The sequence below is a fragment of the Ptychodera flava genome, chromosome 10, assembly GCF_041260155.1.
Source record: "Ptychodera flava strain L36383 chromosome 10, AS_Pfla_20210202, whole genome shotgun sequence".
Taxonomy (NCBI): Eukaryota; Metazoa; Hemichordata; class Enteropneusta; family Ptychoderidae; genus Ptychodera; species Ptychodera flava.
The window spans coordinates 31,618,895-31,725,204 of NC_091937.1; the positions used below are offsets into that span (position 1 = coordinate 31,618,895).

The 106,310-nt window shown below is 37.7% G+C and overlaps 4 protein-coding genes and 1 long non-coding RNA gene across 8 annotated transcripts in view; 3 read left to right on the forward strand and 2 right to left on the reverse strand.

Annotated features, from left to right (window-relative positions):
* Positions 1 to 426: 426 nt before the first annotated feature.
* Positions 427 to 13,283, reverse strand: LOC139142525 (2' cyclic ADP-D-ribose synthase AbTIR-like). Its single transcript, XM_070712478.1, has 4 exons — positions 13,091 to 13,283; positions 8,857 to 9,072; positions 8,034 to 8,099; positions 427 to 6,350 (listed from the first exon to the last, which is right to left on the reverse strand). The coding sequence occupies exons 1-4, from the start codon at positions 13,161 to 13,163 to the stop codon at positions 5,932 to 5,934; spliced, it is 774 nt and encodes a 257-aa protein (XP_070568579.1). The 5' UTR covers positions 13,164 to 13,283; the 3' UTR covers positions 427 to 5,931.
* Positions 13,284 to 16,581: 3,298 nt separating this feature from the next.
* Positions 16,582 to 80,552, forward strand: LOC139142526 (four and a half LIM domains protein 2-like). Of its 3 annotated transcripts, none has more exons than XM_070712482.1 (10): positions 16,582 to 16,742; positions 25,146 to 25,231; positions 26,946 to 27,126; positions 30,750 to 30,986; positions 44,024 to 44,239; positions 73,280 to 73,480; positions 74,010 to 74,184; positions 74,870 to 75,039; positions 76,629 to 76,815; positions 77,226 to 80,552. In XM_070712482.1, the coding sequence occupies exons 1-10, from the start codon at positions 16,719 to 16,721 to the stop codon at positions 77,372 to 77,374; spliced, it is 1,626 nt and encodes a 541-aa protein (XP_070568583.1). In that variant the 5' UTR covers positions 16,582 to 16,718; the 3' UTR covers positions 77,375 to 80,552. The 3 variants fall into 3 exon arrangements, with proteins under 3 accessions (XP_070568583.1, XP_070568581.1, XP_070568582.1); XM_070712480.1 differs by lacking the exon at positions 16,582 to 16,742 and adding an exon at positions 20,239 to 20,368; XM_070712481.1 differs by lacking the exon at positions 16,582 to 16,742 and adding an exon at positions 24,817 to 24,950.
* Positions 58,277 to 62,198, reverse strand: LOC139142527 (uncharacterized). The gene is made up of 2 exons (XR_011554412.1): positions 61,967 to 62,198; positions 58,277 to 59,479 (listed from the first exon to the last, which is right to left on the reverse strand). It is a non-coding gene; the product is annotated as an uncharacterized lncRNA (long non-coding RNA).
* A 13,385-nt stretch (positions 80,553 to 93,937) lies between the features above and the next one.
* Positions 93,938 to 100,799, forward strand: LOC139142528 (uncharacterized). Its single transcript, XM_070712483.1, has 2 exons — positions 93,938 to 94,537; positions 96,428 to 100,799. Exon 2 carries the CDS (start codon positions 96,429 to 96,431, stop codon positions 98,163 to 98,165), a length of 1,737 nt encoding a protein of 578 aa, XP_070568584.1. The 5' UTR covers positions 93,938 to 94,537; position 96,428; the 3' UTR covers positions 98,166 to 100,799.
* Positions 100,800 to 101,841: 1,042 nt separating this feature from the next.
* LOC139142529 (uncharacterized) overlaps positions 101,842 to 106,310 on the forward strand; it is a 5,574-nt gene continuing 1,105 nt past the window's right edge. The window contains exons 1-2 of one of the 2 annotated variants that reach the window (XM_070712485.1): positions 101,842 to 102,067; positions 104,213 to 106,310. The exon at positions 104,213 to 106,310 is cut by the window's right edge and continues 1,105 nt beyond it. In XM_070712485.1, coding sequence (XP_070568586.1) covers positions 104,214 to 105,266 — 1,053 coding nt within the window. In that variant the 5' untranslated portion in view covers positions 101,842 to 102,067; position 104,213 and the 3' untranslated portion in view covers positions 105,267 to 106,310. Of the gene's footprint in view, positions 102,068 to 102,574; positions 102,738 to 104,212 lie in introns of those variants that run through there. The other variant, XM_070712484.1, reaches the window with a different exon arrangement.

A 106,310-nucleotide genomic window follows, 5' to 3' on the forward strand; every position in this document is an offset into this window, starting at 1 on the left:
GATTTGATGCCACCTAATGTGAAATACTGTCCTTTTTACTGGTAAATTCCCTAAGAAATATCGCCTAAGAACTTGAGTTCTAATGCATTCGGGCGATCATATCAGTGAGATACAAGCGAGATCATATTTAAGCTAAAACGAGATTTTCGCACTATTCTGCCGTTCGATGCTGGGGGCGCACTTCCCGCGACAAACAATGTGAAGCCGCGAATGTCGCTCTACAACAATGTTCCAGTTATTACCCGCGTAGTGGAAAGTCTTAATAAGCTGGGAGGTATCGGGCAGAAAAAGCATTTTGTTGCAAAAATTTTTTACAGAGAGTCGGGTAAGATACTGTGGAAAGTGCTAGTTTGTGCAGGAATATTAAAGTGGAAATTAACCAAGGAAACTTTCGAAGCGCAATAAATGGATTTCTCTCACGTGATATTCACGCCACATATCTTTAATTTTTATTACAATTCTGAGCAGTTAATACAATTGATATAACGATGGTACTTCTTATTAAAATTTGACATTACGACATGATCTTTTTTTTAACGTCACAAGATTTCACCTCGACAAAAAATATACGTGACCTAGTTCTAATCGATGAAGCTTGATAAAAAAAAACGTGACCCACTTCTGGTCAATGAGGTTTGACGATAAAAAACATGACCTAGATTTAGCCACTTTGGCTTGATAAAAAACACGTGACCTGATTCAAGCCAATGAGGCTTGGTGTTTGAAAAGAATGACAAAACTCCAAAGACCAATAAAAAACACCATCCTTTCCAAATTTGAGGTCAAAATCTTGTTTAAAAGATACATTTCTAGACTTTAAAAACATGAATCAGTTTTGCTATGAAACATTTTGAATCATCAAAAGTATTTATGTTCTCTATATCCTGTCTGTGCACATATGGCGTTGCACATGCTTAAGGTCATAAGGCTGAGTTTTGTTTGAAAGAGTCACTGGTAATGGGAAATCTCTGAAGCAGGGTTTGCAAGAATTAAGGAAAAATAGGGAAATACACTCATGATATCAAGGAGAAGGAATGTACAAACTCCCTATGGAAAAGACTCAAAAATGAAAATCTTTCAGTCTTTGGTCGAGTGCCAGAGCACAGCAATGTCAGTGTCATGTCCAGATATCACATGTGACACCACTATATGGCACTATATCATAAATAATGCCTTTGATGATCATTGTATCACTATAGAATACTCTGGTGAGAACGATAGATAACTGCAATGTGTAGATTTCACAATGATGATACCAGTATCAACAACCATGCATTATTGCAGAGTGTAGATTTCACAATGATGATATCACAATATTGCAATGTATAGATTTCACAATAATGATACCAGTATCAACAACCATGCATTATTGCAGTGTAGATTTCACGATGATATCAACACATTATTGCAATGTGTAGATTTTACAATAATGATATCAACACAATATAGCAATGTATATTTCACAATAATGTCAAAACGTGTATCTTTGCAAATGTGTAGATTTCATTAGGACACCAAAACATGCAATATTGCAATATGTAGATTTCACCATGATGATATCGACAGAGGATATCATATCGAAAGGAAAATTTGACACTATGTGTAGATTTTTCACAACGATGTCATCCTCACAGGATGTCAACATGCAATGATAACATGCAAATTTCATATGAATTTAGTCAACATAAGATATGATACCAAAAGTTAAAAGGCATCTGTAGATTTCATGATAATGACATCACTGCAGGACATCGCTGCAATAACTGCCACATATAGGATTTGCCATTGTGAAATCCTCGCACAGAGTCTACAACATAGTTTTTTAAACTGACCAAAAATACACATGTTGAAAAAATATGAACCTTTGAGAAACCTAAATATATTTTCTTTTGATACCATGTACAAGAGTTATTCATTGAATTACTGGACTGATCCAATGGTATACACGGAAAACAGATTCCAGGGAAGAAAATTGGTGATCTTGGACAGTCTTGTGCATGCTGGATACTCCCAACCCTCTGATGAAACTATGGAATTTCAAATGAAACCAGTTTACCTACCATTAGCCCTCACCCTAGTAGGTGCACACCAAGTTGATGGTTACATAGTTACAAAGGTCTTGTGTAAGACAAGAGTGGGTCAAATTTAAAATGAATGAAACAATTACATATGAATCAAACATCTGGAGTAATGCAAAAACGGCTGGTCTCAAAGTGCATGGCCAATATTTGCATAAAAGATTATAAAATGTGGATTATGCTCTTAGATTTCTTTACAGTATGAAAACAGATGTCATCTTTGATTTTATGCAGCTTTTAGTACTTCGCAAGTTTTTATGGAAGCAGAGAGCTGAGACTGATGTTATGTCATATTCACTACATATTCCTGCACAAGTGACAAGGTGGTATGCACCTCGAAAGTGAAAGACTTAAACTTGTGCTCAAAATGGCCACCATCACTGTGTAAACTCTATGGAGAAATATAAAATTTTTCAATTTTCGCAAAACCAAGATGGCGAAAATTTTATTACACCAAGGGCTTTAAAATGAGCCCCAACAAGTGGTAGATCAGAAAAGAATTTTAAAAGTTTCAGAGTCGGAATATCTGTCCCCGAGGCGTGCTCTACCTTAAGATGATACAACCGTACAGACAAAGGTGTGTTACTGACCAAGTGGTAAAGACATCAAATCTTTATTTCAAAAACTTTTAAAAACCTACTGATTCAGCTTTATTTCCCTATGCGGTTTCTAAATAACATAATATACAGGCTATTTTATCTTCAAATAATGTTTGACGATGTGGTGATGGCTGTGGTTACACTTGTAGTTTTGCTCACCTCGACGTACATGTGAGACCAATCAATGGGCCAGAAGCTCTGTCTTTTCATGACTTTTTGACTATTTTGTTTTGTATGTCAACCACAAATTCTGGTATCGCACTCCACAGCATGATGAAACACCCACTATTCAGCTTGTCTACATAGAAAGAGCACAATGTACTGTTATTGCCCACATTTGAATCAAGTCCTGGCCAGAATTCACTCGTCAACAATGACAATGCAGTCTACACGTGTACAGGCTCAGTTGACTACTGTGTATCACAACATGCTTGCGGGGGAGTGGAACAAGAAACTGTAGTCGACATTAAGGTAGCATGTGGCTCAAAAGTGAAAGACTTAAACTTTTGCTCAATCTTTTCTCAATGAAACTTTTGACCATTCTGTTGCCAAAACAAGAATAATAATCAGGGATCGCCGTTCAAAATTCTGTACTAGAGAGACAAGATTTCCAATTTTTTGAAATTCAAAATGGCCGCCGTCCCTGTTAACTCTATTGGGGAAAAATAAAATTTTCGATTTTAAAACAACTGAGACAGTGAAAAATTTTCTTTCATCAAGAGCTTTAAAATGAGTCCCCACAAGTGGTAGGTCAGAAGAGAATTGACAAAATTTGAAAGCCTGAAAATCTATCCCCAAGGTGCGTTCTACCTTAAAAACATGAAATATTGTATTAAAAAATAATCAAAAGTTCAGCTACTGGCCCACAAAAGGGTCTTTTTACAATGAAATATGTGAACATAGACAAAATTACTGTTTAGCAGGCATCATCAATACAGAGGGACAACAACTCAGAGAACAACAAGAAAAGTTTGATAACAGTAAAATCAGATGTAAACTCAAATACACAGAGGGGTATGGTACAATCAAGAAAGAAATGATCTGTTGTACAATTACTGTTCAGACAAGCTGCCAGCCTTTGTGTAGACTTTTAATTGTCATGACCTTTCTGGAATAAAATAGACTTTTACGTACGACCATGAAATGGTTGTCATATAAGTTATACGAAATTGATAAGTTGGAATAAGATGGACTTTGGTTGCCATGGAACCTTGGCTTCCATTACTCAGTAATGACAGCATTATTAACACTTTTGTATTTCAGTAAAATACACAGAATTATTACAAATATGTTTATAGTTTTATCGCCAGTTAGTATTATTATAAAAAAAAATTAAAAATGGTTAAAACCCTGTCATCGTCTTTGAATTCTAAAGTTGTTTGGTAAATATCCTTCAATGTTGTTTACTCTGACTTGCCAAGTTTGCACAGTGCCATTGAACTAGTGAAAAGAAAGTGTCATGGATTTGAGAATGATGTCATACATAAAGTCAAATATTCTCTGTTTGAATATGTTGTAGAATATTGAGGCCATAGAGAGCCATACTAAAATTCAACATCATCCTAGGGGGTATTTATCAATTTCTCCATCATGTAAGTTATATATCATACAGATTAGGCTCTCAGGAAAAAAATCTATTGCTGGTCCTTGGCATTCGGCAAAAAAGTGACACAAATGAACCTTTTCTGTTCATTATTTTCTTTTTTTTCTTCTCTATATACTTTGATGTGGGGCCATCAAAGCAGATATTTTTTTCCCTGACTGCAAAATGCTCATCATTTTTTGTAGAATTTTAGAGACATGACAGAGATGTGGCTCATTGGACGAAGTCTATTTATTTCAGGTATACAATATTGTGAATAGTTAAGGTTGTGGCATCAAATATGAAGCACTTGTTCAGGACTGCTATGAAAGCAATTGTGTTGAACTCATGTATGATGGAAAAAAACCAAAACCAAAATCAAAACAAGATAATAACAGATCACTGGGTGACGTGAGCAACAACCAGAAGCAACCGCCTTGACCTTAGCACCAAATGGGCGGACTGGGTCCTGTTCATCAGGTAACATGAAAGTGTTTGAATAAATTTATATCGTCAATGGTAGCTTCTGAGCACCATTATTGAAAAAGCTTATGAAATTCGTGGTTTTTTAACTCTGACAAAGATACTCAATATTTCTGTAAAGTTTAAGGTATACAGGTAAATATCTTTCTGGTTATATTGTGACGGCAAAGTTAAATGCCTTACATTATGTATTTCAATAAAGGGCCTACAACTGACACTTGAGAGTCATTGAAGAAGTAGAAAAAATATATAAGAATAAAAAAAACCAGTTTTTAGTTTCCCAGATAATGTAGTTAGATTATTAAAACAAAATGCATGGCCTGACTTCACAAACAATGTTTTCAAACCAACATCTAGACATACATGTAATTGAAAGAATTTACGGAGGACTTTGTGCAGTGGGAGAGTGGGTAAAATTTGACATACTAATATACAAAGCTAAGATATTGGTGTTTAACATGTACACAGAGCAGCAAATAACAAATGAAGCATCTATGAGGCATAAACAATCTACTACCAACATATAAAATATAATATTTTCCCTATGAGACATGCAGTGGGCTTTAAGTAAATGAGTTACAGAGCTTAACACTGTATGTGGATACATGCCTGCACTGATCTGCATACAGTAAATGCTGTTATATAAAAGACAGGTTCTACATGAGATGGGGAAAAATCCTAAAATGCCCTTGTACTGAAAGAGACAACGTTCAAAATCCATTTCTGACAGACAGTCAATTGTGTTTTTTGTTCATTATTGGTAGCTCAGATATACATCGTACCAAACCTATGAGTTCAAGTGAGGCGTTTATGGTTGATGCAGTCAGATACTTGGTTTGTGAACTGCAATCCCACCAGTATCCATGGAAACAGTTACCATAGAAATAGTATCAATAGAAACAATATTCTCCTGAGAATATTGTTTCCATTCCTACTAGTATCCATGGTAACAGTCACCATAGAAATAGTATCAATAGAAACAATATTCTCCTGAGAATATTGTTTCCATTCCTACTGGTATCCATGGTAACAGTTACCATGGAGTTGGTATCTATGGAAACAATGCTCTTCTGAAAATGGCTACATGTATTGGTCCATGAACCTCATATTGAATCTGTCTTTAGCATGCGACCTTAAAATGTGAAAACTATACACAACTAGTTGCAGCTGGAGGCAGTGAAAAGTTTATCTACAGAACATCAACTTTCTGCTTGATTTTCTTGGCGAGGGACAGGCAGATTTCTTCGGTGATAACTTTGTCCACACTGTACACCTCCGCGAGGACGCCCGCCAAGTAAGGCGAGAATTTCTTGACTTGTTCCCTGGTAACGCCAATCCAAACTGGATAAATCGGGATTCCGAACTGTATGTAGGTGCCCAGCTCCTGTTTGGACCAATAGCCTTTCGTGATGACTGTGTCCGAGATGACGAAGACCAACACTTTACTCTTGATGAGGATGTGTGTCAATTTCTCTTTGGCTTCGTTGCTAGGCTGTGCGTCACGACAGTCAAGGTACACCGCACAGCCACATGACTTCAGGGCTGCCGACAGGGGCTGCACAAAGGAGTTGTTGTCGTTTTCGGCAAAAGATATGTACACATCATAATCTGTATGGCAAACAAACCAGTATAAAACTTTTAATGGCATGAACTAGACTGTTGGGGTTTGCTGTATTCATTATTTGCTATTCAAATCATAACAGCACACACTGCCTACTTGTCCGTTTTTTCGAATTATCGTCACCTGTTTGAAAGCTAACAAATGTACAAGCATGATGCAGTGTTCTGGTACATGCATTGGTTCTCATTTGCCCTTCAGAAAGGTACCATTCTGGTCAGTAACAACATCAGAGCACATCTGGTGACACGCCGTCGCCGTTGTGAAATCCTGAAGTCTGGTGGTCATACATACCATAGAAACCATCCTTTTCCCTTCATCTTGGCATTTCTATTCATAATGCCAGTGTCAAATATCAAGAGATGTTTAAAAGGACAAATCTACTTTAACCCTTTCACCGCAATGGTTTGGCCCAAACCAATTTTTGTCAATCATTTTACACTGAATTGGGGTGAACAGATGACATTATGATGAAAGGAATGCGATGCAAGACCAAACACAAAATCAAATGAAAAGCAACATCCCCGTGACTGTTACAGATACAAATATTCTACCACCAGCTGGTACAGTGAGTTATCAAGCAAACTGTACAACTGAAAGCAAAACTAAAGGATTAAGCAGCCAAGGTAGGCAAAATACAAAGAAATTGAGTGAGCCAAAACATTGCAGTAACACCTGTATGTGTATATGTAACATCAAGGTTTCAAAATTTATTTGTGGTGCGTTTGTCTGTGTAGCCCTCCAGAACAATTTTGTGGGTGGTCATAAATGAAAAGGAGGGTGATTATCATGAAACAAATTTGAAGACCATAATTTGCTGATGGACACTGCATTTAACCCTTTCATCACCATGGTTTGATCCAAATGCATTGTTATCGATGGTGATTGTGGACTTGTCTACAGGGAATGGGTTGGACAGGTTGATAACTTGTGAATTTTAAAATTGTCAATGATTTATTACTCATCGAGCAAAATGTTGTCATAAAAGATTACTTATACCTGGGAGTGGATAACTATTAGCTTCCCCTGTGAATCAAGAATAGACAACTCTGGTTTGAACAGACTGGAAATGATTGCTACTATATATGATATTTTTTTATATTAGTTTTAGTACCTTGATGGAGGGACTTTAACTCACTTTAGTCTGAAGCGTCATTAATATTTCTGTGAAAATTTTCAAATCCTTCATAAGATAAGAGTGGTTGTCACAGGGTGTCACCAACATCCTTATTTGGTGTTCCAAAATGAAAAGCTGGTGGTGTAGACTCAAAAACTACTAATTTCAAACCTGTTTGTTTACATAAAGAAGTAAGTATCATTTTTTGGACAAGTGACACTATACACTAGTATGATCAACAAGTCTAATGATTATGTTTACAATAACATTTAGTCAATTTGTTTCTGCAAATTTTCAATAGTGTTTTGTTGAGGACCTTACTCAGGTAAAGTGTACCCAGTTTCCCGGTAATTTTTGGGACCAGAAATGGTGCAGAGATTCCAAAATCATCTTAAAGAAATCGTGGCCAAAACTTTGGTCACACAATAGATTACTTAGTCTGAGAAGACAAGCATCAGTGCACTGTCTTGCAAGTAACATGGACTCCTAATTGGAATGGGGATAAATAGCTCAAAACACTTTGAGTTCACAAATGATTTGTTTCTCCATATCTTACCTGGAGTTTCCGATGGTCGTCTTGCCGGAGGTAATGGATCATCCGGGCGCTGGATGGATTCTTCTCCTAGGTTTTCAGGGAATGGCAATAAATTAATTGACTTATATTAAAGGCCAAGTAATGCTAACTTTTGATGATTTTTTTTCACCTTTTATTTTTAATGTCAACCATAATTTCTTGTTCTACTCCCCAAAGCATGTTGATATACACAGTATTCAGCTTGTCAACTAAGCCTGTATATGTGTAAACTGTGTTGTTATTGTTGATCAGTGAATTCTGGTCTGGACTAGAATTCAAATGAAAACAATAACGGTGAATTTTACACTTATAGATGCCATGTAGACAAGCTAAATAGTTGGTGTTGCAACATTCTTTTCCGACTAGAATAAGAATTTATGATTGACACACAAAATAAAAACAATGAAAAATTCATTAAAAGTTAACATTACTGCCTTTTTATATATAATTCACGTTAATTAATAAAACGTTCAACATATCATTACAGTAATGATGACCATGTGAGAAATGTGATAACCCTTTGAATGCTGTATTTTCTCCCACCAAAATTTTAGTCCAACATTTTACCAATTTTTATGAATTTTTCCGTAATTTTTCATATAATTTTGGACCAAAGGAACATGACATTTCATTGGCCACATTTTTTTATTAAAATTTTGGCAAAAATCTGACAAAAATTGACTGTGGTATATTTTATAAGGGTGACAAAAATTGACTTTGGCGCTCAATATTTAAATATAGGAGATCATTGTTTTTAATTCATTCATGTAGGACCATGATGCATCTGGGCATGCCAGCCACTTACCTTTGGAGGTGGCCCAGTATTGTTGCAGCTCTCTAGCTAGATCCACTCTGTTGGCTTTGGTCAGCAGATCAACCAAGAACTCCACGTGGTCCTTGGACCAGTTACCATCTCCTTTGAGATGGAGAAGCAGATCCGTCGCCTTGACGGCCGTTTCAAGATCGGCACCGTGAACTGTGTGGTCCCCTTTGCAGAGTCTCTTCATCTGAGTCAGGTCATCTGGGGAAAAAATAACAGCAATGTAGTTAGCAAGAGGGGACTTCATTTAATCAGTTCACCCCCAAATTCCCTGTAGACTGGTCCACAATCACCTTTGATAACAGTGGCTTTGGACTAAACCATGGTGATAAGGGGGTAAAACAAACAGCCTTACGAGCAAATCTAGTTAAATCATTACGGACATCATATTATCATAAAATCCACCCTTGTAAAACATAACTTCGAACGAAACATGTAAATGAACTGTGAATGAAATGGAAACGATATCACTTCAAACACCATATAAAATCAGTTGCCTCTCAAAGAGTATGTCTTGAGAAACATCAGTTATTTTACTTGTAACACCTCAAAAAGAATATGCTTGGTGTTTCTTGGTCTTTGCTGTTTTGATTCATGGCAAAATTGTACGAGAGGTCTTAAAATTTTGGCAGGGGATGCTTTTCTCTCACAAAAGTTGACCCAACAAGAAAGCTAATGCTGTTGAATTTCTAGGCATAACTCCAGCATAGCGTGCACACTTTTCAACTCACGTTTTATAGGGGCAGATTGTTTATAACCTTTTTTCTCAAAGCAAGTTGTCTAACTCAATAAAAAAAAACTCAGTAGGAAACAAAGGACTTTCACCATGTAAAATGCTCGAATGTCAACAAGAACAAATGGAAGTACAAAGCATAAAGGGACTGCCCCTTCAAAGTAAATGACCCGAATGTTACTATTTCTGTACCCCGAATGTTACCGTATGTACATCAGCACGGAGGGTCAAACTCAACTGGCTAGAAAATGACAGCTTAGAAAACAATATCTAACAATCACCATCCACAATGTTTTTGGGGCATTGCATAGAAATCACGCTTCTCTATGGGGCTTTTTAGGTGACAGGTCACTCCTGTGTTCTTGGAGCAATCTATTCACTCATGTACTCCTAACCACACAAAAGATATGCAAATTATGTATTGTTATTTAAATTGTTGACTCTCTATTTGTTTTTTGCTTTAGAGAACATTGTAAATACAAAGAATAGTATGATTTTCCTAAATTGACCTAAGGCCAATCCTAGTTTTAGCAATATTACCTGTCTACATGTATAATTTGAATGTTCTTCAGATAATGATTTCTGGGCAAGTGATATTGCAACATTGCTCCCATTATGCCACAAGGATTGCATGAATGCACATTGGCTTATTCGGCTTTTTGCTGAAGACAATTTCTAATGACCTGATACCTGAGCTTCACAAACCCCCTCAGAGCAAATGGTTCAACCTAGTTTTTTTTTTACGATGACAATACAAAGGATCTTGATTGGAGAACTATAAGACAGAAACTGTCATCATATTTCCCAAAGTAAATTCACATACCTAGAACAATTTTATCTTGGACGCCAGTGTGCACATAACACTGTTATATCCGACATTATATGTGCACACAGATGAAGTGAAATTCAAAAATATCATACCCATATGAAGAAAAAACAAACAAAGTAATTTCATGGTATTATTTTTTACCTCAGAAAGTCATTTTACATTTAATATTGAATCAGTTCTCTACAAAGACTGGGCAGGCTTCACTAAAACCAAACATATGGTCAACGCAACACTATCATGGCCATCTTAACTAGGCTGAATTGTTGCATACTTCGTAACCATGGTAATCAACCTTCAAAGAGTCTACAGTGACCTTTATTATGGGTGACGCACTACCTACAATAATGGAAGCAACAGAGACAACTGATACTGTTCTTTGTGAAGTGGTATCTTCTGCGCGTTATGATTTCTGTGTTGTGTTGATACGAGAGTAGGAAAGTTTTGGACAAGAATAGCAAGCAGAAATGTGGGCAGGTAACTTGAAACACTGCCAGTCAGGGAAAAATACTACATACATGTACTCTGATAGTTAGGTTTGACATACTGGAAATACGTATACATCGATCTCCTCTGATCAAAGCAAGCAAAAACATACATTATTTCCATCTGTCCCTAGTGCAGGAAATTGTAAAGTTTCACCTGCCTGGCCAAATATTTACCTGTCCTCTGTGGGGCAGGTGATTGGCATGCATAAATGTTGCATCATAGAGCATATACTGTATTCAATTTTCCAAATATGTTATCTTTGCTGTCATTTTGGAAGAGGAAGTCGTCGTTTGACAACATGTTCATGCAACACGTTGTGCAAAAAATTGCAGAAACACCACCCAAAAGTATGTCAGGAGCAAGACAACTTCTGCAGCCAAGATTGCAGGGTGTTACAATGGTGCCTAAGGCTGGTCAGAGAAGGAGAACTGTATAGGGCAGAGGTGTAGGTCCTATCGATCACCATAAAACCTGGATGACTGCAGGGTGAACATCACAGCTGTACAGACAGTGGTTTCGTTCTTTCAAGTCTGTAACAAAACTTGTAGCCTTGACTGAAATTCTCAGACAGGTAAAGAGCTTGATGAAAAATTTCAAAGCTAAGTCATACAATTAGGCTGTCTTCAAGTACGAAATAGTAATGATGTCTGTAAACTGAAGTTACATGTATCCATGATTATCAGGGTTGTGATCAAGTTTAATACATTTTACAGCTGTCTCCTGAGTGGTACCAAGTTTCCCGCATCCCAGCAATCATCAGATGATTTTGTAACTGTGATGAATGAAACTTAAGTTACAGACAGATACGGTGGATAATAAGATCACGAAATAAACTTGCTGTAATTTTTACATGGACAGACACACAGACAGAAAGACACACATTTGTAACACACATATACAGTATATATACATATATATATATATTATATACAGTGTATATATATACACATACCGGTATATATATTATATATATATATATATATATATATATATATATATATATATATATATATATATATATATATATATATATATATACTGAGAATCTAGGAACTTGTAGTTGTCACTCTACAGGCTGTTTCATGCGCTAAGCAATCATCAGGATGATTGCTTAGCGCATGAAACAGCCTGTAGAGTGACAACTACAAGTTCCTAGATTCTCAGTATTACCGCCCTGCAGAAATGCATTGAGCACTATACTTTGCCTGCATTGACAAGCAAACCATTTTCGTATTTATATATATATATATATATATATATAATATATAATATATATATATATATATATATATATATATATATATATATATATATATATATATATATATATATATATATATATGTATGTCGGATGCTAGCAAGCAACATGAAACTTAAGTATCAGATATTATTACTTTGTACTTTGAAGGAATTTTTGTTTTTGTTTTACAACGCTCTGCTTTTGGCATCTAGCACTGATTTCTCACATGTATATAAACAGAAATGTACATGTCGAATACACACGATATCCACTACTCGACTCGAGTTTCAAACCCTTGTGATCAACTAAAAAGTTGCATTATGCCATCAGGTATTATCCATCGTACATACAAATATTATCAATTTTTCGTATTATCAGATATTATCAATAATACATACAAGTATTATCAATTGCTCGGGTGATATAGTAACAGTAAAGATTTTTAGTCGACAAAAATGTAGCACATTCATAGAACTCAATCTGGGGAAAGAAGTTCAAGCCTTGAAAGGGTTTATTCGCATCACATTTGAGCTGGTTGTCTGAGTACCTTCGAAATACTCAAGGTCGTGGTTTGTCTAACTAAAGTTCCGGTTCTATTGACTACATGCAAATTGGGGGTGGCGATTAACGTGACTGAATGACTGCGACCAGTGTACGCTGAAAAAGGAGTGCAGCGGTCGCAAGAGTGACGTGTTTAATGTGAAAACTTCGCGGGCCTTGCAAAAGGATTCACGCTGAGGTCTGACAGGTGACAGGGCATGGGGTAAAGCCGCGCCCGAGCCCATCCAGTTGGAAGATGTCAGTCATTGAATTCTCACTCCCTCTCTCTGACATGCATAACTGTCGTGATAGTCACTGTCATGTCTGCTTGAAACCACTTCCGCATTCCGGAAACCCCCTCTATGCTCTTCGCTGCCTAAAGCAAACCTACCTTGGGTTATATTTGCCGACAAAGTGTTCATGACGAAGTCCTCAATGGGATCGGCTTCAGTTTCAGACGCCATGCCTGCTGCGTAAGGGTAGCGTCCGTGTCACCGTTGATGGAGTTCGACACTCAAGAATGGGCGACCATCTCATGCATCTCAGTGGAGGTCATGACACTACCTAGTACTCCCGAGGTGATTGAAAGAAATAATAGGAGTCCTTAACTCAGTGGCTAAAGTCACCTTAGCAACAGGTGACGATACGTTCGCCAGCCGGCCCAAAGGCCTGGCTTCATTCATGGCCGTAGTTTTGGCTGGGAACAAAAACAAGAGAGCTTAAACAAAGGGCTGGCCAATGAAACAGGAATAAAATCGTACTATAACACTTACTTTATATTTAAGTTATTTTCCCATGCCAGGTTTTTTCCTAGACCTTACGCTATTTTCTACTTGGTAAAAAGCGTTTTTTGTTACGTTTGTTTGTTGTAGGCCTACCCATAGACCAAATAGTACTTGAACTTACGTGCGAGCGGGCCCATTCTGGATTGATAATCCGTGAATTTATAACCATAATATAGTCTAATGTGAGTTATATTTTCACCACCAAATACAACAATTGCTTGTTAACTTACGATCTCCGAACATTTTATATCAACCTTCTACTCACAAAAGGCAGAGGCATGCCTTTTTTGTTTTAGCCGAGTTTAGAGCAACTGGAAATTTTACTAATTCAAGATATGAGATAGTGAAATGGTTGGTAGCACTATAAAATCATAAAGTAAGGTCAATCATGGAGGTAGTACTACCTCCATGGGTCAACATACGAAGAGGTCATTTATTAACGAGTGTTCTTGACTGATAATAGTTTATCGGACTGGATCAAGTACAACTTGCATCCCTCTTGTCCTTTGCGTGGCGCATATCGTAGTGCGCAGACGCACGGTTGTGGACCGTGGCAGGCGTTATCATTGTTATGTGAACTTGGTAGTTTTCGTAGTGAAAAGCTTATGCAGTGAGTTTATACTACGTTCCGATGTTCTCATACGTAGTATAAATTCACAGCATTATCTCTACACTATGAAAACTACCCAGTTCACATAACGCCTGTGGTCCTTGTTCACAGTGCTGAGAGACATAAGCTTAGGCCTACTCTCACGTTTTATAGAATGATTTCTTGCGATATGAACAGTTGGAAACGATCAATGGATGATAATTGTGAAATGTGTGGTGACAGATGTAATTCTTATAATGTGCCTCCTATACATAGTACTCAGTTTACTCGAGAGGGACTCATTGTGTGTGGTTGTGCATTGTGTGTTTCACGCATTTCGACGAAGTTGTTGAAAACAATAAAGAAAATACCAACCTATGTCACACAAACGCTTCTTTAGGCCTAATAGGCTCCAATAGAAATATAGTTTGACAAATGACGATATTTTAGTTTAGTTTTAACTTAAGGTAGTATGTGCCTCAAAAGTGAAAGACTAAACTTTCGCCAAAACTTTCAATTATTCTCTTACCAAATCAACAATAAAAATCGGTGGTCACTGTGCAAAGACTGTTTGAAACTAGCGAAACAAATTGTCCAACATTTTGCGATATTTGAAATTCAAAATGGCCGCCATCCATGTGTTAACTCCGTGGGAAAATTAAACCTCTGATTTTCGGGAAACTAAGAGCTTGAAAGTTTTTCTTTCTCCAAGAGCTTTAAAATAAGCCCATATAAGTGGCAAATCAGAAAAGAATTGTAGCTATTTGAGAGACTCGTCCAAATATCTGTCCCCGAGGCGCGTTCTACCTTAATAATAGGATTCGTGCACTGTGCATTCTGTTTGATATAATGATATACTTTGATCAAAATGATATATAAACCAACACAAGTCACTTTTGTGTGAAAATATACGCGAATTTTCACGCAATAAAACACAACAACATGAAACAAAGACACATATCAACAACAACGCTTTCCAAAGTTTAACATTAGCCATGATATCAAAAAGACTTTCATTGCGTTTGAAGCGGCTTGAAGTTGTTGTGAAGGTGACATAGCCATAACACTGTAGAATCTTCAAACTAAATAAATTTATTCAGGAAAAGTATCCTGCAAGCTGTCATGCCTTACCTGTTTAACTAAAGCAACATGAAACCCCATGTTTCATCTTTCAGCGAAGAACCCCGGTCGGGAACAGTACTAAATATTTTAAGCGCTCTTCGAAGAGGGTATTGAATTTCCACAACGCCTACTTACCTAAACGATCAATTATTAATTAAAGTCGGGGACGAGGTTCAATATGCGTCACCTATTCCCTGTCCCTATGATTTAAGAGAGCGCGATGTCACAGTTTTTCACGGTATATGCATGTTCCAGATACAGACCAGGATGCTTGACCTGGTGACCTCTGCGTCATATTTTACCCTTCAACGGGGAAGCCCCTATCATACAATTCTGAGATACAGTTGTGCAGTGACCCCATAGAGAGAAAAGCCGCTCTTTGGAACTTTTGCATGTGAAGAAACGATGAAATCGACCATGCATTTTATATCTCAGATCACAGTCGCCTGTGGCTCGATCACGGGCGGACCGTCTTTTACCTTATATAAGCAGCTAATACTGTACAGGGGTAAAAAAAAGTAATAGGCACACACAAGACACGGGTATTAGATAGAGAAATGTTTAAAACATGACATTTATCATCACTTCTAGACGAATATGATTTGCAATGCCGTGTGGTTCGGGGCACGGCGAAGGCCCGAGTGAGCATAGAAAGTTTCTAATGTTTACGGGGCCTTTCGCGGTGTATCCATGGAGGTTTTTACCCCCATCGTGTATCGAACCGCAAGCGACAGTGGCTCAGATGTAGAAAATGATAGCACAAATTTTGTACCTTAGTTCTTTTCTTTTCTTTTCTTACCTTATCTTCATGAGCGCGGTAGAGCGTATTCGAATTTTTTACGTTCATCTGCCGCTCTTTCAGCTGTTTAAGTTTAAAGATGTTGAGCGAAATACATGTTTACAGACTTTTTACTTATCAAAGAAATGACCGATAAAATGGCCAAATTGTAAGAGAAAGTTTGCCTTTTCAAACAACTGGTTTGGGCCTTTTCTTCCTCTTCATCATGTTCTCGATATGCATTGGTTGAAATAAGGGTTGAGAAGCAACAAAGACAGCAGACTGGAGAGCCAAGACTTCGATCTTTTTACAAGTTCCAACATCCAGTGCGCGCTAGGTTATATACACTGTGCGTTCAGAACTCTTAAAACTTTTTATGGTATACGAAGGTCACGTTATTTCATAGAACACTATATAGAAATTTACACTCTGACCTACATTTTCATCGCCAATGAAGACAAAATACACGGAGGCATTTTTTGGCATTGCAAATTTGTGTTATTCTTGTAGAACAATCCGTCGCACAGCACAACATCAGCGTATACGTTGTCCGATACCGCCGTAGCAATGCATTGTGGGATACCTGGTCCGACAATGCATGTGTGCTGCGGATTGTGAGAAGGCCAAGCATACGCTCAGTGTCGTCTGCAACTTTGAAACAATAGTGGGTCATGGTGAGCAACGAAACAGCTATACTTTCTACTTCAACAGCGTAGAAACTTATAAAACTCATGGTCAACAAAGAATGTACAACAAAGGACGTTACACGGTATGCTACGGACATTTTTACTTCTTTTTGTGAAAAAATTGGCACTACTGTTCCCGCGCTGTGGCTTAAACCTCTCTACTAAGTTAATGACATTTTGTGACAGTCTCATTGCTTCTGCATCAAAGCACATTTAAAACAATAACATAGAAGAGAATGGGCATGTGGTGTGTTATTAAACACCTGTAAACCTGGTCTTTATTCGGTCTATAGAAACCATTTATTACCCCTCGTGGCCTTGCGTTCCCAGAAACATATCGCTATACCCATCGGCCTACAGCCTCAGGGAACTTGATAGCGATGTGTTTGTGGTAATGCATGGCCCCTCGGGGTAATAAACGAGCGCTATAGCCTCAATGACCATGTAGTTGGTGTTTCATTTGGACGATTGTTTTTAATCAAATAATTCTGGACTTGTACAGGCTTATAAGCAGTCCCTCCACCGAAGGGAATGTGGTTTAAAAAATGATGTAGACAATTATGGTTAAAAGTGGCATATATAAAAGTACAGGCGGTTACAAGTAGTGTTATATATATGCACATACAGTTTGTGCAAAATGTCCTGATTTTTTGAAACTAAAAGTAAACTTTCATAGCCGGCAAATTTTAGCCGACAGCCGGTTGCTTTTGCCTGCTGACAGCTATTTCCTACATCGCTGTTTAAATAAGGCCGAACAAAAAAAACTGTGCTATTCTGATAACCTGACCTACCCTTTGCTATTTTTAACCCGCCGACCCTAAATTTTTTAGAGCTATCCGTAAACACGGAAGTACAGAAAAAAACCGTAAAACCACGCGTTCGTTTCTTGCATTTGATTTTTGCTTGAACGAAGGTGTCTTTTATGTAATTTTTTTCCTTTTATATGTATGATACATTTTTCTTGAAACGTTGTTGCCAGTGTTTGACTGCCCTGAACCACAGTTACGAGTGTTTAGATATAGCGGCCGCCGCGTAATATGCATAGAATTATTCTAAGCATACTACGCGGCGGCCGCTATGTCACTACACTCATAACTTTGCCCTTGAACCCTTAAAAAATGCATATTTAAATATAAAAAAAAATATTTTGGAACAAAACCCTGCCGACCTACCTACCCTATTTTTGAAACCATGTTATCGGAACAGCACAATGTATTTGGGGGGGGGGGGCCTAATAGTAGTTAGCCTAGATTCTATTCGTCCGCTTGCCTCCGTACCTCCGACCCACGGAGGTACGGAGGCAAGCGGACAAATAGTAGTTGCAGGTCGCATGGCGTACCGAGACATGTTCACAACGGGCAGACATGTCATTATATTTATACGGAGCCATTGCGATCCGTCGATTTCATGATCATACGGGCGATTTGTCTCTCACTCAATGAAGTCGGAGTGATGCGCTACCAAATGTAGAAATATAAGAATGCAAATTAAATGAAATGTATATAGATAAGTCACCAGCCTATATTATGAGATCGTTAACAAATATTCAACTTCTTTATCTTTTCGATACAGAAGATAAGGCTTAGCTTATACGTATGACAAATTAAATCTCGACTAAGGAAACTATTGACGCAGTTGCGGTTCCGTGTAACTTGATGCACCCTGTAGTGTATATCCAGCAATGCTAGTCTCACCGATGGACTTTACTTGTATCACACATGACAACGTTGCTGCTACGTTCTCTTAGCTTTCCAGTCATATTACCCACCATTTAGAAAAATTATGTTGCAGATTTGGTCGTCATCGATCGTTTTGTGACAGCTGTAACATAAGCTATGACTGTCCCAGTTTTATACTGTATTATACAAAGTCCTGTAACTGGTGTCGTTTTACCAGCGTATGTAATCTGGTAATAGCCCAATATTGTTGATTTTAACAGTTGCTGAAGTAGGCAATAATTAGATATTATTTAACTTGCGTACAATCTTGCCTGAATTTAGGATACGGACCGCTCTACAAAGCTGTGAGTTTCATCGCAAATTCGAATTTTATCAATTTTGTGATGTCGTTCGGCATCTTTGCGTATGATGAATACATGATAACCAACCCGTGCTTTCAGCAAACCCCAATGACTTTAATACAGTGTTCAAATTGGTCGTATGAGTCCCATACGATCTTTCAGCGCAGTTCCAATGACCACATATTCCGACAAATACGACAGAATATCAAGAAGTTACCAAAATCAGCAGACATAGGCTAATCTATTTTTATGAAAGCACATTATACATACATATTATTGTCAAAGTCTAAAGGGAAAATGTTGACGACAGAAACAAGTGACGGCACTGGTGGGAAAAGGGTAAGCTTATACATTCTGTGCCTAAAATGCAAAAAAATGTCAAATATTTGACGGTAAGTTTTGGCAATATTGCGATTAGATAATCTATTCGCCTCACATCGATTTTGTTCTGATATGTTTGACCACTCGCTCCCAAGATCTGATGATCCATGTTTAATAGGCCTATCATTGTGAGAATTCCCGATAACGAAGTGCGATAAAGGACCCGGCCTCCTACGCTAATGAAGATGTTCACTATATAGCCAACGTGCCATACATAACATATATCAACAGTGGTCTCCAGGCTATCGAGTTGTCATGCAAATCTATTGAACTGTGGTTGAACACGTGTAAGCATCTTGTCCTTGCCTCTGTTTACATTATCGGCAGATATCACCAGTGATAACACTTTTAACTGTCGCTACCCACTCCAGGAGACAGCCTCTCAAGTCGCTCCTGTCTTTCATAACATGCTGTCATGACAACGGATATCTCTGCGTTAAACAACTTGACAAGGGGTCATTGTTTTTTTTTAATGAAGAGGGTTTCCATTTTGACAGAGGCGCAAGAAGAATTTGCCGGTCTACACTTCACTTGGGGCCAGGGACGGAATGATTGCTCGCAGGGACACAAGCGCGTGCAGTGTTTTGTGTACGTAGGCTTATAGGGCCTATATACAGTAGGCCCTAATGTAACATCGGACGCCACGTGTTCCTATGGGAATGGACCTCCGTGAATACACTTACTACTATAAATATGACATAGAAAGAATTAGAACCAGAACTACCTGGAATGACACTTCTTTTAACTTTTCATGTAGAACTGTCTAGGACTATTAAAATGTCTGATAGTAGGCCTATAGCAAGCGCGAAATGTTGCCTGTATTGATGTCATTTACCGGAATGTGTTGATTGTGTAATACAGATTGCCGCGACCCGGAGGACATAATAACATTGGACCCACTCATCATATTTAGAAAGGAAATGACCGCACCAAGGATCTCTCTTTTCATGCTTTTCCGCTGCCGCACCTAGCCGACTCGATCGCAGCGGTCAATGCACTTCCGAATTTACGCACTTTCGGGGGACGCACAGTAGTGGGTTAATTAAAGTTTTATCGAAGTAAATGAACCGAAAGAAATACATGCGAAGATCATAAAAAGTGTTACAAAGTGCTCAAATTATATCGCTAAGGTAATTTTTTTTCAGTAAGAGAAACATTTTCTCAAGTTGTCCAGGTATTTCTTTCCATCAACAGGAGGGTAGAATACCCCCGGCGTGTAAAGTACGCGAGTTTCTGACAGTAGTTCACTGATAGTGGTACAGTTTCAAGATGGCGGAGTCCGGGGACGCTGTGCCGTTAGTTCGAAAGGTGAGTTTTAATTGTCATTGCAGCAATTCGGATATTTTCGGCAGTGGCTTCTTTCGATGAAGTAACGGAGCGTCAAGTATCTGTCATTTTTGTCCTGACCACGATGTGGAGTTTCCGCTTTTAGTACAAACAGGTGGTACACACTGTTAACAGACCGAGCCCTGGTCCCGAGCTGAAGTATCCTAACACGTAGTATTGTATACATATAGTGGCAGTAGAGTGGATCGATCAATTACACAGGACCCAGCCCAACGCTGGCAATATCATGCACAGCCAGTCCGTCGAATGACGTCTAAACTCAGATAGCCCATGGACCCTAGAAGACTGAGGCACTTTCATGTCAGTGACTTAGAAACACACACACCGGGCTTCATTTTCGCGTGGATCAATATATTTGTCTGGGCCCTGAGGGCCGAGTCGCGTTCCCTTTTTGACGGAGAATTGAGCGACCAGTTTGAACGTTTCTGTTCCGTGGACGCGTGGTATACCGTTGATGGGAGGTTACGGACCGATTAATTGTCGTTTGAGTGCATGTTGTATCACACTTCGATGAGAAACCACGCCTGATTGAAGGTCCCATCTGTTTAATGAATGTGAGAGGGAGTAAAACTATTCCACTAATTAAAATCGTTCGCTGAATGCTACGGGTATTTACAATCCACGACACCCACATTTAATAATAATATCACGCACACCACACTTGCAGTCTGACCCACCATCGATGTAGTTATTTGAAAAACAGCTTCTGACAACAAAAAGTGTTACAGGAACGTTATTGACCTGTCCGCCCACGCTTCCTCGGCTAATTAAAAAGAGCAAAAGTTAATTAAAGATCACAAACAGACACAAATGAAGAGCTGTTCAGTATATACAAAATAGTCCCTCCATCACCAAAGATACTATCTCAAAAATATTCCCAGGACATTTGGCGTCCCTTCTCTCTCTCAATTGGGAATTATCTTTACATTGGGTATTGATTTTCACCATTGTGCATTTTTTGCAAATTCTGTTGAAATAGTGGAAAATTGTGACTCAGTTGTTTAAACTAAGAGTTTTGAACAAATTTGCTTCAGATTGTGTAAACACATTACATAAAAGTAGTTTACACTGTTTGTTGAGAAGAGTTCCATTCTTTCCCTCTGTATGGCGAACAACAACTGACTGCAGAAAAAATAAACTTCTCTGACAGTCGTTCAATCATGCGGCAGAATAGATTATCATATCCGGCTATTTTTCCCGAAATGTAGTGGGACTTTGAAGGGAATCCAATATCTATCAGTGTAAATGACAAAATGAGATGACAATGTAACATGAAATGGGAACAACGCCAGTCAAATAAAATTTGATTGATCGCGTAAAGTTTTATTGAGGAAGGGGTTTGCGGGAACAATGGAGAGATATTTATTACCAAAGGGCTTGTACAAGGAAGAGAAATGTGGGGTGAAATTTTTTCTTTGGAATAACTGGGTGAAATTTGTACAATTTTTAAATGAGAATCTTTGGAATTTGTGAATTATCTGGCTATCTGCTTCTAAATAATCATGCCTTTTATTATTAATCGACATATTATATGATTCATAAAGAATTTTGTACTCAATATTACGTAAGGTTGTACATGTAATATTTCTCACTTTCCTCAGTTCATGTTACTTCACTCTGCACAAGGAGTGATGTGGATAGAGGATGGATTGGAGCTCATATTGTTTGGCCAAAGATTGTGTCAGCCATGTTAGGCACACCCCAACATGCCCCTCTTTTGAGTATGCAAAAATATCACCATCAACAGATGGGGGTAAAGCATTGAAATGTCTCACACTACCAAGGTAATGGCTGACAAGGTTGGTCTTAACTGTTCTGGACAGCCCATTTTACCGAATGACAAACGGGGAGTAAAGTGCTTTGGCGAATGTCGAATGTCCTCGAGCTGTGACCTTAAAAGTTGACCCCCATTGCCATTGGTGTGAATCATGTGAACTTTGGCAATCCAAGTGCTCATGAACGTTACAAAACGTTCTTTTTTATCGAGCTGTAGGTGTCCAAATCTCATTCATTATTCACCATGTTCCGCTGACTGAGTATAGTGCCCACGGCATTCCAAGGTGATAGTACGTGTATGTGCATTAACATACATGTAAATGCGGAAATCACTAAACCTCTGAACTTTTATTTATTTTGGTGCTGTGTCAGCTCAAACTGTTGATTTCCAATGATGATTAGACTGGCCAGACTGAATAAACTAGGAGGGGGTGGGGGGTGTTAAGAGGGTGGTGCCGCGATCATGGGGTTAAACCACAGGGATGACAATTGACCTAAGCTTTTAAAACCGCTGCACATACCAGTAATGGCTGATTTATTGCTAAATACCTGGAGCACTGGGCTTTGAAAAAACAGGCAGACTTTCAAGGCGACATCGCACTTTGAAGAGCAAATTGACTGGATTCTGCTAATCTCAAATGCCGCTTTTTGTGTGGAAACAATATCAGTGTTTTTCTATGGTTTAAAAGCTAAGGTTAAAGAACATTTATAAATGATATGCAGTCACAGCGGCATTTTTACTGCAGCCCCCCTTCCCCCTCCCCCAGTGCAACTGCCATATCAATATACCAAAGAGAGCCACAATGGTAAAATTCCCCAAAACTTTGGTACAACTGCAATATGCAGCAGCTTAATACATGTAACTGTTTTGTTTCATTCCCATCATAATTTATTTGTGTTGTGGTCGTAAACTATAGTTTCTTCGTATACCTCTTAAGTTTTATTGAAATGCCAATTTGTTCAACAAGTCAGTTTGTTGCCTGTATGTGTGGAATGGCCAACGCTATTGTTGTCAATAAAATTTTAAGTGAAACTAGAATTCACTTGTCGGCAATTACATTGCATATTATTGAACCAAGTGCATTGTAATGGCAGGGCTGGTAATTTGTCACGAGAAATAATTCTTGTTTTACAGAACAAAGATATTGAAAGTATCATTAAGAGGTGCAACTCTTTGTTTCTTCCACAAAAAATTAACAAACAAACAAGCAAAACAGTTCTGTGTTTAATTTAACACAATGAGCTGCTCACCTGACATGCAAACTTGTGGACCTGTCACCCCTCTACTATTGCATGATTCCACCTTTTTCAATGATGTAATTGGATCATCACATCGTGAAATGGGATGACAGGGGTTAACCCAGGCTCTTTTGACAACTGATCAAATTCTCTGTGGGATCGCCATCTCTGGCTCGGTATGCAGGAAGTAAATAGAAAAATCAGTTTAATCCATGGCGGCAGCCAACAATGTGGTGGTGAGTTGGTTGGAATCAAATGAGATTGTATAGGACTGTTAATTGACTCTTGTATGATAATGATTACATGGTTCCATAACAGCTTTTATTGATAACTATAGTCTCTGGTGTGAGTAATATTGAAACAATTTTATCATTTTTAATCTGACACCGAAGTGCCTACTTATTGTTGCTATGGTGTTTCAGTCATTGCTGTTCTGCCTAGTGATGCAGGAAGGCTTGAAGCTAAAAAATTCTTCAATTTCCTGAGTTTTTCATGTCAGCACCATGACAATGTGTGTCATTGTTTCAACATTCGGGTGGCATCAAAATCTTGTCTTGAAATATTATTTTTAATGTTCAAGGCCACATTTGCAAGGTTCCGTCCACAATAATACAAATGCTGGATTTAATGGCTGAAACAAGAACTTACAGTTTTCTCTTTGGATGGTTCGTGAAGTTTGTGTCGTCTTCTCCTGAGATCTTCCTGATAAAGTTTCACATGAAATTTCAAAAATAGATGCAAATTATGAAATCAAGTACCAAGGCATCAACAGCATGTGAAACCTCAGACACATTCGCTGTTCTAGAAGACTTTTATATCTAATTAATTCCCAAAGGCAGTGCCCTTTTGGTTCTTATTAATTAACCCTATTGCATATTCTTGTGGGTTAAATTATACTTTAAGAAATTCACGTGATGATGTGTAAAGTTTCAGCCACTGGAAGGATCTGTTTTGACCTTGTGACCTCAAAGATCCGGGTACTTCTCTTCAAATATTTCGAGCAATCGTGGAGAAGATGCGGTCTGATTCCGGTCACTGTCTTCTGTGAACAAAGAATCAAAAAGGAAAGGATTTAATAAAATTGGACAATGAACTTAAAAATTGCGAGTGAAACATAAAAGCTACCTGTGTGTGATTGATATGACCTTTGACTCCATACCTAGCACACACAATGTTTTGCTGCCCCGTTGAAACCGCAAGGGGTGTGAGGACCAGTACGTTAAAGGGGTCGCACGGTTCAAGGAAAGGCCACTTGACTTGTTTTCACGACATATAAAGTGAAATCAAATACTTCAAAACTTATTCAGCACTCATCAAAACATTTAATCAAAACAAAATATAATCTTGTAGTTTTGCATTACGTATGCCTAAATTAAGATTGGAAGGGATTCTGTGCGGTGGCGGCTGTTAGCCATTTTGGAAATTGCATCTTCACGACTCTGCTCCAGAGAAGACTTCGGCGACAGTGTTCTGCGGTAGACGCCAAACTTTGATGATGTCAGCTTTGTTTTTCATAGGCAGACGTAAGGTGACGCTACTTGCATTCAGCTTGGCAAAACTTTGGCAACATCATGGGGTGCAATCTTCGAAAAATTACGCCTACGAGAAAGTTTCTGTAACTTTGTTCAAAAGAAATACACCATAGCAAAACAGTAATTTTTAAAAATTTATCATGCAAGCTTATATCTTGAAATGACTATTTTCTTTTTTTCCTTTCTTTCAGGATATTAGTGTGCAAGAATTGGACATAAGTCAACCATGCCTCAACTGCAATGAGCAGTGCCCAGGTTTTCAGCAGCATTTTTGGAGGTACGTATTAAAATTTAAAACAGAAATAGGGCCAGACCAGGTAAATTCTTTGCTTTGCATATACGCATATGGGATTTTTTTGGGGGAGGATAACAAAATTTTCTTGCAGAATTTTCCATTGTTGATGATATCAAGTTGCATAATCAAACCATGATATTTACATTGCAACAACGTACTTCTTTATAGCTGCCAATTATTTTGTTGACAACCATTGAATTGTATGGTGACATAAAATGTACCCTCTTGAAACGTTATTGTTACAGGACTCTGCATGTTGTATGAACAAAAGCTGTTGATAAAGGCAAATTGATTTTGAGTCAAATTATTTGTGTTTTTGATGATTTACCTTTTGGAATTTAGAGTGGAGGCAAAATAAAAGAATTTACTTAGGGCCTAGGAGGAAACCAAAGTTTTCCCAGCGTAGTCAATATGGTTGCATGACTATACTTTCATCATTAGGGGAAGGCTGCATTAACTTGCATGGTACCTGAAACCCGAGTTCTTGCCTGACCAACTCGGGTGACAAACAGAAGACTTTTAATCCCCAAGGTGTGAATGTTCCATTGTTATGTTTATTTAATCCAGCTGGTGCCATTGTAGTGCCATTGTAGTAAAGGCAGGTCTGTGAAATTGATCCTCTAGGGAAGTCGGGTATTCCTAAGTTAATGGAGCTTTCCCGTAATGCCAAGCATTCTCTGTAAACACAGTCATAAAAAAAAATCATTGAATTACTTTTGTTGATTTGGATGGGTATCACTAAAATCAGTGAATTAAAAAATATTTACCTAGATGAACTTATTAACTTCTTTTAGTTTTTCTTTATGCATGAACTTGAATTTTTGTATTGGTACAAGATTGCATTGACTGTTGTCTTTCCAAGCTCACAGCCACAAATATTCAATCATCTGGTGGTTGCAGCTGATCTGTCATTCAGTATTTCAGTAATTAAGGTGTAAATCTTTTGAAGGGGAGGCAGTTGTCGGAACTGGGCGTGTAATTTTTCTCGCCATAATTTCAGTGCAACATTTTACCAATTCTAATTAATTTTTCTGTAATTTTTTTGATAGTTTTGGACCAAGTGGACGTAACTTTTCATTGGGTGCAGTTTTTGACCAAAATTTTTGGGCAAAAAATCATCTAAAAACTGTCTCAAGCTGAAAAAAATTGTTGCTGTTATATTCTATATGAACAACAAAAATTTACTTTGCCACTAATGTCCAGCGACAAATCTGTGAATAATCTGTAATGCTTACAGTGTGTTGGTGGGTAATATTGTCTGATAAAACTTATCAAGTATGTGTAGTATCCAGAACCGAAAACTCTTAGGTGCTATAAATTGCTGATAAACTTTGGCTTCTACGTATTTCTAGGAAAAACTAGGACCAAGATTATTTCTCTTTCAGTTCGTTTTCCTAATGAACATGTGTGACCAAACATACATGTATGAGTTTGTACATGTACTGGGATTTCCTCATCTGTTTTGCAAGTTTCTGACTTTTCAGTACAAATTTGGATAGTTTGATGTGGACATGTTTTCACTCAGAAACGGAGGACTACAATTTTTTTCAAAATTGGTAAAAGGCATTGGGTTAATTCATGACGGCTGCTGTGTAATTTGACCCCATTTTGAGGTCGTGATGTCAGGCCAAGGAAGGTCACTGACATGGATGTTTATTTCTATCATTGTTTTTCTTTTGACTCTCTCTCTCTACAGGAAGAGCTGTTTGAATTGTCGCTGCCCACGTCTGGATCATGACATCATACATGATAACTATGTGACGGTGAAGGAACACATGGGACTGCAGTCAGCGGATGACAGTGAAACGAAATCTGAGAAGGAGAGGGCAATCCGTAATGGCTACTCCTGGGTGCCTACTGGACTATCAGCAGACAAGGTAAAACAAATACCCGCCAAAAAATTTAAGCTGAAGTGATTAATCGAATGTCAGAATTTTTCATAATTTGCTTTTAGGTACCAGTTATTCTTTCAACACATATGAATAATAATAAAATAATAATATTATTCAAAAAAACTTTTAATTATATCTTGTTCGGATCCTGGCTAGACTGCTGTCGGCACACAATTTTTTTCCCAAAATTTTCCCATCAATAATTGTTCAATTAAAATATTTAAATGTTTAAAAATTCATTTAATTTTTTTAAAAAAATTTTCACCAATAATTGTACAATTAAAAATATTTAAAATATCTAAATGGTTAAAGATTTATTTTATTGCTTCCAGTTTTTTCTGCAAGGCAGTTCCTCATGTTCTGATATATACAGCAAGCCTATCTGTAAATGTCACTTGGGTTATCTAGGGTCATGATAATATAGTTTGCTGTAATTTATATACTGTGAGAAATCTTTTGGTCATTGATGACATTTTGATAAATAGTTATGCTGAGAGTTTGTCACTGCTGTCATTTCCACTGTTGGGTGTTGATATATAAATATTGACCATGGTGACACAGTGAAAATATAATTTCATTCCAATGTAACATATATATTACTGGGAAAAAGTATGAAATTACTGTTCACAATTATTCCTGTGTAATATAGAATTGTTGGCTTTAGGTGGGGCAGCAGGGCTTATCTAGTCATATGAATGTAATTCGGCTGGTAAGGTCCTTGACCTGGAAATATAAATTTTGGGACATGTGCCAGCATCCGGAGCATGTATTTCATGTTCCAGTGCAGTTTTACATGCAACTGTGCCAGATGCAGTCAAAAAGAGATAGGCGTAGGTGTGTGACTGTGCGTTATAGAGCTTACAAAGGCGTCCATCATCTGCAACATTTATAGACCAGCATTTATATTCACACGTGTCATTTTAATCTCTCTCTGAGTTCAGTTGAAGGGCATAGGTTATCGCTGTATCATGTATGAGAAGTGACTTCCCCACAACCATTTCCATTTAAATGTCTATATAACCCATTTTGTGTGCCAAAATCAATTTTTGTTGCCTTCAAAAAATATGAGCACACAATTTTTTCAGTCCAGACAAATTTTTTTCCAGATTTTCCCCAAATTTTGATCAAAAATGGCAGCCAATGAAACGTTATGTCCATTTTGTCCAAAATTATCAAAAAATTACAGAAAAATTCATAAAAATTGGTAAAACGCTGCTCTAAAATTTAGGTGGGTGAAATTACAGCACTCAGAGGGTTAACATTATTGTTTTAAAAAGGTTGATAGTTGGTCAGATGTTTCAAAAGGTCTTCTTATATAATATGTTTGAAATGCAAAGGGGTTCCTTCACTGTTTGATAAAGCCAACTGCCACAATACTTGTATATCGGTAACTGTGGAATTAAAATGACCTACCATACAGAGTTCAGGAAGACTTTAATACTCACAGGCAATACACACAAACTTTCACTTCATCTCAGTGTGCGGACACAAACTTCCTGATCATTGCAGGAGTTTGATTGTCCGACACTTTTTATCAAAAGCTGGGGAAGTAATTTCATTCTAGCCGTTAAGGTCAAAACTTGTCAACACACAGATTTCCAGTGGAAACCGCTAATGGCCTTAGGGTGACATGGTTGTTTACAAACAGAAAAATTAGGATATACACAACCGATGACCTATGCCCCTGAAGGCATAGCATCTGAGACTGTGGTTAGAAAAGAAATGTATATAACATTTGTGACTTCAGTTGCCTATAGACCGTTTCTCCATAGCTTTTAGTAAAGTATTTCTTAATTGCACCAATACATGTAGCTGTATGTTCAGGGACTAAGATGCCTGTGTACATTTCCGATCAACCTTGAGCTTCAGGCAAAACCTTTGAAATAGCCTTGGTAATGACAGGGGATGTGTACTCAAAACTGTCAGTATTGTATGATTTGGCTGAAGGGCACAGTATAGGTCGGTGTTTCATCTCAAAAAAGAACTGGCTAGTCGTACCATATGTACATTTACGGTACAGTATGCGCACTTAGAGTCGCTTTCAGGTCTTGATTGTACGGCTGACTGGCTCCCTCTTTAAACCATCCCACAATACACAATGACTTGAATGTGTACGTTGCGCCAAAAATGCGGACTGGAACTCGTTTGCGTCGTTCACCATGGCAACTACTACAATGAGAGCTTTTTAAACTTGGGAGTCTCCGGTGGTTATATCCAAAGTTGATTTATGTTTCGGGAATTGGCTTATTCCATTTGATACAAGGTATCAAAAACCTGATTTATACTCTCAGTTCATCCTATATAAGAGCATGAATGCTACCACTGTGTACTGTGTATACAGTACTTGTGAAACATACCATTCTGATGAATATACTGAAACTTTGGAAACTTCTGTCACTTTTGAAAGCAAAAAATCCTTTCATCGTCATGGTCAATTGCTTCTACTCAGAGTCACAAAACTCACAGACTGTTTTGTCGATGACAAGGGGTTGGCGGTTTTCAAAGCACATCGCTAATCTTGCAAATAAATCATAATTTCCAATCGGATGGTGTTGCGGTCGAGCCAGAATGTGGGTGCAAAAACATTCGCATAACCCTTTTGTCGGTTGTGGGATTGTCAATTGCATGAAATAAGGGTAAGTTAGGGACCTGTCCAAGCATGTTACACCATGTTCAATAGAACTGATGGGTGAAAATGCCTTTCAATGGATAATTCAGTCTGTCCACGGGTACTATTGTCACAGGGGACAGATTTTATACACTTGCATTGTGGGACAGTACAGGTTACAGCTTTGACCAACATTCATATTTAAATTTCAACTCAGAGCTCTTATCCTAGGGGTACAGACACAAAAGCATCCCACAGGGTTATCATTTTACGAGCAAAATATAGAAACTGTACAACTTTATATCTGTTCAGCACTTTTGGAGAGCTATTTCAGTGCCTACTGTTTAAAATTACTAAAAATAAGGCTGATTTTTAAATGCTTTCTCGGTTGTATCATTAATATGCAAAAAAACAATATTGTGTTCGAATCTTTTTAGTTCCAAAATTTTCACCAAATTTTACAAAATATCAATATTGCATACACAGCAAAGTTGAAGCATTTAGATCATTGTGTACTCAGAGAGCACTTGCCTGATGTTTTGAAGCTGGTTTGAGGGATACAGACTATTGACATTTCAACAAAAAGTCATTCTGGGTTTTTTCTGAATTTGCGGAAATTATGTAAAATGTTAAATTTTGAAGAATCACTCTGAGGAAAGACTCATAACCAGTATTTGATTTTTGTCATAACTGCAAATTCATTTTTCTCTTTCTGTGATTTAAAACTGGAAAGCTTGATCTAATGTCAGAAATAAATCTACTGATAAATGCATCGCATAGTCGAGAATTTAGCCAGCTATCATGTGGCTTTACACATTCCAGATGTTTGCAGAGCCACACAATGGCAGTGTAGATTCCAGACTATTAAAACCCTCAATTTTGAGTGAGCGTAATGATTGCCCTCAATAGGATAAAATTTCATGTTACATTGGTTGTGGAGTGTATTTGAAAAATTTAAATGCACAACTCATATATTTTCTATTTTCAATTTTTCTATCAGATCGATGAATATATGCGCTCGTTACCCAATAGCAGCATTCCCAAATTACACACGCCGGGAGAGACAAACCGTGACAAGCAAATGATTCTGCAAATCCCGAGGCAAGACCTGGCATTGGATTATCTGAAACACCTGGAATCTGAGGAAGCCAAGGAACAATTCCAGGATTTCTTAGACTATCGGGACCACACGGCATTCGGAATTGGCCGTGTCAGAGACTACCTTCCAATGGATATGGTGAGTGTCTGCAGTGTTGCTATTGTTTTTCAAAAATCACAAGTATCATATGCAAGCCTGTAGTATTTATCAAATAAACAGTTGATATGTAATAATAAAACAGATCTTGTAGGTTGAGGTTGTATGACAGTAGGGCCCGAGCATGCTCAGGCCTGTATGGCAGATGATTGAGATCCACAAACAAATGAATAATTGAATAATGAAAGAAGAAAGAAAGAAAGAATGAAAGAAAGAAATAAAAAGAAATTACTTCATACTAATTCTAAGGTATTAATTTAAATCTATGAATTCAAAAACAGGTTTCTCTTCAAATAAATAAATGAACAAGTAAACAGATAAATAAATAGCTAAAGCATGCATGAAAAAAATATAATTATAAGGGAGGCCAGCAGGTCGCCCAGGACGTGCTGAATTGACACTCAATCACCAGTGACTTAGTCATGTTCAAAATTGAAAAACATCGATAACGGGAAAGAAAATTGTGGAAAAAAATACATGAGGCTAAAAATTAAAAATGCAGCTATTCTCTGTTATGTTTTTAGCTACTATAGACGATAGTCTATAGAAGCTATTGGGATGGGTATCCGTCCGGCGTCCGGCGTCAGTCTGTATGTATGTATGTATGTATGTATGTATGTATGTATGTATGTATGTATGTATGTATGTATGTATGTATGTATGTATGTATGTCCGTTTGTGAGGCGTCCGTCCACTCAAATATCTTGAGAACTGCAGTACTTACTGATTTGATATTTGTTGTGTAGATGAAAAATATGATTTTGAGAAACTATTTTTTTAATTTTTTGATATTGTTGAAAATAGGCAAATTAATGCCAAAAAAGGTGTTTTTGGTAAAAAATCTTCTTATCCATAACCGCTGGTCAGACAGCTTTGTTATTTGGTATACAGGTCCCTAGGGATAACCCAACTTAGATTTGTTCAAATTGTGATGAAATATGCAAATGTGTATTTTTAAGGAATTTTTTTGTCATTTTTAGTCAAAGTTTGACTTACATTGTATGTTATTCTTGTACAGTATAAACCCTATCAATTCACCCAGAAAAAAATAATTAATATGATTTTAAATAATTGAATTAATTAGGAAATCATCAAAGCCAAAATAATTTTAGTGTAGAATCAGTGATTCAGTTACTCACCGGCCTTCGGCAAATGGCCGGTTTTTTTGCAAAATGTCCTAAAGTTTTTTTGTAATTTCTGACAAATGGCCGGAAAAAATTGTCACAAACCAACTTCAATCGGCCAGGCCCTGAGGCACAAAGTTGCAATCCCCGTCGGCTGTAGTTTAGTGGCTGCCTCCTCAACAGAAAACTACAGCTAAAAGTAAAATGTTGTAAGATGTTGAAACAGTTTACCCTCCTTTCTACAAAGTTACAAATTCCCTGGTACGTGAAGCAAACATTGTTGCAGTTCGATACGTCCATGAATACACTGACTCACTTATGTGAGTCCCGGTCATCTATGAGTCCAAATTTTACCTACTTTGCTTGAATAAAAATTTGGCCTGTAACTACTCAGTTTGTTAGTAAAAACCATAATTTCAAAGGAAACTTTCACAAACAGAATCATAATACAAGGGAAGAGGAGAAAAACTGAGGTTTTCTCAAAGGTCGAATCTGGGTCATCTCATGTGATGTCATGAATGAAGACCCTTTAAGTACACAATTATGGTTCAAAAGAACCACCTATGGAGGTCCAATAGGTACAATCTTATGTTCAAAGGTCCTTGGTGCCTTCCAATTTAATGGTATTTAGCTTGACTGTCAGTTTTAAATCAAAAGTTTATTAAGAGTCATGGCAAAGGGACATTGTGAACAGTAGTTGCAATAAGCATATCCATTTTCAAATCGTCACATTTGAGAACTGCAATTTTTGCATGGTAACTTAACATCAAAGCAACAATTCAAAAGTAGAACTACCGGTATGAAAATTGTCCATTTGGCCTATTTCAAATTGCTATAACTTCTACAAGAAATGATGTGATTCTGGATGATTTTAATATTTTGCAGATTCCAACAGTTTAATGACGCAATAGTGAACATTACCAGACAGTTCTTGATGATATCAAAATATCAAATGAAAATATTTCTGGGCTAAAATGTTATCATAATCATTAATACAATGATTACTTTTAAAAACATTGGGAAATTAAATGAACGATATCATTGTGTCTTGCTTGTCTTACATAATTTGGGCCTGACCCTTTTTGTCCTCAAGAAAAATATTATGCTTAAGATGCTATTGAGCCTGCTTGATCACAACTACCGTATGACACAACACCAGGGCCTTAAACACCACAATAATTGTATCTATACTGCCACTATGCTACCAAATGCTTTCTTCATCTAAAATTTTTATTTGTGTGGCTCACAAAATTTTCAACATGACTTTAAAGACTGCATAAATTAGCCACATGAGGAGCTTTTAGCTTACATATATGATAAGTTGTCATACTGTGAATACTGAATAAATGCTGAAGAAGTATTCTGTATCTGTGGTAATATACACTTCACATTGCTACCAGACTTGTAGAATTGCCACCTAATTTTATTTCTGGTGACAAAAGTTTACCACCAGAAATGAAAAATATTTCTATCCTTCTAATGTCATAAAAACACAGATAGTTAATGTAATAAAAACTGAACAAATATTTGTTTACTGTAAAAATTATCATGAACAACATACAAAACATCTTGATTTGTATAATTGGGAACTTCTGAATGCCAACAAAGCTATTGCCACACTTGAAATCGTAAACTGTCTAAAAGTTGTTCAAAGTGGCTACAAGATTTTTCATTTGGCTAACGAGTTGGCTAATCATTTTGGTGATCTAGGGAAGTCCTGCAGTTTATGCGAATGCAGTAAACTAAATGATACTGAAGGTTTTATGTTGGTACAATTTGACACAACACCAGTGGTCTATTACTTACCTTTAATGCACTCACCTGACTAGTCTATTTAACACCAAATATAGTACCAGGTGATGATGATACACAATGACACTGTACAGTGTTGTTTTATTGAAAAATATTATGTCCCTTAAAAATGTAATTTGTCCCCATTTAAACCTATGGGTCCTTTGTCCCCATTTAAACCTACTATGGGTCACTGTGTCCCCATGCTAGCAAAACCTGGCTAAAACACTGCTTAATTACAGTATACTACCGGATAAATAATTACATATTAATTTACCTTATGGACATTAATGAATGAAAAAATGCCCCCCTTATTTTCAAAAAAGCCCCCAAATTGAAGTCCATGGGCCAAAATGCCCCTACTCTCTGATCCTAGATTCAACACAGTGTCAGTATTTGTTTCACAAAAAGTTTTATTGAACAAAATCATATTCTCACACCCCTCAGAAATCGTTTAACTGTTAACGATCAAGATATGGTGATGAGAGTTAAAATTAAGGGAACACTAAATATTTGAGATGGATCTCTCAAGTGTCTTGAGTGAAGACAGGGCCATCTTATGGAAAAGCTTTTCTGTTGCAGATGACCCTGTCTGACAGTTAAAATTTAAAGTTCTAAAGTAATTTTCAGAAACAAAATTACAAAATTACAGTGAAGATACCACAGTTATGTGATATCCTCACTGTAATTTGTCTGTGAACCTCACTTTGAGACTTGAAATTTCATCTTTCTGACAATTCACGGGATAAACAGCTCAGAGATGTATTCACATTCAAAATTTATTGTTTCATTTGTTTGTGTTCCAGATTTCCAAGTGTATTGTAGGTTCTGAATAAAGGTACCAGCCTTGTTGGTAACCAACAAGGCTGGTACCTTTATGGTGTATATGTGCGTGTGTTAAAAACAATATTCTCTGATACAAACGCTGCGATTAGGTAAACAAGTGACCACAAAGGATTATGGGATTGTCCTAAAGATTTTTCTCGATTTAGGACATATGTCCTAAGCATATACTTCAGCAGCAGAATCACTGAGAATTATCAGAAAGTTCAACTTTTTTTGACAGTTCATAGTGAAATGCTTACCATCTTGGAGGATTAAAACATGTAAAGGCAACTTTCCTGAATCCCAGCTTTGACATATTCTGAACCGTCATTTATTGTGCCCTGTATGTTATCTAAAAGAAATTGCTCAAAATAGTCAATAGAGATAGAGATAGAGATAGAGAAAGTTCTAATTTCCATTTATGGTTGACTTGGTAAGGATAAAATAAAATTACTTTTTGAAGAAAAAAATAGAGTGGTCAATTAAAAGAGTGGTCAAAGTGATAGGGTTTTTATGGTAAAGCTGGGCTGTAAGATTCCTCATGTGCTATTTATAGCAATTATGCAATCTGTGTAAACAGTGCAATGAAAGTTACATGATTCCTTATAATGCTTTTGATGACCTTGAACTTCTTAAGTTTCAAACATTTGTCTCTTCAGTGTGCTTTCTCTGAGTATGTACAGTCTCAACTATTCAACAGAACTCACTTACAATGTTAATCAAAGATATCCACCTTCTTCATCAATACAAGTGTCACAAAAGGTTATTCTCTACATAACACAGCAGAGCTCTATCAACTGTTGGGTAAGTTGCTTGTTCTTTCAAAACCGCTGGTTAGACAGCTTTAATATTTGGTTTACAAGTCCCAAGGATGACCCAAGTGAGATAATTTCATACAGTCAGGAAATACTTAATTTTGTATCAGTGTTTTCATTAGAAGCCGGCAGCCGGCGAAATTGTACGTCTGTGACAGCACTTTCGCCGGCTGTAATTTGGGGAAAATATTATAAAATGGCACAAACTTTGGTTAATACTTCACAAATTATGACCATCGACTGAGTGACAAAAGTACACGACGTTTGGGCTTGGCGCGACAAACGAGCCAAAAACGGACGAACGTGCACATGTATAGTGTAGGCCAGGCTCCGTACGCAAAGTGTACAACTTGGGCTATATGTATACATACAACGTCTTTTTATGCGAGGTCAGACTAGGTCAGTGTACTGTTCTAATATCTTATATCATTGGGTGAAAGTACGCCTGTCCTCTGTAAGCGGCAATATCATTGGGTATATTTCCCTGACCTCATTAATAGTCGCGCCAGCGGCTTACTGACTACGCATGCGCTTATTCATAATATACTATGCGAGTAACCGGAAGTGTACCCTTCTTTCATGGGCGCCGCCATGTTTTTTTTTTTTTGAGTACTCGTAAATAAACAAAAACGAAACAAATTACTATTATATAACATGCCTTTTATAAAATATACCTCTTTTATTAACCAGTAAATGTTATTATGCACCTTGTCGCTGATACAAAATATCGTTAATATAGATAAAGGGAGAAAACTGTCGTGCATACGAACGGGGGATACGCAAAGAATGCTGGATTGAATTATAGAAGAGCGCCCCCTGTGTCAATAATTAGATTCAAACATTGCCAGTTTTTAGACCGAACGCTATAGTTTTCAGCTTGCAAGTGGAAGGTTGGCAGTGCGGTTACCATTGCAATGATAATGATTGCATAATACGTCCCTTGTTTATCGCAATAGGCTGTTATCATTGTAAAAAAAAAAAAAAAAAAAAAATTGCCAATTTTTGTCCAAAATTTTTACCCGCTACAGAAAATCTATACCTGCCCTGCTGCAGGGTTTGAAGTCGTGTACGTACGTGAACTGCTTTCATCAGAGGGAACTGGGCATACCGGTATTTGTCATATAAACGTTTATGAAGTAACAATTACAGTTTATCATGAATCAATACAAATAACATTGCTAATCTTTAATAACCCCTGGCGCGACACCAAGGGCTGAGCCCTATATAATATTATTCTGCTACGAGTCAAAACAATAGCGACCGGCCATAGGAAAGCGTGTAGCTGTCAGCGATCACGTTTTGATGTGGTAATGAGCCGAGTGCAGCCGTCCGATGAATGTATCAATTTTTTTTTAGTATTTTGGTGAGGTGTTCTTCAGAGAGCGAAATCAAAGTCATGCATCGCCAACATGTTGTATTACGTGCGCTAAGTACGCGTACGCGACTATGACGCCAGAGCAAGGGATTTGTTTATAGAACTGTTCTAGAAAGTAGAATTACGTGATCAACCATCTACGTTAAAATGCTAAAATCCTGAGAGTGGTCAGTTATAAACTCGCGGTTGTGGTTGCAATTCGATATTTTACCCCCGAAAACGGTGATTTGGCGGTGTACAAAATTTTGAGAAATATTGTACGTCTCAGGGCTGGCTTTTCACGTATATTTCTTGTGATTTCAACTCAAAGGAAAGTGGAATGGGCATGCTCTACCGTATCTGCCGCCTGCTCTAAATTTAGCACGCGATCCATGCTTTCATGTACATTTGTAGGTAAATGGCCCGATCATGAAACCTTTCAATGCTGGAAAAAGTGTCTCAATTTTATCGACTAAGTTTTGAATCTAGTAATAAATAACGTGTTTTGCCCCGCGTGAACTCTGTTAATTTTCTCGGTAAAAATATCCAATTTGTAGCATTTGCAGACGGTAGGCAAATTTATAATTTATGTAAATATTATTCACGTAGTTCATTAGATACATCACAGCCAGCTGGAGACTTCCCCTCATTTGTTTTGGTGGCGATGCAATGTTTTTCTTTTTTGCTATTGATACATGTACTAGTGCGTGACTGCTGGGGGAAAAGAAAGCAACACAATATTTTTCAGGACTTGTGTATTTTCTTTCATACAGCATATGCTTATGGAAAAAAGAGACAATATTTTTCTTTCACAAGTTTCAGTGTATTGCACTTAAAAGGTCAGTCATAGAGGTAGGAAGCCCATTATAGTTGTTACTGATACTGAAAACACTTTTCTATTGTCATTTTGTTGCATCTAACTGAAATGTGTATTCACAAACTTTTTAGAGGCCTTTTGTGAACTGCAGGTGAAAATAAAAAACAAACTCCAATGCCAACCCTGAGGCTGTACGTCAAGTTGTTTTACTGCTAGAGCAGCTAACTTTTTTGTTTCATTGAATTGGTAAATAAAGGGGTTGTATCTCACACTTTTCATCACTTTGAGTTTCTGCATTGACATCATTGTGCATACTGAGTGTAATTATTATGCAAGTATTCCCTGTATTCTTGATATCAGAAAAAGTCAAAACTGACTTTGTGAAGTTTGTCCCTTTAAACTGAAAGAGAAAAGGAACTACTTACCTGGGATTTTCTAATGACTCCTGTATAATTTTAGTGTGACATGTTTTAATATGAAAAACATATTCTTTTGATTGAAATGTAAATTCGATACTACATTCAGTTTGGCATTAATCACAAAAAAGTTTTTCGCCAAATTCATGGAATATCTGCCAGTAGTTGTAGTACTCTTTATTGAATATAACAAAAGTTACTGTTGCTTCCCTGTTGATTCTGGTACACTGTAATATCAACACATAGGATGATAACTTAGGGCACTGACCATCTCTGTAACTGTTTGTGTTCTCATGGAAAATGTCATCAGACAGTGACACAGTGAAGAAAGGACAAACAAAACAAATGATATGAGTAAGATGGTACATTGTTTCTACTTAAAGCCGCACTTTTCAATCCCAGGTTCTTGCATTAGTGGAGTTCTCCTCCCAGTCAAACACATGGCCAGTATGATGTTTGATTTCTATAACATTAATTACACAAACTGATCTCAACCTTTTGTCACATTTTGCTAATCCTGCACACAGAGTTTATGCAAACTTTTGATTGACAGTTGGTTCAAATGGCCAACAGTCATTGATTCCTCACCACAAATGCTCGAATTTCCTAAAAAATTGTCTTCACGTCACGTTGGACTTTGAATATAACCACAGAGTTCGATCGGCAGCAACGTTTACGCTGACCGCTTGGCAGTCTGTCTGTGTTTTTGCGGCCGGGAAAACTAAAAAGTGACATTTTCTGGAGCGTGTGCCCGCATGTTGCCTGTTTGGTGTCCACCTACACAATGAACGCCGCCATACCTTGGCGTCCTTTTAAAGGGAGGCTCCGCCTTTAACACAAAAAACCACAAACAGTTTTTGTTTTTAAAATACAGACTTTTTTACACTGACATTCAACAAAACTGGATAAATTGCTGTTCAAAATACCTTGCCAATGTTACGCTGCCGCCGCCGCCGCGACACGACGTCCCCACCCCAACCTCGGCTTCCTTCTCCACCTATAATTTACATTTCTCCGCCTGGGCAAATTTCTACTGAAAACCCTGTGTATCCATGTCTATAGTAGCTTCAGGGACTTTGGCCCTATGTTTTATTTCTTTATATGAACTACTTACTTTTTGAATAAACTGCAAAATTGAGCTAGAAACGGTACCGGGAACGGCGATCTGAAACATGGCAGCACCTAATATTTACATCGCCGATTTTGAAACGCATGTTTGAAGGTGAGCCAATCAAAACATCCCTTACATTACAATACTCATTTGAAAGCCCAGATCTCGCTCTTTCTCGCGATATAAGGTTCTTCACCAACATAGGGCAGTGTATATGACCAAATCCGAGACAAAAAATTGAGAGCGATTTTTCCGAGACCTAACCCGACCAACTCTCAGTGAAACGTCCTCTAGTACGCAGTTTATCATTATTTCTTTTGAATTTTTGCTAGAAAAATGAGAAATTTTGAACAGCTCACATATTTATTGACGGAGATATTGACCACGCTTCACAGTAAGTGAGGCTACCCACAATTCTCCATGATCCGTACACACGGAGATCACTCATTGAACTGGAGCAAATTTCTTCTGTACACAGAACAGCACTCGGTCCATATATCAAAATTCTGGGACCATAGTTTTGATAATCATAATTCTCTAATTTCTCACGGTGAATAATGAGAAGATCAACCCCTTTTGCGCAGAGGAGATAGCAATTTTGTGATTTTGTCGACATAGATTTTTGACAGCCATACACAATATTTTCAAGGAAACTAAGGGAATAAGTTGCATCTGTGTTGGCAAAAAGAAAGGGTATTGATTTTTTTAAATGTTTGTAACAAAGGAAATTTGCATGTCTGACAGGTGGTATGATGAGACCATCTTAGTTGCTGATAACTTTACCATGACAAGTATGCAATTTTTAGCACCTCCAAACATCGACTTCTCATTCAATTTACTCCTGAATTTTAAAGATGATCAATAATTTTGGAACATAGTTTTAACCAATAATCCTTAAATTAAATTCTAAGTTTCAAATTGTTCAGAAACTGATAAAATTGAAGAAGCCTTTACCAAATAATGTCAAAACTCCACATGGCCCCAGTGGTGATGTTTTGAAAGCCTTTATTTGGATAAAATACTTTTTGTAGGTAGTTTTAATGCAGTAGAGCTATTCAAAAGTGTCATCAGCTCAAAAAGACCTTCAATTTGATATATCACTTATGCCATTTGAGCTTAATATTTTCATTTTGTCATTTCTCGTTAAGTGTCGTTCATCCGTTGCCATGGATAAATCCAATATGGCCACCATCGTAATCGCGTGATTTTAGGATACATTTGTGTGTGCCATTGAAATCTATCTCCATGCCAAATTTGGTACAAAAAGATGTTTTTTTTTACAAAGTTACAGCAAATTTACTGTAAATTTCAGCTAAAACTCCTTCATTTTTGTCCCATTGTTCCCATTGTTATTATATGTATTGTCTTTCTACAGAAAGAGTAAAAGTGAATGTTTTAAAAAGCTATAAAATTGTAACCGTTCATCCAATTTCGAAAATTAAAAAAATATTTAGCTTCTCTCATTGAAATCTAAAAAACTACATTAATTAAAATGCAGATTGAACATTTCAAAATTTCAGTTGGCCTCCCTTATAAATGCTGGAATTGATAATCAAAACTGCCAGATATTTGGAATAGCTTTCACCATCAATACTAGCAAAGGAAGCTGAGCATTGCAAATAGGGAAAAGTTTTTCTCATTATTGTGATGTTCTTCCATGTTTTGTCCATGGATTTATCACAGTAAACTATTCTTGGTGCTGTGTTCCTTCATTGCCAAGCACAACAAGATACGGTATTGGTCAAACTCGCAATGCATTCAGTTGTTTTCTCAGCATAGTATGTGCAAAAACCTGATTTTGAACACACACAGACAGCTGACACAAGCTGTTTTTGTTTCCGAATATGAGATTCCTACAGGAAAAAAGGCAAGTAGAGACAAAAAAATTTGAGGGAGTTGTGAAGGTGTGTGACAACTAAGTTGTGTTGCAGAGTGTTTAGTCTGGCAACTGACGGATTCATTTTCACGTGACCAGGGCCACTGAACTGACCACTTTGAATGTCAGATAATCGTATACACAATTGACTTTCTTTCAAACTAAGAAAATGACTTAAAGAATAATGCCACGCCTTTCTAAGGTTGGAAGCAAACTGGAGTCAGTTACATCATATTGCACAATGTAAGAATGGATGCGGACAAAACTCTTGTAGGTACCATGGGAGACAGCTTGTGAAGGTCACCTTGTGTGACAGATACTGTAGGGTCATTGAATTCAAGGCATTGTGTTGACACAGATGGGACCAGTCACAAACAGAAATGTGGACATGAAACTGACATAGCAGCAAACACTTGACATTGGTTTCATCAGTGTTGCATCATTTGAGTAGTTTAATCAAGTGACAGCGTTCAGGATCACAAAACATACTGAAAGAACAGTCGACACAGACAATTGTGTTCAGCCAAAACTATGGACAGAAAAGATTGAGAAAGACATGATGTACATTGTAATTCCTGGTATTTACCAAAAATACTGATGTACTTTACATCACTGAACAAGTGGATTCACATATACACTTTACTGTATGATGTAAACCTTGGTGGAAAGTGTTATTGAGTTATTTTAATTCATATTTTGTCATATGTTTACAATATTTCACTTTGGGTTCATGGTCAATTTGACAGGGACCACATGTGCCCTCTAATAAACAAGTCCTTCTTGGTAACTTTGTGTCAATTTAGGGAAATTGTGGAAAATTCTGTGTGCATCAACCTGCTCTATATCATTAAGCAAAATGAATTGTTTGCATCAGAGATAATTTGTTTACTTTGTGGCACATTATATTGACTTAGAGGGCACACTGACAGAGACAGTTTCATGATATTATATTTTTTCCATGAAACAAGCATGTTTTCTCATTCGTCTACTCACAGTATTTTGAAACGCAAAGAATCAGCATCGCCAACAATACAGATTGTGTAATAGCTACAAAACCTACCTTGATATGTGAATTCTAGTCAGGACTAAAAATTCAGTTGTCAACAAATAACATTGAACACTGCACACATGCAGAGGCTGACAAACTTAACGCTAGTCATTTCAACATGACTTGGGAGTCAAGAAACTGTACTTTTACAAACACAATAATGTAAAAAAATACCGGCATCTTTGTCCATTTTAGAAAAATAAAACTGGATCTGCTGATATGGCTGTTCTTTTCTGTCATATTGCACTGGTGAACTAATATTCATTTATTTTGACAGAGATTATCAGAGTTGATAAATTTTTGATGAGGAAAAAAGTGACATAGTGACATTATTCATGAATCCTTGAGTTGAATACATGATGTAAGACCCTTTAACCCTTTGAGCGCCAAAGTCGATTTTTGTCACCATAATAAAATATAGCCCTGTCAATTTTTTTTTCAGATTTTTGCCAAAATTTTGATACAAATCTGTAGCTAATGAAATGTGATGTCCATGGGGTCCAAAATTATCATATAAAAATTGCAGAAAAATTCATAAAAATTGGTAAAATGTTGTGCTAAAATTTTGGTGGGAAAAAATTTACAGTACTCAAAGGGTTAAACCTATTCTGACATTGCCACCATGGGGGATTTGAAAGTTCTTTCTGTGTGTTAATTTGATTTCTGCAGAATTAGAAATAACGGATTGCTGGATGCACCATTGACCTCAATGTTTGCATTTATTTCCAGTATAAAATTGGAAACACGCTGCTGATTTCCACCAAGGGAAGATAATTTGTCTCTGATGTACAGCAGTGAAACATTGTATGATGTATAATTAATGAGCGTCTGGTGGATCTGTACATGCAACAATTGCTAGAGGGCTCTGTCACCTACGATAGTTTTGCATATCTGATGCTATTTAGTGCTAGGGGGCAAAGCTTTACATTTCAGTTACAAAGCATCAGATATTATTCTCATGCTCCACTGAGCAAGTTCTCTGTTTGTGCCTGTTAGCGATTCATAATTTCTTCTGGATAGCTTATAGTGATGTAACAGCGGTTTTCCTGGATAAATTTGCATGGAAGGAATACGCAAATACATCAAGGAAAACAGTGGGCTACAGAATTGCAGCTATTTCCTTGAAAGTCCTGGAATTGCAAATGTTTGCATGAAAATTTTAAATATCAACGTAAAAATTTAAGTCCCGGAATTGCAAATATTTAATAGAAAATAATAGATATCAGCGTAATATTTCTAGAAAATATATCTAGTGTATAGCCTGTTAAACATAATGTACATATTGCTTGACTGTAGGAGATTTGCACATTTCTTGGAAAATGTTTTTATGGACCCAAAATACTCTTGACAATCTCTTGAAGGGTCCTTGAATCTTCAGCGACTTTAATACTGAGTGTACAAACCCTGGAGACGTTTATATTTGTAAATCATTTCACCCCATTTCCATTCAAAGCGGTCCATATTTACCTTAAAAAACAATACTGTTATGCCAAATGTGATTGGCTCAACCATCAGTACTATGATAGTGTAGCCATTTGGTATCCAATGAAAATTGATGACACAAAATTTCTTTGGTTTTGAAACGAGGTTGAAAATGATTTTTGACTAAGCTTTGAAATTGGCAAAAAATAAATTTGAGGAATAAAAACAGCTAAAATTTCCTAAAGCAGAAAGTATGATAATAAATTTTGTGGTTCGTATAAGTATTTAAGGCTTTAACCCTTTCACCACCATGGTTTGTCCCAAATCCATTGTTTTCTATGGTAAAGTTGGACCTGTATACAGGGAACTGGGGGTGAAAGGGCTTTAAATTACACTAACTGTCTTTTAATTATTTTTCAGAATTGCAACAAATGTGACAGAGAGATAGAGGCTGGTGACATTGCTGTCTTCGCGGACAGACTTGGAGACGATGTCTGTTGGCATCCATTCTGTTTCTGCTGCAGCACGTGCAATGAATTACTGGTGGATCTTGCGTACTTCACCAAAGACGGGAAGATCTACGATGAAAGACACTATGCCGAGGAAATCATCCCGAGGTGCGAATCCTGTGACGAGGTAAGTGTTGCTATTTCTGTTTTTTAGATAAGTGCAGAAAAAGTATGTTTTATATATTTAAAACTGGATCGACAGAACTGTTGTGCAGAATGTCTGTTAAACATGCCCCAGATTTACTGGGACTTATTATTTACCAGTGGTCCCTCCATTTTTTCATCAACATCATGATCCCACCATCAGGAAGGACTCTGTCAAAACACTGGAATAGTGCATGTACCTGAACTTTCTAATCTTGGCAGAATTACTGCAGTGCACCTGAAATAGACCGGGTGCAATCTCCTTTATGAAGCCAATTAGGTTTCTTAGGGGACCTTCTCATAGTATTGTGAAACAACTGGACCCCCTAGGATAATGTTAATTGGTAAAATTATTCAGTGGGGTTCTAGTTTTCTTCAGTTTTGCCCTTATTGCTTATTTTTACCATTTCCACTCTAACAGATATTTTAGGTTTCCCAACTTTAAGGCCATTGATATGATATGGCTAAAGAAAATATCAATAAGGTTACTTAATGCAAGTTTTTGGTGCCTTTTGAAACTTATATCCAATTTCATTGAGGGACCCATTGGCTCAGTTCCTGTGAACTGACGTTCATTCTTACTTTCGTCTGGAAGTTGGTTTCTATCACAAAGGAAATGGTTTAACAATAACAATTTGCATACATCAAGGCTAAGTACATATTTGGTAGGAAACAGTGAATGTAAAAGTCAGTATTTCAAGTGTTGTGAGTGTTTCTCAAAAATGAAAACATTCAAGTGAGACCACCGTGTATGCTTTTCTATATTCACAATGATTATCCAAGGCGATTCATTGTAATTCAGGTTGAACAAGCACAGGTGCTGTAACGATTAAAGTGAGAAAGTGGTTCAATGGAATACTCTCCAATGATGCGTGCCAAAACTTCTCAGCGTAACATCCATTCTGTCTGAAATCCTTAACTCTCATCCGACAACAACTTCGTTTCCATTATCCTACGACTTCCTGTTCTTTTGTTGTCAAAGTGGTTGGGATGTTTTCACCATCGGAATTTGAAACATTCCGATTGCTTTCAGTTTGGGGGGGGGGGGGTCAACCCATATGCTAGTACAAGGAAGTTTTTTTTTGGGGGGGGGGAGATTGGGATGAGGTTCGAAAGGGTTAAAAATGTTGAAGGATTGTATAAAACCTAAGCTGTGAAAAGTTCATCTCTGTAAAATCATGATTATGGTCATATCCAATGTGACATACAGGTGAAAGCAATAATACCAGTAACTTTTGATAATATTTTCATTATTTCTGTTCAAGAATATAGGTGCACTATCTTCTCTGTCTGCAGATAATGTGTTGAAATACATCGCAAGAGCCTTACACACACTGTATCGTGATGCACTGCGATATGCTGTATCGTGATGCACTGCGATATGCAGTTTATATGGCGGAGAGATGATTTCTGTTGCAGACTAAAATTCAGTCGTCAACAGAAATATCAGAAATTTCACACATATTTGATGTTTTGATAAGTTGAACAACCAGACCCTTATGACATTATTCAGTTGAAGGACGCAAAACTATATACCATACAGACTGAACAAATAATCTTGAAAATACATCAAAGATAAAAGCTAATGGGGCTTTGTGAAATGTAATAATGCTGCATTACAGTTTTAAATGACACATACAATACATCCCGATGAAAGTACAAAATTACACATATTAATATATGTTGTGGTGTCTTCATTTTAAAATGTCAAACGTCATCATATGCATCATCTTATTAAACTTAATCGCTGAAATATTTACACAAATGTGGTAAACTCAAAATGGCTACTGTTTTCTGTATCAACAGTTTCCACAAAAAACAAGACAGGAACGCTAAATTTTTCCCGATAAGTTTCAACATAAGTCCAAATAATCTGTAGGACGGTGGGCTTCTAAAAATCTGAGCCAAAGACGCATGCTTCAGAGCCACCAGCAACCAGTGTTATCAGCAGACAGCCTAGCATTACACCAGACAATCTTTGCTAAGAGGGCAGGACTAAGAGTTGAATCTGTATACAGAATATACCAGGTACATGTGTTCGGCACTTAGAACCAGAAAATGTGTACAATCACTGACAAGTGGCATTCATAGCAATGGCTATGATAGGGGTAGTGTAATCTATCGTACTTGACAAAACTATGAAGGATGTACAAATGGTCCAGATTACTGGTATGATTTACAAGTATCATAAAGTGTATGCACTTGTAATAATATTTATTCTGTTCTGCCTCTGTTTACATCGGAAGGAAAAAATGGGTGAACAGACCGAGATAAATGGGGTTTAGAAAGAGTTAAAAAAACAAAACTGAAAAGTCAGACACAATAGGGGACGTGCTTAGTCTTCCCTTGGATGAGCAAGCATACGGACTTAGACAAAACAGGTGCAGGTATTAGGTAAGACCTGTGTCAAGTACAGGTATTGGCATTGTGTACCACCGTGTGTGTGTGGTAATCTAGATTCAGCTGGTGACTGCATCCAGTACTATGTTCAGACAGGGAAAAATTGAAACGCTTCTGCAACACTATTTGTGATTTGTAAACACAGGGGATTAATAGATTGAGTCCGCTTGCGTCCACATACACAAAATTAAGCCATTGTTTGATGTTTAAGACGTCTTAATGCGCCCTCTCGAGTTCAAAAGGCGTGTATGGCCAAGCATTGTTTGACTTATAACAGTGATTCATATACTGTATCGCTTCATACAATATTAGACAATTTTGGGACCAATCCTGACGGGTGTAGCATGCTAGCAGGGTACGCTTACCCATTCCGGACACCTGGTACCACCACTAACTATCAGTGGTTCAGGATGGTCCTACTTAAATTTGTAAATCTCCAATGTCCCATGGACCTGGTAATGTATTACCTTGAATGAAAATGATTATTGGACCAGTTTTATGTCATATTGTAACAAGATGGCTGAAGTGGACGACGTCGTACTGGCTGTAAAGAATGTGAAAGAGGCTCCCCACCTAACTATCCAAAATGTTTTGTGTCGAGTTTGTGTTTTATTCGTTTCTAAAATGTGTTCCTACATTCTTATCCGATTGTTTGTGTTAATAAAAATGTTTGTTTCGCCTCGCCATAAGCTTTCCTCACACAAACAAAACATTACCGTCCACACTAATCCAAACTTCCCTACAAATATCGAGGCGAAACAAACATTTTTATTGACACAAACAATCGGATAAGAATGTAGGAACACATTTTTGAAACGAATCAAACACAAACTTAATGACTCAATCGAATATTTTTGTTCCCAATTAATAAATCATAGACAATCTCAATTCTCGGTTTATGGCAATTTTTGTCGACTGATAAAAGTCTTTTCATCTTCAACATTCCATTCTAATTTCACCTACGGTATATAATATCCTAACCTCCTGTGACTTTCCTTCTAAACGTTGATTTGCCTTGTGCACCAAAGAGATGCTGTATTTTATGCCAAACGATGAAAAAATATGTGAAGAAATAACCATGTATCAGTCAGTACGGCAGGCGAAACCCGGACGGCCATACCGATTGGGGACAGAGCAGAGTAGATCGAAACGCAAACGGGGTGTTATTACAGGAAGGCGGTGACTTATTTTAAAGCTGAATAAAATGCTGTCTCTGGTTGTGTAAGTCTGTTGATCGAAATATATATTTTGTTCCCAGTTGATTAATCATGGGCATGGCAGTCTCGATCTCCCCTTTATGGTTCGATATTTACTGACTCGTTCCCTCTCATTGTTGTCAATCAATGAAAGCATTTTCGTCTTCCATATTCAATATTACTTTGACCGATGTTACATCCTGACCTATACTGTCATTAGTTTTGACCAATGTACAAAGACATTGCCCATGCGTCCGGCTGATGAGATGTTTTGCAAAACGGTGAAGAAATGGGGGCCGGGAGACATCGATGTCATTATTTCCGGACTGTCTACATGTAGCTAATAGGGTATATCAAAGGAGATGAATCAGTTAGTTGAATAAAACATAACTTTTCGGACCTATTTTATGTCAATTTTGTCAATGTCGGACTTTCCATTCAAGAGAAACCAGAATCACCTACAGAGATGTCTGTATTAAACACGGACGCACAATTGGGAATAGTTTGTTATGCTACTGTCGGTCTCAGTCGTGGTGTCTCTCCCATAAAATTTCGAAGCTATAGGTCTACACTTGTCGTTTCGATTCACAGGTAGCGGTACACCGATGACCAGATATTGTACCGTTCTTAAAACTAGTCTAAGCAATTTTACGACACTGCACTATTTGCCATCGTGTCTCCCCGTGAACGTCCTTGAACCTATGGACGTGACCATTGTTTTACTGCGCCCATTAGAGTGTAAACTCCTGTTCGTTACCAGCAGAATAATTTTTAAAGTTCTTTACATCAGTGTACACTGTGTGTATAAGCCCTAAACCTAGTTTAATTCAATTATGGAAAGGTATTAAAGAATAAAGGGTCGTTACAGTTGCTAAAATTGCGAGAAAAACGGCACTTTTTACTCAAATAGAATAGTCCTATTCACAAGCGCTATTGTTTTAAATCACGTCCATGGTGTGCAGTTGATTTTCATTCTTTCGTGCAATTTCATTCGCTTGAAGCAATTATCCTTTCATTTGACTGCTCTGTGGGACTCTTCTGAATATGTGTTTTGGATAAAAAGAACTCTACAGTGAAAGACATAAACTTCGACGGTGATAGGTATACAATATCGGTTCGATGTGTGAAGATATACAGATTGCAAGTTATTTTAGAAGTTCTCAAAACCAGTAAAAATAATTCTGCGCGCCACTTATTGATGATAATTTCTTCTTGTGAACGTCCTTGAATCCGTGACCGCGACCATTGTTTTCGAAGTGTTCGACGGTGGATGATCGGTAGATTAATGAAGATATATGTTACTGGACTATCGTGTGATTGTTTAATAGCATGGTTAGGTAATAGACGGTGTAGTCTGTAGAGGCGATACAGCGAAATTCCACGACCCAAGGGAGCGTACATCGCATGGTTTCTTACAACGAACGAGCCGTCGGTTTCCATAGCTACTACGTGAAATCCGGCCTCACCGATGTCCCGGGCCGATGTCCCTGTCCTGATTCGGAGAACAACTTTCAAGCTGCGTGTTGAGGTTCAGATGTCCGATTTTTTCATATTCAAAAGGCTTATTGATTTACAGAGAACGCCCGTCTTGTTTTTAGCTTTAACTTAGCACATGATGGCAATTGAAAATTCAAAGCCAAATAGCCAGTGGGAAAAAAATAGACGACTCGCTCTCACCAGCGGTCGAGGTCGCAATGAAAAAAAAATCGAAGTCTCTGAAATCGGTATCATTGCTCCGCCATGTTTATTGTTGGTTGTACGGCCAGTTTAAAGTCACAGACTTTCTTCACGGTAAAATTCATATAATTGCCATACCGCGAAGTTCCCTGTGCATTTCAATATGTCTATTTGGAAGCAAAAGCGCCACGGACATTCGATCGATGGTGATGAACTTTCTCCAGGCCGTGACATGTCACCAGTTACGAACTTTACCGGTTTTCGATACGAAAGATGCAATATATTATCAGCGTTGTTCACGTTGTGTTTTGAGTTTGATATGGAATATAACAGGAAAACACTAACGATTAGAGTGACGATAGAGACCATGCCCGATACGGAAAAATTGACATCAACTACTTGCAATGAGCAGTGACCTGAAACTTCAGACTGATATATAAATGTCGACAATATAAAACATTGAAATGTCGGAGAGAGAGAGAGGGAGAGAGGTTTACGCTGTCGCGAACTGATTATACTCTTTCGGATATGACTTCGGTGTAGACGATACACAGACATCGAAAATGTACACCTACTTTCCAGAAATTCGACTAATCTTATAATAAAGAGTGGAACAAATCCAAAAGTGTTGGTTGAAGTAAATCTTCAGATGTTGGTTTTCTAAAGTTAGATAATACTTACAGAAATATGGTCGTCATAGTCTTCTTTTAAAAACTATTATCTTCAACACCACATTTCTTATGATCGGTGATGTCATTTTTTATTATTTTTACAAACTTTCAATGCATCAAACACTATAAGACTATCTCATCTGCCTGTCAAGGAGTTACAATATATTTCCAAGGGCTGGCACACGATGTCAACTTACGTGTCGTCCGTCGAGCGGCCGGTGGCAGTGTCACAGATTGTTCCGTCTGTAATCGCGGCCACTTTGATTTTGATGTGACACCAACGTGCGTTTGAGGTTTTTTTGTTACGAAATTTGTCGACCTCACAAAATTTCACAGTCCATGCTTTGAAGCAGTCTCAACATGGCAAACATGTCTCGCTTAAATTTCATCCTCGTCGTTCCAAATTAAATTCGACCACTAAATTATTTCGGCAGTTTTAATTTCCTATTAATTCGACGTTTTTCAAATCGTAATGAATTTTTTCTGGTCGAATTGATAGGCTTTTTGGTAGCAAGCTTATCTTCGTCGGACCAGTATACCGCGAGATGTAGTACTGTGTTCGGCAGCCATGGCGAAAGTGAATATTGTATATTGGTTGTTGTTTGTTTTATGTTACAAATAACTGTCGCGTGAGGGCGTTTGAAACGCTTCTGAAGCGGCTCAGTCTGTCCACACAGCGATTTGCGGATAGAGTTAATCCCTACAACGGCTCTGGTCGGGCCGACTAAACCGACTAAACGTCTCAAATCTGAAACGCTTCAGAACCACTTCGGAGTGTCCACACATAACTTTCTGTGTCAGTATTGGCCCAGAACCGTTTCAGAGACGTTTCAATGGCCTGTGTATGAACGGTATACAGGCTTTGCAAACCTCAAACTCAGGGCTTGCACAGCGCGATTATCAACCGGCGTAATTCTGGACAAAGTGTGTGGCCAACTTGATAAAATGCCGACATGATTACAAATGTTATTGATTATCTCAGAGAAAGTTCTGCATGTTGCTAAAGATAGTGTAATGTTCTAGATAATCTGGAATCAAGGGCCATTTTTCCGTCTCCAAGTTTGGATTGTCAGAGCAGGAAAAGGAAGAGGTAGTGTAGCAGGAATAAGGAAAAATGCTGTTAACAAAATTTATTTATGTTGTAAATATTTTATGTCGTAAATATGTTTTTGATATATTTTCTCTGGCTAGCGATACTCATTTTCTTTTGTTTCTAAGTTTTGATATGGAAACTACAGAGTGAGTGCCTGTACTACACAATTACTTTACAGGCAATTTGCTCTACAACATTGAGATAGTACTGCTAAAACATGTTACATGTCAAGCATCTTATGCCTTTGACTTGTGTGCTGTCTAGTTTAAAGCTCCATTGGCTATAATTTTTGTTGTAACATGCACTAGCCACGTTTGTCGTCTCTTGACAAAAAATATAGGATTTTTCCTCGGGTAGATCAACATCACAACAACCCCTGTCTATGTCATCAATTTTGGTGCACCAGGACTTTTTTCACATTGATCTGTGATGCACTTGATTATTTACAACCAGTTTTATTTTTCGTTTTTATTTAAAAGTCGTAGGCTAATAAGGAATATAACAGAATAGATCTGGCTAGATTTGATTCAGTTTTGATGTGGAGTTATTTTTTTGTAGTATAGTCAATGAGCAATCAGAGGCAATCAGACGTCTAAAGTTCTTGTTGATATGCAAATTAGATGAGTGACCATGAACGACTTAAAATTCCACCTGTGAGCTCTTTGATCATACTTTGATGCTTTACGGCAAAATTAACCCTTCATTCTGTAGTTTCTGGAAGTCTCTCTTTCAAGTTTGCGGTTACAATTTCATAAAAAGTAGGTAGCGTCTTCTTTCAATGTCCCATATGCAGGCGTCATTTGGATAAATATGTGAGGATAACAATGTTAAAATGATGCACACTTTACAACCTACGTAGTAGTACATACCAGGGAATTCACACTTTATGAAGATCAGCACAATGAGCCCTCTATGGTGGATTTGATAAATGTTTGGCCTCCTGCTCACTGTGTCAATAAACTCAAGCAATCACGTAACGCATGGGTTCACAGACATAATACAGAGGTGCACCAGGTGAGAAGTGCCGGACCATATATTTACACCTGCCAAGATGGTACAAAGGTCAATATGCAAATGACTTAAGTCAGTTGCAAATAATTGGCGGTATAAATTAGGTCTTCTAGGGGTTGATTAATTACTCTAATATTCCAACACGTGTAGAGGACCATGTAGATGGAAATCCTGTGGCCTCAAGTATAGGTATGTATGAGCAATGTATCGTTATTTGCTACTACATTTTCAGTTTAGTCTTTCAAGCGTTGGTTGGTATATCTGTGTGTTTGTAATTTAAAAAGCTACTTGGCAAGAATCAACATCACATGGAGAACAAATTTTTGAATTTGAAAAATCTTTTATCTACACTAATCTGGAGTATTAACGATGACAAACAGGTAATCAGACTGGTTTCGAAGGTATAGATGCCAGGGTTAGGATTTCTTGCTTGTTGTCCATAATATACACTCATCATATGTGGAGAAGAGTGATGCTGCGTTCCACCATATTTCCTAAGTTTTGTCAAAACTGTCATTTCTCGGTGAATGTTTTGCTTCACTGCCATTGTTGAATAATTCAATGTAATTTCCTGCATTTTTCGTCACATTTGTTTTCTTATTCTCCTTGATAAAAAAGATTCTAAATTTAAACTCTGCCTTGTCATCATTTAGCAAATAAGTTCTAATCTACTGAATTTGAATTTTTGTGTCAGTCCCCAGCCTGAGACGGCAGAAAAACGTCCGTTGATGTGACGTAATTTTTGGTTGAAAAGTAGCGCTAATCAACTACAACATACCATCAACATATTTCTGTAGAGCCCCACTCTCCTCAATGGCGTTCTCCTATATTAAAGTGGACTGCACAGTGGTGTTACAATGTACTAAGACCAGAGGTCGTAGGTCAATGTTGGAAAACACTCGCTGTAAACCCACCGATAATGAAGTGTGTTTCAGTACAAGGGATTCAGACGAGACCCTTTTTGTTGAATTCATTTACAGTTCGGATAAGTGCAGCTGCCATTCAGTGTCCGGCGGTGTCACTTTCTATAGTGTGTGGTGAACACGTACACGCCCCTTAATCTGACAGCTCACAAAGTGACTACCTGTCTAATTGTAAATTCAGCCCTGTGCTTAATTCAAATCCCAGAAACATTAATAACATTAGTTATTGCCACTGAAATTCCATGGTGCTTGTGAAGGTATTCATTTGAGATGAACACCGCATTATATCTGTCAATACTATTTCGTGCCATCTATTATTTGGAATGCCTTCGTATCCTAGGGCCTCATTCTTAAATAACGCAATTCAATGCAATAAGCTATTTTGCATAAATTTAATTCAATAATTCCTTTTGGCATGGCCTTGTTGATCCTTGCTCTCTGATACATTACAGTTTTGAAAATACCACCGTACATCTATAGCAGCATGGATCTGATTTCTATAGTACGTGTATAAAGCTGTATAACTGATACCATCATGCGAATCGCAAGAATAGTAGACTGTGTCATTTTATCCGATGAATTGAGCTAAATTCAAAGGATGGAGTGTGACAAAAGGTAGTCTTTACTCTGTGTTACAAGAAGAAAAAGTAAGGATTTAGCAGTTTAAATCAAAGATTTGGAGTACATGTGAAATTTTTGTGTGATCCCCAAGGTACAGTATATAGTTATGTCTTTGAAATTTGTAATGGCACTTACTGTGTATAAATGATCATGCGAATTGATTTTGTGTTGAGGAGCTTGGTTTTAGCAAGATTCTCTTTCTGAGCTCTTTTCTGTATCGAACCATAGTTTTTAAAGGGTAGTAATGCTAACTTTTGATGATTTTTCATTATTTTGATTTGTATGTCAATTGCAAGTTCTTGTTCTACTCTCAAAAGAATATTGTAACACTCCCGACTGTTCAGCTTGTCAACATAGTGTCTACATGTGTAAACTGCATTGTTATTGTTTACATTCTAGTCTGGACCAGAATCCACTGTTCAACAATAACGATGCAGTTTACACATGCACAGGCTGGGTTGACAAGCTGAATACTGTGTATCTCAACATGCTTTGGGGGTAGAATAGGTAGAAAATTATGCAAAAATCATCAAAAATAAGCATTACTGGCCCTTTAAGGAAAGAGGCCTGGGAAATACTCCTCAAATAACAATTACGATGAGCAACATTCATTAGATGTAGGATATACTTCGACTATTAAAGGTCAGATGAAAACCCACCAGCCCAGATCTAGCCTAGAATCCTATTCGTCTGCTTGCCTTTGTACCTCCGACCCACTCCCAAATAGGACGAATAGGATTCTAGGATAGCCCAGATCACACTCTGGTGTGACCTGTTTTGTATTCACAGAGCATCGACATAAAAGACGTTAATTCACCAGTGACTTACACAGCCAGCCAGCATCCCAACCTGTCACCAGTCTCATATGGGTGTTGCTTTAGTTGGTGACCTAAATTTTGTTTGAAGTGGGTTGTGTGTTTACCCTCTTTGGTCCAAAACTGGCCTTTAGCCGAATGCTTACACAACTACAAAATGTGAAGACAGATCTGTTACGAAATACGAAAAGTGAAGACACATCCAGCCAAGCTTTTGTCATAGACAGTATAGTTGAAAATGTCTGTGCCAGTACATGATCCTTAAACATATACGCTTTTTCAAAGTCCAACACAGCCTTACAATGTCATAAAATACACGTTATTCATTTATTAGCCTACCTGCATAGTCCTCAAAAAGCTGGTGAAGCCACTTGTCTGTTTTGTCGTTTGGTAGTACCAATATTAATCTTTTTTCCCATGCATGAAAGATGAAGGGGACCAAACTGTGATATTTAAAGAGCCAGTACATATAGCTGTAACCACGGTCCTCCACAAGGACCATGCAGTAATTTTGAAGATTTTATCACTGTTTTTGTTTTTAATGTCAATTACAAGTTCTTGTTCTACTACCAAAAGCATGTTAAAACACCAACTATTTAACCATACACAGTAGTGGATGGAACTAACTGTCTATGATTTAGCTCATCAACACTGTCTGTGCATGTAAAATGCACTGTTATTGTTTACAATTGAATTCTAGTCGGGACCGGAATTCATTTGTCAACAATAACATTGCAGTCTACACATGTACAGGCTGAGTTGACAAGCTCAACACTGTAATAACATGCTTTGAATTCAAGAGTACAACAAGAAACTGTAGTTGACATTAAAAATTAAAAACCAAATTAGTGAAATAACAATCATCAAAAGTTACAGCTGTTGGCCCTCTAATAAGATTCTTCTCCCAGAGTTTCATCGCAAGTTTCAATGATTGTCAGTGGTTGTCTGTCCTCCTTTGCTAATATTCTCAAAACAGCAATGGCGCTGTCGCAATGCTTGTCCACTTCATCATTGTAACTGATATGGAAGATTTCTCACTGCATTCTTCTTACCCAACCTTTCAACTTAAAAACAGAATAAAAAGCAGCCGTAAATCTTGTAACCTCTGACCTCTTGCTGTTTTCTTCATGGACCAACGGCAAGAAAAGTCCAGAAACTGGCTGAGAGTGTCTTCGTAAAATATGGATGAAGGATGAAACCAAAAACGAACCATAAATTTAACAACCAGTTTGTGCCACAGATACGAAATGAAAGACTCCCTCAGGCGTGAGGATCTTGTATCAACGGAGTAAATCATGGACTTGTGTACGAACATACCATAATACCTTGTGAAATTACTCAGAAATGAAAGAATGTCTACTATGTGCAGAGTCCTTGCTGCATTGAAAGTTCAGTCTATGTGTTTGCAGTGATATTTTACAGAATTTTTTTTTTATTTTTGTGGTACATTTATTTAATTGTCACGATTTGCAAGCTGGCTTCTTCTCTTTGTTATTAAAATTGCACATTAATTTTTGTCTTGATACATGTATGTGTGTCTGTGTTCAATCAGGTTAAGGGAACAACAAGAAGAACGTATCTACAGTATGCCAGTTGTTGGTGGTTTAACCTTTTGAGTGCTTTATTTTTTCCCGCCAAAATTTTAGTGCAACATTTTACCAATTTTTATAAACTTTTCTGCAACTTTTTTGATAATTCTAGACCAAATGAACAAAACATTACAATGGGCAGTTTTTTGTCAAAATTTTATCAAAAATCTGACAAAAATTAACTTAGGTATATTTTTTAAGGGTGACAAAAGTTGACTTTGGCGCTCAAGGTTGATGGAGTGTCTGCAGTTATTTTCAAAGTAGTTCAGATGCGCTTTACTTATCAATGTTGCAAAAAACAATCATATATGTATACCTTGTATATCTCACAAAAGATTTGAGACAAAATTAGCAACATTCGATGAGGCATTGATAAATTGCATTCGAAAATTCCATCACACACATCTGTTCAAGCAGTCAACTTTTGGATAAACATTTTGACTGCCAAGCCAGTGAGATAAATTATGTGATGGGTAAAACGCTGAATCCCTTTAACACAGTACTGTATTCTGTGGGATTAAACCGTCGCATTAATTTCATACAAGTTGATCTGAAATAATGCTGACTGCATAGCTTTGGAAACAGAAAAATTGAAGCCAAAACGTTGTCACAAGGTCAGATTCCGGACATCAAGTGCGCATGGGTCCCAAGGTACCCTAAAATACATGGTCTGCGATGTTGAACTTATTCTTGCTGAGCAAGCAAATTCGTGAAATGTTCTCATGCACTAAAGCGGTCGCTGATCCTGCTGGGCGTAGTGTATCATTGCATTTAATACTCAATGTAATAGAATACCTTCAGAGATTGACCCTGGTCATGACCTCCAGAGGAAGGATGGAGTGATTTTCAGGGCATTGCCTGAAGTACATTAAAACAGATTTATCGGCTTTATAGCGGGCTCAACAGCAAAGTCCTTCATAAAATGCCACCCAATAGCCAAAATATTTTGTTTGGCACGAAGTAATTATCATATACCATCTTCAGACAACCTTTGAACCCTGTGGAATTTATGGACGAGGAGCTTTGCTGAGTCTGTGGGACGAGCAAGTATTCAGACCGCACCACTTGACGCAAGGGGTGTGCCAGCAGATATGTGTAATCAGGGGTCCCTATGTATAAAGAGGTGGTCCTTGAGAGAGTGGACGTGGATACCAAACCCCTGTTTATATTTCCGGATAATTCACAGGATACCAGTTTTATAGGAAAATAAAGATAATGCCAGGAAATATTACCGAGGCATGCAGGCAGGGAAAGTAGGATGTTTGTGCAGGATACCCCTCCTGGCTCCATGTACATGAAAACAACCCTAGGAGTCTGCTTGGATGCAAAACTAAGTTTATTCTGAGGCCAGAGGACAAATTTCCGCTTTGTTGATAAACTGGGGCCTGATTTTAAGTGAGGCTGAAGTTGCTATTAAGACTAATAAGAGCTATTCAGTGATGGTATTGTTAACTTTGCCCACATTCCTGTAAACAGTTTTTCAGACTTGAAAGGTTTGGTATGAGTGTGGGGAGGGGGGGAGGAGGGAAAGAGGGCAAAAACCTCACAGTGTATAACCTTTTTATCGTTCGTTACTCACACAGGCGTAAAAAAAATGACCAAGTTAGGAAGTAGACACTCCTGGGTGGGTAACATCCTAGGGTCAAGTTTTGTCTCAAGTAGGGCCACCGATGATCGCTCGTAGTTGTGAAAGAGATTTTTTTTGCCAGAATTGCCTGTCACCAAGTCACTTTTTTACAGCAAAGTGGCCATCATCGACATTAACGCTATCTCTCCAGAGTGTTATTCCGTGTTTCTTGTGCTAGAAGACTTCTGAAACGAAATAAGAACCTCTAAAAGTCTTCAGTTTATATATGGTAATATTTTGCACACAGACCTGTGGCAAAGACGGGGGAGGCATTCCTGCCCCACAGATCAAATTTTTTTTTCCCTTTTTGCACTCAGCACCAAACTACGCACAGGGTCTCTCTCCTATTCACCACTTTCACACTAGCCGTGTCCAGAGTTGAGTTTTTGACGTCAGGCTGACGAGTCCACCATTCTTCTCACAATTGCTGGGGGCCAGTGTAAACCAATTCTTGTGTAAAAAAAAAAGTTGAACCAGACACAAGCCGTTCCTGCTTCATTTGCTGACTTCTCAAGGTTACCTTTTGTTCGGCGCTGATTTTCTTTCTAGGTAAGTCATCTATTCCAGTCCCGCAGATCTATTTCTCGGACACGGGAGTGTGAAACATCCTGGCTATTCCAGCGTTAAATCTCCACGTAGCCCTGATCAATGACCTTTGCATTCCAAGATGGAAATATCTTGTCCGATCGACTGGGAACAGTTGTGGATTCAGTTCAAGATTCCATGTTCTGTGAAATTTATTCATCACGTTTTTCTAGCTGTCAAAAAACTGATGCAAAATACTAGTCGGGCATTACAAATTGAGTGAAAGTAACATGTCATTGCTGTATTAACTTTACAATATTTTATTCACTCCCTCCAACAAAGTGAACATTATCTAATCAGAATTACAAATTTACTATTTATTCAAGCATTCTAGTCTACAATTCTTAATGTAGGTTTCCTATATCTGTGTACATTTCTTTTGTAGAATTCGGTGTTGTTGTCACTTTCATAAACAAAATAATTGCTAAGAATAATAATACAATATATATATCAAGTTCTTTTTTTAGGGCTAATTAGTGGTAACAAACACTTTCCAAGTTTCTAAAGAATAATTAAGCAGATGATTAGACTTTACAAAAAGGTCTGTAACTTGTAAACAATTCATGTATCTATTTAAATGGGTCTAATAAGAATTTTGACATGCAGCAGAAAATATTTTTCCATGTGCATTCGGGAAATGTCATGTAAGCATTGCATATCTGGTGTAGACTTACGACTACTTAGTGCCACTGTTTTAGATAGTGTGCTTTCTAGACGTGAGAAATCAATTTCTTTTATAATCTCTTATGAATGGATATATGAATATCCAGAGAAAAACAAAGTCTTTCATGGTTAATCCATTCTTGGTGCGGGGGTGTTCAACTTTTCATCCCCTGCTTATTTTCGCCAGTTGCATGCCAGACTAACCTAGAAGGGTGGAAAATGGTAAAGTAACGCCAATGATTTATGATGGAAGTGGTCAAATCCGTCATCTTCAGTTATTGAAGAGCACAACATGCCACTTGCAGGACTCTGGCTTCCATTGGTTGATGAAATAGTTTCATTCCTTGACAATCTGAATAGTGACAAACAAATGAAGAAAAATGTCAGATATTTTTTTTCTCCGAGTTCAACTCCAAGAGTTCAAGGATTAGGCGTCTTTGTAGGGTGTCAGTCATACAATATTATCCCATCATGCTGTGTGTCTTGTGAAAGTTGATTTGCTACCGTGACCTGGGCCTGCTGTCCATGTTATCGTAGTAGAAGGCATTTTACACTTTGTATCAGTCTTTCTGTGATAGTGCAACCCGTCCTACATAGGTGTTACTGAGCAACTGTAACCGGTGTCCGTCCCTCCCACCTCGCTAGATACCTAGACTGGATTGCTAAAAGCACCAAGCCTGGCCTCTGTATGGCAGACATGCTAATTGTATTTATCTTGTTTTGATAAAATACTCCTGTCTGCCTTGCTCAGGATAATTCACTGTACTGCAAATTTCATGCCCATTAGTCATGCACGTTGAAGTGACATAAAAAATGTCACATGGTGTGAAATGTCACTGTCATGTCAGCTAAAATTCATGAATATCAAATTCTGTAAATGTCTGTCTGTCTGTCTGTCTTCCAACAGGAAAACAAAATTTTCAACTCAGAAAACTTTTACTGCACAGGGTTGATGCTGGATATATTGAGACAGACCAATATAGATAAACCTATGTAATTATGACCTCGATGTAACATTACAACAGTATAGAACTTCCATTCCTGTGAGGAAACAGTAATCCGATATTTATGATGAAAAAATAAAATAAGTGGAATACATTGAAATTTAGCATTTATTGTCGACTAAAATTGATCAGCAGATATTAATTTTGAATCTCTGTGATAATAGGTCCATTTAGCTATAATTGTCAGCTAATTTCTCAATTTTTTCTGTATCAACCAGTGATGCTGATAATAGCCAGTCCTCAGTCAATACGTCCTGAGTTTCAAAATGGCATGCAAAACTTGGCATAGGACCAACTAGAAACCTCCAAGAAAGACCATTGAACTGCAAATGTTATTGGCCTTGACTGGCTGTTTGTTTTTGCTGCCTGCACTTACAGTACATGTACATGTAGCTAAACGTGTACATGACTGTCAAATTCAGTTGTCTAACTCTTGATGAAAGGCATCATTGTTTAGCTTACCATTACCACCCACATATTGATGTTGAAGTCTGCACTTGAATTCCCGCTTCCGACAGTGCGTTGAAATACCCAGTACACAACTTGTAAAGTCAACTGAATTATGTATATCCTTTATAGTAAGTGTTGATAATATTCAGTTATGGACTTAAATTCAATTATCAACATTAAGTTCATATATCTCATATACTGACTGCATTGACATACCAATACTGGGTATTTCAATATGCTATAGGGAGTAAAACCAAAGTTTAGAAAAACTGAAATAATTGTCACAAGTTGCAGTAGCATAAAATATATTTATGATCACTCTGGTGGGTCCATAATGGGCATTGCAGACCAGTGACTGTCCCCTGTGCCTTCTTTGTTTGTATTAAAAGGTAACCAGTTTTACTCTATCTTTTATAAGCAAGTGCCATGTGTTAGATTCTTGCATGCTGAATTCTGACACACATCTTGAATGTTGCACATCTACAAATGGAAATCAAAAAACTACAGAAGGCACAAGTGGCATTGAGACTAGTCTATAGGGACATTGTCTAATATGGTGATGTAATCATCAGCAGATTGCAATTAAAACTAGATCATTTATAAAGCCAAACGAGTACGGATAGACCAGTTGTTGGGGTAAGTGCAATTTCTAGACAGACTATCAACAACAACAGTTCTTGATCAAATGAATTGACACAAATATAAAATTACAAAGTGTGTAATTTTTACATAGATTCTAATACACCTGTAGTGTATTTCAAATCATAAGGACAGTTATGGTTCATCACACTGGTCACTGCTTCCTGCTTTCATTACTGAGTATTAAAGATGCTTGAGTTGAGATATTAATTAACCAAATAAAGGCCTTTAATAGATAGGACTGCGTATCAAGGTCATGAAATAATATATGATCTTGCACCAAGAGTGACAATTAAGGAATAGCGTGACGGTTATCCCGCGTGCCACGATTGCGTTACAGATTTCACACTGATATTCCCCACATAACTCATAATGCATGCAATGGACAAGTGAAATTATGCATGATCAGCTATGGTTCAGTGAAATAATACAAGCGATTTGATGGAGTCTTCAGCCTTGTCCTTGACGTGCAGTTCAAATGTCAAAGGTGAAAGGTCATTTGAAGAATTTAAGATTGTACATGTAGAAGTGATGAGGATTTTTGCTGTATGACTCTTCTGTAGCGTCTCTACAGAATTTTGGTTCTGCTGTTCATTGTGCCTCCATAATGGGTGACCATGCACTGTTTTATGTTTGCAGTGGTTAACTGTAACTGATAATTCATGAGAGGTTTAAATATTTTGATCATTTGCAAGCAACTTTTGTGGACCTGGTGTGAGCCAAAGATGATATGGTAATATCCTTACCAGTTATTCTTCCAACTGCTGTGAAGTTGTGATGCCGGTAGTTCAGTGCTAATCAGTCAGTCATTGGAACGGTAGCCAGTAGATGTCGTCAGTTCAAACAACATGATGAAGAAGTCAGAGTCAAACTGTTTGAGTTTTAAGTGGTGTTTGATTGGTCAGTTGAAAGTGAGGCTCAGAAGTGTCGTCAGTTTCAGAGGAATCTCATTAACAAAGAAATAAATAAATCAACAAACAAGCGGTGTACAAATTCAAAAGTTGTTCACCCTGTTCTCATAAAGCCCATTGACTGTGATGTCACCAATTCCATGGAAATTGAATCTATCTATTTATCTATCTATCCATCTATCCTTTTATATACCTATCTATCTATCTAATCATCTGACAAATTTATATACCACCAAATATCCAAAGTTAATGCTGAGCAGTTCTTTGAGTTTTGAGATCATGCCTTTTTCGCACGGTAACTGATAATTATACTCATATTCATAAATATTGAAATTTATTGTCACACAGTCTCCAGGAGACAAAACATTCCATTGTATGGTTCATATACTTACAGCCACAGACAGGATCACTCCTCCCTTTAACCCTTTGAGTGCTTGTAATTCACAGTACTGTAATATTTCCATAATTCATTGCGATTTGTATCCTCGGAGATACCTGAGTGAAGTCTACTATGTCTCCCATGTGTAGACAAAGTCACAGACTATTTATCAAAATTTTGAAAACTTACTTTTATGCACACCATTCTTCTCAATTCTCATTTTAAATAATTTGGAAAATTATGCATAATTGAGAGAGGAGATAGCATTTTTGTGAAATTTGCCAAAGATTGTGTCCTCAGCCATACAGAATAATGTGATGGAAAGTAGGGAGACTAGTTGCACCTGTTTTATGAAACAAAAGGATATTGATTTTTTGCAATGGAAGTGACAAAAGAAATTTGCATGCTAAGTTTTCTCAGAGAATGACCCCTTCAGTTCGTCATAACTTGCTGCCTAAAAAGTATGGCATTTGTAGTACCTGCAGAATATGACTTTTATGGTTGTTTAGTGGTTATTTTGAAAATTTCTAAACGTACTTTACTAGATATTATTTAAAATTTATTCTAATGCTGCACACTAGTGCTTACATACAGAACTGAAAAAGTTTTTAGAAAAGTAACCTTCAAGGATACAAATCAAAGAGTATTGTGGGTAATATATTGTACTGTGTAATTTTTCCCACCAAAATTTTAGTGCAACATTTTACCAATTTGTATGAATTTTTCTGTAATTTTTTGATAAGTTTGGACCAAATGGACATCACATTTCATTGGCTACAGTTTATTATCAAAATTTTGACAAAAATCTGAAAAAAATTGACTAGAGTATAATTTTTAAAGGAGACAAAAATTGACTTTGGCGCTCAAAGGGTTAATACATGATATCCTAATCATACTTTGAGTAAGCGGCTCAAATCTGGGCATGTGATATGTGTGAGGGCATTAGATGCAAATATGTCACAGCAGTTTGTGGTAAGACATTTGATATTGTCATAAAACTAGATCGCATACTTGTTCCTTAATCAATCTGTGTGTGGCAGTTTTCTGTCACGGAATCATGCATGTAAATGAGGATATCAGATTTGCGGTGATGAAGTCTTACAGTGTCAAAGTCAAGTTAAATGACTGCAGTTTCTCTTGAGAGCATAACCATAAATCATAGGAATAGAGTCAGCAGTGCGTAGAATCCCCCCCCATGGAAAAGCTGAGTTTGATTGATAGTGGCCAATGAGTAGTGTACAGTTGTGTTTTATGCCAAGTCAGTGAAATTTCCGAATGTTATAAGCTCCACAAAGGTTTGAAGATTTTCACAAGTTTTGCATTTTTTAAATATTTTCAAAAAATGAGGTTGCTTTGAATATATATTTATTGTCTCAGCAGATGTACTGTCCGTAGCATGCAAATTGCAGCCATAAACTTAAAGGCAGTTGGCTAGAATAAACTGTCTAGCTCCCAGTGATTAGATGCATACAGAGAACTGCATGTGCCGCTGAACATCCCAAAGGCTATTTACTGCAGATTCAGGTACTTTGTATGTACATTTTGCATCTTTCTTTTCACACAAAGTTGAACAAGCAGACATCAGATTCCATAATTGCTTAAGTAGTATTTCGGATCAGGTAATCCATTAAAAAAAAAATTGTGACTGTACTGCGATTGGTCATTCTGTCTGTGATGCAGTAGTTGTAGGTGTTTTGGTGGCAACAGCACGCAAAATAAAAGTAAGAAATCAAAAAGAGAACAATTAGTTCACATTGATTGACTGGGTTTAGACAAAAGTACAAAAATGAGTTTTAATCCCTGCATTGTTATTATTTAAATACAGAGTACTCTATGTGTACACCTAAGAGTTTATACTGTAGAAAGAGTCCCTCAACACCCCCATTTCCTGTTTATAAAAGTCCAACTACACAATAGAGAACAACATGGTGAAACCATTTTGTGGGTGTTCAAGGGGTAATGCTAAAAATTGGGGACAAAAAACAGCAGTGTATGTAATCTGTGACCCAATCGGCTGTAAGGTTACAAGTACTGTACTACAGTTCATATCTACTTCATGAAATGTTTGTTTGTCAGTACTACTGAATAGAGTTATGCTGCTAGCAAGGACCTTTATGGTCTATTGCTGTATGCCATTGTGAAACCAATTATGGAACCTGTGCCACAATAACAGGAAATGCATTGTGTAACACCCTCTGTTCTGAAGTCTGACAGCATTATTCAGTGATATTAGCTAACCTGAGGTCATTTGAGGTCACTGTATGAGCCCAGGTTGTGAAAGTCTGTCAATTGGAGAAGCCCAGCTTTCACACTAGGAACATGTACAGCCCCCACCCAGATGAAGAGATTTAGCACCGTGTTTGTTCAAGTTCTCAGAATTGAGTTTTCATCTGAATATATCTTTCTAACTTTACCAGCAGGTTAGTCTAGAATTAATTTGATCATTTTTCTGCCTCAGCAAATCCCAAAGCAACAAAATATCATTCCAGATTTTAGATTAACCGGGGATCAATTGTGGCATGGAAAACCAGTGATTGACAAGTTTTGGAGTGGTTGTTGAAGTGGCACTGCAAACATTCTCATACTAAATTTTAGTCCAAAGTCATACTATACAAAAGAAATTGAGTCTTGTAGCGATATACTCTTGGGTGTGGACAACATGCACAGGCAACCATTTTGAGGAAGATCTTACACCCGGAAAAAGTTAGGGCATAAGCGACTGAATAAAGATCAACCATCTCAGGTAAGCTTTCTTCAAAGTACCAGGGCTAAGGGCTTGATCATGGCACCACCAGTGGCTGTTGACAACAACTTTCACTTGCCTATCGTTAAATTTCACTGGGCCAAGCAAAAATTCTTAATACTGATTAGCACTGGACCACGCCCACTGTGCCTTTGGCATTTCGCTACATCATTATACTAGCTATTAAGCACAGACTACTAGTTACTTCGTGACCAACTTCCTAGACTCTCGCCAGTCGCTTGTACCGCTTGGTTTCGCGTATTGGCGTAGCTTCCGGTATTCTCGGCCTCGCGCCTTTGGCGCTCGATCGCCTACGTTGGATTGCTACCGCACTTTAATAAAGTGAATCCGGTCAAAGAAGGCACGAGGGACTGTCGACAGTCTACCAACTTCGATGTTATAGTCCAAACAAACAACAACGACTCAAGGGACTCTCCACAGACTGAAGTTAAACTGTCCGGGCATCCCATTAGATTGAAATCAGATGTAGGGACTAGAATGACCTTTACTTCATTCACATTATTGCCTTTGACATCTGTGTTGACCTTCCACCATTGCATGCAACCAACCATAATTGGGAATATCCTCCAAAGCTCTGCACTGACCAATCAGAACGTGCTTTACAAAGCACAGTAGGTGCAACATGAGCACTTTTAAGTCGTCTGATGGAGTTTAGCTGGTCATAATTGCTTGTAATTTTCTCTTCAATGCCACAGACTCGCAAAAAACAAGTTAAAGATATAGCAACATGGGCTGTATTTAGTTTCAGTTCAATTCAACTTTCATAATGTCAGATCAAACTGAAGTCTGGCATATCAGGTTTCTATAGTATTACTGCTATGTAAATGTTGAATTTAATTATTTTTTTGTGAAAGAACAATCAACTTCAGTTTTGGCTTCTTGTAATATGACTTCTAATTGACTCATTGAAACTGCAAAGACCTGAATGATTTCATATCACAGTCTGTCTGGTACACGGTGTACAGGCAAGAACAGATATGGCATTCAACAAATAAATATTTATTGTGAAAGGTTAACACCAAGAAAATTTAAAGTTTGAATCTGTGATCAGACTGTCACAGTACAATACATAATTAACAAACTTCATCATGTATTAATTTAAATAATTAATCCCCTACTTTGTATCTCTGTATTCCTTACAAAAATTTAAAAACTCCACTTTTAGTTTGACACGTTAGTTTATATTGTACTGAAAATCATATACACTTGCCTAGAGATGTGTATTTTTTTGTTTGCGACAAAAGGATTTAATCAACTTTCCTGTTATACAAGCAGTTGTCAGCAGTGATAAAATGTGGATTTTCTCACCATGTGGGAATTGTTGATAATGGTGCCGGCGCCAATTCCAGGACTCTTCCTGCATGGTGTTATATCATCACCATGAGGAAAAAATTATTTCCACTTTGTCTGGAGCTGAAGCTGGGTCATATTATAATGATGAATTTCCATGAAGCTTGGTAATGTATGTTGACTTTATATATGACTGTTGCAGAGGGTGATGTGTGACATTCATGTCCTGAAACATACTTTGTGGTATTTTTGTAATAACCTTCCTACATTCATGATGGGGGTGGGACGAGGGGGTGTAAATAGGCCTAGAAGTGACCATTTTTGTGTGATATTACAGCAAGTTTCCGTCTGATATCAAGTGCCAGTGTAAAGCGCGATCTTGGAATCACTTCTGACAGCATGTCCAATTGCACATACAGAGCACGAAGCAAATCCTGGCAGTTGTCCAATGGGATCCCTGCAACGGTCCAAAAGAGAACGCACAGAGGTACTCACAGTGGACACTGTACTCACAGGCACCTTGAAACCGTCAATATTAAGGAATGGGCGTTCACAAATGTATTTTTCAGTGCACACAAAGTTCTATTGATCTGGGTGGTAGATGTATTACTGCAATTACTGCAAGTATTACAGTTGGAATAAAGTTTCCCATTGGCACGTCAGAAGCATTAATTTTTAAGCTATTTCAGATACCGTGTCACCAAACCATTCTTTGCAACTTATATAAAAAAGTTTTGAATTTGACATTTCCTTAATAGCAGGCGCTGGGCCATAAAATTTACATAAGGTGACAAGTTTCTCACATAACAAATTGAAAACCTCAAAAACTGACTGTTCAGGATATTTTCATTGACAGTGACTCATTGTAATCTAATTTGCATATGCAAATGATGCTCATTAAATTCATAAGTGAATGCGTTTATTGAGGAAATCAAACACTGAATGAGAGTATAAAAGCAGCGAAGCTGGATTGGATGCTTTTGTGTTTGGAGGACAATTTCAGAATTGATCAGGATTGCAAAGTTCGCACTCCCTGTAAACAATAAAGTTCACAGAATTTTCTGCTAAGAGTACCCTGTAAAATTTTGATGAGGGTGACCTCAAAGTCTTCATAAGTTTTAGTGTTATTCAGTGTGAAGTAACAACCCTTTATAAACTATTACGCACCGGTTTGCGCGGTCTACTTTGACTACTGCGCCAGGTTCCTAAAACTTGTATTTGACGCTTTTGAGAGAAAGAAAGAGAGAGAGAGAGTGATTGTTCAAGTGAATAATGCTCGTTGAGTTTTTGTATTGTGACTTTATCGTCCCTTTGTGTTGGATCAAGTAGCGTATTTATGTAGAGTGGCAGGCAGACGTATGAATGTCATCCACGGGTACATTTGTATTCCTTGTACTTACGGTAGGTGTCACGGTTTATCAAAGGTGTTTCATTCCGTAGTCAGAAATGTGTGTGCCAGAGATATTATTGAAACCATTTTTCGATTTTTTTGCAAAAAGAGTTTTTTAAACTAGCTCAACTAATGTTTTTTCATGTACGGTTATTTAGGGCAGGACACCAACTCTTTTGTGTGTGGATGTTAAAGGATGAACAATAGTGTTGATGGGCTCAAATTGTGCATGTAGTCGACCAGTTTTTTTTTTCTGCGGACATTTTCTGGTGATTTCTAAATGGTTTTATCATGAAACCAGACTCAAATGTATTGTGTGATGTAGCAATTCTTCTTGCTGAGTATGTCAATCAGCAAATTTTGATAAAAAAATAAAAACTGCAGGAAAAATTTGTTAGCCAAAGAAGTGCAACCATTCAGTGTGTGCGGGAGTATATGATATATACCCTGTAGTGTACGTGTGTTTCTAAGTGCAATGTCCTGGGAAGCATGACCATATCACTGATCATATTGAGACAAATTAATCATTGTCTTAATCTTACAGTGTTACAGTCTGATATGTTGATTTATAGTTCAATGTCTCTCGGTAATCATTTTCCCAGAGCTGATGAAGCAGTGCAGGAGACAAGACAGTTCATTAACATGTCACTCTGTCAGACAGTAACCATTATTTGTCTTTCAGAAGGGCACATCTTAGAAACTCTGCGAAACCCAATCTTAATGATTACCATCTCATGACCGAAGTGACAGCTATATTTTGTCCTGCTTGATACAATAGCCAAATCATCTGTGTCATAAAAGGTTCATTAGTATGCAATTATGCAAGTATTTCATCCTAAAACATCTTGATTAGGGTCTCTGCCACTAGCTGTTTGACCACCTTGCCCCCATGCATAATTTCCCATCAAAGACACCAAGCATTGTACTATTGGAAACCACCCCCACCCCCTGCTCAGATTGGACAAAAGTTATTAGCAGCTTCTTTTATGCCACTGCCATGTCTGTAAACTTGACATGATTGTGATATTGTAAAAGTAGGGGGAAAATCAAAATCAGGCAAAAAGATAGTTTTATGGAAAACATTGAGACAAGTTGTCGATTGGATTAACACATTATTGTATCTATATTATGCGCCCAGTTGACTTACAAGATACATGGATACATGAGACACTGAATACACACAATTAAAATGTAGTCTGAACAAATTCATTGTGACAGCAATATGTCTTCGGTGAACTTTGATTTGACCTCTTCCAGTTCACGTCACAAAATCAATGTATGAAGATACTTCACAGCAGGGGATCACATGCTGATATTTTATGGTCTTTTGCAATTTTTTAGACCAAATATTGTGAAATGCAACTCCAGAAAAATTTACAGATAATATGCATAAAACAACAAGATATATATAGAAATACAAAATTTGTAAAATATGTAATGTGGGAGAGGCTAGAGATAATTCATTTGCAATTTACCTGATGTTTTCTTTTAGCTTGAAAAAACATCTTGTTGTAAATTTTTAAAGAGTTACTCATTTCAGGTTTCAAAAATAAATTATTCCAGGTTATTTTTAATATTTAATTTCAGATCATTTAAGCATGAGCTAGAAATTGGCGGTGATCGGGTAGTTTCAGCATTTGTGCACAAATTTTACTGAGGAGGGAAATCTGTGCCAGTTTGTATTGGTCAAGGAAGGTTTGAAATTAAACCTAAGCAATTTATATATTTGATTCATTTTTAGTGTAAGCGTGATTGATACACATAATTAGCATTCACAAAGTCAAGGTTCATCAAAAGTTTAATTTTTTTCTCAATTTGCAATTAATATATGCAAGGTCAAATTGTTCCGATTTAGTTTTGTATGTCAGGAGACATCTTGGCTAAATGATTCCCATGATACTCTCCGTGCCTGGTGCACTCAAAATAGTACAGCTTCTGAGAGCCTGGATGCTCTTCTGGTAGCTGGAATTGCCCTATATGGGCATGTATGTGAAGCCCAGGGCCAGAGACTTGGGTTGCCGACTGCTACATGTACATAGTCATAGCTTAGACATTTACTAGCAGATTTGCAATCATGTTTGACCGCACACAAAATATTTTGATAATATCATTGGCATCTGCCTGACTTTAAAAAGTCAATGAGTGTCACGTTGTTGATTATCTGTAATAATATGATTTAAGTATTTCAGTATCAGTTTGAGATGGTGACAAGTTTTTGCAGCATTATTTTACAGTTTGATTTTGCTAAACGGGATGACAGCAACAGGCATGTCTGTCTGTCCGTCTATTTTTCAAATATTGAAACGTGGTATTTGCGGCGACCAAACGATAAACTTTTTTAATTGGTTTGTTTACTGCAGCCATTATGTGAAAGAATGTTTTGGATGCAAGACTGAGCATGCTCAGAACAAACATCTTTCAATTTTGAGTTGTCGAATAATTATTTATAAGTGTCACTTTTGATAATCTTCACAACCGAAAGTTTTTATAAAAAATAATTAGGGATGTGTATATAGTGTCTGTTTTGAATTTTTTTGAGAAATGGTGTAAAAATATGACAAATACTTATTGTAGAAAACTTTAAATGCTGAAGCTTTTATGATTACTTTCATGTCGAAACATAAGTTACAGGGTCTGTATGCTTCTGGAAAATCCTGGAGTTTTAAAGCCTCCTGGAAAATCCTTGAAAAGTCCGTAAAAATGATATAGTTGAGTCTTGAGAAGCCCTGGAAAATCTATAGTCCACCCACAATTTTCAAGACTAACAAAATAATTAGTCGTGATGTCGTAAAAATGACTCATAAAATGATATAAAAAGGATATATGTTGAAATAGGTATTTGGAAAATGGTATTTATGACTTAAGGAGCTCCTCGGAAAATGCTGAAATAATCCTTGACTTTTATGTGACTTTGAGTGTATGGACCGTGGAAACAGCCACAAATGCTTTCATATAATAACTTAAAAGCTGGAGTATTTGTTGTCGACTTCATGCCATAGCATAAGTTAACTTCAAAGGTGTATGTCAAAAGAGTGCTTATATCATCGTTTATGCTTACATTGCAACAAATATTGTTCAAACAAGCATGACATAAAAATGAGAGGTCTGACAGTATAAAAATATGGTTGTAAAATTTTATGTTTTCAGGCATAGCTGATCGCTGATGCTGACCCTGTATGTTATTGAAGGCTTTTTTCAAGTCAGTGTGAGGTCAAAGTCATCAAATCTTGAAAGTAATATGAGAATCAGAAATCGGAACAGTGACATTGAGTATGTCAATCTCTTCAAATGCCATGAAGGGGAGAAGTTGTGAACAGTGACAGTGTCAGGTTTCTGGAGAACTAAACATTTCTTCAAGGAAACCTTATTATTGTCAATGATCTTTTGATTTGTTCCTAGTTTTTTCAGGGTTGTTGGAAAAGATATATTCTGAGATTACTAGCTACTATGGAACAAAAAACCACAAAGTGTATATATATGACGCCAGTTAATGAATATATATTCTCATCTTCAGCACACAGAAACATGAACACATATATATGTGTCCCAAAGCAGATTATCAAATTAAGTTAACACTGCACTGCTGTTGTGGCTTTCATTGTGTTTGCAATGCAGTGTTCTTATGAAAGGTGCAACCGTGATACTTGTATCGGGAATTGCTAAAATGCAGAAAATCCAGGAGATATATATATCTATCCCGGAATGAGCATTTCAAGTGGCTTCCTGATTTCTTAGGTGAAAGGTTAAAGGTCAAATTCTAAAGTGCCAGATGAGAGGTTAAAGGTCAAATGAATACTATTCTGCAGTGACATGAGTTAATGATGTTTGATATTACACTCCCCCATGAAAAGATAACGCTCTTTGTATGAGTGTAATTTTGCTGCAACAGTGCAAGATTGTTATGTCATGAGAAAGTCTACAGTGAATTGATTACATTCATTTCGCCTGAGGAAAAAGCTTAATTCCAGAAAATGAGGATTCTTGTGTGCCTCGCTGATTTTTAATGAAAAACAGATTTCTCTCAGACAGCTGGAAGAGAAATTACCCTTGTCTTAACAGTGATATTTGTACTAATTTTCTTCTTCAGACATATTATCACTTTGATTAGTGATAAATAAATTATTCAGTTGACAGGCAATAAATATTCCATTTCCCTGTTGGGAAATGATTCATATTTCACAATAATTCATTCTAGTGACATTCTGTAGATCATTGTGTATGGCAGGGCATTTGCTGTATGCTCTGGGGAACTAAGTTTGACCTCAAAGTGACCTCTGCTGGATGCGATTACCTTTTGTAATGAAGTGATATGGTGGCTTTATAATGCTACCACAGAGAATAGGGAATACAGGGACAGTCCAGACAGTAAAAGGAAATACAAAAGGTGGAAAAAAAACATGGATTGATATGGTAGAAAAATACGGTTTTCATCATAATTATTTTCAGTAGGGTGACTCTGAGGATCTTGTGGTTGAGAAGTACATGGCTGGCTGATTTTACAGATTTGATTTCCCTCACATTGATATTTACCCACCCCTTTCACCACCAAATCTTTGTGCAACCCTATTGTTTTTCTATGAAAAGTTGGACCTCAGTACAGCAAATTAGGGGTGAAAGGGTTCATTGATTTGCCCAGAAAGTTTCAAGAAGTACGTGGCTGCAAAGAGTTTGAGCGTGTGTGGATGGCACTCAGCAGTTTTCGTAGTCTATAATTGGAAGATGTTTTCGCCCTTACTAATGTCACTAATATAGAAAACTGGGGAGTTTGCTAAATCTCTTAATCTCCAGATTTATATTTATCACTCTGAGAAGAGAGCACAGATGTGCAAGTGATATGAGACAGGCATTGTGGAGAGAATTCCTCCGTGACAACTTCTGAGCAGAGACACAAGACATCAATCTCGCGATCCATTTTTCGAAAAAGTGGATTAAATTGTTACCAGACATGATGAGCTCAGCACAACTGAGTAGTATTACATTGGTTCACCCCTTTTACGACCGAAATCGTTGTACAACCCTGTTGTTTTTCTGTGGAAAGTTGGAACTCAGTACAGCAAATTAGGGGTGAATGGGTTCATTCATTTGCCCAGAAAGTATGTCACACAGTTTGGACACAGTTTGACCGTATGAACTGTCGGTGAACTCTGCCAACATGTGAAATTAGACAACAGATTTCATATGTATATATGTTAAAGTTTAAGATAGTTAGCTCAGTGATTAATACAAATCACCATCTGACATTAAAAAAAAATTGCATTTTTGTTTTCCTTTTGTCACCTGAATTACAATTCATATTTGGAACTTTTTTCCTCTTTTTTCTTCCAGCTGATCTTTGCATCTGAATACACGAAAGCCATGAACGAAAACTTCCACGGCGGCCATTTTGCCTGTAACAACTGTGACACCTCACTGACCGGGCACCGCTACATCCTGCGCGACGAACACCCTTACTGTATCAAGTGTTATGAAGACGTATTTGCCAACACATGCGAAGAATGCGGAAAGAAAATTGGAACTGATTTCAAGGTACAGACCTGTAATTCAGTCTGATCTTTTAGTTTGTCTGATTTAAGTCTTAATGTGGATACCAACTGCCATATGCTTTGTGTCCCAGAATGCCACATACCGATTCACTTTGATTTGAAACAGTGATAGCCAGGAATACGTGAACTCAAGGTAGTATGCGCCTCAAAAGTGAAAGACTTAAACTTTTTCTCAAACTTTCCTTAATGAAACTTTCAACCATTCTCATACCAAATCAATAAAAAATCAGGGGTCACGGTAGAAAATTTGACACTAGGGAAACAAATTACGGAACATGGTTACATGTGTGTATATTTGAAATTCAAAATGGCCGCCATCCCTGTGTTAACTCCATGAAGAAAATCTTAAAGACAGTGAAAATCATTCTCCATCCAAGAACTTTAAAATGAGCCCCCACAAGTGGTAGATCAGAAAAGAATTGTAAAAAATTGAGAGTCTGAATATCTGCCCTGAAAGTTTGCAAATGAATACAAATGTTTATAATCTGTGTGATTTTGATTTTGCACATCAGGATTTGTCATACAAGGATCGCCATTGGCATGAACATTGTTTCTTCTGCCAAGAGTGTAAGACTTCACTAGTGGACGCTCCATTCGGTGCTCACGGAGACGAACTCTACTGTGGTACCTGCCATGAACAGAAGTTTGCCGCTCGCTGCGATGCTTGTGGTGATATCTTTAAGTCTGGTGAGTGCATCTTCCCAGAGATAGTCTACCCTCCCCCATAATTCAGCTAGCTCCCTCTTGCCATATGACTGGAATTGGCAGTATCTGTCTATACTGGTATAGATGTTGGTGTGATGTGTTTATGTTTGTATGCATGCAATTGTAGTTGTAATATATGTTAGGATGCATGTCTGTTTGTTTATCTGTATGTATGTATTATGTATGGATGGATGTATGTATGTACGTACGTACGTACATACGCACATATGTATGTATCATGCATGCATGTATGTATGTATGGAAATATGTATGTATACATATATGTATGGTATGTGCACATATATAAGTACATGTATGTGTGTTTGTGTATGTGTGTATGTGTGTGTGTATGTACATGAAGTTTTGATAGAATGAAGTTTTTTAGGCTTACCATCTGACACCTGCATGTGTATATCCATATCTTCCACTCCACTGACTGTCAACGGTTTATCTCCCTTGACAGAATTTACTTCAGTTAGACAGTCCTTAACATGTTCACACCCTCCCCATTCCCCATAAAACAGGTCCACAATCACCAATGATAACAATATGTCTGGGCCAAACCATTGTGATGAAAGGGGTGAAAACAACACACCACACTGCCAGGTGGCAGCATGATTTGTTTCTGAAAGTAAAAAGAAACATTTTGTCAATATCTATGCATTAGGGATGAAGAAAATGGAGTATAAGGGTCAGCAATGGCATGAGCATTGCTTCGTGTGCACCAACTGTAAAAACACGATTGGATCCAATAGTTTTATACCCAAGGAAGGCAAGATACACTGCGTTCCTTGCTATGAAGATATCTTTGGAACTAAGTGTACCAGCTGTAAAAAGGTAAATATGACGACAGCTAGAGCACCTACAGTTGGAATGGTGTCTGTTGAAATTATGGATGAAAAAACCCCACAAGAACAACTTGTTCTTTAAAACTTCATTTGATTTTAACCTGTCAAAATCAAGACAAAAAATATCCCTCTTTTGGCAACTTGAGTTCTAACCAGCATCGTGGTTCCCTGACCCATTTCCCCGGTAGAGGGCGTAGGGAAATATAGGGTCAGGTACCGGGTAGCCATCTTGAACAGAATTTTGTTCAAGATGGCGGAGGTTAGTCACCTGACAGAACGTGCTACAACAAATATGGCTGCTACCATGAAAACGCCGGTCAAAATTCGACTGGATTAGAATTATGTTCGAACACTGGTATCCGAACCAAAAACATTGGCACACGATATGGGAAACATAAACTGGAAGGATTAATCCTGAAGTACGGGGAAAGAGAGGTGATTGAAGGCTGGCTGTGATATCGCAGCAGTACTTGTTGTGTGCATCGAACGCGCTAGGGTCATTGAGGTCATCGCCGACTGTGGCGTGACCCCAATGACCCGATTACGTTCGATACACGCCACAAGTAATGCTGCGATATCACAGCTAATTGAAAGCAAACTTTGTTGGAACTGCGAGCGACGATTGATTTCGATGGATAGAATGGTGTCCGAATTTCGTGAAAAATGCCAGGCATCATGTTGACGTTCTAAAAGTATTAAGAGGTGTGCTAAATCTCAGTGGCTAAATCATGAAGGTAGAAGGTCTTTCTTTCTACCTCCACGGCTTTGTGGTACAAACAAGAAGTTAGTGTCAAGTGAGCCTGGAAGTGCGAAACCCAAGAAAGATGAGAAAAGTTACAATTGTTACTTTCATCCAATCACAGCTTGTTTTATTTTAACCCAATAGCGTCCATGTTTACATTAGCCGGTACCTGACCCTATATTTCCCCAGCCCTCTACCGGGGAATGGGTCAGGGAACCAGACTATTCTAACCACTCCATCTTGACCTTTGACCCATTTGTTTGTTTGCTGGTTCTGTTCTATCAGTGGTATTAATTTCAAGCACTCCTTCACCCATTGACTGTCTTGCATGCCTGAAATTTCCAGCGTCATAAGGAGTTACTGTATTTCATGAATACAGGAATATTCTGGCAAGATCAGATGCCTGTTTTCACATTATGTTTGATATGACAATGTCACTGTATTGTGATAGTTGTAAGGGGTTAAAGGTGAAGATGTGTAATGTACATAAGATATATACAATGTATCCCAGGTCACAAAGGTCAATCATGTGACATTGTACTTATGTTTTCCTCAAATCACGAGTGTACATAACTTTGTATAGGTATTTTCCACAGTGATAGAAGTATACATTTTGATTTTTGATCTGCTCAGGCTGCATAAAGGTTTAGGGATGAATATTATTCAATATCATATATACTGATTGAATTACCCTGTTTCTATCTACATAGCCATGTGAAATACATACTTGTATGTATGCAATGCTTCGCAGCATGTGGGATATCTGTTTGAGTTGTGTGTTCTCCACCGCAGCATGTTTTGATCATGGCAGTGTTTGTTGTTTGATTCCTCCACAGATCATCAGTGCCGGTGGGGTCACTTACCGTGGCGATCCCTACCACAGGGAATGCTTCCTCTGTACTGACTGTCAAAAGCAACTCGCCGGAGTTCGGTTCACCTCCAGGGAGGACAAGCCGTACTGTGCGGAATGCTTTGGAGAGCGTTTCGCCAAGAAGTGCACATCGTGCACTAAACCCATAACTGGTAAGTTTCCAAAAATGTGAAAGAGGAAGAAGTATGGAAGTATGATGTCACTTTTTTAGGACAAGGAGCCAACAAACCAAGTTTTTGTTACCAGCGTAAATTTTATTTCCATGTTCAAAGTCCAATTAGCCACATACACATTTTCTTTAAACTAACCTTTCCCCTCTTCGCATCCCTATATGAGGATAAAGAGGTACAGTAAACAAACAACGGGTTACACCAAAATATGGGAGTGAAAGGGTCTAAGTGAGCGTGAGGCTTCAATGCTTTGTGCACAGTTTTACAAAAATTGCCATACAACTTCTGCTACAAATTATTTTCCATTCAGAAAACAGAACACGTTCAGCTGAACCTCATCGCAGCTGCAATACAATACCATTCATTCTTGTTTTCTCTGAATTTGTCTGCAGGCATGGGTGGAACCAAGTTCATCTCTTTCGAGCAACGCAACTGGCACAACGACTGCTTCAACTGCGGAAAATGCCAGGCCTCATTGGTTGGTCAAGGTTTCTTGACAGACGGAGATGAAATTCTGTGCCCAGCATGTGGACAGGCATAAAAAATACACACCTGTCCATCATCCTTTGCAACTCAACAAAAGAAAGAGCTACGTTTTTTTAAATGAGAGAGCGCCCCCATAGGTTGTGAAGGAGAATGCCTTTGTTTTACCGTTGGCAAGTGAAGCACGTTCCTGAAATCTCTCTCAATGAAAATTGAAAAAGAAAACATACCATAAAGTGATAAGAATGAAAAGTAAAAATTAAGCAACTTGAAAAAAGGAATGGAAAACTACAATAGATGACTGCAGTACAAAACATAGAAGAAAATTTGTGGATTTTCATGAAGTTCAAACTCACTTCCATGTGCACTGAAGAATTTAAATTAAAACTTTTATATTTGCGACTTTAGAATTACATATACAGAGTGTATATGAATAAAATTAGTCTTAATCATTTTAGTAGGATATTGGCATCACACTATCAAACATCACATTTTTTGTGATGTGTAAAATAGACAATGACAATTTTAGCAAAAATTCTATTTTTAAACTTTTAGGATTTTTAAAAACTCGAGTGATTGTACTAGTTTTGGATATTTTTACATAGGTACATTTATATAGTATGGATACAAGTTGATGCTGGACTTGAAATACTTAATCTGTAATTTCGCTCAGTGTTTTTGGTTCACAGTCCTTCATTTTGTAGAGACGTTGTCAAACTAATCCTTGTACAAAATATTCATGACACTTTTTGCGCTCATGATATGTTTTCATAAAAGCTGTTACCAACCATCATTTGAAGTAGTTGTAAATCTGTAAAAAAAACAATATTTATTCTTAATCTCTTGCCTTCAACGGACAATGTGATTGTCTCTGTTTTGTGTAGATGGTTTCAAAAATAGACCAACCTCAATATTGTATTTTTTCATAGTTTGTTAGTGTTTTATGTATATAGCAGCCCCTTCCTGTATCTATGTAGTGATTTATATTGAAGCGATTGCTGCTATCATTTATCCAAAAATTTGTGTTGAAAATCCTAAACCTTCAAGTTTGTGGCATATTTTTTATTTCCTCTCACTGTGTTAAATTCCTTTGAATATGAGACTGTTTCAGTCCAGAGTCAGTACACAATCATTACAATCATACTTGTGTGACAGGTCAGACAAATTTGAAAGGTCAAAAAATGTCCCTTGACCTTTCTGGACTCTACACCAGGCAAACATCTATGTAAATCATTTTCTTGTTGTTCTTATTAAACTATTCTACCAAGAAATTGGTAAAAAATTTCACTGTAAATGTGTTCAACCAGTTAATATATTAATGGTGAAATTTTACCACAGTTTTGTGATAATCATTTGCTTGTCACCTTTCAAAACTCAGAACATTTTATCAACTGCGGAGTGTGTTATTTTTAAGAAAATGCGCTCATGAATGAAACTGTGAAACTGAGTTCACTCTGAAATCAACCAATCAATGGCCAGAAATCTCATAAATTTGCATATCCTGCATCATAAATTGCTGCAGACAAAAGAGAGATTTACAACGGAAAGGTCAACTGAATGTGGGGCAAGTATGCTGCCTCCCCTACTTGCCTTTGAAAGTAGAGTTGTCCAAAATTGGCATTGTGGTGTAGTTAAGAGTGCCTTTAAGGTACAGGAGAGAGACATAGCAACAGAGTTAACAATCTTTCCATTTTCTGTATTCACCCAGTCACCTGTTACCAGATTGTCGCAACTCGGCAATATATTTTTATTTTAAAAAAAATTTTTGTTTGTTTCACAAGTTTTGTTGTCTTTCTATATTACCTTTATGTCATTTTTAGCCTGTGACTATCATACTTGCAGAAAGCAAATTTCTGTATACCAGTCATCATTTGGTGTTGAACAGTCGTATAACATGTGTGGCTTTTTAATAAAAAAATTGTTGAATTTTTCTTTCAAGGGACAAGTAGATAAGATCAATCATAAAAGAGTTCCAAGTAGAAAAGAGTTTTTTCTTGAAAATTTTCAAAACATCTTGAAGAGGTACTTGATGAATTTTTTAAGTGTAGTCTACACTAATGTACAATGCTTCTATATCACAGACACTTCCTGAAATCTTGAGATTTAAAACCCTGGGTGTATCTAAAAAAACACCGGATCTAACTTCCATGATCAAAAACACTGGACTTTCCTTAGGGGGCCTGTTTGTTATCATTTTGGACCCCTTAGGATTACATCAGTTTGTAAAACTGTGCAGTATTGACACAATCTTTATTAATCTTGCCAAAGTCGTCATAAATCTTTTTTGTGAAATTAAAATCTTCCTTTGTTACCTAGACTAAAACCAACTCTACCATAAACAATTGATACGCCTGACAAATTTTGGCGTTCAAACTATCTTTTTAATGAGAAGGTTGGTTTCAATATGAAGGTGTTGAAGCCACGTGCTAGCTTCACCGATTACCGCTTCAAAAAAGTTTAGAACACTCGATACAGACACGTTTCAGTGTGTATATGTAAATGTATACATACATGCGTGCATACATAGATACACACATACGTAAAGCGACATATATATGTATTTACATATACATATATATGTACGTACATACAAACATACATAAATACAAGACATAAACACATACAAACATACATAAATACAAGACATGAACACAGGCAAATACCCACGATACTACTAGTACATATACTTACATCCATTGATTAAGTTTTATTTAATAACTGGATTGTGTCTAAGAATGCTTATGTATTTTCTGGTCAGTCCTTGCTAATGATAGCCAAAGTGGGCATCAATCAAGGTCAGTACAGGGTCAGTAGCATAACTCGGATGACCGGGATTCTGATAAAATCGTTGGTGCCAGTTTCGTGATGCTGCAGACAGATGTAGAGCACATCACTCACCAGTCCCAGAATTTGAATTTTTTGTAAGTTCTTTTTGCATGTCAAATGAATTAGTATTTGGAACTGTTTGTCGGTAAAAACTGAATGTTGTTGGTAAAAACTGAAGAGCTCAGAGTGGTTTGTGTAGTAATATGCTACACATTTTATCTAAACTGTGCGGAGCTGATCTTGATTCCAACTTAAAACAAACTATTCAAACAAAATGCCACGGCACACTTTTTTTCAAGGACAAGCCTTGCACTGTAAAACAACTTTGTCACGTGGACCAAAAATTCCAGCCTGGTCTCTGATATTCAAAAGCCAGTTAATTCTCTGAAATAAACTTCCTTCTTTCCCAACATTTTGTGACTTTCAATTTTTATCAACATTCTGAAAGTAATGTTTTTCATACAACAAAGTACTGCAGACTTGAAATTTCATAATCCTTATAAAAATAAATCAAAATTGTTTCGCAGCAGTTGCAATTGTCTGCATGAAAAAACCCAAACAGTAACAGCCACTGAAAGACATGTCTTTCCCTGGTAACCATTAATTTACATATCTGTTGTTATGCAACTGATTTACATATATCTATCCCCCTCCCCCAGTTTCCTCCTCTGCAACTATCAACTTCCATTTACTAAACCCTTGGCATCCACTCATTGCTCTATTTCCATTCACAACTTGCATATTTAATTCCTGTATTCTATATTCTCCTGCTCTTGAAAAATCCATTTACCTTTTTTATCAAACCCACTAACCTACTTTGTAGGGTGTCGAACATAATTTTTACCCAGACTGCAAAGGTATAAACAAACAACAAAATCTGAAATATTTAAAATTGTGCAAGTAACTTTTAAAAAATGCTAATTTTTGATGGAGGAAAGAATGGTTTTCTAATTTTTCATTTAATGTTTTTGAATAAATCCAGGTAAACTTGTAGCAATAGTAGCATTTTTGTGTGATTAACAGATCCACTTTGCCCTGTTTGAGTCTTACTTTTTGGAAAGTGACCAATTTTGCATGATGCAAGATATTCTGTGAAATAGAAAAACAAACGAGAAAAGATGTTTCAATGCTGCAGCTGGGTGTGAATCTTTAATCGCTGACTCACAAAATTGAAAAAAAAACTTGCATGCAAATCAAAGTGATTGCACTTTGAAAATACCTCACCCTTCAGAAAACCCAAATATGGGGAAAAAGCTGAGATTTGTCGTATCATGTCGCCACAAAAAATAGATACTAAACTTTCCTTTAAATACATCTTCATGCACATGTCCAATGCTTTTAATCAAAATTGTGAAATGTAAAATCATATGCCACACAATCAATAGAAAAAAATTCTCTTTTCATACACTGTAGCCAATACCAGGTGAAAGGTCATGCAAAATGTAAATCATTATCATGTACCCGTCTGCTCTCACATAACGCATAACCTTTGCTTTTCATATCTACGCATGTCAGTGCTGGGAGTAAGGAGGTCGTTGGACACAAAAAATATCCTGATCAAAACTGAGAGTATCAGTGATTTAGTGTGCAATGGTATCACTTGTCAGATTCACTGATGACCTGTTGACATTTTCAACTTTGACCTCTCTGGTGTCGATTTCTTTCCAGCACCAGTTTCCTTTGTCACTTGCCTGACCAAATTTACAACAACCTCCCCTACACTTGCTCTCCTCACAATATTTTCACTACATTTTGTAATTATTTTCTTTTTGCGGATTGTCATTCCTTTACAGCTTTGTAGATGTGTCATTTGTTAGAGTCGCTTTATTTTTGTCTGTTTAAATTGTTTTTTAGATGAATAAATTACACCCTGCTTTCCCACCCTGCAATAATATTTGTAATGTTTTATCATGTCCGTCTTCTGTAAGTATGTGCAGCTTTGTGTGTGTTGCAGAAGAGGATGAGATACAAATATGTTGTCCCTGTATGACTTTTATCAGAACAGGTCATGGATGTATAATTTTTTTGTCTCTTGTTCCTTTCCCTGTAGGACATCTTACTGTGATTTGATAAGTGCAATGATAAATGCAAAACTTCACTCTGTACATTTATAATATGACAGACATGATTTAACCATAGGGGCCTCAGTCTTCAATGATGATGATGATTAAATATTTAAAAAAATACCGTCAATGACGCTGTACCTTCTCTAATGTGTGGCCAGGTCAGGTAATTGGTTGTTGGCATGAAGTTGTTGGTAAATAGTTGATGATGTAGGGCATGAGGTGGGATATGGACCCAAAGAACCCAAAAGATGATTAAATACATCAATCAAAAAAATTCTAAGCTACAGTATAACTGCCTAAAGATAGTTCAATGTGGAAAAAAGTTAAATAATTCAGAAATAAGAATTAACAGTCCAAAATAGTAATGACGCACTTCCCTACTGACCTGAGTGCATGTGATATACACAACCTGGCATCTGTAAATTAAATGTATATCAAGTGATCATTTTAAGTCACTTTTAACTGTTTTTAATGGATTTTCCAAAGAGTCCTGTGGAAATGATGAAAAACGCTTATCTGGTCTTGTGTTTGTAAAACCTCATGGCTGATAATTGTCATAGTATTGAAAAAAAATTGAAAGTGAAGAAATTACTGTTTTTAATAGGCATATTTTCCTTGAAATACATGACCGTGTAAAGAATATATGCTAAAAATGTTTAAGAGTAAATTTCTTTTCAAATAAATAATTTAATCTGTGACCAAAGGATTTTTATTCTTTGAGTTTACAAATTCACACATTGCAATTTGTTCAATCATCTTGTGCAGTGCAAAATTTATAAAATGACTGAAAAACAAAAAAAATTGGCAGAATTACTGTCTTTGTGATGTAAAATTATGGGTTGACATCACGATAATTGTTAATCTGTTTGAAGTACTACTATACTTTAATTAAAAAAGAAAAGTTCATGCAGAAACGGTAACATATATTGTCAGCAATGTAGTGTTAATTTTGACTTTACATCAAAATATGCCTTTGCTGGATACCAAATATATGGCGCGAAATATTAAAATCAGCAATGTTCAGCAAAATCCACACAACAGCATTGATCCTTTTCTAATTTGATTTGATTTGCTTATGTTATCCTTGTATGGCAGTCAGTACAATATGGACTTGAACACAACACAGTGAATAAGTATGCTGTAAATGAAATGGTGAGGCTGCATCCACATGCAGCAATAGAAGTGCCTTTGTCTCTCACCCCTCATTTCCAACCTGTCCCATCCCTGAAAAAATAGTTTGGTCTTATATTTATAATGTTAATAATTTCTGTATTTGTTAAAATGTGCGCATCTCAAAAACTTTTGATCATAAACATTTTCATTGTTTTTTATAGCTGACCAGTCAGTTAACCTGTTTATTTTGAATATTTGCGCATTTTTCCTCAGTATTTGACATTTTCAGAATACCTTCAATCTGTCATTTTCTAAATGTTTAAATGCTCCTTTGTGTGGTCAAGCTTTCCACAAGCATCAAATGTGGTACTTCATATAGGAAGGTCTGCCTCTAGAGGGCGGGCATCATGAACAGTGTTAGTTAGGTATTTCCTCCACATAAACTTCCGATTGTACTGTAAACAATGAACATGGCCGGCGTCCAATTTTCCTGTCTAAAACTTTCACACATTTCCGTTCATATGACTCTGAAACTCCAGGAAACGATTGGGAAGAAAGAGTTATCTTGAAATATTGAGGTACTCGCCGATATTTTGCAAAATTAAATGAGAAAAATGCAAGGAAAATGCCGACAGGCTTACACAATGACCGTTTTCAGACTCAGAGGCATATGCCTAATATGATCATCTGCAGTTTATGCAACCGGCCCATATCACGTGAGGCCATGAGGGGATATCCATGCAACTCAGTACCAAACACTAGCGCACAGCGCACACAGAGTGAGCAAACACAAAGTGAGTACCCCTAACGTCAGCTCAGTAGTCTGTAATAGATCGTAGTCAACTAAGAAACCTTGGAGAAAGGCTTAACACTGTGGCTATGCCGCTAAGTCCCTTTTGATTTTTGTCACAGCTCAAAATCGTTCTCCTACACCTCAACCTGAGCAAACACCCCCACCAGTTTATGATATGACCCATCACAATAGCATGACGTCAACGGATCTTGACAGACGGAAGTCTTGACAGACGGAAGAAGTTGACACCAGCATACTGGTTTTCAACTCTAATACCTTCTCTAGTTAGGCTGTATTGAATTTTGCAGCACATATGTAAATTAGGCTGTATTGAATTTTGCAGTGCATACTTTGTCCCTTTACCCAAGTACTATCAACAACAATAATAATAATAACAACAACAAATTTACTGAGTCCAAAACTATATTTTTATTTTTCTTCATTTTTTAAAATATTTCATCATCATCATCATCATCATCATCGGAGACTGAGGCCCCAATGATTCTATTAGTCTTTGTGATTCCTAGATTACAGTCAATTTCATGAAAGCCCCTGGGCCAGTATCTGTAACTTTGGGAATTTTTTTACTAATTTTTTTCCTTGTAGCAACTGCACTCTTAATCTACTTCCTAGAGCATGATGAATATAATTATCTAGATTTGGAACAAAGCTGTTCATATTATCATAATCAGCAATATTATTGACAATGAAATTGTAGTCCAGATTTCTCTACAATAACAACGGTCACTAACATACAGGATATGTTGAAATTTTAAACAAAGGGTTTTCCATTGTGGCACAGAGAATAGAACAGGAATCAGGAGTTGATATACAAAACAAAAAAATACCAAAAAAAATGCCAAGAGTGACGGTTACTGGGCCTTTTAAAGTCACCGTGGATGCCACCTGTTTGCTTTGCTGCTTTTCTGTTGGAGTGCTTTTCTCTGTTCTTCAAATAGAATCTTCATATCCTCTCCCAGTTTCTTTTTTATCAATCAGTTTAAACATCTCTGTGAAATCATCACTGTCAGCATCATCAAACTCAAGCATCTCTTCTTCAATTTTTTAGCTCATATTTGGTTTTATATATAAATACCAAAAAGAGCTTATATGATGAGTCTGAGTGGCGTCTGTATGTTTTTCCGTAGGAATTTCTCTCTAGCCTCTGCATTCTTTCACAATTTCTGCTCTTCTTTCAGCGACTCTGTTAACTCATCTCTATCCATTGTTTTCAGTCTCTTACTCTTCTTGATGTCACTGGCGCTGCATGATCTTCGTTTCTGTTCCGTTTGACCACTCTGTGTAGCTCCATGCATTTTGAACAGGTGTGACTGACTGATGCTTTGCACAAAAGAGTTTACATTTTTTGTGTCTTAATCTTGTCACTTCTCTCCCAGAAATTTTCCACACTTCTTTCATTCCATTCTTAGTCATTTCTGCGGAGTCAAACCCAGGACATATCTTTGCATGGGAGACAAGGCTGAGTAAGGCATTCATTTCCGTTATGGTTGGTGTCTCGCTCATGAACAGTTCTGAAGGCTGTAAACCAATGTCAAGAAGATTTACACTATGGCTTCCATACTTTACTGTTACAGACAGCTGTCCATGTGTCCTATTAAAATGCACTTCACGTAGAATGGGACAGCCATTTATTGTGTCTTCCGTTTCCGACACTCTTAGCCATACCAAGTGATTTTCCTCTTCAGAACAAATACACCAACCAGCTGGACAGTGAAATTTCAATTGATCCCATGACATCGGACTCCAATCATTTGTGGGTGTGGTCTTCTCTATTTTACACAAATTTTTGTATACCTGTTCTGTATTAGAATATGTACCACGAAGGTAAGCTCTCTTTAGCACAATATTTTTACCCCATATTTCTTGCACCAATTCCCCAAGAGTACTGGCACCACATGCATATTTGATAGATGTGTTACTCTGACAGTCCTTTAAATTACGGATGATGTCATTCAGCTTCACACTGGCATCAGGTACCACACAGTAGTTGTTCATCAGCCTTTAAAATGAGATTTTTTAAAAACTTCAGATTGTCCTGTGCACAAATATGATATTGTAAAGTTCGCATGCACACCCATACAACCAGATGTGAGAATGTTGAAAAGTCTCCCTTGCCACAAAAATTTAGTCAAACCATGGTCCTAGGAAATGGGGTGTTAAATTTTTTTTCATACTCCCAGGGCAGCATAATGTTTTCAAAAATGTGCTCATGCAACGTTTTTTTCTGTATGGCTGAAGTCAAAGCAAGATTTTTTCAGTTGTTTTCAGAACGAGGTGAGTGTGCAAACTTTGTGCGTGTCAAAGTTCATTGATAATCTTGATTTGTGTAACAGTTTGTACATCTATATTTTTCATATAGGGTAGTATGAGGTCAATGAAGAAAATCAATATTAATGCAAAAATGTATAGCATGCAGTCCTTCTAATGAAAAGTCAATACAACGATTGACTGAACAGGTAAAACCCAATCTGATTAAAATCAGATGTAGAGTACGGCCACATCTGTACTTTCGCGGTATTCTCTTGCTGTCGCCTCTCACTATATACTGAGAGGCGACAGCAAGAGAATACCGCGAAAGTACAGACGTCGCCGTACTCTACATCTGATTACAATCAGATGGAGGTAAAACCCACCGATGGAAGAATGAAAGGGGTGGGTGTAATTGGAGGGGTGCCCCCTCCCACATTAGAAAATAAATACACAGACCTAAAAGCTGCGTTTTAATGAACTTTACTTCATGATATTTTAAAGTTCCATAAGCTGTATCTTTTTGCTATTTTTCAGAACTTTTGTTTTGTGGTTTCCCTACACTTCCTGTATTGATTAACAATGATCAATACACACATACAAGCTGTGTTGACAAACAGAATACTCGAAATTTCAGCATGACGAACGGATTAAGGTCAGACACGATAGTTGATGTACAGAAGCAGAGTACTGAAAAACTTGCCACAAGTTACAGCTTATGTCCCTTTAAATTGTAAATTAATGAAATGCATATACAAAATGTCCCAAATGGCCAGTTAATAATTAACTGTAATTTTTTTCACTATTTTATTTTGTATAAAATTCTTGGGTAAGCCTATTAAATTCACGTGCCGCGAGCAATGAGCCGCCAGCCAAAGTGCACGATGCACGATTAGCATGTTAAGCTAGAAATAGGTGCATTTACACTCAAATTTAATTCATTGATTCATTTTCATGGATAAATCAACTTTCGGGCTTCAATGCCGCCTTCTAAATGCATGAACTGGTGACCAGCGAATGTGTGTTTACGAATTCTACATCAAGGGGCATATGCAGAAAGGGACTCAAGAGAAATTATAGGGAGGGAGGGCCAGTATTTTTCAAAATCGCACTGCGCGTAAAATTGTAACATTACAAAATTGATCAGTCAAAATTCTGTACATTAATTTTGTAGACCATATGGTAAGGTTGCTATATTTCAAATATCTAGGTCTTAAGCCATGATAATATTAAGAAGATTTTTACAATATTATTTTTGAGAATTTATGACCTTTGACCTGCCCTATCCCCCTCTGCAACTAAGCTGTGGCTTATCCTACGTAAGAGTCAAAGACGGCTGGTGTCTATTTAACTGTGACTGGTATGGGACACCGACCTTCGACCCTCAAATCATCCTGTACCTCACTAATTATGCACATCTATAAATTATAGGCTAGCTAACAGAGGTCGAGGTCTGAAGTTTAGTGGACAGAGATGATTATGCTAACTAAGATTTCTGCTAAAATATCAAGTGACCAGGATGACATTTGACCTAGCCAATATGGCTATAGGTCTGATTTTTGCTGGACGACCATCATGGGAGGAAAGTGTACAGCAAAAATATCAAGTAACCAGGATGACCTTTGACCTGAATTTAACTTATTTGCCAGTATATTAGTGCAACAGCTTCATTTGGTGAGATAGGCGTCACATTATAAATTAGTAAATATTTGTCAAATAAAATATTATTGATGTTGACTATGGCACTTACAGGGACGACATAACAATTGGGGAGAGTCACTTTTCTCAGCATCATTTTGAAAAATTCGCCCTCCCTCCCTACAATTTTTTTCCAGTCCCTTACCGGCCAGCACATGTTGAATTCGTGAACACACATAATACCACAGTCGCTTGGTGGGCTATTCAGCTCTGGGACTATTCGACCCATAGACGAGTGTACAGAAGCGAGAAACAGTGTTTCTCGCTTCTGTACACTCGTCTATGGGGCGAATAGTCCCAGAGCTAGTGTTTCTCGCTTCTGTACACTCGTCTATGGGTCGAATAGTCCCAGAGCTGAATAGCTGCAGTACAGTAGCTCGAGGTTTTGCCTGAGTATTTGGGTCGGACGGTTTGCCGTCCGACCCAAATACCCAGGCAAAACCTCGAGCTACTGTACTGCAGCTAAGAGCTGAATAGCCCACCAAGCGACTGTGATAATACATATCGCAGGTCACCACTTTATGCACATACAAGGCGTCTATTGAATGTGATTTAACAGTGAAGATGAATCGATAAAGTGAATAAGAGTGAAAATGCACCTATTTCTAGTTTAACATGCTAATCATGCATCGTGAACTTTGGCTGGCGGCACGTTGCTCGTGGCACGCGGCACGTGAATTAGACTGTTGTGTTGAAACACCGTCCGAACTATTTTTATTGTCAACACAGCTGCAGCGATTACTTTCGATTCTAACAGTGGAAGACCTTTCAAAAATTAGAATTGTTAAACTTACCAGAATTTCGTATGGAGACGCACGGAGACAGCGTCACTCATAGCGAGAAAAAGTTTTCCCAAAGATGTGAGAAACTTACGTTACTTCCGGGTTGTCCTGGGGAGTTTGAATTTTGTACCTGTTTCTGTAGCCTCTGTCGGTGTATAGCGGCAAGCGAAATGTGTCATTGTTAATCGCTAAATTACCAATTTTCAGGCCCCATTTCTAGCATGAAAAATGTTAGATGAGAGTATGATATTGGATGTAGAATGGTATGTTCCTTTATTATTGGCAGAAAATGTTGAAACAATTTGCTGACATACAGTGCCAAACTTTAATGGTGGGGCGAGCCTGGCAACTGTTTTTTGCTCACGTGTACACACACTGGAGCATATGTCGCAGCGATGTCTGTCTGTCTGTCTGTCTGTCTGTCTGTTGGTCCGATATCTAAAAAACGGCTAGTCAGATCAGAATCAAATCTGGTACATATAGGCCTATTCAGTTAGCAAATGGCAAAAACTGATTAGTTTTTGGTGGGTGTGGCTTGTATACGTTTTACTCATTTGCATAATTAATGATTTTAGAAAAAACGGATATACATTAAAAACGACTACACACAATTTGATGAGATTTGCTACAAATGTTGATCACACCAAGATATATCAGCAGTGGGAACCATTAAGGGGTGACATGAAAGATAGTTGCTTATTTGCATATTTAATGAACTTTCCTAATTAGGGATATATGTCTGATTTGACTCTATCAAAATTGACCAAACTTTGTATATATATTAAAGATACTATGATTTAACATTATAGAAAGTCATTAAGCGTTTTAACTGCAGCCAATTCCTAATTTGCATATTTATGAACTTTGCTAATTAGGGATATATATTTGAATTGACTGGACCAAAGTTGATGAAACTTGCTACATGTATTGAAGCTACTATGATACAACATTTTTGAAAGTCATTAAACATTTTTACTTCAGCCAATTCCTAATTTGCATATTAAATGAATTTTCATAATTAGGGATATTTATCTGAATTGACTTGCTCAAAATTGATGAAACTTGCTATGTACATTAAAGACACTATAATACAATTTTATTGAAAGTCATTAAGCATTTTCTCTTCAGCCAATTCCTAATTTGCATATTTAATGAACTTTCCTAATTAGAGATATATATCTGAATCAACTTGACCAAAGTTGACAAAACTTGCTACATATATTGCAGATACCATGATACAACATTATTGAAAATCATTAAGCATTTTTACTTCAGCCAATTCTTAATTTACATATTTAATGAACTTTGCTTATTAGGGATATATACTGGGATTTACTTGATCAAAGTTGGCAAACATGCTATGTACATTGATGATTATGCCAGGTTAAAACAATATCAAAAGTCATTTCACATTTTCATGTCAGCTAATTTATAATTTGCATGTCTAATGAGCTTTCGCAGCTCGGCATATATGGCTTGAAGGACTTGGCCAATGGTAATTACACTTGCTATATAAAGTGGTGATACAATGACAGCAGTAAAAGAACTTTAATATTTTTATTTCAGCTAATTACATGTTTGTATACTTCATGACCTAATCGGCGGTGATTATTGTTCATTATGTTGATCATAATACTTTCAATGAAGTTGCAAACATGTGGCAAAGGTTAAAATTTACGCATAACTGCAATATATAACGCGACACGTGAGCATTTTCAGTTCATACTGGTTTATTGATGACTACGTCATGCTGGGCCCATTCGTTCAGTACAGCACTGCTATTGGTTCGATTTGAAATGCGCCCATTTGCCTTAAATCTAACGCGGGGTCTTTTAAATCTGGAATGTAAGCAACGACAAGTACATGAAGTAGCGCTGAAAAACCTGCTGATTTGTCGACTTTTCATTGGTAAGAGGTAAAAAATGTTTGAGTAATATTGAGAAGGACATTAGCACATTAGCAAAGCACATTAGCTTTGACCCTACCTCGAATTTTACCACTTTCGATGCTTGCTAGATGCATTATTGGCGATGGAAAGAAAGTGTGTGAAAATGAAGATACACCCCTTGTGTATAGTTACGCTGTATTGAATTTTGCAGTGCATACTACTTTGTCCCTTTGTGCAAGTACTATCAACAACAATAATAATAATACAACAACAACAACAAATTTACTGAGTCCAAATATATATTTTTCTTTTTCTTCATTTTTTGAAATATTTAATCATCATCATCTGATTAGCTGTGGAAACCAGCTATTTGTTGTCGGGGTAGCGTGCGTCGCTATGCGGGTCATCAAAAGGTCAACACCGCCACGGATATCACACATCATCATTATCATCATCATCATCATCATCATCGGAGACTGATCATCATCATCATCATCGGAGACTGAGGCCCCTATGGTTGCATGACATTATTGCAAATTCATGAACCCGTAGACCATACACATACGCTGTGGCATATAAATGATTATTTTTTGAAATCAATCAAATAGTCCATAATTCCACGACTACTTCAAAGTGATATTGGGTCAGACGCGATCGAATATTTGCTCTTCTTCCCGATAGAGGGCGCGCTTCTAGACAACATGCCGACTTGCTTGCCGACATCAAAAGTCATATTTACGGCAAGGATGAATCCCTTGAGCACACTTTTATTTAAATAAAAATATATAAAAGAAATTTCAAACTAAAAATAGTCGTGTTTATATAAAAACCAGTGATAGCAGATATTGACCACAACAACAATGTACAAAATCAGACATTGTTTTACTTATTCACTTCATTTCTGTGAAATATACTATTTTGAAAACAAGATATTCATTTCTTCTTGGTGGGAATACGGTCATCCTTCAATCTATATCATACAACTGCAATGCTATTTGTCTTCATGGATGAACACAGTGCATTTTCTTGGAATAGGGACAAAGTTTATTCGGTCAATCACAGAACTGAATGTAAAATTATGTTAATAATCGCTCTTTAGACATTGTCGCTGTGTTGAGGAAGCGCCTTTTGGTCTTTTTCGGAATGAACGAGTTTTCACCACCCCAACGGAATATAATTTATTCGACCAATCTTTTTTCCGTCTTAAAATAAAAAAATAGCAGTTGAAATAAGGTAATTTTCAGGATTGAATCAGATCACATAGTCATTAATTTACATTAAGATTCGATTGGATAGGATTTCAATATTTTGTTGTGTTCTCTGTACACTGTATTTCTGAATTGCTAATTACACGTTCTACAAATAAGGTAATCAATCATGTAACCTGTTATGAAGGCTGACGGTTGATTTCAACAACGATTGTATTACCGGATAGCAAAGTCCTTCATAACGGGTCAGATTATTGGTTCATTTGGAATTACTTTCCCACGGTATCCAAGGAAAACGTACCCCACTTGAAATTCGGTTCGAGACCCTGTAGGCGGACTGGTCGAAAATTGCCGATTTTCGTCGATATGGAAGAATGATACGTACAAAAAAGGGCTCATAGTGCAAGACTGTAATTTATGATATTTCACACTATGCCCATTTTCGTGTCTTCTACAGTAGATTAAGCGTTACCATGGTTACTGTTTGTGAGCTAAAATTTGTGTGCGTGACCCAGAGGGCTGTCAGGCTTGCATCCATTGGAAAAGTTATGCCACGGGGTACCGAGACATCTGGTTGTTGTTATTGTTGTTTGTATTGTTGTTTATGCCTATTAGTCATGTTTTTGATGACCAATAAAATTCAACGAACATAACTGTTGTGCCGTTGTTGGTTCAAACGTAAAGTGGATGTCATACGGAACGCTACAAGGACACTATCATTATTTGACCCGATACAGCTCTCTGCCAACGTTGTTGTTTGTATCAGTGTTTATGTTTATAAGTGGTGTTGTTTTTGTTGTTTTACCTCCCTGCCAACGTACACTCTCTTCATTTACAGTACTTTTAAAAGTATATGAAGAGAGTGTACGTTGGCGCATGCGAGCAGGCCAGAGCACAAGTGATCTTGATGGTGTGGTTCGATAATAATACTTTGCAACTAAGAGCATGAAACGGAAAAATAATGGTTTTGTAATCATTGCGTATGTACCATTTGGCGGGGCTGTAGAGGTACTCGTATTTGGAAAAGGTGTTGATTGTTTTTGCTTCTCTCCTCAGTACAGTTGTGTAAAGGTAAAATTTTCAGTGGTACAGATTTCTTGTGTAAAACCAGATTTTTCTCCAGGAACAGGAAGCATGCTTCTTGATGAAAATTCCACAGAAAGGATTGCTTACAGATATCGGAGGCTAAATTGACCGCTATTTTGCATGTTCATTATGGTAAACCACAATGCAAGGGAAATCATCAAAAGTGAGATTCAATCCAGATGTTATAAATTTCAAGTTCTTTTCCCTGTTTGCATATCCTGAAAAATATTTATTCTTCTTTCTGAATGGATGATTTATTCAAGTGACGAAAGTTATACGTAATGCATTAAAAAGCATGCAGAAATCGATGAAGTTCGTTTTTAACTCGTATATAATTTTCAAGTTCAAGGATAAATATCAGTTCTTTTGTGGCACCATTCAAAGGAGAGGTTTCTCTCCATGCTTGTTTAGCGATTTACCATAATTTTGTCGATTTAATGAAATGATGAAAACAAGTTACTCGTTTGACTAAGAATCTATAATTGTTTCTCTTTCATTCCTTCAAACATCAAAGATAAAATGTGATTAGAAAAGCATTTCTTAATCACTATCACTTTATTATTGCATAGCAAACATTCCATTTCTTTCCAATTATGATCATGTCACATTAGGCCTATATGACCGCTGTGGTTTTATGTTCCGTAATCATATAAAAGGGACAGGGAGCCCACAATTATCAAAAAAAAAAAGAAGAAATAAAAACTATTACTTGAAGAAACACGTGTCAAGGAAAATATATTTCATCCTAATTTAATCCTGTCTGCGAAACCGACTTTTTGCTAAATTTGGACCCGCATTGAATGACCATCACAAGCTTACTCTGCGGGATAGTTGTACCTCACGGTACGGTTACGTTACGTACACAGTTTTATAATAAATTTTGTCATAAAAATAAACGTCGTTTGGATTTTGTCGGTATGGCTTTGTCAAGTACAAGTGGCTATCTACATGCGACAAGACAAGTGCTATAAAACTTTCTGCGACTCTCAGTTGTGGAAAAGCAGGAGGACTGCCGGGGTGTTATTGACGCTCCTATCCATGTGCTCAAAACCTCTCTTGCTCCCATGCAGTACGGAGACGAAACTATTATCACTTCACGAGACATTCTTTGATGCAGTCTACGATGGATGAGAATGCATTTTTTCAGCAGATGCTTTCACTGATTCCTTACTGGATTAGATTTGTGAGATGTATTTAGTAACTGTATATAACAGAGACTCGCAGATGTACTCACTCTACTTTACACAAACCACTTTGACAAATACATAACGATTCCTCCTGAGCTTCCTCTACCCCTACCATCTACATGGGCTGATCCGTCTGACCTGACCTGACTCTTACTTCACCCCGTGTTGCTGCTTTTGCCATCGACCGCACACTAGCTAAAAACCTCAATTCAAGGTGAACTTCCGCGCACAATTCAGCACAATCGGTTCTTTCGAGAGTACCAAGGTCGGGGCAACCTTCGGCTAGTGAGGTCCCACAATCACAAGGTAAGTTTTTCGGTGTGTATCTTGGCCAGGATGGAGAGTAGGCCTATATAAATGTGAGACGGGACGTGCCGTTCCCCGTTACTTCATCAATTAGGAATACAGCGTACCGAGTACTAGTAGCAAGCAAAACCAACCCAAATACTCAGGCAAAACCTCGAGCTACAGTACTGCAGCTATGGGAAACAAACTCAATGATTGGCCGATTACCTACGTCAAGGGTCTATTAATAATCGTACAAACAGGTGAATTATAATCGACCTTCACTTTACTGTTTAGTCTCGTCAAGATTTAATCCCTTTTCCTTGAGAAAACAACTTCTCGATTCGCATTTGCAGTATCGTTCTAGCCACTGAATGGCCAGTTTCTTTTGTGTTGAGCATTTTATCAAGAAAATTTCGTAAGTATTGGCGTAACAAAGGATCCACAGTATAGATCAAAACAATCGAGTATATGACAGCCGCTTCATCCTAGGCGACATGTAGGCTACATAGTATTGTCGTCAAGCAATCGACTACAAACACACTTCCTATCGAATACTTGAGTCGGGATCTGCTAGGGTGAAAGCTATGAACAATACTGTGCGTGTCACTGTTTATAGCTCGGGGGCTCACTACCGTAGGTGTAGTATCTATGCTATGTGGGCCCATTCAAAGTGGCCCATTCTCGGCGTTCTAATTGTAATTCTCGGAAAGCCAAATGAGCCGCTTAAGCATCTACAAGGGCCTTATTCGTTGATGGCGCAGATGATCTAGGCCAGGCTGCCCTTTATGATACATGTTAACCGTTAACAGTGATGCGTCAGCAAAATGGCTCCATAAGTATATAAACTAGCGGCTGCCGTGAGTTATGAGGTTAGCAAGACTGAGACCTGTGTCATAGTACACACACAAGCACAAGGGTCCGGCCGCAATACAGGGTTATCTTAATATGTCGCTTTACGTACGTCACATTTTTCTGATTACATCTGGCCGGGCGATCGGGATTTATTTCTTTGTTAAATTACAAAATGTCATAATTGAGAAGTCAGAGGAGGTAATTGCGTGTCGTTCTTTGATAAGATATTTACACTTTTCAAGTTTATCGCTGCATAAGTCAGTTTCAGATAAATTATCTCCTGGTTTCAGAAATACACACAGCGTGCAGCGATAAGCATCCAAAAATATACTCCGAAGTTATTTTTAGCTTGAAGTTTGTGTCAACATCACAAAGACATGCTTTGTCTGTGATTTTTGATTCCGATGTTCTTCATTTTACATACTTTAAATTCAAAGTATTGTTTCTTAAGTGCATTTCGCAATCGCAATTGCAACACACCTCGTCTGAACTTTCTGCTGTGATTCGTTAATTCATGGGTCACGTGTTGTGCATCATTTTGACGTTCAAGTTGATAGTTACGTGCAAAGAACTAATTAGCTGTCAACAGTTTCCAAAACTGTGAACCGTTTCGGTTAAAAAAACTATTGGCTTGGGAAGTTTGACAGTCCCATCTACGCACGCGTCTCTTCCAGAAGGCGGAAATGTGGCAGTGTCGTCTGGCACTGAGACCGAGTTGAGAATTTTTCTCGAATTTTTGGTGGGAAAATTGGATAATGTGTGCTACAAAAGTGACCGTATTCGGGTAACAGTATATGTTATTCTCTGCTTCCCTAGGCCTAGGGCCTCGTGAAAGAGACTGTTTTTAGGAGACTGTCAAGTCCTTGGGCAAGAAACGTATGGTGTTACCCTCATGGCCAGAGTCAACATTTGTACACTATTCTTTCGTTTATAGGCCTATAGGTTTAGTGAAGTACTTTTCTCAAACAGCCAAGCGGTTTTTAATATTGTACATGTGAATCAAAACTTAATAGTTCTCTTCTCCCATAACCTTCTTACTATCTGTTCTCATGGCAGAATGGCCAGTGCTCAAGAAATTGATGCGATGGCATCGAACGAGTCCGGACAGGAAAATGCGGCGGCCAAGGAAGTGGAAGACACAACAGAGACCGGAAATGTCGAAGCAAAGGATTCTGGGGAATCAGGAGCAGCAGTGAATCAAGACGTTGAAGAGAAAGACATTGACGAGGTAACGAAGGGTCAAGATACCGCAGGAGAAGATACAGCCACGACCGTAAAAAGTGAAGAAATTGCAGCAAAAGATACTGCTGAGGAAGGGAAAGGTGCAGAAGAAGTTAGCCAAAACCAAGAAACTGCATCAGGCGGGAAGACACAAGATCAAACTTTTGGACGGAAATTGGACTTCATGGAAGTCGTAAGCATAAAATGCGAGGCAAATGTCACCCATGTAATGGTGGTTGAATCAAAGTATATAATTAATGAAGACCTTTTGCGACAAGCGGCAGAGATGTTGAGCAGACGACACCCACTGCTGAGGTCAAGGGTTACGACAGAAATTGAACCAAGGAAGAGAAAAGAAGTGTTCTTTTATAGGGAAATAGAAAAGGAAGAAAATTTGATAGACCTGCGCATCGTTGATGAAGTTGACTGGCACGAAACGCAGGTGAATGACGGGGAAACCCTCTATGATACCGAAAACGGACCACTTTGGCGGCTGTGGCTGTTGAAGAGTGTTGAAATTACACCGGAAGAGAGTGAAACTGGTCACCTATTCAAAACCAACATTGTTGTCGGTTATCACCATGCTATTATGGATGCCAATACTGGAATGAGGTTCATCGATCAGCTGCTTACCTATCTAGAAATGATAGTACAAGTTGCCTCCGCTGCAAAAATTGAGGTAGAAAGTCTACCATTTCTGTCCTCTTATTACGATCAACTGCCACCACAAGCTCTTCGTTTTCCCTGGTGGCAAAAACCAAAATTGGCAACTCTTGCCGTGAAAGAACTTTTCAAGTCAAGCAAGAATCTGTACATCAAACATCATCAAGCCGAAATCGATAAAAATCCAGACATTGCCAAGCGAGTTGAAATCTTGCCTCTCGTGATACCGAAATCTCTGACGTCAGAGATAATGAAGTGCAGCAAACAACATGGCGTCACCGTTCATGGAACCATCACGGCTGCATCGGCCGTCGCAATGATGCAACTCATATATGGTCCAGAGTTTCAATGCAAAAAGGAAATATCGACCATGTTCCAAATAAATATGAGGCGATACTTACCTTCAGATGAAGGCGGCGACCATCTTGGAGCATTCTTCGGTAACGCCGAGATGCCAATCAAAGTTTCAAGGGTATCTAAAGAGGAAGAGTTTTGGAAGCTTGCAAAGACTTGCTATCAAAATGTTCATCGTATGCTTGGTGGGGAAGTTATGGAAATCGCGAAGATTTATAAATACTTGTGTGATGATCTCGGACTAGACCTGGTTAAAATAGTCGTGAAGGATAAGGCCCCACATGGTCGCATGAAACAAGTATTGAGTATTTCCAATATGGGCAGATGCGACTTCGTCACTAGAGAAAACGGCCGCGCTTTCGAACTAACCGGAACTTACATGACTGCTGCCCCTCTGAGAGTCGGGCCAATATTTGTCAACAATTTCTTCACATTTCGCGGCAAGATGTACGTTAGCATAGTGTATTACTCGCACATTACGAGCAAGGATCGCGCTAAGGAGTACGCGGACTTCTTTGTAAGAGCTCTGGAAATAGGCTGTCAGTCAAATGACTAGTGACTGAGCTTAGGTTTTCCTTTCCTCTGCAGGAGACACACCCTTCCCTGCATGGTATATGTTGTCATACATTCAGATTCCAGTACAGTACTAGTATTTAACAAGAGGGTATCAACAGTCGTAGCCTCAAGTAAAACAAAAATAGGTCCATTTTTCTGTATATATCTATAAAACCTTTTGTTGCAGATTGCCCTGTAAACAGATTTGTCTTTGTTTGTATTTTAAAAGAACATTAGCTGTAACCTTTGACTAATTTTTCACTACTCTGTTTCAATGTATTAACTACAGAATTTTACTATAATTCGATCATCGTGACCAATGCCCAGTGTCCTGCTTGCGAACACGGCCTGTATATGTGAATTGACCATTGTTATTGTTGATTAATGTATTCTAGTCCGGACCTGAATACAAAATTTAAACAATAACAATGCAGATTATACTCATATAGGGTATATTTATGAGCTAAATATTAGGAATTTCTCCATGGTTCAGGGATTCAAACCAGAAACTGCAAATGATACACAGAACAAACAAACAAAATTAAAAAAATTACCAAAGTTACAACTAATGGATCTTTAAAATTATAACCAGCTACAGATGACTTCGGAACTCCTGATAGAGGACTTGTTAGCCTAGTTGATGGTAATATCTTCATAGATGTGATCTATATCAAATATAAACAATTGAGCCATAATAAAATGAAGGCACAGAACTTGTGTGTATTACTTACAGTACTTTCACTCAAACAATAGAAAGTAACAGAATTTGTTGCTGTCGTTTTTCCCACTTCGCTCACAATGTGGTCTTCTTCAGCTTTTCCTGCCTCATTTTGAAAATGAACATGTATACCTGACTACATTGAATTGAATTGAAAAAAGAAAATTCCTCACAAGAGCACGATACCAATCAAACATCACAAAAATAATAGCTGTTGAAACTGATGCAAACGACAAAAGGTGATCATCATGGTTGACAGATATATTAAGATAATTCTAATCACCTGAGACGTGTTGTTTTGCTGCATGTACTAGTATTTTCCATAAGGACCCAGGGGACTAACCATGTAGATTGGGCTCAGTGCATCTGTGTCCAAGCAGATATCTAAGACATGCCTTGGCCTATTTCTTTTAAACTTGGTACAAGAATAATACACTATGACAAACATATGCACGTCCATTGTTTTTGGTGTGGCATGAGTTAATTTGTGCTTATTTGCATTATTAGTGATTTTTGAAAAAGCTGTTTCTGAAATTTGCCAAATTTGATGAAACTTTGTACAGATGTTGGTCACACAGAGCTCTAAGAGCACACAATGACAAATGTCGGTATTGTGTCAATTAATTGTCAATGTGCACATTTAATGAATTTTCATAATTCTAGTAATAATCAAGAAAGACTGACTCAAATTTGATGAAACTTGGTACAGATATACCGGAGCTCTAATCTTTGCAAAGACATTTAGCGGGATCATGTCAATTAATAGCCAATTTGCATATCACTGTGCTGTAATAGAATACATGTTAGTTAATTACATTGTAGGGTATCATTTAAATCAATTGCTAATTTGCACACATAGGTGAATTTCTGGTTTGAGGGTGAATGTCAAGAAGCATACATCAAATTTTATAAAACTTATTACAAGTGATAATCAGTGTTATAATCGGATGCAAAAATGTTTAGCAACATCCTCTTGATTAATTTCTAATTGACTTATTTAATGACCTTTTGTAATTAGGGTGGCAGCCGAGATTGGCTTTATGTTTTCACTGTGACCATCGGTGGTATGGACCAACCCCAGTTTTCTGTAGTAAAGTCGGGCCTCTAAACAGGAAGAGATCCATATCCTGAATGACTGCACTAAATCCGATGAAACTTCCTGCAGATGTTTATCATTTAACAGTCAAGAAAGGCATTTAGCAGTATTAATAGCTGTTTATAGTAAGTCTCTTCTGTACTGAACGCAGGGGCATTTTTGGTTCATATCTACCCTTCTGATTTTTATGTCAAGAGCTACTACGTAGACATTCCTGGAGCAGTTTCTTGTAGATTAGTTGAATTTGACATTTCAGAGCCAGTGCATGACATACCTAATTCTTTTAGCTTGGTAAACGACATTAATCTATGCTATTCATGCTTATGTCTACTTGTTTACAATACAATCCAATATAGGCATCAGTCACAGACAGGTCTTTGGCATTTTTATTTCATGTGCGTCATATCCACTTCAATTTAGGTACTTCCACTGACAAATTCCCAATTACCAGCGGGGACTACGTCATTGTAAATGACTTGTTTAACATAATCTTACAATTGTTTTTACGCTTGCCGAGTTCAGTATGCAAATCATTTATAAGACTTTATATGACTATCTTCGTAGTCCACAACATAGTGCCGACATTGATTCATGCAAACATGCATAGATTTACATAATTTTGTGCTATCATTTGAAAGATATGAACGATTTTTTACCATGGCATCAAAACATTGGTTATGTGAGAGTCAGTAAACCTTGATCTTTCTTTTGACTGGTGGTTGACTATATCTTAACCATTTTGTAATTGTACAGTTATCATAAATGTTTTACCATATATTGGTAACCCGTGATTGCCCAAGTATAGTAAACTTATACACAGGTAAATACGTCGGCGTGTTGGCCTGATATGTTCAGCAATCACAGATTTACAGAGAAATTACTCATGAGGGCTGATAATTCATAGCTGTTTAATAAGCGTTCAGAATTGGTATCCAAACGTCAACACGAGGACAGGCTTTACCCGTTCGAATTTCCTAACATGGCACGAACAAATAATAGTATATGTTGGATGATATTCGAGTAAAGATTAATTGCGAGTGCCTAAGATTGCGGTAATGGAATTCGAAGATGTCTTTTTATGTCTACTCATGTACTGATCTGCGATACTGACTCGTTTATATATTCCCCCGAGGAAACACACTTTGGTGAGTATGTATGCGTGTATGTATGTATGTGTGTATGTGTATGTATGTATGTATGTATGTATGTATGTATGTATGTATGTATGTATGTATGTATGCATAAAAGCGGCTGGAGGCCCGCAATTATCAAAAAAGATAAGATAAACACTATTACCTGAAGAAACACGTGGCAAGAAAATACTGTTTCATTCCAATTTTATCCCTTCTGCTAAATTTGGACCCGAGTCGAACGTCATTCTAGTACAGGATAACTGTACTTCCCGTTAATACGTAGCCTACACAATTTTATAATAAAATGTGTCATAAATAGTCTTCAAACGTCGGACGTTTTGGATTTTGTCGGTATGGCTATGTCAAGCAAAAGCGGCTATCGACACGAGACAATACTAAAACTTTCTGTGACTCTCAATTGTGGACTTTTAGATAAAAGTAGGTGGGTGTTATTGCCCCTCCCATCCATGTGTTCAAAACCTGCCCTGCTCCACAGTCCGTGGATAGAGGGACTGTGCCTGCTCCCATGCATCAAGCAGACGAAACTATCATCACTTTAAAGGCAATTCTGTGATGCAGTCCGTTTTGAAGTATACGATGGGAAAGAACGCATTATTTCAGCTGATACTTGTACTGATTCATTACTGGATGAGATTTTTGAAGTTTATCAAGTAACTGTATGTAAAAGAGACTAGCAAACGTACACTGCTTTGCGCAAATCATTGGGACAAATACTGAACGGTCCCTCCTGAGCTACAGCCATCCCCATTATCAATATGGGCTGATCCGTCTGACCTGACCTGACACTTCACCCCGTGTCGCTGCTTCTGCGATCGACCACACACCACTACTCAAACCCTCAAGGTGAACGTCCGCGCACAATTCAGCACAATCCGTTCTTTCGAGAGTACCAAGGTCGGGGCAACCTTCGGCTAGTGAGGTCCTACAATCACAAGGTAGGTTTTTCGGTGTGTATCTTGGCCAGGATGGAGAGTATACAGAGGTGAGATGGGACGGGTTTTTCCCGTTACATCATAAATCGGGAATACAGCATACCGAGTAGCAAGCAGAAAGCCGCACCCGGGCGCTGACAAAGTCCAACTCCGTTCGCGATGATCTGTGGCCCCAGTGCAGGGTTCTAAACAGGAGCTGTAAACACGATAGATGTGACGTGATCGTGTCCGAACCACGGACGAAATCTCCTTGTTTTTTCGTTTCATTTGCTGATATTTTAGGGTAGCCGTGTGTTAGTGGAAAAACTAGCCGCAGTACTCAGCAGCTTGAGGTTTTGCCTGGGTATTTGGATTGGACGGCTAAACCAACCCGAATACCCAGGCAAAAGCTCGAGGTACAGTACTGCAGCTATGGAAAAACAAAATCAATGATTGGCCGATTACCTACATCAAAATTCTATTATTATAATAATCGTACAAACAGGTGAATAATAATCGTTCATCACTTTACTATTTAGTCTCGTCAAGATCACAATTTAATCTTTCTATGACGTGACAGAGATCCCTTTATCTTGAGAAAACAACAACTTCTCTATTCGCACTTCCAGTTATATCGTTCTAGCCACTGAATGGCCAGTTTCATTTGTGTTGAGAACATTGTCAAGGAAATTTCGTAAGTATTGGCGTAACAAAGGATCCACAGTATAGATCGAAACAATCGAGTATATGACAGTCGCTTCATCCTAGGCGTCATGTAGGCTACATAGCATCGTCGTCAAGCAATCGACTTCAAACACACTTCCTATCGAAATACCGGGATCGGGATCTGCTAGGGTGAAAGCTATGAACAATACTGTGCGTGTCACTGTTTATAGCTCGGGGGCTCACAAGCAGTATCTATGCTATGTGATCCCATTGAAAGTGGCCTATTCTCGGCGTTCCAATTGTAATTGTCGAAAAGCCAAAGGAGCCGCGTAAAACATCTACAAGGGCCTCATTCGTTAATGGCCCCGGTAATCTAGGCCTGGCTGCCCTTTTTGATACATGTTAACCGTTAACAGCGATGCGTCAGTAAAATGGCTCTGTAAGTACATAAACTAGCGGCTGCCGTGAGTTATGACGTCAGCAAGACTGAGAACTGTGTCATAGTACACACACAAGCACAAGGGTCCGGCCGTTAGACGCATAGGCCTACCTACTCGGTTGTACAATACAGGGTTTTATCTTATGTCGCTTTACGTACGTCACATTTTTCTGATTACATCTGGCCGGGCGTATCGGGATTTATTTATTTGTTAAATTACAAAATGTCATAATTGAGAAGTCAGAGGAGGTAATTGCATGTCATTCTTTGATAAGATATTTACACTTTTCAAGTTTATCGCTGCATAAGGCAGTTTCAGATAAATTATTTCCTGGTTTCAGAAACATACTCAGCTTTCAGCGATAAGCATCCCAAAATACTCCGAAGTTATTTTTAGCTTGAAGTTTGTGTCAACATCACAAAGACATGCTTTGTCTGTGATTTTTGATTCCGATGTTCTTCAAGAATTGTTTCTCAGGCGACATTTCGCAATCGCTATTGCAACACACCTCGTCTGAACTTTCTGCTGTGATTCGTTAATTCATGGGTCACGTGTTGTGCATCATTGTGACGTTGATACGTGCAAAGAACTAATTAGCTGTCAACAGTTTCCAAAACTGTGAACCGTTTCGGTAAAAAAACTACTGGCTGGTGAAGTTTGAAAGTCCAATCTACGCATGCGCCTCTTCTTGAACGCGTAGGAATTATGGGAGTGTCGAGTCGTCTGGCACTGAGACGAGCTCGAATTTTTGGTGAGAAAATTGGATGATGTGTGTTACAAAACTTACCGTATTCGGGTAACAGCATACGTTACTGTCTGTTTCCCCTTGTCCGACGGCCTCGTGAAAGAGACTGTTTTTCGGGCGTCTAAAGTACTTAGGCAAGAAACACATGATGTTACCCTCATGGCCAGAGTCAAAATTTGTACCGTGACTATTCTTCTTTTATTAGGTTTAGTGGAGTACTTTTGTCAAACAGTCAAGCGGTTTTTAATTTTGTACATGTAAATCAAAACTTAATAGTTCTCTGCTCCCAAACCTTCTTACTATCTGTTCTCATGGCAGAATGGCCAGTGCTCAAGAAATTGATGCGATGGCATCGAACGAGTCCGGACAGGAAAATACGGAGGCCAAGCAAGTGGAAGACACAGCAGAGACCGGAAATGTCGAAGCAAAGGATTCTGGGGAATCAGGAGCAGCGGTGAATCAAGACGTTGAAGAGAAAGACACTGACAAGGTAACGAAGGGTCAAGATGCCGGAGGAAAAGATACCGCCACGACCGTAAAAAGTGAAGAAATTGCAGCAAAAGATACTGCTGAGGAAGGGAAAGGCGCGGAAGAAGCTAGCCAAAGTCAAGAAACTGCATCAGGCGGGAAGATACAAGATCAAACTTTTGGACGGAAATTGGACTTCATGGAAGTCTTTAGCATAAAATGCGAGGGCTTATCAAACGTCGCCCACGTAATGGTGGTTGAGTCGAAGGATAAAATTAATGAAGACCTCTTGCGACAAGCGGCAGAGATGTTGAGCAGACGACACCCTCTGCTGAGGTCAAGGGTTGCGAGAGAGATAGAGCCGCGGAAGAGAAAAGAAGTGCTCTTTTACAGGGAAATAGAAAAGGAAGAAAATTTGATAGACATGAGGGTTATAGACGAAGTTGACTGGCACGAAACGCAGGTGAATGACGGGGAAACCCTCTACGATACGGAAAATGGACCACTTTGGCGGCTCTGGCTGTTGAAGAGTGTTGAAATCACGCCGGAAGAGAGTGAAACTGGTCACCTTTTCAGAACCAACATCGTTATCGGATATCACCATGCTATTATGGATGGCAATACTGGAATGAAGTTAATAGACCAGCTGCTCACCTATCTGGAAATGATAGTAGATGGTTCCGCTGCAAAACTCGAGGTAGAAAGTCTACCATTTCTGTCCTCTCCGTACGATCAACTGCCGCCACAGGCTCTTCGTTTTCCCTGGTGGCAAAAACCAAAATTGGCAACTCTTGCCGTGAAAGAGCTTTTCAAGTCGAGCAAGAATCTGTACATCAAACATCATCAAGCCGAAATCGATAAAACCCGGACGTTGGCAAGCGAACTGAACTCTTTCCTTTCGTGATACCGAAATCTCTGACGTCAGAGATAGTGAAGCGCTGCAAACAATATGGCATCACCGTTCATGGAGCCATCACCGCTGCATCGGCCATCGCAATGATGCAACTCATATTTGGTGCAGACTTTCAATGCAAAAAGGAATTATCGACCTTATTCCAAATAAATATGAGGCGATACTTACCTTCAGATGAAGGCGGCGACCATCTTGGAGCATTCTTCGGTAACGCCGAGATGCCGATCAAAGTTTCAAGGGTATCTAAAGAGGAAGAGTTTTGGAAGCTTGCAAAGACTTGCTATCAAAATGTTCATCGTATGCTTGGTGGGGAAGTTATGGAAATTACGAAGATTTATAAATACTTGACTGATGATCTCGGATTAGACCTGATTAAAACGCTCGTGAACGAGGATAAGGCTCCACATGGTCGCATGAGACCTGTATTCAGTGTTTCCAATATGGGCAGATGCGACTTCGTCACGAGAGAAAACGGCCGCGCTTTCGAACTTACCGGAACTTACATGGGTGTTGCAGCTCCGAGAGTCGGGCCGATATTTGTAAACAATTTCTTCACGTTTCGCGGCAAAATGTACGTTAGCATAGTGTATTACTCGCACATTACGAGCAAGGATCGCACGAAGGAGTACGCGGACTTCATGGTCAGAGCTCTGGAATTTGGCTGTCAGTCAAATGCGCATGACTAGTCACGGAGATTCATGTGAGATATTCCTATCCTCTCAAGGGGACGCTCCCTTCCCTATATAGCATACGTTGTCGTACGTTCTGACTCTAGTGCAGTGCTAGTATTTTGCAACAGGTTATAATCAGCGAAATCATAGCCTCTGTTCAAAGGTAGAACGCACCTCGGGGACAGACATTCGGACTCTCAAACTTTTACAATTCTCTTCTGATATACCACATGTTGGGGTTCATTTTAAAGCTCTTGGTGAAAGAAAACTTTTCACTGGCTTAGTTTTTTGAAATTTGAAAATTTTTATTTTTCTCGATAGAGTTAAGACAGGGATGGTGGCCATTTTGAATTTCTAATATCGG

Bases quoted from the DNA above. Each gene is read 5' to 3' on its own strand.
- LOC139142525 (XM_070712478.1), bottom strand. From the start codon at position 13,163: ATGGCGTCTGAAACTGAAGCCGATCCCATTGAGGACTTCGTCATGAAC. The intron at 9,073-13,090 runs GTAGGTTTGCTT...TTTTTTCCCCAG, and splicing joins GTCGGCAAATATAACCCAAG to ATGACCTGACTCAGATGAAG. The intron at 6,351-8,033 runs GTAAGATATGGA...TTTGCCATACAG, and splicing joins ACGACCATCGGAAACTCCAG to ATTATGATGTGTACATATCT.
- LOC139142526 (XM_070712480.1), top strand. From the start codon at position 20,330: ATGGCGGAGTCCGGGGACGCTGTGCCGTTAGTTCGAAAG. The intron at 25,232-26,945 runs GTACGTATTAAA...CTCTCTCTACAG, and splicing joins TTTCAGCAGCATTTTTGGAG to GAAGAGCTGTTTGAATTGTC. The intron at 27,127-30,749 runs GTAAAACAAATA...TTTTTCTATCAG, and splicing joins CTGGACTATCAGCAGACAAG to ATCGATGAATATATGCGCTC.
- LOC139142528 (XM_070712483.1), top strand. From the start codon at position 96,429: ATGGCCAGTGCTCAAGAAATTGATGCGATGGCATCGAACGAGTCCGGA.